The sequence below is a fragment of the Pituophis catenifer genome, unplaced genomic scaffold (genome assembly GCF_029215685.1).
Source record: "Pituophis catenifer annectens isolate HBS135680 unplaced genomic scaffold, rPitCat1.0.hap2 SCAF_12, whole genome shotgun sequence".
Classification (NCBI taxonomy): Eukaryota; Metazoa; Chordata; class Lepidosauria; order Squamata; family Colubridae; genus Pituophis; species Pituophis catenifer.
The window spans coordinates 17,270,003-17,392,406 of NW_027256892.1; the positions used below are offsets into that span (position 1 = coordinate 17,270,003).

The following is a 122,404-nucleotide window of genomic DNA, read 5'->3' on the forward strand; positions in this document are numbered from 1 at the left end:
ATTTTTTATTTTTTACCATACTATTATTTTTTTAAAATAATTAAATTATTTAATTTAATTTAATTTAATTTAAAATTTAATTTAAAATTAAAATTAAATAAATTAAATTAAAATATATTATTTTTTACCATACCATAATTTTACCATACAATTTTTTAATTACATAGTCATCAGAGCCTATTAAGATTTTTATCTAAATTAGTCAAAGTGTTGTAAATACCTTCTGACTTACAATCTTTATCATATCTAGAATGTATTTGCAAATAAGAAAACCAATTCATCTTTAAACCTTGTTCTTCCAGTTCTTGCTTCAATTTAACTTCACCCTTTTCATCCAATAATTCACTATATCTAACAATTTGTTCCCTTCTAAATGTGTTAAATGTGAAAATGCTTCAATCGTTGATACCCAGACTGGAATTTTCAAATAATGTTGTTTCTTAATCTTCTCCCAGTTTAATAACAAAGCCTCTCGTTTATAATGTCTTCTAAAATACTCCTGTGCTTTTGTTCCCTTATACCATAAAAAAGCATGCCACCCCAACAACAAGTCATTCAATAATTCAATAATCTGGTATTCCTTAACATTTTCCATTCTTTAATCCACATCAAACTTGTCGCTTGATAATAAAATTCCCAATTAGGTAAACCAAAACCCCCTCTCATTCTAGCATCTTGTAACAACTTTAATTTTATCCTCGCCTTTTTTCCCTGCCAAATATATTTTAACACTATTTTGTTCAATTCTTCAAAATAATCTTTTCCCAAACTGATTGGAATTGTCTGGAACAAATATAAAATTCTAGGCAGTATATTCATCTTAATAGTTGATATCCTCCATATCAGTGAAAATTGTAAATTTTCCCATTTCGCCAAGTCTGTTCCAATCAGTTGTTGGAGTTTATTATAGTTATTCTCTTTAAGTGTGCTACATCTTGCTGTCAAGTATATCCCCAAGTACTTAACCTTATTTGTGACCTTCATCTTTGATATTTCCGCCAATTCTTCTTTTTGTTTTATTAACATATATTTTGTCAAAATCTTCATTTTGTCTTTATTAATCTTCAAACCTGCTACTTTTCCAAATTCTCCTATTTTATCTATCAGTGTTATTGATGCTAATGGTTCTTCAAGAATAAAAACCAGGTCATCTGCGAATGCTTTTAATTTATATTCTTCCTTTCGAATTTTCATTCCTTTTATATCTTTTTCTTCTCTGACGTTTCTATCAAATGATTAAACTTTGACCCTAAGGGCATACCTGATTACCATATCTTGATAAATGATGATGCTGACCAACTTCTCCAAATGATAAGAAATTCAAAATTGCAGCGCTGTCCAAGTTTGGAATTTTCCTTTATTGGTGAAGAGGTTTTAGGCAATTCCTAATATACGTACCGTGTTTCCCCGAAAATAAGGCCCTGTCTTATATTTTTTTGAACCCTGAAATAAGCGCTTGGCCTTATTTTTGCGGAGGTCTTATTATTTTGGGGTGTGTGAAGTAAGACAGGGCTCCTCTTACTGTCTTACCTGATTTCCAGCTCTGTCTTCCTAACCCTAACCCTAACCCTAACCTTAACCAGAAGAAATGGCAGGGACCAGCTGCGCATGCGGATTAATATTTTTGGGGAGGTCTTATTTTCGGGGGAAGCTCATTTTAGCGTATGCGCTCAAAAGCCTGATTGGGCTTATTATCCAGGAAGGTCTTCTTTTGGGAGAAACAGGGTATTTGTTTACTGACATACAAGCCAGTTGAGAAAATAGGGGCTCTAGACATTTCAATCGCCAACCTCATGAATGTTCTGGAGATAAGCAGCTTCTAAAACACGAGTGAAGTATTACGTCAGTTCCAGAAAAGCAGGCAGAACAACTATGGAACAGCAGTCAGTGCAAAATGTTAGATTCAGACTCCAGCCTAACCAATTCCCATCTTGTAAAATGGGAGCTCCTTATTGTTGCTGTCTTCTTGAAGGCAAAGACAAAATGAAACGGAGGTGAACAACAAATGGAATTTAACTGGCCTGATAGTTAAACTATCATAAAATGCTTCTCAGCTCTAGGGTTGCCAGATGTCCACTATTTGAACGGACAGTCCACTTTTTTCACATTATGTTCACTATTTTTTTTCACAAAATAGTGGACATTTTTTTTATTCAGAAGCTTGATGATGAAATGGTACGTAATCTAAAGCTGTACTGTCTAAGAGAATAAGAATAGGAGAATCGCGTTTTGTCTTTTTTTTTCATAAGTTAGAATGAGACAAAGATCGAATGCTCATTGCAATAATCACATTTTACACAACAGTGCAAAAAATGCATTAAAGCAGTTATCTTTTGATATCGAAAATGTAGTGCTGAAGGTTTTTGCCGAATTTTCGAATTCTGCGAAGAAACGAGAAGAGTTGAAATCATTTTTTGAGTTTTGCAAGTCAGAATTCCATGAAGTTTTGCACCATGTTCCAACACATTGGTTAAGTTTGTTTAAAGCGGTCGAAAGACTTCTTTTAAACTGGATACCTCTAAAATCGTATTTTATTTCTCTTGGATCTGATGAGTGCCATAAGGTTATCTGGAACCTTATTTCGGATCAGGAAAATAAACTCGCAAAGGACGATGAACCAACAATTTCAGAATTGTATTTATATTTCACGCACTTCTTCATGTCAATAATGCAAGACACCCTACTGAAGCTGGAAAGCAAGAAAATTCTTGCATGTGATCTTCACATTATCATGTGTAAGCTGCGTGATTCTTTGCAAAAAAAATACGATGAGCAGTTTTTTGGAATGAAAGTTTTATTTGCCTTACATAAAAACATTTGCCTGAGAATACCGTGCAAAAGTTCAAGAAAGAAGCCATCAACATGTATCAAAGAGCCATTGCGTACCTGAAAAGTGGTATAATTTCACCGATTCAGTATATGAGATGCTAAGTTGTTTCAATCTAATTGATCGCAATAATCCTCCAACTTTAGAAGAAATGACGAACATCTGGTTATTATCACCATGGCGAGAAGAACTTCCACCCAACACTCACTTCGATGAAATTTCTGCCTTAGAAGAAGTTTATGTTCATCTGCAGGGCGATTCATCCTTTGATAAGTGGACGTACTTTTTCAAGAAAGAGCCAGCTCCGAGTTTACTGAAACTGTTCCAGTATTGTGCATCAGTTCCGGTATCAAATGCAAACGTTGAACGAATTTTCAGCGTCATGGGAAATTTGTGGATTGACGAACGTAACCGACTGCTTGTATCAGTTCGAAGTGAACTTTGTATTTTTTAATATTTCTCAACGTTGTACTGAAATTAAAGAATTATTCCTTAAAAACGAAGAATTGGTCAAAGCTGCGCAGTCAAATAAAAAATACACACGACAGCAAAGTAAAATGTAATTTAATATTTTACATATTATAATATATTTGATGTTTTGAATTTTAAGTAAAGTTTTGAAGTGATTATTTTAATACGTGTTAAAATGTTTGTAAGAAAATATATAATTTAATTGTAAATTTTTTTTTAAAAAAATTACTACTTAACACCCCCCACCCCACCCCTGCTTGTCCGCTATTTTTTGGAAGCAGACCTGGCAGCCCTATCAGCTGCACGTGCCAATCTACCATATTTTGCACCTTCTTAAATCAAAGGTGGATTTCTTTCAGAAAGTAAGCAAACTTTTGTTGTTGTTGTTCGGTTTCAGAATGCCAGTGCTGTAATTTTTTTTTCCTGTACTCTATAGAGTGTTGCTGACATTATGCAATCTGTATAATGCATTCTGTAAGATCATGTTCTAAAGCTTTTGATTTCAATATTCTAACATTCCAAAACCAGAAACTGCACCTATTGTTATCCAAGGCGTAGAATAAATCAATCCAAGTTTAAAATAACAATATAACATCCTCGATTATTTCGTGCAGTTAGTTAATTAAGTTTGCTTTGTAGTAAAAACAGAGTAAATAGGTCTGAGTAGTCATTTCATCCAGTAGAAATTTGCTTAATGTTACAGTTCTGTTGAGTTATTTGTAATTCCAATTTTCCCAAGAGAACAGGAAGACAAATGTCTAGAATTCACACACACACAAACACATACACAACAATACTGATAGTACTGACAGCTGAATCTTATTTCCATATAGACATTCAACCCTGGTGATTTCCTTCTCCCACACATATTTATCTAATCAATTCGAGAGATTAAATTTGGATCTTGGCATTTTACAAATGCAATTATTTTTATCTCCTTAATCACCAGTTGGTTATTCTGCTTTCCTGTTGTCAAGCAATGAATAATAGAATAAAGTGATGCAGAACAATCTACGTGCACCTGTCTGTCATATTTCTGTTTTAGGTCTGATCCACAATTATCACCCTCCGAAAAACAAAATCATTCTTCCCTCCCTTTAGATTTTTCCATCCTTTGAAGCTGCTTGGAGGAGTTTGGTTAAATTCATAAAGCAAACTTTCTTGGGAGGGAAGCATCATTTGCAATGCAGGATAATTGCCAAAATTAAAAAAAGAGGAAAAAAGGTTGAAAAGGGGTGAAAGTTTTCCTGAAACACAAAGCTAGGAGGCACATAATTAGAATTTTATTCTTTAGGGAAATTATTGCATTGATCTAGTGGATTATCATTTCTTCGGATGTCTTGTGATTTCTTTGGTTTGAGGCCAGCTTGCCTCCAGCACTGCTTCAAAACCCTTTAGATATATCAAGGCAACAAAGAAATAAGCTGGCAGTTTAAAATTCAGGACAAAATGAGAATAGAGAGGGAAATTGTGGCTTGTGTTCAAACCAAACCAGCTTTCAGTCTCAAAGGGACCGTGGGAGCAAGCTTCAAACATGTAAATAGGAGTTGGTTGGTTGGTTGATTTGTGTCAGAGGCATCACAATTAAAACAAGGCACACTATATGATATAAAACTTAAAATATAAAATACAAGATGAAAACATGTACAGATTGAACAGATCCTGCCCAGAAACTAGCAACATTAATTGTTTCTGTCATTCTACCATGAGGTCCTCAGGTGTACACCAGTGGTGGGTTGCCCCCAGTTCAGATCGGTTCGCAAGAACCGGTAGTAAAACCGGCGGGAGGATCCACCCACTGACCCGGATGTGAACCGGTAGTAAAAGTAAGTAGAACCCATCCCTAGTGTACACTGATCAGGGCACAAAGGGCAGGTATATATGTGTGTGTTATTGTCTGCATGTCACCACAATCTCAAAGAGAAGAAGCCACAGGATAGCCCCATTTGTTCAGGAGGTCTCTGGATCTTGTTGTATCCGTGCGCAGTCTATTCAAAAACTTCCATACTTCCCAGCTTTCTTCAGAGCCAGGGGCCGCCTCGTCCATTGGTCCCATCCAGAATTGGTTCTCATAGCTTTCCATAGATCCATAGAATTCTTCAAAGCCTTCTGACGATGACAAAGGAAGCTTTTCCTAGATTTCAGGGGTGGTTGATGTATTAAGAGAAGACCTCATCTCCCCCTGCATCAGGGGTGAAATTCGACTGGGTCAGACTGGCTCGGGCGAACCGGTAGGGACGATTTGAATCGGTTCGCTGAACCGGTAAAAACCATCCCTGGTTGGTCCTGCGCCCGCTCGCTGCTCACCCCTTCCAGCCGCTCGCTCGCCCCTTCTGGCCACTCAACCCATTCCTTTAAGCTAGTCCCCGGGAGGGAGGGGGCCAGGAGGGGACCATAAAGGGAGCAGCAGCTCGGCTGTGAATGGAGAAAAGTTTAGCTTTTCTCTGCCACAGCATTCACTATGAGCCCTTCTGGTGCTCATACACACATTTTTTCCCTACCAGGTTCTGTGGGCGTGGCTTGGTGGTGGTGGGGTCACGTGACTGAGTGGGCATGGCCATGAGTGACATCGAGTTGGCCACGCCCACTCAGTCACGGGAACCCCACCACCACCACCAAACCAGTAGGGGAAAAAATTGAATGTCATCACTGCCCTGCATCCTTCTTCTCCCATCGTTTTAATGATAATCTTTATTGTTATTAGAAGTATTTATTATTCATGGTCTTACTGGCTCGGCGAGTCAGAGTCCTCTGAAAGGGAGATGGGCAACCAACAAATCAAATCAAGTCCTACCAATGCAGAAGGGACATTAGGTTGGATAAATTATGTGGCTTGCAAAATTACAAAAAAACCCTTGCATTTTTGTTTTTGATGTTTGAAAATCAATAAAAAGTTTTTTTAAAAAATTATGTGGCTTGCATCCACATCAAGCATTCCAACGTGAGGCAGCAATAGAGGGGAAAAGCAGGTCTGGTGGTGGCAACAGATAACAGATCCGAGATAGGACATCCCCCCCACATCACATTCCAACCAGGGAGCAAGAGTATTCATTTCAGCGCTGTCTGATACATTAAAAGGCCGCCTGCAAGAACTTCAAAGTTATTTATCCCCCTGCTATGCTTTGTTTGCAAAATAATATTTGCCCGTGTGCAAATATTATTGCATCAATTCAAGCTGGTACTAACGCAAAGATCTCTATGGTTACCTTCCCCGTTTGTTGCTTTGGCATTCCAGAGACCCATTTCCCCCTCCCCAAATGTTGCTGTTTTTCAAGGACAGAAAGCAATGAGGCTCACATAGGATGCGGGGAGCACTTAAGTGTGTTATTTTGCCTCCAGGCTCTTCAGAACCTTTAATAAGGTTCTGCAGTGAGGCATGTTATTCACTAAATGTAGGACTTTGCATTTGCTCACTTCAGTTTTTCCTCGAGAACGTAAGGATATAAGCAGTGCCCTCTCGGATCAGCCCAAATAATCCAATTATCTGTTCTCAGTGGCCAACCAGCTGCACAAGGAAGTCCACCCGATGGTCTCCAGAGGTCGTATCAGCCCAATACCCGTTGATCTCCATGTCTTTGCATCTAGTAAAGAAAGCTAAATGTTTACCTTTCCAGTTGTGTTTGATTCTAGGGTCGGCAGTTCTTTTATTTGTAAGTCGAGAGCCAACGTTGTGCAATAACATTTCTAAGGCCATGTGGCTACCTCATGTGGTCAAGGTGCAGGGAACACCGTTACCTTCCCACCAAAGTGGTACCTATTTATCTACTCACATTTGCATGCTTTCGAACTGCTAGATGGGCAGGAATTAGGGCAAGTAAAGAGGGGCTCACCCCATTGTGTGGGCGCTTGGGTCTTGAACCCAGGCTGTCAGCTTTCCAGCTGACAAACTCAGCATCTTTAACCACTGAGCCACCCTGCCCCCTTTGCACCTAATAACAGATATTCTATCTTCAAATTTATTTTGTATTGGAAAGCAGGAGTGAAGATGTCTCCTGAAAGGGGTTCCATGGATGTTGATAATTTCCAGATGGACCCTTCCTCACAATCTGCAATATTGAAATCCAATAGTGAGTGTAGCTCAGGGATGGCTAACTACAACCCCTTTTAGGACCTGTGGACTTCAGCTCCCAGAATTCTTATGCTGGCTCAAGCAATTCTGGGAGTTAAAGTCCACAGCTACTGAATCAAACTTTAGGAGGCAAGACGTCCCATAGGGCAGCCGCTGCAAACTGAAAAGGCACACTTAGCTCCCATCATCCTGAGCTAACCTGCTTGGTTTTTTAAATGTTAATACTGAGTAAAGAAAGGGGGCTCTTTATGGAGCTTCAAAGCTTTTCCCACTGCAGGTCTCTTGACTTTCTACTCCCATCCCAGACATGTGCTACCCAATCAAAGTCAGGTCTTCCTGTCCTGTGATCACGACATGAAGTCAAAAAATCTGCAGCATTGTTGTTTGTTGGAAGTTTCTGACCAAAATCTAGTGCTGGACATTGTAGCAAGAAGTGGTACCCTTTTGAATTATGTCTGCTATCCTTAAGGAGCTCTTAGTAAGCTTGTAAGAGTTTTGAGTATCCTCTTGCTTGGTAGGCATTCTTTTCATGTTATGCTTTTAAATCTGTTTGTTTGAGTTAATAATTAAGCTTAACATCCCTTTATTTACAAGTGTTCATTTCCTTGGCTCCGAATTGCTTGATCACTGCCCTAACACTTGAGAGAGGGAGGGAGAGAGAGGGGGGGGAGGGAGAGACCTGTCCTTGAGTTTTAGGGGAGGCGAAGGACTTCCTGGAGTTCAGACATGAGTGACCCTAAGGCACACAGGGATAGATACCAGAATCAGAAACTGGAAGTTAAAGGAGTTTATTGATGAGTTTCCAACTTTTTCTATATTCCCCACAGACCACACTAGGGAGTTTGCAGGTTAAGTAAATCTGTGCATAGTGGGAAGAGAAATTATACGGGGTGGAAGTTAAAAAGAAAATACACACACACACAAAAAAAAAAAAAAGAGTGGGAGGGAAAAAAATACAACACAGGTTTATCAGAACGTCGAGAATTATTATTATTATTTTGGAAAAAAAAAAAATTGCCGTGAGGATTAACACCAACTATACAGGCATTACAAAGACATGATGGTTAATGGTTAGCGATTCTTTTTGACACGTCGGTGCCCGGCGATTCCTTCCTCTTCCGCTTCTCAAACGTAAATTCCTCCCTGTGATGCGTAACGCTTTACACAAGGCCAACCAACATTGTAGGTCCGTTCTTCTTTTGCTTCTCCAGGTATCTGGCCTTTTTTCCAAGGCAGGACAAGGGCTCTGTTTAAGTACACATGTACACATGCCTTCAGCCTCAGACAACTTCCTCAGGAAGACACATCAGCCTTCCAAACCTGTAATGATCATGAGTTACCCTGAATGGAGGGGGTGGGGGGGGGTACACATTAACAAGAAAGATTCGCTTAACATTAGGCAAGGCTAAAAGGAGAAGTTATGCTGGAAGGGAAGGGCTGAATCCGGACGTCAAAAGCTTCCAAACTCTATAGCAGGAGTGGATTCAGAAAGCAAGGCAAGTGCGCAATCCTAATCTGCTCAAATCCTGACCAAATAATTCCACTACAAAGATCCTAAGACGAGAGAGCAATTTCCCACCTCGTCTTTTTTAGAGGGGGGGGGGTCTAGATTTTTTTGGGGGGGAACCAAAGCCACACAGCAGCAGAATTTGTACAGGTCACTGGCATAGAAGAATGCATTTAAAGTTTTCCATAATCTTTATGAAGTTTGTTTTCTCCAAAATCCCGGTGGGTGGGTGGGAGGAAGGAAGGAAGGAAGGAAGGAAGGAAGGAAGGAAGGAAGGAAGGAAGGAAGGGATTCTTACCACCCTGCAAGCCAGAATGACCGAAAAGCCACTAAATTATTTCTTTATACAATGTGGTTGGTACAAATACCCTGGAATATGCAAGCAGAGAAATCAGAAATAAAACAATATTTCTCGTGTATATCAAGAGCTTGTTATTAGACAATACAACAGCATTGGGATTTCTCATTAGATTAGGTTTCTTAAAAAAGGAAAAAAATTACATCTCAGATATCTGCAATAGATCCATTTTCCCATGTATGCTTTATATATCATATATTGTTATATTACCATTTCCTCGCCCATTTAAAAGAATGGAAATTGAAATTCTACAGTAGTAATTTAAGTCTTAAATGACCCAGGAACTCTGAATGTAAGGTGAAGTCCTCTTCAAACAACAGTTGGTCAGTAGTTGATCCAAAACAATGGACTCATTTTGGCCCTTTCTCCCCTAAACATCTGCTGGTCAGGGATGCAACCGTTTCAAAACCCTTTAAATCTGCATCTGCTCCAGATATTTGTATGTTGGGTTCTCGTAGCCATGGTTCTGCATCTTGTTCAGATGCCTTTCCTCCGGAGTTAACATTGGGTCAACCTTTATGGGGGTAAAACAGAAGAAGCAGCAGCTATCAATCAGCCAAGAGATTATTTTGAAGTAACAAAGAGACTTCGTAGTGGTATCAATACAAGAGAATATTTGAGGCTCGGAGTTGTAGAGTCCTTGATGCTCTCTGGGCTTGGCAATTTATCTTGCAGGCGTTTCATTACCCAACTAGGTAACCTCTTCAGAGTGCTATCCTAGTTGTGTAATGAAACATCTGCAGGAAAACAACCAAGTTCTTGATATAACAGCACCAGACTTTGGAGATTAACTCACAAGAGCTTTTAGCATCCGTAACCCAAAAGGAAGCATAACCATAATGCTGGTTTACCTGCTTTTGCATACGGATGCTAGACAAATTAAAAGAAATGATTCGTAGTAGTAATTTATCACATTTCTAAACTGACTCCTGTTGCTCAAAGAGTTTCCAACGGGCTCCGTAGTGTGTGGGATCCAAAATATTCTTAGGGGTTTCATGTTGAAAATTCGTTTCCCGGTCCGAATGTTTGAAAAGAAGTGCCTTGAGAATCATACAATTCTCCAGTAATGATTCTACTTGTTTTCTCCACCAGCCCTGGCTCTGCTCTACTCTACTCTCCAGGTTCACCTGGATGCGTCTTCAGGCCCCTCTCACCTCTACAATCCCATGGCTGATGGTTCCATACTGCCTCTTCCTCAGCATCACCAGGCTTATGACTATAACCGTAGCTATGGCAACTGCTATCACCAGAAGGCCGATGAGAGCGCTGCTGCTGAAGCTGAAGTCGTCGCGCATGGAACGGTCCGTTTTCTACAAGAGGGAAGACAACGTAACAGGGAGAGGTTGAAGCATGGAAACCTACACGGATATACACACTTGAGAAGCCCTGTTTTAGTACTGCTGCAAACATGGGATACAGCAGGTGATACTCCTGCTCTGAGAGAATTGCATCACCCAATCCAGGTAGCCCTCAGCATACGGCCACAACTGAGACCCAAATTTATGTTGCCAAGTGAGTTTTGCCCCATTTTACGACTTGGGTAAGTGAATCACTGCAGTTGACAGAGTAGGAAGGGACCTTGTAGGTCATCTAGTCCAGAGGTCTTCAACCTTAGCAACTTTTAAGACCTGTGGACTTCAACTCCCAGAATTCTGAGAGTTGAAGTCCACAGGTCTTAAAGTTGCCAAGGTTGGAGACCCCTGATCTAGTCCAACCTCCCACCCAAGCAGGAGACCCTACACCAGTGATGGCTAACCTTTTTACCATCGCGTGCCAGGAGAGGGCGGGGGGCTGGGGAGGGTCGCGCGCGCACGTGCCCACGCGCATGCATGCACAACCCCCTCCCCCCTGCTCCTGGCACATGATGGCCTGGTAGGCCCGTTTTTCTTTCTTACCTGGTTCCAGATCCTCTCTGTATATCTGGGAAGGGCGAAAACAGCCTTTCCCACTCCCTTGGAGGCCCTACGGAGGCTGAAAGGGCCCATTTCCCGACTCTCAGTGGGACAGGAAGTGACATTTTTTGCTGTCCCCAGCCTCCAGAACCTCTCTAGGAGTCTCTAGGAGCCTCTCTAGGCTGGGGACAGGAAAAAACATCACTTCCTGTCCCACCGGGAGTCAGGAAATGGGCCCTTTCAGCCTCCGTAGGGCCTCCAAGGGAGTGGGAAGGCTGTTTTCGCCTTTCCCAGATACACAGAGAGGATCTGGAGCCAGGTAAGAAAGAAAAACAGGCCTTCCCCACCCCGCCCCCAGGCCCTCCAGAGGCAGGAAACAGCCTGTTTCCCTACTTCTGGTGGGCCCAGAAGGCCCGAAAATCAGCTGGCCGGCGCACGCATGCGCCCCAGAGCTGAGCTGGCGTGCCCACTAATATGGCTCCACGTGCCACCTGTGGCACGCGTGCCATAGGTTTGCCATCACGGCCCTACACCATTTCTGACAAATGGCAGTCCAGTCTGTTCTTGAAAGCCTCCAGTGATGAAGCTCCCACACCTTCTGTTCCATGGTCGATTGTTCCCAACTGTCAGAAAATTCCTCCTTATGTTCAGGTTGTTAGATTAGTAACACGGCTGTTCAGTGAATCTGCTTTCCCCATTGACTTCGCTTGCCAGAAGGTTGCCAGAGGGGACCACGGGATCCTGCAACTGTCATAAATATGAACCACTTGCCAAGCATCCGAATTTTGATTAGATGACCATGGGGATGCCGCAATGGCCATAAGTATGAAAAATGGTCACAAGTCCCTCTTTTCAGTGCCGTTCGAAAGGTCATTAAATGAACTGTTGTACGTCGAGGACTACTTGCAGTTCTTTACAACATCCGATATCCTTCTGGAGAAAAAGGGTGTCAACTCTCGAAACTCTAGCTGAAGCCGTATTTTTCTTGCTTCATTTCTTCTTGCCATACTTCGGGAGGGGGGGGGGAGAGGGAGGGGACGACGATACTTATGGAATGTAGAATGTTTTCCTCCAATGTGCCAGACATAACAACGATAAGGCTCCTGAGAACCAAGGTCAAATCAATGTGTTGTCAACCCTGACGTTGGCTGAACTTGGGCCATTTTCCTTTTTGCAATTTCCTAGGGAGGTTCTCTTCTCGCTGCTTCAGGGCACTGACACAGCCTGAAGCGAAGGAGCCAGGGAGTGGGGTGTAGAGATTAGCTGGGGTCTTGTAGCCTAAATAAAATTCTTTCCCCTGGGAATCAAGGATGTTGGTGCAGGTGTTCAAATGGTGGAGACTGAGCTCATCATCTAGCAACTGGATTGTATGCTGATTGGACCATGTGACTGGAGACTCGGAGGGAAAGGGGGTAAGTGGCAAAGTTTGACTTTTAATTGGGTGAAAAACCGGGGAGCACGTAGAGCTGGTTTTTCACCAGGATCATACCAATTTGATATGTCCCAAATAAATTGTTCTTTGAGGAATTGCCTGCCTCGGAGTTCTTATTATTATTATTTTTTTAAAAAAAACAAACTTTATTAAGCATAAAAAGATAAAATATCATGTCAAATACATACAAAATACATTTATATACAAAACAATGATAGAAAAAACAATACAAAACCAAACAAACGAACTAAATATATATTTTCTCCTGCGTAAAATTGGAAGTGTCTTGGCAACGTTTCGACGAAGTCTCATTCGTCATCTTCAGGCTGGTGTTTTCGGCTTCATAACAATCACACACATTGCTCCTAGAAGCACGAAGCTGAAAACACCAGCCTGAAGATGACGAATGAGACTTCGTCGAAACGTTGCCAAGACACCTCCAATTTTACGCGGGAGAAAACCCGAATAACCAAAGACCTACACACACACACACACACACACACACACACACACACACACACACACACAGAAAGTGACTTATTACTTCATTTATCTTGTTGACGGTGCCTGTTTGTTAATTTTATTTTCATACAAACTTTTACATTTACTCTTTTTTTTTACTTATCCACTCATACCATCTATTCCATACCATATAGTATTTTGAGTCTACCTTGTCTTTTAACTCAAGTGTTAATTTATCCATTTCTGCACAATTGTAAATTTTCTGGATTATTAATTGGAGTTCTTATTAAATGGGATGGGTTACTTGGAACCCTGACACATGTCCTAGCAATGGCAGGAGGGAGTGCTGAGAAGTTCATCGCCCGCCCCTCTCCCGAGTCCTTTGGGAGAGGGGCGGTATAGAAATAAAATTATCTTATCTTATCTTGGTTGGCTAACGTGACCTGTGACAAATAAGGGGGGTGGACAGTATCTATTTTTTCATTATACCCAAAAAATGCCAGAATTATTCAGCGTTGGTTTCACCTTTGACCGTGCCGATATGATGTACCCAATAAACCGGATTTTTGAGGAAGCCAAGGCTTCAAATCTTGAATTGGTTGGGAGCAGTACACGGAATCATGACATTAAACCAAGACTGAATAATTCCCGTGGTTTTGGTATAATTAAAGAATAGATACTGTCCATGACAAAGGGTTTCACAAAGAGGTATATGTGGTTCCCTCTAACACAGGGGTGTCAAACTCGGTTTCATTGAGGGCCGCATCAGAGTTGTGCTTGACCTCAGGGGCGCAGGGGGCGTGGCTAGCTGAACATCACTCATGGAGGCTCCGTTTTTGGCCGCGATGGCCTCCTGCAGCCCTCTGCCAGCGAAAATGGAGCTGTTTTTGCTAGCAGAGGGCTGCAGAAGGCTGTTACTGCTGAAAACGGAGCCTGAGTGGGCCATGCACGGCCTCCCCGAGCTCCATTTTCACTGGCAGAGGGTTGCAAGAGGCCATTGCGGCCGAAAACAGAGCTCCTCCCGAGCTCCATTTTCGCTGCAGAGACACCATCGGCCGGTCTTTCACTGTTTTCAGGGTGAGCCAGATCTAACCACCCCACAGGCTGGTTCCGGGCCCACTGTCAGGTTTCGATATCGTCTCAAATAAAATAAATTGCATTTCCAAACAGATAGTCTTTGAAGAAATCTTTCATTTTATTAAGTACGACAATCTGCCCCCGATCGTGGTGTAGCCAACTCTGACTTCCTGACCCCAAACCCTCCCTTTCCGTTCCCCAAATCTCTGTGTCTCATTGGCCTTCTTCCAAATCACTCTCCCCATATCTACTACTTAAGGTCCCAGGAATGTCCCCTCTCCCTCTCATCTCCTAGAGGATATTATCTTCAAGGAAAATAAGTAGGTGAGAAGTCAAGCGTCCTCTTGCCAGCTGCCCCCTCTTCTCCTTCTTATGTCAGCACTAGAGTAAATGCAGGTTGAAGTGCTGACATCCAGCCCCTCCCCCTTCATTTTTCCAGGGTGGCCTGTGTAAGACAAACTACAAGCTAAGTACCGTTACCCTGTCCGGGGGTATGTGTCCCACCCCTTCCCGCCTTGCCCGGGTGATCTGCATGGAACTTGGCTATAAGGTGGTCAGCTTGGATGTTTCTGCTTTTCACCCAGGAAGCCTCTGACACCCACAGGCCTTGAGTTTGACAACCCCGCTCTAAGAGTAAATCTATGTTGATGGCGATAGACATACCGGAATGTCATCCACCAGTCCACCAACTCTTTCAGGATTGAAAATCATTTCCTTCACATCGAGTGTCTCGTCAATCACCTGAAAAGAATCACGAGAGAGAGAATTTTATGAGGCTCTCACAACGGCAGGAGCCATAATACTTTGCATTTGTACAGAGTACCCGCCAGTGACTGCTACTTCTGCAAGCACATGTTATCTTCAAGAGAACATCTGTCTTTTCTTTTTTTTTATAAAAAGTTTTTCTGATGTCCGCTTGACAATTTCATGCATTTAGCAAAATCCCGAAAAGCTTAGAAAGCTTGGCGTTGCAGGCACAAGTTTTCCCGTGCAAATTTCCGTGCAAAAGGGGCCTACCACGTTCTCATCCAGCTTGCTCTTGCTGTTAATCACTTTTTCTTCGGCTCCGATCAGCCCGTCCAGATCCACCAGGCCAGACCCTGCATGGAAAGAAATTAGGCGTGACATAAATAAATAAATAAATAGAGAGATCCAGCCACAGGAAAAAAAAAAAAACATGTCAGACTATGCATCTACATGAATTGCAAGTTCCGTTTTCTTAATGCGCATGTCACAGGGATGCCAAATGTTAGACTAGAGAAACGAAGAATGGACAATGGCGAGGTGATTGTTGATCAGGTTACATGATGAAAATGAGAGGTCACCCAGAAGGTTGAAGGATACATGTTGTTTCTTACTAACTAGCAACAGTCCCAATTTATTTTTCTGTACAAGTTGTACTTTCTTCTCCCCTTTTACAACTCTCATCCCTTAAGTCAATGATGGCTAATCTTTTTGCCATCGTGTGCCAGGAAGGGGGGGCGGGGAGGGGTCACGCACGCACATGGCCACACCCATAATTCTATGCACCCCACCCCCGTGCATGCGCACATGACCCCCCCCCCACGCTCCCCCTGCTCCTGGCACATGATGGCCCGGTAGGCCCATTTTTCTCTCTCACCAGGCTCTGGAGCCTTTCTAGGAGCCTGGGGAGGGCAAAAAACGGCCTTCCCCACCCCCCTTGAGGCCCTCCGGAGCCTTTGTAGGAGTCTGGGGAGGGCAAAAACGGCCTTCCCCACCCTCCTTGAGGCCCTCCGGAGGCCAGAAACAGCACATTTGCCAACTTCCGGTGGGACCGGAAGGTCTGTTTTTTGTTGCCCCCCAGCCTCCAGAGCCTTTCTAGGAGTCTGGGAAGGGCGAAAAACGGCCTTCGCCACCACCACCCCAAGGCCCTTCGGAGGCAGGAAACAGCCTGTTTCCCTACTTCTGATGGGCCCAGAAGGCCCGAAAATCAGCTGGCCGGTGAGCGCATGTGCACTGGAGCTGAGCTCGCATGCCCACTGATATGGCTACATGTGCCACCTATGGCACGTGTGCCATAGGTTCGCCATCACAGCCTTAAGTAATTCGGGGTAGAGTAGGGGTGACTGGATGGAGCTGAGCATTTACTGGCCGGATGCCCTTCCTGACGCCATGTGGAGTTCGCAGCAGATATTTTTTTCTTTGAGCCCGGGGAGAGAGAGAAATATCTGCTGCTACCTAGGATTGAACTTTCAACCTTCCGAATGGAAGGTAATTAACTTCACCGCTAGGCCACCAGGATACAGATAGTCCTCTCTTTATGACCAGTCACGTAATAACCATACAACCAGTCCCTTAGCAACAAAATATATTTATGTCCCGATTTTGAAGTTCCAACCACTGCAGCCCTCCTAGTCACATGAAATGCATTTTAGGCAACAGGCTTGCCTCTACCGCTGTTTGCAGCGAACCGCAATCACGTGACTTTGTTTCTTGACGTTTTTACCGATTTCTGGCATTCACTTCTAGTCTCTGGCAAAAAAAGTCTCTCTCTCTCCCTCCCTCTGTGTGTGTGTGTGTGTGTGTGTGTGTGTGTGTGTTTCCTAGGCATATTAGACATAATGCTGTCTTTGGGAGCATTCCCCCTCCCCCATTCTTTTTAATTATTTTAAAGTCTCAAGGACATCTGCTTTTACTGCTTATCCCTTTAAAATCTCTCTGAAGTCTCTAAACACACACTCCTTCGGATTCCAAACATATTCGGAATTTTGCACAGCTTGCTTTCCAAGGCTGCCATAAACCACATCCCTCCACTCCAAAAGGCAAATGATTCCCAGCTTCCAAAAAAAGAAAATACCTAGGCCATCAACCAACTATCAATCCTTAGCTTTCAGCTTTATCAGCTTGTTGCAAAGACTCTAAATGGGTACCATTAGACCAGTTTACCAGCCTTAATTGGACTGGTGCTCAGAAGGAAAGCTCTTAGAAACCGTGCAGGCCAAGAAAGAAACAGCAGTAAGCTATAAAGAAATCAGGGAGGGGGCGGGGGGAAGCAAAGAAGAAATAGCTTTTTACCATTTTAGCTAAGGCGAACTAAGAAATATCCTTCCTGCCGTTACCAGCCAGTTGTATGAATTTTTTACGAGAGAAAAATAAGACAGGTTTTGCAGGAAAAGAACACTGCATTTGTCTTAATAATTTGGTATTTTCTAATTAATCCCAAAGCAAATCATGAGCCGACTAACGTTGCTTTTTTAATCCTATAGATTTCCTAGGGCTGCCCTGGCAAGTTAATGATTTACAAATTTTACATCTGTGGCTGTTAGAATAAAAAACAACTATACAACCATGTTTTGGCTGATTCTCCATGAAAGTCAACTCAGTAATTTCTGACTGGAAACACAAATCATATTTGGAAGATTCAACTTCACCCTAGCTATGCTGTTGTACCTTTTGTTATGGAAACATCCACCTGACGTAGTATTCCAACAGAATCCAATAAAATCACAAGAGTTTTAAGTAAGAAAACATTGCTGCTAACAGCACCATCAAGAAATGGAGACTGCAAGCCGGCATTTTCGTACCTCTTGTATTCGCTATTGTGAATACTGTGCTAATTGTGCTAATACTAATTGTACTAACTATAATTCATTCACTATTTGGGAATTATAATCCATGCAAACCAATGGGTGGGGGAAGCCTGGCACACATCTAATTCCAGAGATCCCTTAATAGGCTGTGGATGGTTTTTTTTTAATCTACAGTACAAATATTTTGACAAATAACAAGTGAACTTCCTGAGGAGCTTTTTAATGGTAGAATATTAATCATGCTCTCTGACAGGTTGAAAATCTTACTCCATGAAGTCCAGCATCCTTCTTTCGATAACAGCCAATGCTTTTTTTTTTAAAAAAGCATGATTTTTATTCAATTTTCAAAGCATGAATAAAAAGTAAGACAAGCGGAGGGGGGAAAAGTAGAAAAGAGACAAAAAGCAAAATAAAAGTGCAAAGAAAATAAAAAGGAAAGAGAAAAAGTGCAAAGGAAAAGGAAAAAAGCAAAGGAAAAAAAATTAGAAGAATGGCTTCCTATTCTCTTTTGGTAGAGAGAATGTCTGGGATATAGATGAAAAAATACATCCGATTCTTATTCTAAAATTGAGAAGAGTCTACGTTACCTCTATGATCCTATATAATAATGTCTAATGCTTCTCACACGTTTGCCCATATCCATGCCAAGTTAGTTTGTATAGATTTACATAATTCTAACGAAGGTCATTATACCCAGGCTTACAGATTTTTTTTCCCCTTCAGAAGGAGTTATAAATATCAGCCCTGTTTAAATCCTCCTTATAAACACCATTCTAACAAAAGTTTACCTCATGGTAAAGAAGAGAGGGAAAACGCTGCTGTAATAAAAATCAGCATTTTAAACTTGAAACTGCACATATCTGCTTGAAGCCAATTCAGCCGGCATCTATCACCTGATCCCAAAAAGCTGCTTCAAAACTTCAGAAGGCTCTAATCACTATTTAATTACTTATATATCATCAGTGATGACATTTATCCTGGTCATAATCTATAATCACTAAATAGTTCAGGGGCCACCAAATTGACTCCTACGCCATCAGGGAGAGCAGCTAATGCAACCTTGGCTATATAAGCAGGAGGAAGGGAAGGAAGTGAAGCTGAAGTTATGAAACACAAAATTAAAAGGGATTAAAATCCACTCAAAAGGGGGAAGGGTATGATAGAGAGTGCATTTAAAAGGGATCAGGGTGGAACCAACCTTTTTTCACTGGATGGTACAATTCCGGCTGAGAATCTATAGCAGGAGGGAAAAACAGGAACAAAAACAAAAGAAATAGCAGAGAGAAAGGAGATTAGGAGGGGAGAAAAGAAAAAAGAAAAAAAAAAGGGTCGTATGCGATTTCTGATTTAGATACTGGAGAACATTTACATCAGAGATTTTAGGTTCTATTTAATTGGGTCAAACTATGTTATAATAATAATTTTAATTAGCAATTTTATGATGTTTGTGTATCTATATTTTTCTTGACTGTACACCGCCTTGAGTCCTACAGGAAAAAGGCGGTATAGAAATATAATAAATAAATAAATAAATAATAAATAAATGCAGGTTCGGACTTCTTTTCTGCCATCCCAATTTTATGAACACCAGGAAACTAGGAAAATATATTTATAATAATCTCGTAACACACGGGGTGTCAAACTCGCGATGTCGCGTTGTCACATGATGTATCTCGACTTTTTCCCCCCTTCCCTAAACCGGGGGTGGGCGTGGCCAACGTGTGATGCATCCGGCCTGCGGGCTGCGAGTTTGACACCCCTATTATAACACAATCAGCAGACAAAACTGAATTCTCGCCATGAGTGTTAAGGTGCGAAGATGGGAAGGCCAGCTAGACATAGTACAAATATTGATCATACGAGAATAGGCAACTTGCATGAATCAAGCCAGAATGCTAAACAACTCAAAACATCTCCATCATCAAGTGGTCCTTCATCAGAAATTACTCTGAAAAGCTCTGGCAAAAAGGCTTGCCCAGAGCAAAGCTGAGACCAAGTTTATTCTATTTAAATAGTTTGGCTCAGATGGGTTCAGGCCAGATACAGTACAGCGTTATAGTTTTGACGTACCTTCACTTTTGGAAGAAGCTGGGAAAGTTTTCACCTGGAATGGGCGGAAAGGTTTACCATCAAAGAGGGGAGATTCTTCACTTTCTTCGGAGCTCACGTGCACATCCACCGGGGATTCAGAAATGGAAGAAGTAAACTGGTCCATATAGGTTCGCTGTTCTTGAAGGAGCTCATCTGTAAGAGACAAACAAAGGGGAAATCTTGGTAGTGCCAGGTAACTACAGAATCATGGGGTTGGAAGAAATCTTTGAGTTCTAATCAATCACCTGTGTACAATACAGGAATCACCATATCATCACAAATTTACTTAGTTTTAAATTTAGAGGCTGTCTGACTTCATATGACTCCAGATGGGTGACAACTAAATAGCTTTCAATAAATTTAAATAAGATTTAAATAAAATCTCCAGTAATGGAGCACCCACAGTTCCAGGAAAAATTCATAGCTAGCTCCTTCCTTCCTTCCTTCCTTCCTTCCCTTCCCTTCCCTCCCTCCTTCCTTCCCTTTGATTAACTTTCTTTTTAAGATGTTGCTTCCAAGAAATTTAATTCAACTTCTTGCACATTTGTTATCCTTTCCAATCAATTAAGAATATTACTTTTCTCTCACTAAAAACAAACATGCAAAGGCTTGACAGGGCTGGAGAAGTGAACAAGATCTCAAGCAAAACCAACCCCAGCTAAACTTAATAAAAAGGATTGTGTCAAGAGGAGAATGGAGGCAAACAGGTAAAAAACACTTGTCAGAAGATAATATTTGTAGCTCAGGGTAGAACTGTGGAATCCTTGGTGCTCTCTGAGCTGAGTTGTTTTCTTACAGGCATTTCATTACCAAAACTATGTAACATCATCAGTGGTACAAGGGAGTGGGGTTTGTGCTCTGTTTATCTTGTTTTGTTGGTGTTGACGGGAGTGTTATTGGTGGGTCCCTGATTTAGGCTGTTGTTTACGGTTAGTTAGTTTGTTTGAGTTGGTAGTTCCAAATTCCAGGAAACAAAACCCCCGTCAAGAAACCAGCACTAATGACTTCATAGGTCAATACTCACCAATCTCACTCTGGATTTCTTCAGCCACATATGGTACTTTGTACAGCAGGGACAAACTTTGATTCATCCTCTCCTCTATTACACGGAGGTGTGTCATCACCTTTCAACAGAGGGAAAAGTTCAAATAATGTAAAACAATATACAAAGTGTGTTAAGACCAGGGGTGAAATGCTCCCGGTTCAGACCGGATTGCCCGATCCAGTAGCGATGAAGGTGGGTGGTTTGGAGAACTGGTAGCAAAAATCCCTGCCCTCCCCACATACCCAGCTGAGCCACACAATCATCAGAGGCTTTTTTTTTTTTTTTTTTACTTTTAAAAGCATTTTTTCTACAACCTATTTGGGCAAAAAATGCTTTTAAAAGTAAAAAAAAAAAAAGCCTCTGATGATCGTGCAGCTCATTAACAACTATGGCCACAATTTTACTTGGCAACAGCATAGCCATATTCTGTAATGTTTTAATTCTTTTATGGTTTAATGTTTTTATGATGTTCGCCCCCCCCAAAGTCATTGAGATGGGCAGCCATAGAAATTAAATCAAATAAATCCTCATGGTTTTCAGTGTTTTAGGACCCACATTATAAATTATGTTCAAATAAAAACATAATTCTCCCCATAGATAATTCTATCATACAGTTTTTATTTTATTAATCTGAATCATACTAAAGTCCATGGTCAATTTTTAAGCCAACAAAGGTAACAAATTCAACTTGATTTGTTGGAGTGGAGTTTAGTATGTGTTCTTATTATTTCATCAGTTCGGAAGGTACCGAATTTTAATTTTCATTCAGTTTATCCACCATAAGGTAGATAATGTGTCTGTGTATATGTGTGTGGGGGGGCAAAGACAACGGGGTGTAGTACACCCATTACTGAGATTAGTAGCTTTCTGCTTACAACAACTTCCCTTTTTTAAGAATTGAAGGACTTGGTTCTAGGCCAGGGGTCTCCAACCTTGGCAACTTTAAGACTTGTGGACTTCAACTCCCAGAATTCACTGGCTGAATTCAAGGTTGTTTGCCCAGTTGAGATCTGGGCTTTAAGAACAGATATCACCCAGACTAAGCAATAATTATTCTTTCAAAGAAGAGAAAGAAAACATTCTAAAAATATGCTTTTGTCTCCAACCGCTGATTTGGGAACTGTCCTCAAGCTTTGATTGCACAGAGGGTAATGTTTAACTTCCCTGCATAATAGAAGGACACAAAAGCAGACTGGTGTTTTTGACGGATATTCAGGCCAGAGGGAGTAACAGCCTATTAAAGAAAGAAACGCTGGCATTTTTTTTTCTAAGAGATTTGCTGGGATGTAGACTTTAGGTGTGGGTTTTCCTGACCACACAAACCAGATTCCTGTTTTCTGCTGAGCCACATAGCTCAAGGCCATCCTATCTTAAAATTTATTATTGCTCTGCATCTGGCCAGCAGAAGTAGCCTCAACTACATCTCCAGTAATAGCAATAGCACAGAATAGAATAGAATAGAATAGAATAGAATAGAATAGAATAGAATAGAATAGAATAGAATAGAATAGAATAGAATAGAATAGAATAGAATAGAATAGAATAGAATTACAGAGTTGGAAGGGACCTTGGAGGTCCTTTAGTCAAACCCCCTGCCTAGGCAGGAAACCCTACACCATTTCAGACAAAACTTCCAGTGTTGGAGCATTCACAACTTCTGGAGACAAGTTGTTCCATTGATTAATTGTTCTCACTGTCGGGAAATTCCTCCTTAGTTCTAATTGCTTCTCTCCTTGATTAGTTTCCACCTATTGCTTCTTGTCCTGCCCTCAGGTGCTTTGGAGAATAGCTTGACTCCCTCTTCTTTGTGGCAACCCCTGAGATATTGGAACACTGCTATCATGTCTCCCCTAGTCCTTCTTTTCATTAAACTAGACATACCCAGTTCATGCAATATGTTTTAGCGTCCAGTCCCCTAAACATCTTTGTTGCTCTTCTCTGCACTCTTTCTAGAGTCTCCACATCTTATACCACTTCACAGTGCTTTATGGCCCTCTCTAAGCGGTTTAGAGAATCCGCATCTTCCCCCCAACAATCTGGGTCCTCATTTTACCGACCTCTGGAAGGCTGGAAGGCTGAGTCAACCTTGAGCCTGGTGAGATTTGAACTGCCAATTGCTGGTAATCAGCAGTCAGCAGAAGTAACTTGCAGTACTGCACTCTAACCACTGCGACACCACAGCTCCTAATAATTCCGTTCCCAACCATTTTCCCACTTTCAAGGAACATTCAGGCCAGATGGAGTAACAGCCTATTAAAGAAAGAAATGCTGGCATTTTTTTTCCAGAGAGATTTGCTGGGATGTAGACCTTAGGTGTGGTTTCCTGACTACACAAACCAGATTCCTGTTTTCTCCTGAGCCATGTAGCTCAGCCTTCCTCTCTTAAATTTATTATCACTCTACATCTGGCCAGCAGACGGTGCTACACATTCACAGAATATATAGACTTGATGGTAGTGGGGGGGCCTTAGCAGTATAGGTAACCATTCATTTAGGGACAACAGGTACTGAAAAAAAGTGACAAGCAGATCTTAAAGCTTATGACAATCACTTAACAACTGTACAATTCACTTAACTGCAGCAATTCACTTTAACAACAGTGGCCAAAAAAAAAAAAAAAAAAGTTGTAAAATTGGGCACGACTTACTTAACAACCTCCTTGCGAGGCCAAAGTGCAGATTTACTACATATCCTTTGAATTCTAAGGCACATCTTATAACATCTCAACAATTTTAAAATTTGCAGATTTAAGATGTAAAAAAGGAACTTCCAGAGAGAGCAAATATTCTGAGGTTGTTAAAAGAGGTTATCTGATTTTTAAAAAATTTTTACAAGCTTTTCATCTCTTTTATCGGAGTGCAGTTGGGGGTGACTGAATGAAACTGAGCGTTTACTGGCTGGATGCCCGTCCTGATGCCTATGTTGGGTTCGCAGCAGATTTTTTTTTCTCTTTGCGCCCTGATAAGAAAAACATCTTCCGTTGTTTAGGATTGAACTCTCAACCTTCCGAGTGGGAGGAAAGCATCTTTACCTCTAGGTAAAGATGATATCTGAAATATTTCAAGTATTTTGCTTAATTCACACAAACCGAACTGGGACAGGCACAGTGAACCTAGGCATGGGCTTATTAAAAAAAAAAAAAAAAAAAAAAAAAACTGGCTAAAATGCGTCAGAGGAATTTTTTCATACCTGTGATTTCATCTGAGCGGCCTTTTCCGGATCCACAACCAAAACATGCTGATAGTGATGGATTGTGTGGAGCCTGTCTTTGTTCTCAGCACGGATATATCGTTTCAAGGCTTGGAGGATACGGTGGGGCTGCAAAAGGCAAATCAGATGGGTGAGCCAGATCCTATTTTTTCCCCCCTCTGGGGGAGACTGATGGTCATTCCACCCTCTTCAATGAAGAGGAAGTCACGACAAGCCAGACAAAACGAACCAGGCAGTCCTAAGCTAAACTGAGGGTGTTTGGTCACATCTCGAGTTAAATTTAGCACTTCTTGTCCAATTGCAATGTAACACCCATTGTGCTAAGGCTTGAAGGCTCCTTTTGCAGCATCTCCAATAATATCCCAAAGGTGCTTTTTTCCCCCCATACCTGTTTGGACTCTGATTCAGGTGTCTCTGAAGGATACAGATAAACCCCTAAGTAGCCTCAACTCAGAATTGAGGATCCAGTTTGTGGGGGCAATAAGCCGACTTTGTATAAATATACAAAACTATGAAGGCTATTGCTTAATGCTGTTAGCCGCCCTGAGTCTCCGGAGAAGGGCGGCATATAAATCAAATTATATATATATAAAAAAAGAATGCTAACAACCGACTCTTAAGAGTGCGAATGACCGGATGGACTGAAAAGAAGACAAACCCTTCCGTTCCCCAACAGTTAAGTTAGAACTGAAGAAGCTTCTTGGATGAGAAGCAAAATGTTTTCAATGGAAAAAAATCCAAGAAAGTCCAGTTGCCTTTTGGAAAAAGCACCTTTGGGATAACCATGACATGGAGGATTGAGAAACTCCACAGAAATCATCATCATCTAATGACCCCATAATCCCTTTTGGGGTGGAATCTGGGCAACTGAATGCAGCTGAGTGTTTACTGGCCAGATGCCCTTCCTGTTGCCAATGCGGAGTTATATTCAGCAGATATAATCTCAACGTGCGCAGAGAGAGGAATATCTGCCTCTACCTAGGATCGAACTCACAGCTTCCTAATTGTGAGGCGAGAGCTTCACCTCTAGGCCACCGCACCACTCGAAACTCCACAGACATCTCCAGTAATAATTCCCATCCTCCATTCCCAACCCTTTTCCCGCTTCTGACAGTGGGGTACGGTACCCGTGGGGGGTCGGACTGCAGAGCCACAAGGTAGTTTTCCAGGGCGACCCGATGGCGCTCATCCAACATGGCTTCTACGCGGGCCAGGTGAGTTTCCACGAGTTGTTGTTTTTCGCTAGCAGCTTCCTTCTCAAGGGACTTGGCCATTGTCTGGAATCTCTGGAGGAGGATGGAAGTATGGAAAGAATCTTTATTAGCTGGGGACAAAGAGATCGGTTCCCTTTCAACTTTAAATAGCTGCTTTTGGATCCATCAAGTGCATAATCCACGGATGTCAAACCCGCTGTGTCACGTTGCTGTCACGTGACGTTTCATGGAGTTTTCCCCCTTTGTGGAGCAGGGGTGGGCATGGCTTGGGCGTGATGCATCGGGCCCGCGGGCCGCCAGTTTTGACACCCCTGGCATAATGCCTGTCAAATGACAGAACTCAGCTTTTGCTCCTTCTTAAGTTGTGTTCAGAAGATGCAGCAGTGAACTCCTTAGATGGATATTTCAGTTGAGATACATCTGTTATTCATCTCTTATTCCAGATGAATTACACACCAGCAAATGAACGCAAGGACACAATTAGCAAAGGTAACAGATATTCCTAACACACACACACACACATACATATATGTATTTATACTATATATAAAACAGTACAGGTAGTTCTCGACTTATGAACACAATTGAGTCCAAAATTTATGACTGTGTGTGTGTATGACTGACCTGCATCAGAGCCTGCCTCTCTGCCTTTGGCAAGTTCTTGGCTTGGATCTCTGCTTCTTCCCATTCTTTCTTCACCTAAAGAGTTTGGAAAGATCAGAAACCTGGTTCAGGTAGGCCTGCTTGAATAAGTACCGTGTAATGTGGCAACTCCGTTTCAGTATCCAAATACCCTTTTTGTTCCCTCATAGGATTTCTAAACCACCTTCCACAAAACCCAGTCAAATTTATTTATTTATTTATTTATTTATTTATTTATTTATTTATTTATTTATTTATTTATTTATTAATTATTGAGGTTTATATGCCGCCTTTCTCCCGAGGGACTCAAGGCGGCTTACAAAATGACAATTTCCAATACAAATCACAATAAACTTAAATTAAAATTAACAGCCCAGTTAAAACAGTTTAAAATTATAACAGTGTACACCCAAACGGATCAGTTGAGTTGACGGTAGAGCCACGTCTTCAGGTCGCGACGGAAAGAAAGGTGGTCGGGGGCTGTCCTGAGCTCGGTGGGCAATCCATTCCAGAGGGTCGGGGCTCCCACAGAGAACGCTCTCCTCCTGGGGGCCGTCAGCCGACATTGTTTGGCTGACGGCACCCTGAGGAGGCCCACTCTGTGAGAGCGCACGGGACGATGGGAGAGCGGCAGGAGATGGTCCTGCAAGTACCCCGGGCCTAAGCCATGATAAACGTTTGATAAACGATAAATGGATAAACGTTTGCAATTTAAAGCTTGCAAACCAGCTTAGGAAGTTTGTGGCTTTTACTGCTAAAGAACAACAACAAAAAAAAAAAATGTCCCACCCCAGCAATTAAAAAAAACAAAAACGGCTCAACTGAAACCGCACGAATGAAATCGATGGCAAGAATGGCAGCAGGGATTGAGGGCGGCCAAGGAGTTCCCGGAGTAAAACTACAAGACGAGAGCTTAGGACTCACCCGATCCATGCGGTTACGATGTCGAATCTCCAGCTGTTCTTTGGCTTTCTGGAAACGGGCATGTTCGTTGTCATCGGCAGGTGTTTCGAAGTAGACGTCGACGTCATCGGTAGGCAGAGGCGTTGGAGGAACTAGAAGAGGGCAAAAGGGAGGGACTCGCTGGGTCAGGGTTCTTCACCCTTGGCAACTTTAAAGACTTGTGGACTTCAATTCCCAGAATTCCTCAGCCTGGCTGAGGAATTCTGGGAGTTGAAGTCCACAAGTCTTAAAGTTGCCAAGGTTGGAGACCCCTGCGCTAAGTCACCCGTTCTGGTTTCTGGGGTTGCTTCTGCTATAGCTTGGTAGAGAGGGCCGAGATTCCCACTACTGGTAGTCCTCGACTTACAACAGTGACCATTCGAAGTTACAACGGCACTGGAAAAAAAGTGACTTGTGACCATTTTTCATATTTACGACCTTGGCAACTGACTCATACTTATGATGGGCTGCAGGGTTCCCGGGGTCCCCTTTTGCGACCTTCTGATAAGCAACGTCAATCGGAAAACCAGATCCACTTAACCCACAAGCTGAACAACCACAGTGATTCACTTAACAACAGTGGCAAGAAAGGTCGTAAAAGGGAGCAAAAGTTCATCGATCAATGTCTCCTGCTGGGCTCAACTGAAGTCGTTAAGTCGAGGACTACCTGTAATCTGAGAAAAACCTTCCAACCTTCCTCTGTGGATCTCAGCCAATTTGCCAGTTTTGTGAAGTCCGTTAAGGTAAAGGTTGCCCTCGCACATATGTGCTAGTCGTTCCCGACTCTAGGGGGCAGTGCTCATCTCCGTTTCAAAGCTGAAGAGCCAGCGCTGTCCGAAGACGTCTCCGTGGTCATGTGGCCGGCATGACTAAACGCCAAAGGCACACGGAACGCTGTTACCTTCCCACCAAAGGGGGTCCCTATTTTTCTACTTGCATTTTTTACGTGCTTTCAAACTGCTACGTTGGCAGAAGCTGGGACTAGTAATGGGAGCTCACCCCATTACGCGGCACCAGGGATTTGATCTGCTGAACTGCCGACCTTTCGATCGAAAAGCTCAGCGTCCTACTCACTGAGCCACCGCGTCCCTGAAGTCCATTAAGTTACAAGCTAAATGCATTTTCTGGGGAAGGGGGTGGGAGAGAGGGGGTCCCTTAGCTCTTTCTCACTCTTCAACGGTGGTCAATCTTGAAGATGGATCATTTAACGGTAAGGATTGCTGACAAGGCAGCCCTCCTGCTTCTCCAGGTGGTCCCTGCTATGGACTGCAAATGCACAGGGTAGCCAATAAAAACGTCCCACCCGCCTCACCCTCAAAAGGAAAGGAAAGGGCTGGATTTGTTTGGACAGTTCGATCCGCAAGAAATTTGTTATTTCGGGCTTCGCTTGTTCCGAACAAGCCTTATTGAGTGATGGTAGACTAACACACACAGACACAAACAAAGTGGTACAGCAAGGCAAAAGAAGGCAGAACTAGGTTGTTGGGGGGTTTTTGCCCCAAAGGTACTTTTTTTCAAGAAGCAACTGGACTTTCTCTTGTTTTTTTTTTTTCTTTGAAGACGTTTCGCAGCTGAAGAAGCTTCTCGGATGAGAAGTGACACGTCTTCAAGGGAAAAAAATCAGAAAGTCCAGTTGCCTCTTGGAAAAAAGGCACCTTTGGGACAACCATAACCTGGATGACTGAGAATCTCCATAGACAAGTGTTTGTTTGTTTTTTTAAATGACAAACTGGCCAATCAGTGTCATCCTTCCGGGAAGGTTCAGTGTGATTTCCTTATCCTTTTGCCAGCTTGTAATAGGTGCGCCTGGCGTGAAGTCAGCCATGCTCAATTACTCTGAAATTCAGAGTAATTAGCATTAAGAACTTCAATGCTCTTCAGATTTCAGCTGAGAGGCCCCTGTCTATCATGAAAGCTTACTTCAGCATCAAGATCAAAGCTCCTGCTTGCTGCGCGTTTATAGCAATACCAATAGCACGTAGACTTATATACCGCTTTACACTTTCTAAACTGTCTAAGCAGTTTACAGAGTCAGCCTATTGCCCCCCAAAAATCTGGGTCCTCATTTTACCAACCTCGGAAGGATGGAAGGCTGAGTCCACCTTGAGCTGGTGAGGATCGAACTCCTAGCAGTGGGCAGTTAGCTTGCAATGCTGCATTCTAACCACTGAGGAAGGAAGGAAGGAAGGAAGGAAGGAAGGAAGGAAGGAAGGAAGGAAGGAAGGAAGGAAGGAAGGAGGAAGGAAGGAAGGAAGGAAGGAAGGATGGACTTCAAGACTTATATCCCGCTTCCCACGGCTTTACAGCCCTCTCTAAGTGGTTTACAGAGTCAGCATCTGGCCCCCAACAATCTGGGTCCTCATTTTACGGACCTTGGAAGGATGGAAGGCTGAGTCAACCTTGAGCCTGATGAGATTCGAACTGCCAAACTGCAGGCAGCCGGCAGTCAGCAGAAGTAGCCTGCAGTACTGCCCTCTAACCACGGCTCCTTATGCCATCCGAATGCAAACAGCAGTGGCTAGTGCTATTGGTCTGGTTGCCTTGCAGAGACATAGCGAAAGGGATGGGATGCTTACGTTTTAGGGAAAAAAAGAAAAGGAAATCCTGACTAGCTGTCCATGTAATGGGTTAGAATTTAATGGAAGAAGAGATTCAATACAAATCCAGATGTCACAGATTAATCTGCACTTCCCCTCCCCCCCCTTTTTTTTGTAGGTCAACTTATTTCGTTCAAATTGATCTGCTTTCAGGCGGAGGAAACGTTTGAGCACTGTATTCACAATAACGCACGGGGTGCTTTGCGGACAATAATTTGGATGAGGGGCTCAAATGGCAATCTTGACCTGGTACCCTGAACCCACAATATTTTCACTCCAATGTGAAAAAGGGGGTAAGAGGAAAATGAGACACCCTGCACATAAAAAGTAGTGTACTCTCTCTGTGATCAGGAGCACAAATTAGATCTGTTTGTAGACTGTGGCCCCAAATCCTTTGGGGACAGACTAAACTTTTTCTCCAAAACAGCCACAGTTTTTAATCTCATTCTTGCTATCAGTTCAATCCAATCAAAAGCATTTGCACAGAACCCATTCTGTACACAGGATTATGGCTGTACAGAGTGCCAGCCATGGGAAGAGAGGGAGGGAGTGAGGGAGAAGGAAGGAAGGAAAAATTGGGAGGGAGGGAGGAAGGAAAAATTGGGAGGGAGGGAGGGAGGGAGGGAGGGAAGGAAGGAAGGAAGGAAGGAAGGAAGGAAGGAAGGAAGGAAGGAGAGGAAGGAAGGAAGGAAGGAAGGAAAAATTGGGAAGGAGGGAGGGAGAGAAGGAAGGAAGGAAGGAAGGAAGGAAGGAAGGAAGGAAGGAAGGAAGGAAGGAGAGGGAGGGAGGGAGGAAGGAAGGAAAAATTGGGATGAAAGGAAGGAAGGAAAAATTGGGAGGGAGGGAGGGAGGGAAGGAAAGAAGGAAGGAAGGAAGGAAGGAAGGAAGGAAGGAAGGGGAGGGAGGGAGGGAGGGAAGAAGGAAGGAAGGAAGGGGAGGGAGGGAGGGAGGAAGGGCCTAAAAAAATAAAAATGGAAGTGCTGGAAATCAGCAATTGCCTTCTGAAGAAAATGAGTGGAGGAAACCATCCGAAATGGGATTGCTGTGAATGTAGTTTGCTTCTATTAAACTTATTTATAGGTTACATTTTTATTATATCATTTTGCTTTATTTTGTGAGTGATGTACGTCACTTATAACCCTTTAGGCATCAGCAGTACATAAACCCTACAAGTAACGATAACAAGCAGCAGGTAACAGCAAGCTAAAAAAGTCAGTAAAAACGGTGAGCAAACCTCAAGACAAATCACACAGAATCATCATCGGACTGCGGACCATATTTCGATATTTTCAGAAATATGAAGCAGAACCTGGAGTGAGTTTCCAGAAAGACCGATAGGGAAAAGCTTTACTGCGCAGTAAAACGTATAAAAGAAAAAGAGTGGAAGAGATGCACGGATCCCACGAAGAGGCACCAAGAATAGGGACCGTAGGGGGAACAGCAGGCCAGCCCTCCAAGCCCAAACTTTTCACCTTCTCCCCATGGAATCCAGAAGAGGATTTGCTAAGCCAGTGCAAGAGCGGGAAAGGGGGACCAGGCGGGCTTCTCTGACTGCAGGAGCAGAAGCTGAGCTTAAAGTCTAAAGCAGCACAAAGACACCAGACACCAGGATCTAGAGGACAAAGCTACAGACACTCTTCCTTTGACCTTCTGGTTAAGGAGGAGAAGACAGACAAGGACGACAGCTTGCTTCGAAGAGGACCAGGGCGAGGCTGAACTTACTCATCTTTTTACACACAGCCATACAATATTCCTCTGACTCAAAATTGTTTCGGTTGCCTCCGCAGCCTCCATATATAAAGCGAATGCACTTTTTCTTGTACATGTCGAAGTACCAACGAGGCATCACGGCCCGGCAGGGACCTGTCATCGCCTCCTGGGAGCAGACAGCTGTGTGGAGATGGTTAAAGCATCAGCTGGTGGCAAGCAAAGCTTTGCTAAGCTACTTCAACATCAATGGTTGGCTTTAGGTCAATCTTGGTGGACCTTCCCCTGGAGCGCTGCTTTTGGTTCTCCACTCAATCTGACCTGCTTTTTACTTCTCAAAAAGTTAGGGTGGAAGGGTTGGGAGAGCAGCTCTGAGGCCGGGCATCCCCTCTGCTTCAGCATAGCCACTCGATTCCCACACAGAGCATAGTTATGTAGGAGGATATGCTACTGTATTTTTCGGAGTGTAAGGCGTACCTTTTTCCCCCCTAAAAGGGGGTGAAAATTTAGGTGCATTTTATACATCGAATGTAGCCCTGCCCACCCACTGGCCCCCACCTTTTGGCTTCTGCCTCCCAGCTGTTACCTCCTTGCAGCAAACACCAAGAAGAAACAGCTCATTTCAGCTTCAGCACAGCCTGATTAGCACAAGTTCATTGGATCAGCCTCCCGACTCTCAGCTGTTTTGCTCTCAGCTGTTTTGTACTGCTTGCTGCAAGGAGGTAAATTGCTGGGAGCAGATTTTTTTTTTTCTTGTGCTAATCAAGCTACGCTGAAAACAAAAATGAAAGCAAAGCAGGCTGTTTGCTGCAACGAGGCAAAATTGCTGGGAGGCAGAGGGAGATTTCTTTTTCTACATTTCCTCACCAAAAAACATAGGTGCGTCAGTGCATCTTATACTCCCGAAAAATACGGTATTGCTGGTTTATTCTCAACTAATAGCACGTTGGGGACCACTTCGATCATCCAACTTTCTGAAACCTAGGTTTTTTCCACTTCCAAAACTCTCTTAAGATGTTTACCACCTCTATCTGCCAGCAATGATTTCTTTTAGGAAAAAAAAATCATGCGGTTTGGGGGACCGGAATGCAATGATACCGAGACACCAGAAGGACTATTTTAATCACCAGAAGCAGTCACAACGTGTTAACTCAACTGCATTCAAAGGGCTTTAGGAAACATTTATTAAAACGGCTACTTAAGTCAGCAAAAGGCAGCTTTTTTGTGTGTGTTGCAGGTTAAAGTCTAGTTAATGAATTCCTGCGTTGAACGAAGAATGCTTCAGTAGCACAATTTGAAATTCGGAAGGGACAAAGAGTAACCCATTAAAAGACAAGTCTACGCACTGCAACAAATGCACCCTAATTGGCTCCACAAATGTGTAACTTCAGCTTCGCTCAACAACTGAAGCTCCCTGCAAGGTTTTGAGAATGGACAAACCCAACAAAAGGAGTTATCTCTGTAAAAGAACAGCCAACGTGTAAGTTGCAGTTTAGCATGACTTTGTTCTTTGTAGACATGTTATTTAACAAAAGCATCTGTTGAAAAGCAGCAGCACGCCTTCAATTGAATGTATTTCTTTGGGAAGCACAACGGCTACCTGCTAGATTAGCTTTAAAAGTGTTATCATTTATTGGACTGGTTTGTTTCCTAGTGTTCCTTTCATGGAGAAAATGTGAGCAGCTTCTCACTTTGATCAGAACCAATTTGTTAACATTTCTGCAAAAAGGGGGCATATTTCGATGCAGCCCTAGGAAAGGGGGCTTGTGCTAAATTGATAATGCCTCCAAAACAGGAAAGTTACCGTACTTTTTGGAGTATAAGACGCACTTCCCCCACCCCCTAAAAGAGGGAGGGAAATGTTGGTGCGTCTTATACACTGAATATAGCCATTTTTGGCCTCCCGAAAACCCGCCCCCCACGTCCCATTTTTGCCAAAAATGGGCCTGTTTTTGGCTTTCCAAACCCCCCATGCGTCGCGTTTTTGCCCTCCCTGGCCCCCACGGGCACTCTGCACGCCTCCCAAACCCTCTGTGCATCCCGTTTTTGCGAAAAACAGGCCCGTTAGACATGTAGGAGGTTCGAGACGCCTGCAGTTTTCCTGGGGGCCGGGGAGGGCAAAACCGGACGCGCGGAGGTCAAAAACTATTTTTTTTTACTTGTTTTCCTCTTTGAAATCTTGGTACGTCTTATACTCCGGTGCGTCTTAATAGTCCGAAAAATACGGTATCTTCAGTAAACAGCATGTCAAGATTTTTAATCTGCTGACCTGCTTGAAAATTAAACATTCCATGAAGGAAAACTAGTAAGGCAATTTATGGATCGCAAGGATCAAGTGACAGACAGAAGCTGATTGAATCTGTAATGGGACTGCTTACCTTTCACATCATTCATGATTTCCTTATCGGAGAAAGTTCTTTCCTTGCTCGGTGCAGACGGAGGCTCTTCGTTGTAGTCTTTGTAGCTATCATAATAATAATCCTGGTCTACTACCACTTCTTCTTCGTTTTCTTCTTGTTCTTCCTCATCGTCGTCATTCAACTCCATGACTCCTACTGTGAAGTCATCTGTATCTGCTTCGGTGGGCAATTCCCTAGGAGAGGCAGAAGGGGAATCCAATGTGAAGAGGCAACAATTTTTCCCTCAAATGTTTAAATGCACTGCGAAACAAGGATGGAGATCTTGACCATGGATCAAATGTTGGCTCGATAACTTCTATATTAGAGGTTACAGTCAGTGACCTTTTAAACCATGATGTCGAAGTGGACTTTTACAAGATGAATTGAAATTCCATGCATATTTAGCAGCTACAAAGAGGTAGTATATTTCCGTTCAGTTTCTTTAACATGCTCACAAGAAATACCAGGAAATACCAAAGAGGGAACACATTCCAAGAACCTAGTTTTTTTCACAAAATGGACTGGATTGTGTATTTCCTGAACGGTGTATTTTGAAACAAGAAGCTGGTCATGGTACTCCAGATACCATGCTCCTGACTTAGGAGAATCCAGTTGCCTCATTCTAGGACAGGGGTCTTCAACCTTAAACACTCAAAGAGCCATTTGGACCCGTTTCCCACAGAAAAGAAAACACCGGGAGCCACAAAACCCTTCCCGTGCCTGACTATTTCTTGAGCGGCCCCAAAACTGTAGTTAAATTAAACGTTCTGTTTTCTTCTGAAACTTTTCTTTTCTTGGATTTATCCATGTTGGCCTACCGGGGGTTGAAAAGCTCAATAAATCCCGTGCCGGCAGGTGTCGCACATTGGCGGTTGTGACGCATATTTTGAGTGACAGGGAGCTGCAGCAAAGGGGTGAAAGAGCCACATGCAGCTCCAGAGCTGCAGGTTGCTGACCCCTGCTGTAGGAGAAAAAAAATGGCAAATGGACTGTGCCTATTTTTTTTTTTTTCCTTAATTAAACTCAACCTCTCTTTTCTGCCCTGCCCAGCATGGAAAAACAATGTTGATTAAACAAGAATATTTGATCCTGCTCGTTGCTACCTTTTGTTACCATCGTTGTCGTCTTCCTCCTCCTCGTCTTCATCCTCTTCCTCCTCCTCCTTAGAGAGTGCTTCATCTACAATTTTGGCCTGAGGGCAACACACGTATTCCGTGCCGTGGAACTGGTCTACACCACAAGGGAGCAACATCCCGTAACTGTGCAAGATCATACCCTCGGTTAAGCAGGCCTAAAGAAAGCAGTAAAGCCAAGAATGAGCATAATTTCCCCAGATTTCAAGTACCAGATGCTACACAGAAAGGTGGAGGAAAAAAGATCTGACTAAAGAATAGAAATTAAGAGGTGCTCAAGGAATAGGATGTAATCCAAGGTTGAGACAGACCTACAGTAGAATAGTGGGTGGATGGATGGATGGATGGATGGATGGATGGAAGGAAGGAAGGAAGGAAGGAAGGAAGATGGGAAGGAGAAGGAGGGAGGAGATATGAATGAGAAGGAAGGAGGGAGGGAGGAAGGGGAGGAAGAAAGAAAGATGGGAATGGATGGGAGGGTGGGAGGGAAGGAAGGAAGATGGGAAGGAGAAGGAGGAGGGAGGAAGGAGATATGAATGAGAAGGAAGGAAGGAGGCAGGGAGGGAGGGAAGGAAGATGGGAATGGGGAGGGAGGGAAGGAAGGAAGGGAGGGAGGAAGATGGGAAGGAGGGAGGGAGGAGATAGGAATGAGAAGGAGGGAGGAGATATGAATGAGAAGGAAGGAAGGAGGGAGGGAGGAAGGAAGGAAGATGGGAATGGGAGGGAGGGAAGGAAGGAGGGAGGGAGGAGATATGAATGAGAAGGAAGGAGGCAGGGAAGGAAGGAAGATGGGAATAGGGAGGGAGGGAGGGAGGGAGGGAGGGAGGGAGGGAAGGAAGGAAGGAAGGAAGGAAGGAAGGAAGGAAGGAAGGAAGGAAGGAAGGAAGATATAGAGATGTGCACCAGCAGTTTTGGAAACACAGTTTTGGAAAGAAACTTAGAAATCTGGAAAAAGAAGGTTGTCATATAAAAATTCCAAATCTGTTAGTTACTTCTTCCTTCCAAAAAGCATAGATAAAATAGTTATCACCAGATTTAGACTCCAGTTGGTCTTGAAACAAAGGTGACTTATTGGAAGAGAACCGAATTGCTCTACAGCAAACATGACACTTAGCAGCTGAATAAGCAATTTTTGCTTATTAACGGGGCGAGAGGGGGCGATTTGAACCTGTGTTCACACTTCAAAAGGCTTCGTATTATTTTTAACCGTCTTTCAGACCTAATGCTCATTTCTTTCCAAGGGAAAAAAAAAGACCACATTTCTAACTCTGGATTTCAAGCTTTGCCACCCACTATATCTCCTGGGAATAGAGGTAGGCGTGCTTGTGGTACCAAAGCTTACCTCTTTTGCTACAGTGTGCCAATATTGGTGACTTTTGCACACATCCATCCGCTCCCGGTGGAAGAAGCGGCACTTTTCAGGAACCAAAAGGACATCGCTGACAAACTCGCCCACTGTAAAATAAATAAATACAAGAGAGCATCTCAAATAGGATTTCCACCATAAGTACTGACCTCAGCTTTGCCTCTCCAGCTCAAAGATACTGCTAACACCTCAGCAAATGCACCCTTGTTATTTCTGAACATTCCTCAGAATATTAAAAGAAGGCAAAACTCTTGTCGTTTTATTTCTGTAACTCAACTGCATATTTTAGTTTAGGTGCAACTTGAAACCCTCAGCTCTCTGACCAAACACAAAATGGCTACCTGAATATGCACTTTAAAACGATGAATTTTAAAATAGTATTTAGTTTTTCTAAAAAAAAAAAAAAACCCAAACATTGCCATATTTAATACTTTAGTTAGAATTTATTTTATTCAGAATATAATTTTATTTAGGAACTCAGTAATACTTTCCATAACGAAGTTTAAACAATAAAGATTCGAACCTTTAGGTTTTTAAAAATCTTTCTAATAACATTCAGCACAAAAATTCCCATCTCACAGTCTTCCTTGGGATTTATGTATTTATATCCCATCTTTACTATTTTTAAAAATAACTCAAGGGGGCAAACATGCCCAACACACTTTCTTCCTCCTATTTTCCTATTTTCAATTTTCAAAACATTTTCAAGTTGAGCTTTTACAAATCTTTAAAGAAAACAAAAGAAATTTCAATTTCCAATCAGGCTTTGTAATCCAGGCCTTTAAATAGGATAACCTGTCTAGTGTAAACACAACAGTATATTCATTCAAAGGAAGGAAGGAAGGAAGGAAGGAAGGAAGGAAGGAAGGAAGGAAGGAAGGAAGGAAGGAAGGAAGGAAGGACAGAGAAAGAAAGAAAGAAAGAAAGAAAGAAAGAAAGAAAGAAAGAAAGAAAGAAAGAAAGAAAGAAAGAATATGGAACTGTTTTTACATTTTTAAATATTTTAATGTACAATAGAATACAACCCCCCCCCCAAGAAATAGACTGAGAATTTTAACACTTTAAGATCTAATATTAGAATCAAATCAGGAATTAACGAAACAACTGGACAATACAATAGGATTATTAATTCAATTCATAAGAAGACAATAACAATGAACAAGAACGTTTAACTAATCTAAGTAAGTATTTATATGCGATTAGGCAAGATAGAAACCACTGCAATAAATGTTTCTTTTTAAAAAGAGGCAGGCAATTGTTTCCAAAAAGAACAGTTAAAACAAATACCCAGATTTTCTTCTATTCAGATACATGCAAAACCTTAGAAAAACCTGCAAACTATTCAGAAGCAACATTTTGTTCCTTTCTGAGGGTTGCTAGGAGCATCAACACAGCATTCAAAACCACAGCACAGCTGTTCTTAGATGTTGCCAATGCACCTAAGAACAGCATTTCTTCCATTGGTGTTCCTTCTGCGTAATACATGGCGTGCACGAGGTTTGTTTCCTACAGGAAATAGATCCTTGGAAAGGATAGAGAACAGGTGCTCAGGTTGATAATCTCCTTTCTGTTATGCAGGTGGAGACGCCTAATCCAGGATTGGGAAATTATGTTTGTGGATACACCTCGTGTTTTCAGGAGCAACTCCGTATTAATTGGTTGGGAACATCATTTTTTCCCCTTAAATATATACTGCATTTATGTTGTGCTTTAATTCTTGTTAGCCAGCCTGTGTCGTACTAGTGAGATGGGCGGCCATATAAATTGATATAAATAAATAAAAACTTACCAAGACATTTGAAGGGTACAACGATATAGGTATGGCCCTTGCACTGTTTCTTCCCCTTCTTACACCAATTTTTAATGTTGACTGGTTCATTGGCTTCAACCACGTTGGTGATCTTAAGGTCTGGATAGATCTAATTTTAAAATTAAAACGTGAAATGAAATAAAGCTAAATGAAGAACGGAGTGATTCCTGCAAGAAGAAAGGAAGCAGTAAAAGGAAGAGCCTTAATAAAGCTTGATGATTGATTGCCCAATCAGTAACTTCATCTCATTACTGCTAGATGCAGGAGGAGTGGCAGTACCTGGGGGGCAGAGTTAAAAAAGGAACCAGCCTAGAATTCCTATGTAGTCACAAGCAGACTAAATCCAGCCTTGAATTCCATTATCTAACTCCAAGCAAGTGTTAACCGTTATTTAAGAAATTCTTATGCATAGGCAGTTTAGTAATTCCTCTTCTTCTTAAGCCCATGATGGCGAACCTATGGCACGCGTGCCGCAAGTGGCACAGAGAGCCGTCTCTCGGGGCATGTGAGCCGTCGCCCGTTGGCTCTTCTGGGTTTCGGTGCACCGGCCAGCTGGTTTTCACATGCGTGGGAACGTTGGAAACCAGAAAAGTAGCCGCCTGGCGCGCATGCACGTGCTGGGCAGCTGCTCTTCTGGTTTCCGGCATGCGCATGCACACCGCCACCTGGTCTTCCAGTTTCCGACACGCATGCACATGCTCGGCACTTGGTGCCGAAAAGGTTCGCCAACACTATCCTAGGCTGTTTAGTTCCATAGGCTATCCATGTTTCCCCGAAAATATGATCTACTCCGAAAGTAAATCCTAGTTTGATTTTTACACGTGTGCCCAATATAAGCCCTACCCCCCAAATAAGCTCTAATTAAGACCTCACCCACGGGTGCACGGATAAAAATTAAGCTAGGCTGGGGATGGGGGGTTGGAGTTCCCCTAATACTTCTTATCTTTGGACAGTTGCAGCCAGGCCTCACACACCTCGGCCCATTTCATCTGCAGCCCGCAAGGCTTTCCTGAAGGCCTCTGTAGCCGATAACAGAGCTCCTGATCTGGAGCTCTGTTATCGGATGCAGAGGCCTTCAGGAAAGCTTTGCTGGCCTTGCCGGCCAAAGAAGTTCCTGAAGTCCTCGGACAGTGAAAAGGAGGCCGGGGCAACCCATATAAGTGAGGTGAGTCAGTGCACGACAACCCCCCCCCCCCAAAAAAAATAAGTCCTGGTGCCTTTTTTGATGGCAAAAAAATATAAGACAAGGTCTTATTTTGGGAGAAATACTGTACTGAAAATAAACTCTCCCCTGAAAATAAGCCTTCCCCCAAAAATAAGACCTCCCCCAGAAAATAAGCACTCCCCAAAAATATTTAACCGCATGTGCAGCCGGTCCCTGCCATTTCCTCTGGTTAGGATTAGAGAGAGAGAGCTGGAAATCAGATAAAACGGCAAGAAAAGCCCAGTATTGCTCCACACGATCTAACCCTAACCCAAAATAATAAGACCTCTCCAAAAATAAGGCCAAGCGCTTATTTCAGGGTTCAAATAAATACAAGACAGGGTCTTATTTTCGGGGAAACATATTAATAAATCAATTTAATTGGACCTTTGTATGAGGACCTGGACTTTTGCGCCGGACATTATCAGAATAGTATATTGTTGGGCTTGGCCTGGCTATGCCTGGAGAAGAGCCCAGTCAAACACAGAGAACAAAACATCATCATTATCTGCCTACCCTTTTTAAGCTCTTAAAGTTATAAGACATAGTCGTAAACAACTGTGGCTTTTTGTTTGTTTGTTTTGCTTATTGAGGAACCACTTCTAAGTAGCCTCCAAAGCTAGGGGATCTAAGATCCCAACAAACATCCTGCCAAATGCTTCAGAAGAGCTATAAATAAAGCCACCAACGCTTTTTGAACTTTCATTAAATGGGGAACTCACTAGCCAAGGTGGACACAGGTGTCCCACCTCATGCATGCTGTCAAGCGCCAGGGAAATCAGAAGATCCAGGCAGTTCAAATGGGGATAAAGATTTATTGTAAGCTTAAACTCTCTACAAGAATCCTCCTCCTCTTTTAACGACCCCATAATCCCTTGCGGAGTGGAATCTGGGCAATTGAATGGAGCTGAATGTTTACTGGCCGGATGCTCTTCCTGTCACCAATGCAGAGGTTTTTTTTCCCCAGCAGATATATTCTCAGTATGCCCAGAAAGTGAAATATCTGCATCTACCTAGGATCGAACTCACAGCCTCCGTGAGGCGAGAGCTCCACCTCTAAGCCACCGCACCACTCTCTACAAGAATCTGAACTACTAATGGCCCAAGCAATTTGTAAGCAGACAAAGAGTCAATGGAATTCAAGATGGGCTGGACTTAAGATCCCTTGTGGGCACAAAGGGACTCCTGACTGATGACGCATTTGACCCCTCCCTCGGGCTCAGCCTGGTCATCTCTTGTACATGCTTTCACATGCTTGGGAATTAAGCCCATGTCACCGAAAGGGTTTTCAAGTGGCCCTTTCAGAATCACACTGCAGAAAAGACCAAATAGTAGGACTTGAGTCACACAAGCTTTTTGGCTGAAACCAATTGCAAAAGCACAGTTATTTTACCTCTTGGCAGTACTGCAGAATCTCTTCCTTCCTTCCAAAGCAGCTTTTTGTCCCGGAAGGATCGGTCTCCCACTTCCCAGTCTGAATATTCACGTGCATATTCAGCATTCCACAGAACATGGCGATCTGAGGCTCGGCCACAGCAAATCCAATGCCACCGTTGGCTGCCAAGGCCTAAAACAGGAGAAGAAACATTTTATTCGCGAGCGACCAACTTTGGCTTGGATGCCTAAACAGAGCTGCCATTGTAAAGCAAGTTCAAATGCCACCTCCAAAACGGAGAGAAGGATTCCACATTTCATAGCCAACCTCTTGCGATTCAACATGGTGAGCTCTATGATTTATTCCACCTTTAACACTAAGGGTTATAACACCCTCATCCTTGGCGCTTATACTGAAGGCACTGAAATCAGAGATAACCCTAATATTAATGTAAACCCCAATACTTGACAACCCTGTGTGATCATGATCTTTTGTTATGTGGCAATGCTTAGGAAAATTACAATAAACTTGCTTACTATATGTGACTGGCACTATACCCCGGTGTTGTGCAAGATAATGGTAAAGGAAGGGAGGTGTAAGGAAACAGATGGTGTAAGATAGAAACCCTATATGGAAGGCGGAGGGGGCGAAGCCTATAAACTTCCCCCTTCTATGTACTCTATTAAAAGCTTTGTCTCTGCTAGATAAGTGTATCAAAGGACGATGTCTCATTTGTACTTAGAGATGTTGAAGGTATAAAAGTAGACTGAAGGGAATAGCCCTTCGTTCAGAATTTGCCATGCTAATGCTCTGAACCTTTGCGCAAATAAACTTGTGTTCTCCAACTCTTCGTGGTCTTGTCTCCTGAATTGAGTGGTGGGTTTCCCACATCAACACACCACAATCAGATTTAGATCTGGGTACTGTACTGACTGCTAAATTCTTGCTCTGAACGACTCAGCCATCGGGCTACTGAAAAGCACTACGGATGCAACCACCATCTGCATCAAAACTGAGCATCCAGCCTATTTATTTATTCCAAAGATCTATTTGACAGATTTATACACTGCTCCCTCCCTTAATGGCTCCCCGCAGATTACAATACAGCTGAAGCTTCCATAAAAATCAGCATTTAAAAAATGACAACTATAAAACAAGACACAAAAACCACAAAATTCAGTACAGTCGAACAGTAGCATTAAAACGCCAGAGGGGAAATAAATATGTTTTTGAGCCCCCTTCTAAATGGTAATGAGAGGCTCGGGTTCATCTGTAAAGGACAGTTTTATTTCATAGTATAAGGTTCTGAAACGGAAAGCCAAACTACTCGCTAATATCAAATGTATCTGAACTTGGGGCCGAGAAGAAGTGCCCCACAGATGACACAGGTCTGGACCCACATTAAAAAATATCAGTCTTGTCAAGTGCCACTAAGTTTTCATATATGTACTTATCAGGGTTGGGCTTCAAAAATTTTAGCAAGGGGTTCTCTGCCTGGTAGCTGGGTGGGCGTGGCCATGGTGGGCGTGGCCTAGTCGGCCTCCTGCACCACGGCAGGGGGGCATTTTTGCCCTCTCCAGGCTCCAGAGGCTTTCGTCGAGCCTCCGGAGGCTACCGGAGGCTCCAGAGGGCAAAAACAGCCTCCCCAAGCTTTGGAGGTCCTTCCCGAACTTCCGGTAGGCACTTTTTTGTCCTCCCCAAGTCTCCGTGCGTGCCCTGCATCCAAAACAGGCCACGTGAGGACTCCTGGGAGGGGCAGGCCCAGCCAGGAGTGGGATTTGGGGATTCTCCAAAGTGCACAGAATCTTAGCTAGAGGTTCTCCTGAACCGCTGCGAACCCCCAACAGCCCACCTCTGGTACGTATGCATGTATATATAAATGGTGTGTGTCTGTTACAGATATGTGGATAACTTACTACTTTCTGAGCTTGGTTGTTTTCTTACAAACGAGAGAGTGGGTGGACCAAAGTCACCCAACTGGCTTTCATGGCTAAGGTAGGACTTGAACTCATGGTCTCCTGCTTTCTAGCCTAGTGCTAGACCAGGGATGTCAAACTCAAGGCCCGGAGGCCGGAGCCGGCCTGTTGGGTGCTTAGATTTGGCCGGCGGAGCTGCCCTGGAAAGAAGCAAAGGACTGGCCCAAGGTCCCTCTGCCAGCAAAAACGGAGCTCAGGAGGACTGTGCGGCCCTTCCGAGTTCCGTTTTCGCTGGCAGAGGGTTGCAGGAGGCCGTCGCAGCCGAAAACGGAGCTCGGGAACTGGTTTTCTCTGGCAGAGCGCTCGGGCCACCACAGGCACTCCTGACACGAGTGACATCGAGTTGGCCGTGTCCACCCTGGCCACGCCCCCCGGCCCCACTGAGGTCAAACACAACCCTGATGTGGCCCTCAATAAAATTGAGTTTGACACCCCTGTGCTAGACCAAACTGACTCTCTTTTTTTAATACCTCGAGTCTGCTCGGCTTGGTAGTTTAAGGTAAGGAGAGTAGTAATTGTAAACCATATGAGGGGATTTTCCAACTAGGATACTAGGATATCATACCGATGGAACTGACAGCAAACCGAAACAAGCTTTAATTCCAAGACTCTATTTCATCTCTAGAAACGAGAAAAGCACTGGATTGCTCATTCTTGCATAGGAAAAAGTCATTTATTTTATTCCAGAATGATCTATTTATCTGTTGACAATCTGTTTTATTGTTGCCTGTACCTGCCCTTTGGACACACCAAGAAACACGGACACACCCACAAGACGTGTTTGGCCTTTTTGCATTGATCCCTAAAGATTCTCCTACCAGATGTGGGATCCATATGCATGTAGGGACATGTAAGCCAACTATCAATCTCAGTTTAGCCAGTGATTCTAAAAGCTTTAGTGTTTTTTTTTTCTTTCTAAATTGCTTTGTACTCTCAGAAGCGAAATCTTCTCAGGCTGCCTACGAATTTTCTTAAATTAGAAGAAATCTGCTTTTATCCCACACCACCAAGAATATCCTTGAATTAACATTTCAAGAAAAACAGTCCCAGATTGCCTTGAAGGAAAAGAAGGAAGAAACCTCAAAGGTACCGAGAAATGTTTTTTCTTCTTCTTCGCATGATGCTGAGGAGTTATATTAGGGGAACTGCTTAAGCAATTTCCCATTTTAATCCATAAACATTAGCTTTTAGGCTCAGGAAGGAATCCACCCAGTGGAGAAATTGCCAGGCACGGGAGATACAGCATCAGAACAATGGCCATTATGCAGGAACGATGCCATAGACTTTTTATTGCCTTTCTTAACTGATTGAGTTCTGCAGCTTCCATTTGTGTTTTGCAAGGACCGTGCAAACAAACCGCAGGAAAGATGGCTGACAATTCATGCCATCCATCCCTGGACACAGGCAAACCTCTATCAATGCACCCATTTCACTACTCTTGACTAGAAGAGCCCCATTTTAATGCCTGAAAAGCCTCAAATCAGGGGTGAAATGTTCCCGGTTCGGACCGGATCACCTGATCCAGTAGCAATGGCAGCGGACGGTTCCGAGAACCAGTAGCAAAAATCCCTGCTTCCCTCCCCCATGCCCAGCTGAGCTGCGCGCTCATCAGAGGCTTTTTTTAAAATTATTTTTTAAAGCATTTTTTCTACAACCTCTTTGGCCAAAAAAAAATGCTTTTTTATTATTAAATTTATTATTAAATTATAAATTTAATAATAAATTTAATAATAAATAGATAAAGCATTTTTTCTACAACCTCTTCGGCCAAATAAATGCTTTTAAGTGTTAAAAAAAAAAAGCCTCTGACGATCGCGCAGCTCAGCTGGGATCGTCAGAGGCTTTTAAAAGCATTTTTTCTACAATCTCTTCGGCCGAAGCGGTTGTACAAAAAATGGTTTTAAAGTTTTTTTTAAAAAAAGTTGGCCACGCCCACTCAGTCACATTACCCACCTACCCCACCAAGCCATGCCCACAGAACCGGTAGTAACAAATTTTACATTTCACCACTGCCTCAAATCTAGATGATGTCTTAAGGATCATGGAGTAAAAAGGAATCCAATCCCCCCTGAATGATAAATGAAGACTGTTCATTTCTCAGTTTCTCCATTACAATTCTCCAATATAGTTTTGAAAAGCTGCACCTAAAAAACATAACGGCAAAAAAAAAAAAAAAAAAAGACCCTTCTGATTTCTTAGCTGGATCTTTCCCTAGGTTGGTCTAATGCTGTCGGGGCCTAGAACCCTCTGGAATAATCCAGACACCAAAAGAGCACAAGCACCTACAGTCTTAACAGCATGTTAGCAAATGTTTTAGAAAGAGTGGGTGGAACAGCATTCGGTGCCAACAGAAACAGGAGACAGGGTGTGTCCAGAATTTTAACCTTGGTACTCGTATGCTGCATTGTGCAAAAATAGTCCTGGACTTTGAATTATAGCATGCAAAGTGTTTATAATATTCTATTCCAAAGGATCGGTTTTTTTCCCTCTACTTTTAGAATGCTACTTCTCTCTGCTACCTACACGGTAAAATACCGAATAACAGGAAGCCGAAGGAGTCAATCGGCCTATTTGCTGTTCCTCCAAAATATATTCTGAACCAGCGTAGTAAGCCTTGTTTAAACACACGGAGATGCTGCATGTTTAAACATTAAAGAGTTGTAGTGTTTATTTTTGGCCCTCTCTTCAGCTCATCTCCACAGAAACCAAAGGGAAGGTACCATTCTTCCTCAGATTGCTCAAAGAGTTCGCATCTCACAGGAGACGTGTTGCCATAGTGACATTTTTAGAGGTTTTATTCACAAGCGAATCAGCTAACTTAGTCACTCATCCTCAAGATGTTTTAATTACCTAAAGAGAACAAACAGATTCATGGGGACACCCCCCCCCCAAAAAAAGAAGAAAAATGAAAAGAGCTGTTGAGTGAAGAAGCATCCATAATGAAGGGTAGATGTGCAACCAATGCCCAAGTTGTAAAATACATGGCGTTGTTTAATTAATTAATTAATTTTATTAATTTATTGTTATTCCACCTGTGTTTGAACATAAGAAATGCATCAGAAGTATTGCCTTCATAAAACCTACAATTAAATTATTCACGATTTATGAGCTAGAATCTCAGGGTTATATTTCTGATGATTTTATTTTTCAACATTTCCCTTTCGAGGGATTGGTTTTACAAATGGCCATTGATTTTTGGTGTTTGGATAAAGTTTTTGATGATTTACTGGTTCTGGAAACACGTTATTTCCATTAAGCTTCAACAAGATTCTTGTTATCGCCGTTACTAAACCAACTGCCATGAAGAAGTAAGCCCATTGCAAATGAATTATTGTGAACCTTTCTTGGACCAAAGAAATGAAGTTATTATTTTGCCAGAGCAAATATTTAATTCTTGCCCAGAATTAAATGAAGATGATTAGGAGACTGGAAGCTAAAAGGTATGAAGAACAGTTGCAGGAATGGGGTGTGTCTACTTTAATGAAACGAAGGACTAAGGGTGTCCATGACAGCAGGATTCCAATATCTGACGGGCTGCCACAAAGAAGACGAGGGTGACAATTCTCTTCTCTATTCTCCAAAGCACCAGAAGGCAAGATAAGAAGCAATGGAGAGAAACTAATCAAGGAGAAAACCAACTTAGAAATAAGGAGAAATTTACTGACAATTAGAATAATTAATCACATGAATGGTTTGCCTTCAGAAGTTGTGGGTGCTCCAACACTGGGGGTTTTTAAGAAGAGATCGGACAGCCATTTGTCTGGAATGGTATAAGGCCGTGACGGCGAACCTGTGGCACATGTGCCACGGGTGGCACGTGGAGCCATTTCTGCGGGCACGTGAGCCACTGCCCTAGCTCAGCTGCAGCACGCATGTGCGCGCCAGCAGCTGATTTTTGGCTGGCGCCGCCCACGCCGCCCCTCCCCTCCCAGGAGTCTCCATGCGGCCCGTTTTGGATGTCAGGTAAGAACAAGGTTCGCGTGCAGGCTCTGGAGGGCTTCCGGGGGGAGAGGCTGTTTTCGCCCTCCCCAGGCTCCTGGAAAGCTTCTGGAAGTGGGAAACAGGCTGTTTCCAGCCTCCGGAGGGGTGGGAGGGGGCGTTTTCGCCCTCCCCAGGAATGCTGTTTCCGGCCTCCAGAGGCTTCAGGTAGGCTTGCTAGGCCCAAAACGAGGCGAGGGAGGTCGTGCACGCATGCACAGGGGGCATTGAATTATGGTATCTTTGGAATTCCTTCTGTTCCAAGGGTGTTGTGACTCCGACCCCCGAGGCCGACTTATCGGAGGGAGAAGGCTCCGAACATGAAGGAGAGGAGTTGGCCAGGCCTCCCTCTCCAGGACCCTCCTCTCTGGCAATGCCTCAGGTGTCTCCCGAGGGAGAAGAGATTGGCCAGGAGCCAGGTATCTCCTCACAGTCGGACAATGACAGATAAGTCTTGGCTGGATCCACGCCAGCGTCGGAGAGACAAGTGCAAGCAGCAGAAAAGGAGGCGTCCCAAAGATTAAGCTGAGTCACTGGACCACACCCCACAGGGGATATAAGGGGGTAAGGTGGCCATTCAGACTCTGTGACAGACAAAACTAACTACTAGCGAGTCACATTGTATTTTTGCAACAACGATATCTGCCTTGGATTTAATACGGACTGGACTTGACAATTCTTGAACTGTGTGTAACTTGTTTGGCTTTATCTGTCGGAGGAACAACCCCTCCCTTTATGGGTAAAGTTCTTGGCAAGCAGCTACTGGGTTGCTGCCAATTCTCTTATCGAAAGAATTTGTTGTCTGCCAGTTTTATTTAACCCCTGGATATCTGTTTGTGTGTGTGTGAGAGACGGGGACAGAACAAAGGGTTTCTCTCTTGGAGAAAGCAGAGAAGGTTTTTTAGACCTGCATATTAGGAAAAACTAGCTAATTATCTAGAAGAACTGGCTATTTCTTTTCTACAACCAGATCTACTTCCTTTTAGCTAGGTATGTTAAGTACATTTCATATAATAATTGGTTCTGCCCTTAGAGAGAAGAAATATAATTCATATGCTCTTTTCTTACCATTCTTGCCGGACTGTAAAATCTAGATTATTTATCACGCTCTGAAAAATGAAGGATGTGCAACCTATTTGACAGTGATATTAAAAATGATTGAATCTGCTGTTAATTTTTGGTGGCAGCTATAAAGAGATAATAGAGTAATTTCCAATGGAATAGGATACTAGGGCTGCTCTGTGAGATAAGGAAATTAATAGAAACCTACATCACAATGCCATTTATAGCGGAAGCACGCAAAATTGAGAACGGTCAGTTCAAAAGCAGGGGTTGAGGTATTCAACCAAGGACTAAGTGTCAATTATGTTTTATTCATTTTTGTCTTACAAATATTCTTAAAGTTTTAGCCGGTCCGTTGTATTTGTAGATGTATGTTTTATCGATTTTTGTGATCACATGGGACGGTGCAATTGTCATAAATACATACTAGTTGCCAAACTCCCAAATATTAACACGTGAACTGTTAATACCACTTTATAATGCCTTGGTAAGGCCACACTTGGAATACTGCACCCAGTTTTGGTCACCATGATGTAAAAAAGATGTTGAGACTCTGGAAAGTGTACAGAGAAGACCAACAAAGATGATTAGGGGACTGGAGGCTGGAATGGTTGCTGGAACTGGGTATGTCTAGTTTAATGAAAAGAAGGACTAGGGGAGACATGGTAGCAGTCTTCCAATATCTCAGGGGCTGCCACAAAGAAGAGGAAGTCAAGCTATTCTCCAAAGCACCTGAGGGCAGGACAAGAAGCAATGGGTGGAAACTGATCAAGGAGAGAAGCAACTTAGAACAGGAGAAATTTCCTGACAGTTAGAACAATTAATCAGTGGAACAACTTGCCTCCAGAAGTTGCGGATGCTCCAACACTTTTTAAGAAGTTTTTAAGATGATGTTGGATAATCATTTGTCTGAAGTGGTGTAGGGTTTCCTGCCTGAGCAGGGGGTTGGACTAGAAGACCTCCAAGGTGCCTTCCATCTCTTCTCTTCTGTTCTCTTCTGTTCTATTTTTTGATCATATGGCCATGGGGATGCTGTAATGGTCGTAAGTGTGAAAATTAGTCGTAACGTTTTTGCAGTGCCTTCAAACGGTCATTAAACAAATGGTTGTAGATCAAAGGCTATTTGTACTGAATGCTATATTTAAAGGTAGTTTATCACATGAACAGTAGTATGCTTGTGGGATTGCAATGTTTTCTTTCTCAGCTGTCACGTTTCCAACAGGACTTGGATGCAAGTTCATCCAGAAATTGCCAAAAAAAGAAAAAAAAAAGGAGAGTCAAAGCAAACGCTCAATTTGACATCTTCTAATTGGTTAAATATCAGAATTATATTGAGAAAAATGTACTTGTGTCACTATTTATTTACATTATTTATGAGTTGGCTTACAGCAAGCTCTCTGGATGTTCACAGAAGAAAAACGATTGAGAAATGCAATTCGGCAACAATAGAGATATGCTGGCATCCCCAAGTAACAGAATGGAACACGAAACAATAGCACTTAGACTTATATACCGCTTTACGGTGCTTTACAGCCCTCTCTAAGCGGTTTATAGAGTCAGCATATTGCCCCCAACAATCTGGGTCCTGGTTTTACTGACCTCAGAAGGATGGAAGGCTGAGTCAACCTTGAGCCTGGTGAGATTTGAACTTCCAAATTGAGGCAGCCAGCAGAAGTAGCCTGCAGTACTGAACTCTAACCACTGCGCCACCGTGGCTCATAGACCTAAAACTGAAACTGAAAAGAGATTCTAAAATACAAAGGGGGTTACCTACATTCATTAATGGGGACATGAACACCCAATTGGGTGTTACCTGGGCAATAGTGATGTCACCAGCTAATCTTTCCAACCCAAAAGCGCTTTAGAGCTTCCGACACAAAAGCAGCAGCAAGCTACAGCTAAAATGCTATTAAGAGAAATATCAGCTAATCATCTCTAGAGGGCGCTGCATTCCCACACAGGGGTGCCAACACAGACAAGGCCCTTTAACTGATAGCAAGTTAGTGACTGTACCTCACTTAAAGAGCCTGGTGGTGCGGCAGACTAAAGCACTGTTATTAACAGTTATTAACATCAGCTGCCTGCAATTACTGCAAGTTCAAATCTCACCAGGCTCAAGGTTGACTCAGCCTTCCATCCTTTCTAAGGTAGGTAAAATGAGGATCCAGATTGTGGGGGCAATAAGCTGACTTTGTATAAAAATATACAAAAGTATGAAGGCTATTGCTTAACGCATTGTAAGCCGCCCTGAGTCTTCGGAGAAGGGCGGCATATAAATCAAATAAAAAAAAAAAAAAGGAGGCATCTGAGGAGGCGATACATAGACTCAGAGCCCAAATCAGCAGCAATAATGGCACTGAGGCTCCAAAGAGGAAAGGCCATAAAATATTAAAACCTGCGCTATGAGTGCCTATAAACAGACAAAGCCAAGATGAGAACAGATTTCCATTTGTCAGTTTATACTGAGCATTTAATGATAGCTCAGACAATAAAATTCATTTTAGCCATTCTTGTCCAATTAATCACGTTAAGACATTCTTTTATGAATCAGAAAACAAACTGAGCCCAACCTGAGTTAGACTTTGTATTAAGAAACGCTCCTGAACTATTAAATTGTGCTGAAGATCTTTTAGAGAATAAGTCATGAATTTTAACTCAGTTGGGTTCAATCCAAGACTCTTCTAAGAACCAAACAACCTTCTGATCTCACTTAAATATACTCCTGTAGCCTCAATCTATTTCAATAAACTGAAGCTCCAGCAATGTCTTTATTATATTGATGTAATTCAGGCTTTTTGGCAGTCCCAGATATATTTCTCCATTAGATTCTCCAACCCCATCCCTTATATTAACTTCACTCCTCCTCTCTCTTTCTGGCCATCTGTGGGAATGTCCTTGGTTCCCAAGAGAAACTATTTTGTTTTGGCTACAAAACCCAACTAATTCTATTCCCCCCTCCCTATCCCTCAGCTTCAGTGTGGCAACACTGAGGCTTCAAAATGGCTTCGGCCAGGCAAGCTTCAGGGTTGATACTAACTCTGCTCACTGCCAGGAGCTCGATCCTGACTGGCTCAAAGTTGACTCAGCCTACTATTATCCTTCCGAGGTCAATAAAATGAGGACCCAGACTATTGGAGGCAAGATGCTGACTCTATCAACCGCTTTGGAAGGGCTGTAAAGCACTATGAAGCAATATATAAGTCTAAGCGCTATTGCTATTGTGTCATTCACCGGACATTTTTAAAAAATAGATTTATGGCTTCAGTTCATCTGCCAAATCCTTTTAAAGCAACCCCTTTTAGTAAGAGGTATGAACATTTTGGGGGATGTGGTGGCTCAATGGCTAAGATGCTGAGCTTGTCAATCGAAAGGCTGGCAGTTTGGCAGTTCGAATCCCTAGTGCCGCATAACGGGGTGAGCTCCCGTTACTTGTCCCAGCTTCTGCCAACCTAGCAGTTTGAAAGCACGTAAAAAATGCAAGTAGAAAAATAGGGACCACCTTTGGTGGGAAGGTAACAGCGTTCCGTGCGCCTTTGGCGTTGAGTTATGCTGGCCACATGACCACGGAGACGTCTTCAGACAGAGCTGGCTCTTCGGCTTTGAAACGGAGATGAGCACCACCCCCTAGAATCAGGAACAACTAGCACATATGTCCGTGGGGAATCTACCTTTATGAACATTTTAAAATCTTGCTTGGTAATTTCCACTAAACAAAGAAGCTTCACTTGCACTTTCAACAGTTCCCTAATATTTTTTTTAAGAGGGGGCTGGGTGGTAGTTTCCTAGCTATTTTTCCTGGGGTTTTTTTTTTTAATTTATTTATTTATTTAATGGATAGCTCCCCCGGACTCCGGAAGGCTGATTAATGCCTGACACAGCAAGCAATGGATCAGCAGATGAACAGTTCATCCAAGTTTTATTGCTTTGTTTTTTCTTTTTTTAAAAAAAATAAATAAATCCCACATTACTGAAAATTACAATACGATACATGGGGCAGGCGTCCAAGAAAGGAAGAATTATTATTAGCAGTCAGATCTGGAAAAGATAGATAACACCGGGCCAGTATTTGCTTCTGAATTTAAATGGCAAACCTCAGATGAGTCATCTCGAGCTTGCTTTAAGTCCCTTCCCTTGATTTCTAGAGTAAGACGAACGCTATCGGTTCACTTATGATCAAGTTTAGGAAGCCTGAAGACAGCGGGATCCGGCGAATGAAAGCCATTAATTCTAAAATTAAAGCCTTGGGCAGCGAGAGTGAGTTGGATGTGGTTTAAAGCCGTACTCTATAGAGAAAATCTTAGATAAACACTATAGTCTCTGGGCATTTTTTTTTTTTATGAATGAAAGATTACTGTCGTGCGACTACAACTCAACATTTCTGAGTAGGCTTCACTTCGATAGGTGTACCCCTCAACGTGAAACTCTGGCAGGCTTTTTTTTTTTTCACTTCATCTTCAAACAGATGAAGATCAGTGGTGGGTTGCTCCCTGTTCAGTCCGGTTCTATAGAACCGGTAGTAAAACCAGCGGGAGGCTCCGCCCACCCACCATGATGTCATCATGGGTGATCTGCACAATCCCACTGCGAACTGGTAGTAAAGGTAAGTGGAACCCACCCCAATGAATATCCGCTAATATACACCATCCGCTAATGGTGTTAAGGGCAGCATTAATACCAGATTTTTGCTTCCTTTTAGTACAGCCGTCCTACATTATGGGTAGTGTCGATCAGAAAGGTCGGCAGGTCGGTGGTTTGAATCCCTAGTACAGGTCTCCTGCGTGAGCGAAGGGTTGGGCTAGATGACCTCCAAGGTCCCTTTCAACTTTGTTACTGTTAAATATGATTGGTTGCTTAGCAACAGAAGTTAGGACGGATCCAAAAAAGGGTGCTCGCAAACCAGACTCAAAGTTCTGAGGGTTGTTGTCGTCCCCAACCCCCAAAGTCATGTGATCACATTTTGGGTACTCAGTTACTGACCTGCAGTTATGGGCTATTTGTAGCATCCTACAGTCACATGACTGTGGCCGGCTTTTTTCTGGCCGGAAACTGGTCTTTACTTCCAGTTTCTGGCAAAAAACAAAACAAAACAAAACCCACCCCACCCATTATGGACAATGGGTTTACTCAAGAACTACGGTATTGTTATGGTGTTTGCTTAAAGACCGCCGTCAAAATGTTGTAAAATTGAGTTATGTGATGACCTGCTTAACAATGAGCATGACTTACCTATGACCCTCATTCTGGGTTCAATTATAGCTGTAGGTTGAACAATTTGTGTAGTGTATAATAATATGTATAATAATTTAATAGATTTGTCCAACTACTGACAATTACTCTCGTTTTAAAATAAAACTCTGAGATACAGACTTGTCTGTACGTGTATACATTAGAAAGAATCGGTATGTAACTGGGGAGGTATTGTGATCCACCAGCAGCCTGCGGAACTGGCAGCAGAGTCGGACAGTGAGGAGACTGGGGAGGACCATGGGCCAGTCCTGGAGTCTGGGGAAGGCTTGGATGAGGGCTCTGTGTCAGAGGCAGAGAAAGGGCCATCTGGGAGGTACGTGCTGCCTCCGGATCTTCCAGTCGGACATCAGCGAGGCAGAGGAACAGGGGGAGCCTGTTCCCAGTGCGCGCATGCGCAGGGCTGCCAGAAGGCAAGAACAGCTAAAACAAAAGGGACGACTCGGGAGTAGGGCTGGGAGATGATTGGCCCCTCCCATAAGACTTATAAGAGGAGCAAAGGCACATGGGCCTTTGCAGGAAGCAACATTTGTTTGTTCGGTTCAGCTTAAAGCCTGAAGCTCTGTTTGATTCTGGACTCCGTGTGGCTTTGCCAATTAGGTCTTTGGCAGCGTGTCAAGGGAGATAAAGGTGGACGATTATCCCGAAGGACTCTTTATAACTAATTGGGACTCCTCTGTGAATGAGCAGAATTCACAGCTGTTGCAATAAAAGAGGTCTTTGGGACTACTGGTGTGTTTTAATGACTCAGGAAGCCTAGGTCAGAACAGGAGGAAAGCTATAGTCCATGAAAGCTTATGTCACTATAAATCTGAGTTAGCACTCCAAATTATTCATAGATATTGTGTTTTGGCTTCTTTAATTGTCTCTTAAGCTAAAGCATCGCAGCATAATAACCATGTTGCTAACAATCAACTCCTTAAAAACTTAAAGGAGCTTCCGACTCTACTGACTTTTTCTTCTTATTTCTTCTTTTTTTGTACTTTGGGCTAAGGAATTGGAAGTGCCATTTACTTTGAATTCTTGAAGCCAATGTTTACCTACTGAATTAATTTACAGAGTCTGAATATTCAATCAAGGTCACTGTACGATTGTTAACTGCTCAGCTTCACCGTGCCTTCCTACGGGAATCGTGAACAACTAATTCGCGAAAGAAATTACAGTAGTTACATTCTTCATTAAGTCAAACAAGTTTGCCTAATAATGACACAAAACATTCAACAATCATTCCGTCTAAGAACCCTCGCACAGCTGTTCCATGTAGCTCTTAGCTGCTCATAAAAGGTGAGTAATCATGATTAGATATTCCCAGGGGTGAAATTAAGCAGGTTCTGACAGGTTCTGAAGATTTTGAGTAGTTCGGAGAAGCGGCAAATACCACCTCTGGCTGGCCCCCGAGTGGGGTGGGAATGAGATTTTGCAATATCCTTCCCCCTGGAGTGGGGTGGGAATGGAGATTTTGCAATATCCTTCCCCCTGGAGTGGGGTGGGAATGGAGATTTTGCAGTATCCTTCCCCTGCCACGCCCACCCAGCCACACCACGCCCACCAACTCCGTAGTCAAAAAAAAATTGAATTCCACCATTGGATATTCCATATTTAAGGACTAAATTCTTTCATTTAGAAATGGTGTCCATGAGAATTTGAACATATAGGAAACAAGAATACTAAAGTGAGCCCTTAGTAAAATTTATCTCCACTTATCCTATTCCTGGTAGGTTCATACTGTTTTGCTGATTTACAAGCCATTGAACAAACTCTACGTCTGTTGAACATCTCACAAAATTAAATTCCAGTAGAAAACACAGAAACAAGACAGAGAAGTGAACCATTTTCACTTTTATTGTTCTGTTCCAGACAGAGGCCTTGAAACTTTCAAAAGAGCAAGCACAATCGTCTACAAAAAGATGATCGTGCTTGCCTTTCCAGAGAGAAAAATTAGTATGCGAAATCATTTTTGTTCAAGACAGAGCCTTAAAACTCTTTATCATGTGGCTTCTGAGCAGTGCTTCCCTGTCAATTAAGCTGTCAAATTCTGTCAATTGGTCACTAAAAAGAGGCAGATGTTCATAGAACACAAAATAATCATCTGTGTTGAATTAACCATAATTTCAGATCTATAAAATTGTGAAGCCAAAATGATCCTATAGATGCCAGAATGAACTATCACTGCAGTCCTCCAAGCCTCCTTCTATGGCTGAACATCTAATTTAGCATATTCTAACTATTTAGACATACCATGTTTCCCTAAAAGTAAGGCCGTCTTATATTTTTTTGAACCCTGAAATAAGCACTTGGCCTTATTGCCATGCGCTCAAAAGCCCGATTGGGCTTATTATCAGGGGATGTCTTATTTGGGGGAAACAGGGTAGTTATAATAGGCTTTTAATCATGTTATCATGTCATTAAGTGGGGAGAATTGTTGTTCCACAGATTCTTCTTCCTCAACACAAATGAATTCATCAGCTCCAGGACTTGGGAGAAACAAGTCTTAAAAGTTTGAGGACATCGCTTTATTTTTGACATTAAACAGCTAATGCAGAAATAATTCTTTGAATTATGTAATCAGAAGCTCCATCTAAGGCTGTTAGGGCTGTTGTGATACTTAAAGGATAGATTCTCCAAAGACTAATGTCAATTTTTGCTTTGAAAACTGCTTAGCGACATTACAAAATTAAGGAATTCACTCAATCTTGGCAAAAGGCAGTTCATTTTTACGAGCTGTACTGGTTTTGTTTGGTTGCTTGAAAAACAGTTTAAGAGTCTTCAGTAAACACTTGTGTGATCATTTCAAAGCAGTTGTGCAATAAAATGGACTTAGTAATTTATGTAATCATTACACCCTTTAACTATAGAGTGCTCAATGCTAGCATAAAATCTGAGCTTAACTCTCTGGAAAAACAGAGATAATCCTTATCCATGTAGAAATATAGTATTATGTTTAGATTCCTATGTTGCGTTAAACCATACTTTTTAAACCAAGGCACAATAAACTGGATTTACATATTATTTAAGCCTCAGTGTGGATTGCTTGTTGTGTAAGCTTGTTCACTGTGACTTCTAAACTGTACTTCAACATGTAGTCTGTGGCTTAATGCAATAGACCAGTGATGGTTAACCTTTTCGGCACTCAGTGCCAAAACTGGAGCGCTGGAGGCCAGAAGAGAGCAGCTGGTCCTGCACACATGTGCACCGGCCAGCTGCTCTCTTCCGGGTTCCGGCGCACGCATGTGCAAAGACCAGCTGGCCACCCGGAAGAGCGCAGCTGGGCGGTGCGGATACATGTCGGACCAGCTGTCTGATGCGCACGTGCATGACGGAACCTGGAAGAGCAGCTGGCGATGGCGCATGTGCCCACAGAGAGGGCCCTGCGTGCCACCTCCGGCACACGTGCCATAGGTTCACGGCAATAGACTATGATATAAATAATGTGTGCAAACCCATTTTTGAAAACATTTTGTTCCTCTGGATCACAATATATTGTATTATTCCTCCTGCAGTGTTTCTCAATCTTGGCAGCTTAAAGATGTGTGTGTCAACTCCCAGAATTCTCCAGGCACCATGACTCTCTGGGGAATTCTGGGTGTTGAAGTCCACACAGCTTAAAGTTTCTGAAGTGGAGAAACATTGGTCTGTAGAAACTCTTAACCAGCATTAGCAGGGGAGTTCTAGCAAAGCAGGACATAGCATGTACCATTCAATATCTTTTGTGTCCTTCTTTACAAGCCTGCTCATGATGTCAGCAGAAGTGAAAGAAAAGTCATTTTTTCCTTGCTTGCTGGCAAAAAAGCAGGTCATCCAGCCTCATTTTCTGATGGTAACTCCCAATTATCAGAGCAGATTGGCTACCGTTTCCTGCTGCTGGCCTAGTTTTGGCTCACAAGGAATCCTTACTGTCCCATTTTTATGCTAATTTTGGTCACCCTCTCCTTGGATATATAGATACAGATATAGATATAACTTCTGAGAAATTATGTCAAGGGTGTCAAACTCAAGGCCCAGGGGCCGGATTTGGCCCGCGGGGTGCTTAGATCTGGCCCGCAGGGCAGCCCTGGAAAGAGCAAAGGAGTGACCCGCAGTGCCTCTGCCAGTGAAAACGGAGCTCGGGGGGTTGTAGGCCGCTGCAGCTGAAAACAGAGCTCACGAGGGCCGCAAGAGGTCCTCCCAAGCTCCATTTTTGCTGGCAGAGGGTTGCAGGAGGCTATCACAGCCAAAAACGGAACCTGGGAACCTGTTTTCGCTGGCAGAGCGCTCGGGCCCCCTACGGGCACCCAGACACAAGTAACATCGAGCTGGCCATGCCCCCCCCTCACCACCATCACCCGAGGTCGAACACAACCCTCATGCGTCCCTCAATGAAATCGAGTTTGACACCCCTGAGTTATGTCAACCGACTTCCCTAGCTGTGGTGTAGAGATGGCCCTGAGCATAAAGACTTTCCCAACTGATCTGGCTGAAGACACTCAAAGATTGCAAGAAAGTCTCAGCTGGCTCAGGAATTCTGGAAGTTGAAGTCCACAAGTCATCAAAGGGCCATAGTTCCCCACCCCTGTTTTAGACAGATGATCTTCTTCCCATTTATTAGAACTAAGCAGGGTGGATAAAAATCAATGTTTTTTTTAAAAAAAATCAAAAAAATCAGATTTTTTTTATTTAAATTGGATTTTTTTGATTTTTATCGAATTTATTTTAATAAAAAACTTTTGGGGTAAAAATCTATCGTAAGATAGTTTTCTATTTAAGGTACATAAATAATTTAGTTTATTCAGCATGAAATGGAGCTTAGTTACGTAGCATGAGGCTGTATATTCTGCAACACTGGGACTATCGGTGAGTCAACAGCGGGTCAAAGGAATAGCAGAGATGACAGTTGCTCTTTAAAAATTATGATTTAAATCAAGTTGATTTAAATCAAGCCTTTTTACTAGTGATTTAAATCATGATTTAAATTGTGACTTAAATCAACTCGATTTAAATCAAATCCACCCTGGAACTAAGTAGGGTTTTTAGATTCAAAGAGGCACTTTGGCAGATAATGAGGAATTTCCATGGCAAAGCAGGAGCATCAAAACCTCCATTTATCCCCCATGAAGGACACTTGCTGGCCAGACAATTTTAGAAGCAACTTTTGCTAGAGCCAAAATTTATATATATCCTCCTCTACCTTGGCCAAGCCAGAATCAACAAACATGCTGCAACCTTACAACCTGTCATTCCTTCCCACCACCTGCCCCCTTAAGGCTACAATACAAAAAGTTTTTTAAAAATGGATTTTATTTTATGAAAAATGAGATGTGGCTAGTATCTTTTTTTTCCCCATCTGAAAGAAACTCAAGAAATGAGCCAATGAGTGGACTCCAACTCCATTAGCTCCAGAAAACATTGACTGGTGTGGTGTGGAATTTCTGGACCACGCTTTGAAAACTGACCAAACAATTTTTTAAAAGACCATTCTCGTAAAAAAGGATGAAGATCTGGTGGTAAAATGAGTGGTTTTTTTCCAGTTTAAAACTGGAGCAGTACAGTAGTGTTCGACTTACAACAATTTATTTAATGACTCTTCAAAGTTCAAAAAGTGATTTATGACCATTTTTCACACTTATGACCGTTGCAGCATTCCCCCAGTCATCTCATCAAAATTCCATCATTTGGCAACTGACAGGTACTTATAAAAGCTACAGCGTCCCAGAATGTGATCCCCTTTCTGGATTGGGACTCCCTACGCACGGTCACTCATGCCCTCGTCACCTCCCGACTGGACTATTGTAACGCTCTCTACATGGAGCTCCCCTTGAGGAGCACCCGGAGGCTCCAACGGACGCAGAGTGCGGCTGCGCGGGTGGTAATGAGAGCAACATGGCGTTCCCATGTAACACCTCTCCTGCGCGAGGTGCACTGGCTCCCGGTGGTCTTCCGGGTGCGCTTCAAGGTTTTGGTTACCACCTTTAGAGCGCTCCATGGCTCAAGACCTGGTTATTTACGGGACCGCCTACTACCACCAATAGCCTCCCACCGGCCGGTACGCTCTCATAGAAAGGGGCTCCTCCGGGTGCCGTCGGCCAAACAATGTCGACTGGCGGCCCCTAGGGGGAGAGCCTTCTCTGTGGGGGCGCCTACTATCTGGAACAAGCTCCCCCTGGAGATACGGAGGATCCCGGATCTGCGTACCTTCCGCTGAGCTCTTAAGACCTTTTTATTCCACCAGGCGGGCCTGGTCTAATCTTTTCCCTCTTTTTAATTATGTAAATTTTAATTGGTTTTTTAAATGATTGGGGTTTTAATACGTTTGGGCCAAATTTGTTTAATTCAATTTTACTTTGTTTTTGAATTTTGTATCTATGTATTTTTACTGTTTGGCTGTTCACTGCCCTGAGTCCTATATATAAATTAAATAAATAATAATAATTATTTATTTAACAACCACATTCCTAACCTAGCAACTGCAGTGATTCACTTAACAATGGTGGCAAGAAAAAGTCGTAAAATGGGGCAAAATTCACTTAACAAGTGTTTCGCTTAGCAACAGAAATCGTAGACTCAATTGCAATCATAAAGTTGAGGACTACCTGTATAAGCATAAGGATGCTCACTGTCAACCCTGAAGCCATTTTGGAGCATCTTCAGGGCTGCCACAGCTACGCTGGCTGTGGGAACGGGAGGGGGGAATAGAGATAGCTGGGGACTTGTAGCCAAAATAAAATTCTTTCTCCTGGGAACCAAAGAAGTTCTCACCAGGTGCTGAAGAGGAGTGGACTGAAACCAACTGGAGTTGGGGCTGTGACCGGATTGGATCATGTGATGGACATGTGGATTGGGGGGAAAGAACTTTGACTTTTAATTTGGGTGGGGAAAACCGTGGGACCTTCAGAGTCTGGTTTTCACCAGATGTGCCACTATGACATGCCTAATAAATCTGTACTTTATAGGAACACCCAGGGCTCAGATTGTGTTACGTCTGTTACTTGGAACCCTGACCCTAACACTCATTACTTTAGATATGGAACAACTGAGAAATATCTGCATGGATGCCAATAAGATAAAACAGAGCAGCTGGAACTGAATTCCAGCCCATCACCAAAGACAGATATGATCACAAATGGGACCAGAATTTGCAAAGTGGTTATTAAGTGAGTTGCACCCAATTTTACAACCTTTTTGGCCTTTTTGTTAGGCAAATCACTGCAGCTGTTAAATGAATCAGTTGGTCATTAAGTGAATCAGCCTTCCCCCATTGATTCGGTCAGAAGCTGGCTGGGAATGCTGTAAATGGCGATCACATGACCCCAGGGTAATGGAACCATTGTAAATGCAGGTAGTCCTCGCCTTACGACCACAATGGAGCTCAACATTTATGTCACTAAGTGAGAAATTGGCTAAGTGAGCTTTGCCCCATTTTACAACCTTTCGTGCCACGGTTGATAAGTGAATCACTGAAGCTGTTAAGTTAGAAACACGGTTGTTAAGTGAATTTGGCTTCCCCCATTGGCTTTGCTTGTCAGAAGGTCGCAAAAGGGGACACTGCGACCGTCGCAAATATGAACCCATTGCCAAGCATCTGAATTTTGATCACATGACCATTGCTGCAACGGTCATAAAAATGGTGTGAAAAATGAGTCGTAAGTCCCTTTTTTCTGTTCCGTTGTGTTCTGCCCCAGCTACAGATCCCAAAGAACACAGCACACACACAGTTTGTACAAAACTTAATTTACTAAAATAACTCAGTCTTTTTCAAAACAAAGGCTGTTAATAAACTTTCTTAACAGCTACAAGAAACCAAAGATAAAGTAATCACAATCTTACTAAGGTTGGCAGAAAGCCCAGAAGCAATTTGCAGAGAATCCAGATGCGAAGTAGAGTGAACTAAAGTTGTTCCCTACAAATTGCTTCAGTCGGCCTTCCTCCTTAAATAGGCTACGGGAGTGGCCAATTAGCCCCAAGCCTTACTCTCGAGGAGACCTCCTCCTGAGGAGCCACTCCTGCCTTTTGGCTGCTCTGCATGCTCGTGCATCAAGAAGAGGCTCCTCCTCTTCGTCCTCTTCACTTAAAGGAGCTTCTGGAGGTTCTGAAGGCCCTGGCTGAATACCTGCCTCTGGTACCACATCTTCTCCAGCCTCCTCATTGTCCGACTCGAGTGCCAGCTGTACAGGCTGCTGGCGCAGCACCACACCAGCCTCCTCGCTGTCAGAATCAGCTACAATCCGCACAGGCCGCTGACGGGCCACAACACGTTGTAACTTCCAACAGTCACTAAATGAGCTGTTGTAAATCAAGGACGTGCCGATTGTACGTGCCGCTTGCCAAGCAGCCAAATTCTGATCACGTGACTATGGGGATGTTATGTTGTTTGTAAGTTTGAAGGCTGGCTATAAGTCGACTTTTTCAATGCTGTTGTGGTTTTGAACGGTGACTGAACAAATGGTTTTAAGACGAAGACGACTAGTATATCAAACAAATTTCAATGCTGATATATTTACACTTGACCACACTGGATCAAAAGATATGTGTTTCCCATGCTCAGACATTTAAAAATAACAGGAGTTAAAGCCCTGGCAACAAGTTATGGGCTTAAATGTGAATGTTTACTTTGGCTATGACAAATATAATATAATAGAGCTCTGTAAAACCATTCATTGCAGACAAAGTATCACATACCAAGAGACGTAGTGGCACAGGGGTTAGAAGGCAGTATTGCAAGGCTAACTTTGCCCACAGCCAGGAGTTCGATCCTGACCGCCTCAAGGTTGACTCAGTCTTCCATCCTTCCAAGGTCGGTAGATTGAGGACCCTGATCCTTGGGGGCAAAGATGCTGACTCTGTAAACCGCTTAGAGAGGGCTGCAAAGTGCTGTGAAGCGATATGTAAGTTTAAGTGCTACTGCTATTGCTGTAGCTGTTCGGATGTTGCATTAGGAGCTGTAGTGGCACAGTAATTAGAATGCAGTATTGCAGGTTAACTCTGCCCACAGCCAGAAGTTCAATGAAGAAATGAAGAGCCAGATTGTTGCGGATAATGTGGACTCTGTAAACCTCTTAGAGAGGGCTATAAAGCACTTTGAAGTGGTATATAGGTCTAAGTCAGGGGTTTGCAACCTTAAACATTAAAAAGAACCATTTGGACCCGTTTCCCACAGAAAAGAAAACACCGGGAGCCACAAAACCCTTCCCGTGCCTGACTATTTCTTGAGCGGCTACAAAACTAGCATATGTAGTTGAATTAAACATTCTGTTTTCTTCTGAAACTTTTCTTTTCTTGAATTTATCCATGGTTGGCTTCCTGGGGGATGAAAAGCTCAATAAATCGCATGCCAGCGGGTGTCGCACATTGGCGGTTGTGATGCATATTTTGAGTGACAGAGACGCAGGTTGCTGACCCCTGGTCTAAGTGCTATTGCTGTTCCTTCCTCCCTCCTTCCCTACCTTTCTTTCCCACCTTTCTTTCTTCCTTCCTTCCCCTCCCTCCTCTCTTATCCCCTTTCTCACTCTCCTTCCTGGTGGCGCAGGGGTTAGAATGCTGTATTGCAGGCTAACTCTGCCCACAGCCAGAAGTTCGATTCTGACTGGCTCAAGATTGACTCAGCCTTCCATCCTTCCGAGGTCGGTAAAATGAAGATCCAGATCATTGGGGGCAAGAGGCTGACTCGGTAAATCACTTAAGAGAAGGCTGTAAAGCAGAAGCCCCCCGCCCAATCTTTTGGGCACCAGATTCCGCGGAGAGAGGTTTTTCCGTGGACTGGAGAGGGTGGGAGTCCGTGTGCTGCCTGCATCCTGTGAGATGGGGCTTTGCTCGTTTGTGTGGCCATGTTTCTGGCATGCCGTGGCCCGGGGCTGGTCCATGGGGGTTGGGGACCCCTGCTGTAAAGCATTGTGAAACAGTAACAAATAGTCCTCGACTTACAACAGTTTTCTAAGTGACTGTTCGAAGTTACAACAGCACTGAAAAAAGTGACAATTTTTCACACTTATGACCATCGCAGCAACATTACAGTCACTGTGATTTACATTCAGATGCTTGACAATCGACTCACGTTTATGACTCTTGCCGTGTCCCAGGATCATGTGATCCCCCTTTTACGACCTTCTGACTGCTACAAAGTCAAAGGGGAAACCAAATTCATTTAACCGACGTGTTACTAATTTAACACCTGCAGTGATTCACTTAATAAATACAGCAATAAAAGTCGTAAAATGGGAGCAAAACTCACCTAACAAATTTCTCACTTAGCAACATTAATTTTGGGCTCAATTGTGGTGGTAAGCTGAGGACTACCTGTTTAAGTGCTATTGCTAGCAAGGTTTTAAAGCAAATTCAGAACATTCTTTCTAGGAATATCAGAACAAAAGGAATGTATGGCAAGACATGACTTTTGGCTTCCTATATTCATAGATTCTACTGAAGTCCCGAAACATTCGATTTTAATATCAAGCATGATTCAAACTCTTACCTGGCATGCCGTGGTTACACCAACATTATTTTTTTAAAAGAAGTTCTCAGGTGGAAGCAGTGGTGAAATCTAAAATTTGTTACTACCGGTTCTGTAGGCGTGGCTTGGGGGGGGGTTGTGTGACTGGGTGGGCGTGGCCAACTTTTTTAAAAAAAAACTTTTAAAACATTTTGGTTGTAGAAAAAATGTTTTTAAAAGCCCCTGACGATCCCAGCTGAGCCGCGTGTTCATCAGAGGCACGGTGGATAAAAATTATTGGGTTTTTTTAAAAAAAAAATCAAAAAAATCAGATTTTTTTTATTTAAATCGGATTTTTTTGATTTTTATCGAATTTATTTTAATAAAAAACTTTTGGGGTAAAAATCTATCATAAGATAGTTTTCTATTTAAGATAAATAATTTAGTTTATTCAGCATGAAATGGAGCTTAGTTATGTAGCATGAGGCTGTATATTCTGCAACACTGGGACTATCGGTGAGTCAACAAGTGGGTCAAAGGAGTAGCAGAGATGACAGTTGCTCTTTAAAAATTATGATTTAAATCGACTTGATTTAAATCAAGCCTTTTTACTAGTGATTTAAATCATGATTTAAATTGTGATTTAAATCAACTCAATTTCAATCAAATCCACTCTGATTAGAGGCTTTTATTTTAATTTATAAAAGCATTTTTTCTGCCGAAGAGGTTATAGAAAAAATGCTTTTAAAAAAAAGAAAGCCTCTGATGATCGCGCAACTCAGCTGGGCATTGGGGGGGGCAGGGATTTTTGCTACCGGTTCTCTGAACCACCCACCGCCATCGCTACCAGATCGGGCGATCCGGTCTGAACCGGGAGCATTTCACCCTTGGGCGGAAGGAAGTTAATAAAACAATGACTTTTAGAAATAGAAACCAAAACAGGAAATGTTTAACTTAGTACTGATGAAACCTAAATTGCAGTAATTGAACAATATTAAACAAAGAGATGTAAATATAAATGAATATAAACCGGTAGACAAGAATAATGAATACTACTATGTGTGTTAATATATACATGTTGATGTAACATTATTATACTATTATCAAGAAGTAAATAGATATGATAGAATAGAGAACCACAAGAGCGAAATACATATGCCGATACAGAAAGCTGTAAAATGACTTTAGATCAGGGGTGGGCAACTGTGGCCCTTTTACAACCTGTGGACTTCAACTCCCAGAATTCCTGAGACAGCTTGGCTGTCTCAGGAATTCTGGGAGTTGAAGTCCACAGGTTGTAAAAGAGCCACAGTTGCCCACCCCTGCTTTAGATGATATGTATTGTTTGCTGTGTTTTGTTTTGTTTTGATGTATTTGTGGTTGTTTTCTATGTTGTTTTTAAAGACAAAACTGTTTAATAAATTTTTTTAAAAAAAAAAATAATAAAATAAAACAATGACTTTTTTTATATCTGAGGTAAAGATTTTGGCGTAATTAACTGCCCCACCCTCATTTCATTTCACAGGAATTTTGCAAAAAAAAATCACGGTTGGTTGTAAATTACCAAATTTCTAATTCCCTAAGGGAAATGGGACTGGCCACAGAAATGTGTGAATGAAATGCCTTGAGGTAAATCACCACAGTTGCGCATTTCTATTGGACAATGGAGTCAAATGTTGGTTAAATACTTGGTGAATAGGGTTTTGAAATAGTTCTGTTTACACGAGGAGTGCCTCTAATTGTTTTGGGGGCCATGCAGACATCAATCAGTGCCATTAATCTCCTGTTCAAGATCTCTATTTCCCACTATAATAAAGTGCAGAAAACCTCGTAATTTTTAAATAGGAGTCTGAATACGCTCTGGTGATGGCGTCTAACCTAATTTTGCTTTGCTCTCTGCAGTTCCGTTATCCCCAGCGATGCTGTAAGGATCGGATGGAACGACTTCATTATAAACCAAGCGCTATAGCGAGCGGCCTAAGATGTCAATCAGCGAAACCAAATAATAATGAAACATGCAGGCACAAAAATCACAGAACCGGTCGTAGCCAATGATGAGAAGAACAGCGCATTCTGTATTGCTCTGTATTGCGCTGTATTGCGCAATTGCGCTGTATTGCGCTTTCTGAAGCAATGCAGACATTGCTTCAGAAAGGAAGAGAAACCACTAAGCTGCCTGGTTAATGTTTTGCCCTCAACAAAGGAAGCTTTGTGGGTTTTCTTTGTAAATCAGAGCAATCCTGTTTTACTCAACTTTACGCGTCTCCTCCCATTTCCTCTCTAGGCCAATTCAGGGGGGAAATGTGGCATACAATCTTTCCTCCCTTGATCTCCCTAGACAAAACATTAAACGGCAACTGTTCTTATCAGAACCACCACAGTGGTGAGCAACTACCTCTAGCGATTAACAACATTCAAAAGTGTAGCATTTCCTACAAATGTGAATCGTTTGGAGTCCGCATTCTAGTTAGTCTAAGCCAAGGGTGTCCAAACTCAAGGCCCGGGGGGCAGGATTCGGCCCACCGGGTCCTTAATTTAGGGCTACCCTGGAAACAGTGAAGGACTTGCCCGCAATGTTTCTGTCAGCGAAAACAGAGCTGGGGAGGGCCACATGCACCCGCCTGAGCTCCGTTTTCGCTGGCAGAGGGTTAAAGCAGGCCATCGCGCAGGGGTGCTATTCAGCAAGTTCTGACAAGTTCTGGGGAACCGGTAGCGGAAATTTTGAGTAGTTTGGAGAACCGGCAAATACCACCTCTGGCCGGCCGCGGGTCCTTAATTTAGGGCCACCCTGGAAACAGCGAAGGACTTGCCCGCAATGCTTCTGTCAGCGAAAACAGAGCTGGGGAGGGCCACATGCACCCGCCTGAGCTCCGTTTTCGCTGGCAGAGGGTTGCAGGAGGCCATCGCGCAGGGGTGCTATTCAGCAAGTTCTGACAAGTTCTGGGGAACCGGTAGCGGAAATTTTGAGAAGTTTGGAGAACCGGCAAATACCACCTCTGGCTGGCCCCAGAGTGGGGTGAGAATGGAGATTTTGCAATATCCTTCCCCCAGGAGAGGGGTGGGAATGGAGATTTTGCAGTATCCTTCCCCTAGAGTGAGGTGGGAATGGGATTTTGGAGCATCCTTCCCCTGGAGTCGGCTGGGAATGGAGATTTTGCAGTATCCTTCCCCTGCCATGCCCATCAAGTCACGCCCACAGAACCGATAGTAAAAAAAATTGAATTCCACCACTGCTGGCACAGCTGAAAATGGGGCTCAGAAGCCCATTTTCACAGGCAAAGCACTCGGGCTGCCACAGGTGCCCCCGACACGAGTGATGTCGAGCTCGCCACGGCCGCCACGCCCCCCCCCCCCAGCCCAAACACAACACTGATACAGCTCTCAATGAAATTGAGTTTGACACCCCTGGTCTAAGCCACCCAAAAACCTGGTTTATACACATACCATAGTGGTTGGGTATGCATTAGCAATGCTAAACCAAAACCTAACCAATTATATTATGTGGCATATCACGATGCATAATCTCACCACTGGGTAACAAACAAAAATGATAATAATTCACAAATCTGACATGCTTTTCTACACACAATCTGGAAAATCATTCCTATGACGAACAAGTTGAAGCAAGTAATATTGTTTTACTCAGGGATCCAAATGCTAAAAGTAAAAGCTGTTTGGGTCAGTCACTGCTGGTGAACATATCCAGGACTATGTATCGTTTTGGAAAAACCCATAGAATTGGTTTTCCTGCTTTAACAAACCATCTAATTCACCATATTACTTTGCAATTTGAACGATTCAGTTTTACACATATATCATGTTTCCTTAAATGGTCCATAGTGCATAATGGGTTCATTTAACAAACACTCCCCGAAAGACTGTAAAATAAGGCATATTTTATGACTGTAATGACTTAGGACCGAAATTGCGGGCTCGATTCTTGTTGTAAATTAAGGATTTACCTGTACACAAATAGATTCAAATGCTCACTTCTGTCCACACCAATATAAAGCCATGCAAATTCACGCACACACAAGACATCAGTGCTAGTTTCATCTGGCTGTGTTACACTAAACTCCAATTTCTACACTTCCCAACAGCTTGAAAAGAGGGAGGAAAAAAACCACTCTAATCCAGGGGTGTCCAGATTGAGCAACTTTTAAGACTCATGGACTTCAACTCTGTTATAATAACTTCAAACTATGTTATAATAATAATTTTAATTAGCAATTTTATGATGTTTGTGTATCTATATTTTTCTTGACTGTACACCGCCTTGAGTCCTACGGGAGAAAGGCGGTATAGAAATATAATAAATAAATAAATAAATAAAATAAACTCCCAGAATTCCTCAGCCAGCCATCTGGAAGTTGAAGTCCACAGGTCTTGCCAAGGTTGGACACCCTTGCCCTAATCCAGGGTTTCTCAACCTTGGTAGCTTGAAGATGGGTGGACTTCAACTCCCAGAATCCCCCAGCCAGCGCTGCTGGCTGGGGGTTTCTGGGAGTTGAAGTCCACCCATCTTCAAGCTTCCAAGGTTGAGAAACACTGCCCTAATCGGTTATATTTGGTAAACACCAGGTTGAAGGATGCTGATAGGATGGGCCACCTCCGATTCCTATGTGAAGGATAAACCTTCACAATTTATAAGAGAAATGGGGAGGGAGGGGAAACCCTCCAAAATCCTTATGGAGGATTTTTTTTGTCTAATCATTTTTGGCTCATAGAATCTCGCTCAGAGCTCAGCCAAGCTGGCAACTGCTGCTCTCAACAGGGTCTGGTTCTGCAAACGCTAAGCAGGGCAAAGGAGAAACAATGACGGGCCGAAAAATAAACTTGATGGCTGCAACAGCGGGATGGTGAGGGGAGGCACGCAGCAGTTTCAGAGGTGTGAGCAAATCTGGTGGAAAGGAATTAGCTCCCAGACTGTACTTCAGCCCAAAGCAGAGACAAAAGACTACAAAGAAGATGGCGAGGGCCTCAGAAAAGGGTAGGCTGTTGCCTAAGCTGGAAATGATTTGACAATCCTGGGTAGTTCTGTTTAGAATCAAGTGTGTGTGTGTGTGTGTGAGAGAGAGAGAGAGAGGAGGAAGGAAGGAAGGAAGGAAGGAAGGAAGGAAGGAAGGAAGGAAGGAAGGAAGGAAGGAAGGAAAAAAGAAAGAAAGAAAGAAAGAAAGAAAGAAAGAAAGAAAGAAAGAAAGAAAGAAAGGGAGGAAGACTTCCCACTTGGAACTGAAGCCAGATGGACATTTCTTCCAACAAAAGAGAGAGAGACGGGGGGGGGGGGAGGGAGAGAGAGAGAGAGAGAGAGAGAGAGAGAGGGAGAGGGAGAGCAAGAGGAGGAGAGCAGGAGAGAAAGGGAAAGAGAAAAGGAAGGAAGGAAGGAAGGAAGGAAGGAAGGAAGGAAGGAAGGAAGGAAGGAAAAGAAAGAAAGAGAGAGAGCAGGAGGGGGAGAGGGAAAGGAAGAAAGTGAGCGAGAGGGAAAGCAAGGAGAGCGAGTGCGGGAGAGAGACAGAGAGAAAGAGAGAGAGAGAGATTTCATCAGGTGAGTAATGGAACATCTCAGCTGCTGTAATAATGTTAATTGTGATGTTGGGGCATTTAACTTCTTAGTTACTCCTATCTCCCACTATGATCTTACAAAACAATGTCACTTTGTAATAAGACACCAAAATATGAAGAATATTTCTTCACTAATTCCTTAAAGAATGCAACACCAGCCTTCTTCGCAATGAACCGTTCCCTTGCAACGACGCGCAGAAGTAGGGAACAAATTAAGAAGACATTTTATGTTGGTAACCTCTTGCGTCACAGCTGTATCAAAATCAGGTTGTAAATGTTCAATTAAAACAATTAAAAGCCTGTTGAGGAACTGAACCAGTTTGTGTTAATACTATTCACTACTTGAATAAAAGGTTGTTTGTTTCAAACTTTTTTCTAAAACTTCTGAAGACTGGAGCGGAGCATCAGAAAATGTTGGCCCTGGTCCTAACTCAAGCTTTCATCGGTGAAAACCCGAGGCTCTTGGTTAAAAATTCAAACAATTTATGGTAGGATAAGGCAACTACTGAAGCACTGAGAGACCTGCAGACTGGCTTACATTTTATAATGCCATGGAAACTCAAATGAGGTGCAGGAAAACAGACAAGTAAGAAAAAAATATATATTTTAGGTGAATGCCTGGGAACATTCTGGATCACAAACCCGAGAAAGATGCAGTGAGGATAAGAGGAAGCAAAAAGAGAATTTCTTAAGAATGGGGACCGACTAAACCTAAATGCATGCCGTGAAAAGGGAACTAATGAAGCGATACGCAAGAGATGTACGTCAGTTGTAATACTTCAAGGGTAAAGTTATTGGCTCAAAACTTATTAGGCAATTGAATATAATGAGCTGTGTGTTATAAAAGAGGTTGAATGCTTAAAGCAGGCAGCTAAGGGCCATAAACAAATTGAAATTTCTGATTTGGAAGGCCCAATTAACCTACACGTCACATTTTTGATGGGCCATCCATCTTCTGCTGTGGGTATCTTTCAAAAGCATCTTTCAAAAAAGCAGCATCTCATCAGGAAGCTAATATGGCCATCATGCTAACACGCTGTTAACCCAACTGGTAGGATTTTTTTAAAAAAACTGTAATAATTAACCACAATTTCCACTAAGGTTAAGATATAATTTACCTTGACAGCACCATGCCTAGCCCTTGTAGTTACACGTTTCCAGTATGAGCAAGCTGATTCTATTGACTTTTGAACAATGGGATCATTCTGCTAGCGCACAATGGTCCTAGTTGGGAGGGAGAGTCAAGCAGGGAATTAGCTTGGACTCGCTATGTAAACACGAGTCTGATCTCTTGCCCCCTCCAAAATGCCTTTGAGCGTTAATGTGGCCTTTCCTAGATGAAAGATGCCAGTTTGAGGAGATTCCTGTACTACAGGCAGAGCATAATAAAGTACAGGTAGTTCTTGACTTATAACAGTTGGCTTAGTTGACTGTTCCACATTACAACGGCACTGAAAAAAGTGACTTCTGACTGTTGTGGCCCATCAGCGGCCTGTGTGGATTGTAGCTGATTCTGACACCGAGGAGGCTGGTGTGGTGTTGCGCCAGCAGCCTGTGCAGCTGGCACTCGAGTCAGACAATGAGGAGGCTGGAGAAGATATGGTGCCAGAGGCAGGGATTCAGCCAGGGCCTTCAGAACCTCCAGGAGCTCCTTTAAGTGAAGAGGACAAAGAGGAGGAGCCTCTTCTTGATGCACGGGTGCGCAGAGCGGCCAAAAGGCAGGAGTGGCTCCTCAGGAGGAGGTCTCCTCGAGATAAGGCTTGGGGCTAATTGGCTACTCCCTTAGCCTATTTAAGGAGGAACGCCGACTGAAGCAATTTGTAGGGAACAACTTTAGTTCACTCTACTTCGCATCTGGATTCTCTGCAAATTGCTTCTGGGCTTTCTGCCAACCTTAGTAAGATTGTGATTACTTTATCTTTGGTTTCTTGTAGCTGTTAAGAAAGTTTATTAACAGCCTTTGTTTTGAAAAAGACTGAGTTATTTTAGTAAATTAAGTTTTGTACAGACTTTGTGTGTGCTGTGTTCTTTGGGATCGGTAGCTGGGGCAGAACACTGACCTATTTTTCACACTCATGCGCACACGCCTCTTCTGCGCATGCGTAGAACCTTTCTATCCTTCCGACAGGTGGGAGGAGCCTCCCACTGCTGCCGCTACTGGTTCGGCGAGCTGGATAGAACCAGGGGGATTTCACCGTTGCCATGGTCACCTGATCAAAATGCTTGTCAACTGACTCCTATTTAAGACAGTTGCAGTGTCCCGGGGTTACATGATCACCTTTTGAGACCTTCTGACCAGCACAGTCAACGAGGAAGCCAGCTTCCTTAACAACTGTGTTACTAACTTAAAATGTACAGTGATTCGCTTAACAACTGTAGCTAAAAAGGTCATAAAATGGGGGCAAAACTCACTTAACAAATGTCTCACTTAGCAACATAAATTTGGGGCTCAATGGTGGTCGTAAGTCGAGGACTGCCTATAGCTAGTTTGAACTCTGCACGTGTAGGTCTGGTTTTTAGTTCCTGACAGTATCCTTTAGAACAACTTCTACACATAAATGATACCCAAACTGCTATCCCTAATTTGGACTCTCTTCTTTTTGCTGGGATGCCATCTTGCAGATTTTCAGAACACAAGTATTCCATTAAAACGAAGCAGGCCATTGGGCAAGCCACAGACAGAAAACAACGCGCTCCCAAATAAAAACAGCAACTCTTGGTCAATAATTTGAATTTAACCTCTTCAAAGCACTCCCAAGTATAAATGATCTCTCTCAAGGGAGCTTAATCTCCATTTCATGACAGCTCTAAACTGCATTAATAGCCCAGCTGGTAAACATCCAGTTGGATTCATTTGATCTGTTCTTGTATTTCAGCTTGCAACAGCGAATACTTTTCTGGGGCAGTACCAATGCAGAAGGAAGCAGAGATAAGGTTTATCGCGTTTCCACTTGCTGCTGATATACATCTCCTATAAGCCCCCACAGCTAGCAAAGCCAACTGGCAGGTACCTGTGAATTATAGCGCAGAAACTCTGGAAAAAATGGCACAGCCCCCTTCCTGAATGAACTAAAAGAAATTCAGTTTGATTTGATTTGATTTCATGGAAGACTTTACCCCATATCCATTGCCTTCAACAGGTTTAGAGAGCTGGCCAAATGTTTATTTATTTTTATCCAGGTGATGTTTTGCCCAAGGTGATTTAGAACTGCAGTCTAATTCAAAGTGTTTTTTTTTTAAATATAAGTAATATTTCATTTTACTGCATCCTAGCTCTCTATTATCGCATTTTAAAAACTGCTTATGGTGATCAAAGGGTCCAGGTGTGACCAAAAATTCCCATTTGAATCTCAATTGGCCACAAAACTCAGCTCAAGTCTACAATATTTTACAAAAATGTTTCAAAAGTCAATTGTGAAGAGGAGAAAAAATATATATCCTGTTCTAAGGCTGTCAGAGAAAACAGGATATAAATACCATAAATGCAGTAAGGCCTTGTAAACCGTGCTGGGGTATTGCATCTGAAACAGAAACTTTCTAATAAAAAAAAAATGAGGGAATTGTTATTAATATTCATGAACGAAGCAGCAAAACCAGAAACGTGCACTATGAATATTTATGCAGGATTAAGCTTCACATGCATGTGCTTTCAGACAGAGGATGAAGAAGAAACAGACGTGTTAGCATTAAACAGATTAATGCCCGACTTGCTCTCAGAGACTTCTTAGCGGAGAATACCAAGTGAAAAATCTACCTGGCACACTTATGCCAAATCAGTGAATCTAATGGGGAGAAAAATACAGCACCCCTTTATTAAATCCTAGGAAAGTAATCTCAGCTTTAGTTTCTTTCTAAATCAAAGCTACCCAGGAAGGAAACAAGAGTTCATGCCATCAGTTCATAATCGTGAGAGACGGCATCCAGACAGGATATGCACAGCTGAGTGTGCGTTTGCTCAAAGAGGGGAAATGCCATACCGTTAGAAGGTTTTAACAGGTGCAGAGATTTAATTTCCCCATCAGGAAGTAGCATGACAGCTCCCCACTGGCACGTTACCCGTGCCAAGCAACCCGATAGGGGCTTTTGCTAGAATCCTGCATCCCGTTCTCATCGTGCCGCGTTATCAACCCGGCTGGACAATTTTTTGAGAGTGATCTTCAAACAACCACCGAATCGCCACCACCGTGTTGCAAACAAATGCTGGGGAAAACCAAAAACCTCCGGCCAAGTTGCAGAAAAGAAAAGAAAAATCCATCGTCCTAAAATTATAAGGATGTGCAATCGTGCCACAGGATCGCCAAGAACGAAACGGGAAGAGGGCCTATCTTCAATTCAAAGATTCCACAGAGATCTATTGCGTAAGGCGACCATCCTAAGCAGGACCTCCAGAGAATATTTCGAGCATGGCATGAAGAATGAGCTCTGCACGGTGTGAGGAGGGACACATCCTTGGAAAGTTATTTCTACACGCTCTGGAGAACTGTTAATAGCAAGAGCTTCCATTTTACGAGAGGTGTTTCATTTTGAGAATTAAGACTGCTACTTCTTCTTTAACCCTACGCAGTTTGGGGCTGAAAGCCATTTTAACCAGACAGGATTGTCTTCCATAAGCTTTAAGGCAGATTTAAGGGAGGCCAAGCATCCTCTGTTAAGAGTAACCCTATTGGCATGCCTTAATTATACTGCCTGGTAAATCTGAAACCTGAAAGCCACTGCAAATATAGGCAGCCGATACTGGCAAACAGTCAAGCTCCGTTCACCAGATAACATCAGGTTAATGAAACAGATGCTTTCCCCTGCAAACAGTCTCCTAACGCAAGCTTCTAGACTGATCCGAAGCCAGATTTCTTGTTCCTGTGCCAAGAATGCAGAGGTCAGTCCTCATAAATATGTCCGCACATACATACAAGGTAAAAACAAAAGACTCAGGCGATTAACTCTGTAACCAATCTCTGGATAGCAAATGCAAATGCTTCATATACCACCTTAAGCATTGCTGATTAAGCTCTCTACCACTTATTTAAAAAGCTTCAGGCAAAACAAACAGCATTCAGCAACCTTTGCTTTATAAAGCACACAATGCCATGCCTTTTCCATACATCTCCAAAGAAAACAGACCCATGGGGATATTGTAATGAGGGAGAACCCGAAAGTGCTTTCACAAACACAGGCAAAATCCCAGTTATAAAATGGCCCAAGGGGAGGGGGGGGAAAAAAACCCGAAATCAGGAGCCAGCTTGCTGTTCTGTACAAGGTCTCTATTGGACAGCCACAGCGGTAGTTTAAGTGCAATCCAGTAATTGAATTTGGCCGGGGTTATTTTACTAAATCATTACAACAACTTTGAATAAATATAAAATGCTTTGTTTAAAAAACAGAGAGAGAGAGATTTGTGTAAATGCAGAGAGCAAATGGGGTGGGGGTGGGGGGGACCAAGTCCTGGCAGATCGATAAAATGCAAATATTCTGCCCTCCAAGAAAGTGGAAAAGTACATTTTTTTCCAAGGAGATTCGGGAGAAGGATGGATGCTGCAGCATTGTTCAGACTGGGTTAGAAAGGACGTTAGGAACGTTAAAGAAACAGGTAACTTCTCTTCTCCCCTCACCCCTCAACTCCGCCCCAAGACATCCAACACAGGCACAATTCATCTCAACAAGGATCCCATTCATTTGAATTGCATTTTTCTTCGTCACCACTACCCTGTGAAATCCCACCAGGGAACCCATCGGTGTGCAACAGCATCCGGGAGGCTCCCCCACCTCTGCCTCCTTGCACTTATCTGTCATCCCTGACAGCCTGGTAAAACTAGCAGGATGGGAAGATGAAGGAGCAAAAAGGGAGATTTTCTTTTGCTTCTTCTTCTTTTGAACTGCCTGAAAAGGGGGGGACATAAAGCCACCTTTGTAGTGGGAGGAAAGGAGAAACACCCGAAAGGTGCAAAGCTGAAGCTGGGAAACGGCTTTAGGCAAATGGAGAAGCCACCAAGTGAAAAGTGTACATATATCTCCTATACACATACAGAGATTTGTAATTGGCAACTCCCAAGTACATATACACACACTGTATATGTCTATGTGCGCGTGTGTATGTGTATGTGTCACAATCATGTTGGTCGGAAACATGCAGAAGAGGCCTTCGTCCTGCAGTGCATAGACAATGGCTAAAATGATTATGTGCATGTATATAAAAACAGGAGGCAAGTGGGTTGCAAAACGATATGTATATGTATACATGCAACTCCCTTGCCTGACCATATCGATGTATCTATATATATATATCATCTATATCTATCTTTAGATACTATGTATACATTATACATACATATACATACATATATATTTACACATACATATACATATATATATACTGCTCAAAAAAATAAAGGGAACACGAGCAGAAGACATCCGAGATCTGAATGAATGAAATAGCCTTATTAAATACTTTGTTCTTTACGTACAGTAGTTTATACACTGCTCAAACAACTAAAGGGAACACAAAACTACTGTGTGTAACGAACAAAGTATTTAATAAGGCTATTCCATTCATTCAGATCTCGGATGTCTTCTGCTTGTGTTCCCTTTATTTTTTTGAGCAGTGTGTGTATGTATGTATATATATAAATATATACACACACACACATACATACATATATGTATATATATACACATAGATATATATATTTTTCTCTCAGCCGGGTTTTCCCCACGTAAATCAAGATTTTTATACAGCGTTAGCTCAGTGAAATCCCATTCACTAGTTTCTAGGCTTTTTCAGACATCAGACCAGTATTTTGCTGTCTTTAGTCTCCCAATAGACAGCAAAATACTGGTTTGATGTCTGAAAAAGCCTAGAAACTAGTGAATGGGATTTCACTGAGCTATGGCTGTATAAAAGATCTTGATTTACGTAGGAAAAAAACCTGGCTGAGAGAAAAATCTACATAAAGGCCTACGAAAAGACAAGAAAATAAATATATACATATATAGTTTTTCTATTGAGTATATTGTGCATTGTCTATTTGTGTGTGTGTGTGTGTGTGTGTGTAGGCAGGTATATATAAGGCAGAGATCTCTGTAATGGTAGTTTAATACTCTGACGACGACGAAAGCTTAGTAAAATAAAATTTTAATTCTTTTAAATTTTTTAAAATCTTAAGTTCCAGAGTTCGCAGTGTGTCTGCCTCTTGTTTTACTAATATACCTGGAACATTTTATATATATATATATACACACACACACATAGATATACATGTATAGTTTTGCAGCTCATTCGCCTTCTGATACGTGCCTATATAGGTTACCTATGCAATCCCCGGAGTGTGACTGTGTGTCCTGTGCATTCCAGGAGGCGAGAGGGCTGCAAAGGGAAAAGGGACTGCAGGTGGGGGGGATACGCTGCAGAATCGGGAAAGAGCAGCCGGGAAAAGGGCTTTTGGGGTGGGGAGCTGGGAATGGATGGAAAGGGAAGCCTAGTTTTTAAAAAATGCCTCCGAGCCTCTGCAGAGCCTGGGAAGCTTCTCGCACCGGGACCTACGACGGGACGAATTAACGACCCAGGTTTCATTGCCATCCAGTGGGGCATCCAGAGATCCTCGCTCAGAGCCAGCAAATGGGGGGGGGTTGTTTCTCCTCGTCCCTGGGCAGCCGTGCAAATCACACACACCCCCCATGCAAGGATATGAAATCCCCCCTCCCCAAATGGGACCGTCCAAGGAGAGGAAACGCACAGCTCAAACGACCTTTCGCTGCCCCCCCCCTTTCCCGGCGGGTGATGGTCGCGCCCTCCCATTCGGGACGGGAGGCTTCGAGCAGCCCATTCGGGCAGAGGGGGGGGGGTCCCGACGCAGCCCTCACTGTAGCCCCTCGCTTACCTCGATGTAGCCGGCCAGAGTGGCCGCGGGGCTGCCGAGACACAAGAGCAGCAGCCACAGAAGCGACCGACCGCAGCACCCCATCGCCGCCGCCCGGAGAGCGTCCCCCGTCCGCACCGTCCCGGACGCCTCCATCCCGCGCCGCCGCCCAAGAGCAACTGCCGCGCGGAGACCGCGGCGGCGCCACCAGCCGCGCTTTCGTCATCGGTGGGAGGGGGGGAGGACCCGGATAGTCGCCCCGCCCCCCTCGTCGCCAGGTTGGCTAAGCGCGCCACGCGGAGGCGGGAGATAAGAAGACAGACAGTGCGCTCAGCCAAGAAGCCGCCGAAGGATAAAAAGCCTTTCTTTTTTTTTTTTCCATCACGCCCGCCCCCTTTTAGAGGAACCAATCAGGGGGACTTCGAGGGAGTTCGGCGTTCTACGCCCTCCTACCCGCAACGGGACAGGACCAGGAGGCAGCTGGAGCTTTGATTTCATTGATTATTGATGGATTACGAGCCTTGCAGCACCGCATAGAAAATATAGATCGATTTTCTGTTGCTGACCAGGTCCTCCAATCCTTCCAACGGTGCATTAAATAATGAATATTATTAATGAATATTAAAAGTTATTCATATCCCATTTATAATTAAATTATACATATAATATAAATAAATACCAACATCAGTAAACCCAATGGTACTTTTCCAAGGGGCAACTGGGCTTTCTGCTTTTTTTCTTTGAAGACGTTTCGCTTCTCCATCCAAGAAGCTTCTTCAGCTCTGACTGGATGGTGGGGAATGGAAGGATTTACACTCCTTTGTTGTGGATTTAATAAGACAAATACAACTTTTGGATTAATCAGAGACAATTTATATATTGTGCAATAGGTTCAAAGCTCTGTACATGAAGCGTTGAACAAAGACAGAAATTAGGTACAATGGTTTTATATCCTTCTAGACAAAGGATTCTGTTAACTCAGCAATTCATATGGTCATATACATTTGTCATTTTTAATTGACATTTCCAAATTACTGAGTTTCTTTGCAAAAACAGTTATAATTCTTTTTGTAGATTACTGAAGCATAGACTCAAATCATCTTCTGACGATAGACAACTTTTAACTCATGTGGATCCCCTTGACCTAACCAACCTTTAAGCTGTATATCATTAGAATGTTCCTTTCTTCTGACAACTTAGAGGCCTCCTAGAGGAACCAAAAGGATTTTGGCTGAGTTTGTACTTTTTCTAACCGGATGCATTGCTTTTTAGAATAGAGTGAATAGAAAGTTATCCAGTGGTCATCTATCAGAGCCCGCTTCATTTACATTACCTTGCAGACAGCTGGTCATTTGCATCCTTTTAGCATTGAAAGTTCCTTCTTGGAACTGTTGAAAGTTGAAAGCGTTGAAAATTCCTTCTTGGAACTTTCAACAGTTCCAAGATGGCTCCACACTGGTTTGCACTACTCAGGTGACCCTGATGACACAGATAAATCTCCAGATGACCTTAACGACCAGCTAATGACCAGCTGTCTGCAAGGAGTATAAATCCTTCCATTCCCCACCATCCAGTCAGAGCTGAAGAAGCTTCTTGGATGAGAAGAGAAACGTCTTCAAAGAAAAACCAGAAAGTCCAGTTGCCTCTTGAAAAAAAGCACCTTTGAGACAACTATGGCCTCGATGACTGAGAATCTCCATTGACATTCAACATCAGTAATAAAGAATTTTTAAAAATCATTCTTTTCTTGCATTAGGTCATTGCAAGGTAATACATCATTACCATGTGATGGTAATACAATCACAGCTGGGTTGAGGATTTTTATTTAATATATTTTTTTTGCTTGAAATTGCATCTACAAATAGCCCACTTTATGTATTTATTAAATTTATTTGCTGCCCATCTCATATCAAAGCGACTTAGGGTGGCTGGATAGAATTGCAAAGTTGCTAGAAAACTTATGGGGACCTAAACCCTTTTAGGGACACAGTGGTTCAGTGGCTAGGACGCTGAGCTTGTCGGTCAGAAGGTCGGCGGTTCAGCGGTTCGAAACCCTAGCGCTGCGTAACGGGGTGAGCTCCCGTTACTTGTCCCAGCTTCTGCCAACCTAGTAGTTGGAAAGCACATAAAAAATGCAAGTAGAAAAATAGGGACCACCTTTGGTGGGAAGATAACAGCATTCTGTGTGCCTTTGGCCGGTTTAGTCATACCGGCCATATGATGACACAGATATCTTTGGACAGCGCTGGCTCTTTGGCTTTGAAACGGAGATGAGCATTGCCCCCTAGAGCCGGAAACGACTAGCAAGTATGTGCGGGGAAATCTTTACCTTTAAACCCTTTCATCTGATGTAGGTTGCAATAATCCAGAAGCCCATTAAAAGGCAGATGTGCCATCTTTCTTGGCTGAGCCCTAATTAGTGTTTATTATTGCAATTTGAATTATTTCCTCTTTCTCAGAAAAATTAAATGGGCTTATAAAAGCTTAGAGTTTTGGCCTCAGGTGTGACTGTAAATCAAGGACTATCTGTGTTTCCAATCTAGTATATTTCTTGCATCCTATTGTCTAATTCCATCGTTGCCAACCAATGTCTAGAGAGAGAGAGAGTATAAAGGATGGCCTCGGTGGAAAGAAGTTTCGTCTCCAAGACAACACATAAATGTGGCTTAAAGTTATGTAAATAAAGATTTATGAAAATGCTTAACACAGATGTCCCCGTCCCCCCATTTACATGTAGATATGGGTAGTCCTTATTGTACGACCAGGGAGCCTGCCCCATGTGCCTGTATGCCATAATGGTCATAAAACCGGGTCAGTCACATGACTGACCCAATTTTATGATCTGTTTTGTGCCGGTCATTAAGCAAACCTGGTGGTAAGTGATGGTTTTCAGCAAAAAGGTCCTCAAATTTGGGCATGCATCGATGAGACACTGCAAATAGCCGTACAGGCATCCATGTTGCAAAGTACCTGTGAAGGAGATACTCCTTAACTGTAACAACAATTTAACAAGAAAGTCAACTCTTTGAGAGCTCCTGAGAATTTTCTTCTTACTTCAGATTTTTTGAGTATCTGCTTCAGGCAGGAGAATATTCCTATCAGAATGTTGGACCACTAAATCCCATATTTCAGAGAAATTCCATGTTTTTGTTCTCAGGGAATACTACAGAGGTATTTTACAGAACAAGCCCTTTTATAAAAAGAATTACAATGCAGTTCCTTAGGGATTGATCCGAAATGCAGTTTTTTCCCTGCAATTTGTAATACAGTTACTTATAGATTTTTTTTCACCCTCTGGTGGAATTTCAAAGACAACCTTTTGCCGAGTCGATCGATCACCTCACCTGCAACAGGGCTCAATGTTTAATGCCTGATTCTCTTTATCTTCTTCACGGCCAAAGTTCCAGGAAGGATACCTGGCTTGATAGAGAGACCTCTTGACCCAAAAGTTTGCATGTCAGAGTCCAAGCTGCAAAACCGAAGCTGGCCATAGACAGAGTCTGGAAGCAAAGGCATTCATTAACAAAAAAAAAAGGAAGGAACAGCTGATCTTTCATTTTCATTTGTTTACTTTTATTTGAGTCAACCACAGCTACGAGGTTCACACAACCTACAAGCCAGCAGGGGTTCCCAACTTGGATCTGCCCTAAGTTCCTTCGAGGGTTCCCAACACAGGGTAGATTTTTTAAGAGGACAAACAAGGGCAGTTATTAAACGCATGGCCCCATCCTGTCAAGTGTATTTAATTCGTTTCATTTTAATGCAATGTACATAAATTTTACTTTCTCTTCTTGCTCTCTTCTTGACTTTCCACATACAGGTAGCCTTTGACTTAAACTGTTCATTTAGCAAACATTCAAAGTTAAAACACCACTGAAAAAAGTGACTTATGGCCTCACCCTTAATGACTGTTGCAGCATCCCCATAATCATGCGATCAAATTCGGGTTAATGTCAGGGTTCCAAGTAATACCCCCAATGAAAGAAGACTCCGAGGCTTGAGTTTCCTGAAAGTTCCATTTTACTAGAGATGTCATATTGGCATATCTGAGAAAACCGGAATCTGAAAGTTCCCAGGTTTTCCCCACCTAAGTGAAAGTTCAAGTCCCTGCCCAGGACCTACATGTCCATCACATGGTCCAATCATCCACCGTCCAAATTGGAGAGATACCACCCAATCATCCAACTCCAGGTGCCAGGACAAGGTGTCCTTGATTATCTGAGAAAGGAATGTTATTTTCACTACATATCACCCATACTCTATGCAATCCCCCCTCCCATTTTCCCTCAGTAGAAAATGTGGCAGGCCTGAAGGCCCAAATTTAAAAGATGGCTTCCAGGTCTGACAATTGGGACATTTGGCAGCAAATACGTATTTACAACGGTTGCAATTTCCAGGGGTCATATGATTGCCATTTCTGATTCTCAGCTGGCTTCTGACAAGCAAAGTTAAGGAAGGAAACTATATTCACCTAATCAATGGGTGATTTATTTAAAAACTGGAGTGACACACTGAACAGCAGTAGCAAGAAAAACCCATATAATTGTGCATAACTTATCAACCACCTGTCTTAGCAATGGAAATTCTGGCCCCAATTGTAGTTGTAGGTCAAGGACTACCTGTATGTACTTTTTGGAATGGCCTCCTGGGATCTTGAACCAACAAGGATGTCTACTTTTCTGCCATCAACCATGTTGACAAACCAGGTGGTTAGATTCTCACAACATGATAAGCCAAAGAAAAGAGAACCATCGAGTGTGATGTCTATGGAGATTCTCAGTCATCCAGATCATGGTTGTCCCGAAGGTGTTTTTTCAAAAGGCAACTGAACTGAAGAAGTTCCTTAGATGGGAAACAATAAAGTTTTCAAGGAAAACCAAAGTCCAAAAAGCACCTTTGGGACATTTAGTGTGATGGGCACCTGCAACCTTAAGACTTGTGGACACCCTGGCAACCTTAAGACTTGTGGACTTCAGCTCCCAGAATCCTCCACCCAGAACATATTATGGCAAGGGTATCCAACCTTGGTAATTTTATAATTTATAATTTATAATTTTATAATTTATAGGACATAAAACCAGTAGAAATTGTCCATTCAGAGGGAGGAGAGCACGAGTGTAATATTTTCAGAAGTCCACCCCTGTCCCATCTCTGCAGTCAAGATGCAGAGCACGAGAAAGTCCAAGCCAGAGGCGGCCAACTTGGTGACTTTAAGACCTGTAGACTTCAACTCACGGAATTCCCCAGTATGGCGAATGCTGGAGTTGAGATCCACAAGTCTTAAAGTTGCTGAGCTTGGAGATCCCTGTCCTACAGTAATGTGTTCCCCAGTTTATAGGAGCCAACTGAAAATCCTAACCAGGCTGTCTTCTGTCCTAGAAATCCTAAAATTGCCATGATTGGATTACCCTTGCCATAATACGTTCTAGCTGGAGGATTCTGGGAGTTGAAGTCCACAGGTTGTCATCTTCCCTGAGTCTTGGCACCACCCGGTTTCAGGTCAACGTTCGGGGCTCAGGACCCCGTACAGCACCCCAGAGTTTGGGGGAGCTGGTTGAATTTTTTAAAGCAGATTCGGGTTAATGTCAGGTAACACCCCCAATGAAAGAAAACTCCAAGGCTTGAAGTTCCTCAAAGTTCCATTTTATTAGAGATGTCATATTGGCACATCTGGGAAAACCCGAATCTGAAAGCTTCCAGGTTTTCCCCACCCAAAGGAAAGTCAAAGACCCTACCCAGCACCCACATGTCCATCACATGGTTCAATCCAAGCACCATCCCAACTGGAGATGCCTCCCAGTTCCAACCCTCCAGGTGCAGGGCAAGTTGTCCTTGACTCTCTGAGAAAGGAATGTTGTTATGACTACCTATCACCCTTGCTCCATACAATCCCCCCTCCCAGTTTCTCCCAGTAGTAAATGTGGCAGGCCTGAAGAACTAATGAAAAAGATGGCTTCCAGGCCTGACACAGGTCTTAAAGCCGTCAGGTTGGCCACCCCAGGCTTAGACTTTCTCGTGCTCTGCCTCTTGAGTGCAGAGGCAGAAGGGGGGAGTGGACTTCTGAAAATATTATACCCACAAATCCATCACATGGTCCAATCCAAACACCGTGCCGATTGGAGATGCCTCCCAGTTCCAACCCTCCAGGTGCAGGGCAAGTTGACCTTGACTTTCTGAGAAAGGAATGTTGTTATGACTGCATATCACCATTGCTCCACACAATTCTCCCCTCCCAGTTTCTCCCAGTAGTAAATGTGGCAGGCCTGAAGAACTAATGAAAAAGATGGCTTCCAGGCCTGACGCAGGTCTTAAAGCCGTCAGGTTGGCCATCCCAGGCTTAGACTTTCTCATGCTCTGCCTGTTGACTGCAGAGGCGGGGGCGGGGTGGACTGTCATGAATAAATGCCTTGCCTCTGACCCAGAGCTGAAAGCAGGGGGGCTGGACAAGCCAGCCCCCAAGGTCCACCCTAGCCCAATAACCCCTCCTTACCTTAGCCACGCCCCAGGGGTACTTAAGGGTCAGCCATGCGGTCCTGCAGCACTTCCAGATTTGTACCTGCAAAGATAAGATGTATGATCAATAAAAGATAATTGATTCATTAAGAACTTGTCTATGGAGTTATTGGGCACGATCCTCGAACACATTTAACAATATGGTAGCAGAGGATGGTTTGATAGCCCAATCCTAATACTCCACAGCATGCAAGGGACCACGACAGACAGGGTGAATACCAGGGCATTCACCAAGAAGATGGCAGAACAACCTGCTCAACCCGAAACCACGCAAGGAGAGGCACCCGAGACAAGCGGCCTACTCCATCACCCATCCACCCCGGCCAGGAGCAACGAGGGGTGGACGAAGCACGAAACCTCAAAGGAGGAGATGCATCACCTGAAAGGAAAACTCCTCGAGCTGATAGATTCGTCACAAAGTAACAACGACCTCATCGCGGAACTCCGAAGCCTGATCAAAGGCTGCGAAGCAGCGAGCGAGGAAGATGAGGACGAATCCGATTACAGCGAAGGAGACCCGGTAAGGGAAAATTTCCCCCACCAAAAACCTACCACAAAGGCCGAAAGAGACTTCGCGCCCTTTTCACGGCGGCCATCTTGGAAGGCGGCGTCATCAAAAATGGCCGACCATCCACCAATAAACTCCCGAGATTCAAATTCCGTGGCGGGAATCGGGGCCTACTCCAAAACTACCGACCAAAAATATCACGAAAAACAAAAAGGCCCAAAACCCAAACCTACAGACTCGCCTACCGAGCCTGAGGTCAATAAGGCCATCGAACTAATCGCCGCGGCCCTAGGGGACAAGGCAAAAATACAAACCGCAAACCCCGGTGCCAGGCCGAAAAATAGAAGGGACCCTAGCGCGACGTGGGCCGGCGCCGACGCCCACCCCGGGAAGGCGACCACCATCGCGTGGAACCAGGACCACCCAGAGCCCCTGAGGGACCCACCCGCAAAAACGAGACACCAAGGGCGATGGGATTACTCACCGGACCAACGACCGGGACCAGATCCGTGGACCACGAGGCCATCCGCGGGCAGGGGATATCCATCGGCGGGCAGGGGGATCGGCCCGACACCCACAGGCGGCACCCGCACGAGACCGGGCCGACCGGGACCATTCGCGGCCCCAACGGGACTCCCAGTGTCCATCGGCGATCCTCACCGCTCTCCGAGACTCCAGGCGGCGATCTACGACGATCCCGAGCAGGCAAGGCCAACCGGAGAGGAGCTGAAGGCCCATCCGGAAGATTGGGGCCTTCATCCGGGAGCAGCATGGACGAGCTCCTCACTCCACGACGACTGGGGAGAAATGAACTTCACGCATGCGCAGCGCGCCCCTGTAAGAGAAACGGAACAAGACATAGAGCTACACCGACGCAGGCACATAGAGACAAGTCAGTTCAGACTTGCCACAGTCGTTCCTCTGCCTTATTGCGAGTATCCTTATGTGAGGAACCATGGACAGCGACATAATGTAAGTAATTTAACTTACAATTCAGGGAATTTACCCAGTGATTTTCCTAAACTGAGGCTAGATGGGGAAAATTTCCTAGACTGGAATCAACAACTCCAGGGCACCCTACTTAAAGAAGACCTGCTATCCATGATTACTGACCCCCCAGAAAAACCCTGGACTTTTGAACTGGATTGCATCCACCACAAGGCTTACTGCATTGTCATAGCTAGCATTACCCCCAGTATTTACCCCAGCATTGGTCACCACCTAACTGCATTAGAGATAATACAGAGAATGCACAAACTGTTTTACTGCCAAAGTGTTGCCAGCACCACCAGGCTATCCAGGGAATTCTATGCCACAAAACTCAAGGCAGGGACACCCATGAGCGAGCATTTACTATCACTAAACAATACTAGGACCCAGCTGACACAAAGGGGGGAGGTCATAAGCGAGAGGACCATGATAAGTATCATAGTGAATTCCCTAGACCCCAGTTGGGACACATTTATCACGCAGATAGACAACCTAGGGACAGGGAGGCTCTCACTTGACTTACTAACGAGTAAACTAATATCTGAGGATTGCATCAGAAAGGAACGCTCCCTAAACCGCAGGGAGCAGAGACCCAGCAGAAAAGTTGAGACACAGGGCAGGACCCAGAGCAACACAGAGTGCTATACATGTGGGTCAAGAAACCATTACAAGAGGGACTGCCCTAAAAATACCGGAGACAGGATGCATAGGAGAGATAGACTAGAACAAAGGACCAGGCATACTAGCGGACGCTCACCAGAGGCCAGGCACAGGCGTAGGGACTCACCTAGCCCTAGAGACAGGAGAGACCACAGGGACAGTTCCAGAGAAAGTCACACCGGATCCCTATATGGCATAGGGGACCAAGCACGACACGTATGCCAAGGCAGGGAGGAAGGCACATGGCTGCTGGACTCAGGAGCCACAAACCACACCACACATGATCGCAACCTACTAACCTCTTTCACGGGAGAAAGCTTTGTAGTGAAAGTGGCTAACCAAAATAACGTACAAGTAACAGGCAAAGGTAATGCATACGTACCAGGGATAGGTATGGTGCGTGGAGTACTTCTAGTCCCAAATATACCATATAATATCCTTGCCACCCTAAAACTAAGCAAGGATAACAATGTTGAGGTGATTTTCAAAGAAGGAAAGGCACAGGTAACCAGAGGGGGTAAAGGGATAGGAAAAGTAATAGTCTGTGGGGAACTACCATTCTTCCACCCAATTAAGAGCACACAACCAGAAGTGAACAACCACCAAGAGGCCAGCCCCAATAGCGCAGACAACGCAAGTGGAGAAGTAGAGGGGGTTGAGCTCACCCACATCACTGATGAACCCAGTAAACGGGGGACACCTAGAAAGGAGAAACCTATGATAGGGAAACCAATGCATGACAACTGTGCTCATCTATTGCACAGGAAATTAGGACACATTAGTTTCCCCGTAGTGCAGAAAATGCTGGAATGTTCTGAAGGTGTAAAAATAAAGGATTGTGAGAACTATCTCGAGTGTTCTATTTGTAAGGGCTCCAAATTAAAAACCAAACCAAGGCCCAAGAAGTCAGTACGCACAACTAATTCGATTTTTCAGCTTGTGCATATGGACCTAGTTGGACCACTAAGGCCCTCCATCAAATACAGGAAGAGGTACTTCCTCACCATAGTGGATGACTTTAGCCGCTATGGCTTCGTGTACACCCTAAAACACAAAAGTGAGGTTTTTCAAAAATTTAAGGAATTCTATGCAAGGGTAGAAACACAACACAACACCAAAATCAGACAAATAATGACAGACCGGGGGTCCGAATTCTTATCAAGCGACTTCTCGCGATGGTTAAAAGCACGCGGGATGGTCCACTACACAACTTCGCCATTTTCCGCTTTTCAAAATGGCGTGGCGGAACGAAAAAACGGAACGCTACAGACCATGATGAGGTGCGCATTAGATGATGCCGGCCTAGGGCAGCATTTCTGGTCCGAAGCACTCATTTATTCAAACTATACTCTAAATAGACTGTGGTCCAGCGTACTAAATAAAACCCCATATGAATTAATGTACCAAAGGAAACCACAGGTGTCACACTTACACATATTCGGGGTTACAGCAGATGTACATATACCCAAGCAACTCAGGCGTAAGGGAGACAGGGTATCCAGGAGGCTGAGGTTCATGGGCTATGAACCAGGGACGAAAGGATACAGGTTCATAGACAATAGCAACAATTTCGTGATATCACGAACAGCTGTTTTTCACGAAAACGCTAACTGGTCTAAAATACACCTCAACGAGGTGTCCCTTAACAAGGACGGACCAGGGGATGATCAAAAGGAAATGAAACACCAAGCAGAGAGGGACACTGAACAGAAGAAAAACAAACCCAAGGGACAGGAGATATCAGTGAAGGGATGGAAGGAAAACCACCCGATCATTAAAGTAGACTCACTCACCGAGAGAGAAGCTAGGTACATGCATGACACAGAAACACCCCCTAGCAGACCAGTCAGGACAAACAGGGGCAAAAGGCCAGAAAGGTTAGGGGACTACATACTATCCCTACATAATAACCAACTAACCCCCAACACATATGAGGACGTACTGAGGTTGCCAAATGAGGAGAGAGAAAAATGGGAACAGGCCATGGAAAGGGAAATGGATAGCTTGAGGGAACTAAAAGTATACACTCCCTCTAAAGTCCCAACAGGAAAGACAACCATAGGCACCAGGTGGGTCTACAAGGTTAAAACCCTAGAGGGAAACAAAGCACTCTACAAAGCAAGGCTGGTGGCTCAGGGATTCGCCCAGAAATACCCTGATGACTACACGGAAACATACTCCCCCACGGTCAGGGCCGAGAGTGTGAAGTGTGCACTCGTAATCGCATCACTGCTAGGATTAGAAGTGCACCAGTTCGACGTGCAAACCGCTTACCTGCACGCTGAACTCGACAAGGAGATATATGTGAAAGCGCCACCCAGCCAAAGTACCAAAAAGGGGGAAACCTGGATTTTAAACCGAAGCTTGTATGGACTCAAACAATCAGGGAAGCGTTGGTATGAGTGCCTATCCAAGACATTAAAATCCATGGGGTTCTTAGCCACTTCAGCCGACAACTGTTTTTTTACCAAGAAGTCGGACAACTCCCTCGAATATGTTTTGATATACGTAGACGATATATTGTATATCAGTGATCAAGCCAGCAAATATAGTAACTTCGCAAATGAGCTAGGAAAACATTTTACACTAAAAGTATTGGGCAAAGTAGACAAATACTTAGGGGTGCAAATCACGAAAACAAACAAGGGCTTTCAACTGTCACAGAAAGATAAAATTTTGGAACTAGTTCATAAATGCAACATGGCAAACGCCAAGGGGTGTGAAACGCCAATGCAACCAGATTTTCTAAAGGACATGTATAATGAGGCTGAGGCGTTCGAGGACAACACATTATACAGGTCCACCATAGGCTCTCTACTATACATTGCAAACTGGACCAGGCCAGACATCGCACTACCAGTTAATTTACTGTCAAGGCATGTGGGGAAGCCCACTGTGTACCACTGGGAGGCCATCAAAAGAGTACTAAGATATCTAAAGCAAACCTCTGAGGCTTGCCTGTCATTAGAGCCCGAGAACACCACAACACCCACACTCACGTGTTACGCTGACGCTGACTGGGCTGGGGATGTAAAGTGCAGAAGGAGTACTTCAGGTTACATATTTTTTCTAAACAACAGCCCAGTTCATTGGTATACAGGCAAGCAAGACCTGGTAGCCACATCCACCACGGAGGCCGAATATATCTGCTTGTCCAAAGCCGCCAACAACCTGGTCTGGTTTGATGACCTTCTCGCTGACATATGGGCCGAGCCAAGCTACCCTATCATCATGCACGAGGACAACAAAGCTGCCATGGAAATATCTAAGGCTGAAGCGGTGGGTCAAAGGTCGAGGCATATCGACATAAAATATAAGCACGTTAGACAGTTCGCGAACATAGGATTTGTGAAGGTTATACACTGTGACACGGAAGAGCAAACAGCAGACATTCTAACAAAGCCATTGCAAAATAAACAACACACGTATCTCACATCAAAGTTAGGCGTTCTGCTAAAAAGGACACCTCAGTCACACACAACGCAGAAACATCTCGGCCAGGCATTTAGAGGGGGTTTTGTCATGAATAAATGCCTTGCCTCTGACCCAGAGCTGAAAGCAGGGGGGCTGGACAAGCCAGCCCCCAAGGTCCACCCTAGCCCAATAACCCCTCCTTACCTTAGCCACGCCCCAGGGGTACTTAAGGGTCAGCCATGCGGTCCTGCAGCACTTCCAGATTTGTACCTGCAAAGATAAGATGTATGATCAATAAAAGATAATTGATTCATTAAGAACTTGTCTATGGAGTTATTGGGCACGATCCTCGAACACATTTAACATGGACTTCTGAAAATATTGCACTAGGGCTCTCCTCCCACTGAACAGACAATTTCTACTGGTTCCGCAGTTTGGTTACCATAAAAGTTCCTTGCAGAGGGCAGGTGCTCCCTGCAGGCATCTGGAAAGGAAAACTCCATGTGAAAAGAAATGGATGTGTGCTGCACCGTACCTCCCACCCCCAATGAAGTCCTTGGCAACTAAAAAGATGCATGAGTTTTTTTGTTATTCTGCGGCCACCTTTATTCCAAATGTCGATACCTGATGGAAATGATGGAAAGAAAAATACTCCTGATAGGCACCCTTATCTCAAAAACCTTCCAGTGGAAAGGAAGCAGCACGGGCCGGGCCTTCACAGGGTTAGGAGTGCTTTAATTAGAGTTTCCCCCCCGACTATCGAAAATGGAAAATGATATCATTTATAATAATCCAGGTGGGTTAGATAGTTCGTAGCCCGAGCCAACGTTGACATCAGGAATTGCAAAGCAGTTTGGGACGCGGGGAGAATGAATATCAGGCATGTAACCTGGTTTTTTTTTTTTAAATCACGAAGGGAGGAGATAAGCTAAGCAGAGGAGACAGCAGCATCGGATACAGATAAAAATGTTAATTTATGAGGACTGCTGCCAAGGAAGTGCTGGGTTAGAATTTTCAGCGGAAATTTTGCAAAGGTTGCCTGTTTCCCCAAGGGGTTTTTTTTAATGACCGCTTTATATGTGAGTGGGTTACAGAGTATTTGCTTGATATACGCATTATACTAAGCTATATAACCGCCTTGTTTAAGCTTAAAACACTCGACGGGGAGTCCTCGATTTACGACCGCAATTGAGACCAACATTTCCGTTGCAAAGTGGGATGTTGGCAAAGCGAATTTTGCCCCGTTTTATGACCTTTCCTGCCACAGATGCAGGGGTGGGCTTCAAAATTTTTAGCAAGGGGTTCTCTGTCCGGTTGCTGGGTGGGCGTGGCCATGGTGGGCATTGCCTAGTCAGCCTCCTGCACCATGGGGGGGGGGGGGCATTTTTGCCCTCCCTTGGCTCCAGAGGCTTTCCTCAAGCCTGCGAGAGGGTGAAAACAACCTCCCCAGGCTCTGGAGGCCCTCTGGAGGCTGCTAGGCCCGTTTTTCGCCCTCTCTGAGCCTCCGATCACATCCTGCACTTAACCTGCATCCAAAACAGGCCTCATGGGGACTCCTGGGAGGGATGGGGCAGGGTGGGCGGGGCCAGCCAGGAGTGGGATTTGGGGGTTCTCCAAACTTTCCACTTGAGAATGGACTTTTATGAAAAAGGAGGAAATGGGGATTTTGCAGTAACCTTCCCCTGGAGTGGGGTGGGAATGGAGATTTTACAATATACTTCCCCTGCCACGCCCACCAAGCCATGCCCATGGTAGTAAAAAAATTTGAAACCCACCACTGGTTGGCTCCATTCCTGCCTGTTTAGGGTCATCTACATTTCTAATGGAATAAAGCAGGGGTGAAATGCTCCGAAGTCTGCTACCAGTTTGCTGCGTGCACAAATGCGCGGTGCACGTCAAACACGTGCTTTACACGCAGGCGCACCGCAAGCACTACTGCGCAGTGCTGAAAAAGGAGGCTTAAGAATACGCAAGATCTCTGACCTCCGGGTGTTCCGCTGCGCATTGAAGACCTTGTTGTTCCGCCAGGCAGGGCTGTCAATATAATAATTTTAAATTGGGGTATTTTAAATTTTAGAGTTTTTAAAGCAGCCAAATCTATTTAATTATTTTAATTTTTAATTATTGTTGTGTCTTGTGTTTTAAACTGGCTGTACACCGCCCTGAGTCCTTCGGGAGAAGGGCGGTATAGAAATAAAATTATTATTATTATTATTTTCTAAGATAAGTGGAACAGCGAGGGGGGGGAACAGCTGTGCCACGCAGTTTAGATTCATTAGAAAACAAGATTTCATGCCTTCTAGAGAATATAAATCGCGCGGCACAGCTGATCATCAGAAATACCGGTTCGTCTGAACCGGTAGCATTTTTTTCCTACCAGTTTGCCCAAACCGGTAGCTTTTATTACTACCAGTTTGAGCGAACCGGTCTAAACCGGTAGCATTTCACCCCTGGAATAAAGGATGTTAGGCAGGTGCTTTGGAACTCCATCTTTCAGGCAGTAGCTGAGCAAAGCAGGCAGGGAGAAAGTGGGTGGGTGAAAGTCTTCAGTGGACATGTCCCTTCATCTGCTTCCTTTCCGTTTTATTGCTTCTCCACCTCTCCGTAATGTGCCATCCATCTGGCTTTCAAGCTAGGAATGCCAGACAGGTAATTTTAATTAAAATATTTTTTTTTAAAAAAAAAAGTCTAATAGTGGCTTACATTCTCTATTAGACTGATGGATTATGATGGTTCTGTCTCAGCAAGCAAATGTTTCTCAGCCCAACCACTGCATTCTTATTTCCAGCTACCAGCAAAACTGGAAGTCCTTTTTATTTGTTTCCAAAAGCACTAAGGGATGGAGAGGAGGCTGGTGTGCATATGTGTGTCGTTGTGTATCTTCCAGGGCTGGCTTTCTATTGCAACGGTGCCAGGGTCTGGCCTTCGAAGAGGGCCATAAGGTATGCAGCGTGAAAATAGTACTTAGACAGCAAAGTCCTAAACCAGCCTTCCTCTGTGAAAGAGACAGCTTTCCTTTGTTCTGTTGGTTACACTATAATAATATAACCAGGAAATAGAACATTACAGAGAACGGAAGGGCATTTTGCATATGAATGCATGAAATAAAATAGCTTTTCCTTTGTTACCATCACACTCCTCTATCTTTCCATCCCTGTATTCCAAGCAAGGTTAAATTTAACTTGTAAACTACTAGGGGGTAGTAGTAGCCGATTGTGTTAGGAATTAGCAGATTTGGGGGGCGTGTTGTTAGACGTTCCGCTGGGGTCTGAGGCAGGGGTGAAATGTAAAATTTGTTACTACCGGTTCTGTGGGCGTGGCTTGGTGGTGGTGGGGTAATATGACTGAGTGGGCGTGGCCAACTTTTTTTTTTTTAACTTTTAAAACCATTTTTTCTACAACCTCTTCAGCCGAAGAGGTTAAAAAAATGCTTTTAAAGCCTCTGACGATCCCAGCTGACTTGCCTGATCGGCAGAGGCTTTTTTTCCCTTTAAAAACATTTTTTCTATAACCTCTTTCGGCTGAAGAGCTTGTAGAAAAAATGTTCTTAAAAGCCTCTGATGATCCCAGCTGAGCGGCGCAATCATCAGAGGCTTTTTTTTTTACTTTTAAAAGCATTTTTTCAGCCAAAGAGGTTGTAGAAAAAATGCTTTTAAAAATAAAAAAAAGCCTCTGATGATTGCGCGGCTCAGCTGGGCAATGGGGGCTGGGGGCAGGGATCTTTGCTACCAGTTCTCCGAACCACCAGCCTCCATCGCTACCGGATCAGTGATCCAGTCCGAACCGGGAGCATTTCACCCCTGGTCTGAGGCCAAAAAATAGGAAGGTAAAACGGAAGGTACTGTAGGAAGTTGGCACCCACCCCTCTCCTAGGAAAATGAGATACAACCCAGGCAGTGGTGAAATCCAAATTTTTTTACTACCGGTTCTATGGGCGTGGCTTGGTGGGTGTGGCAGGGGAAGGATACTGGAAAATCTCTATTCCCACCCCACCAGCCAGAGGCGGTATTTGCCGGTTCTCCAAACTGCTCAAAATTTCCGCTACCAGTTCTCCGAACTACTCAAAATTTCCGCTACCGGTTCTCCGAACTACTCAAAATTTCTGCTACCGGTTCTCCAGAACCTGTCAGAACCTGCTGGATTTCACCCCTGAACCCTGGATTGTATTAGCTTTTTTGGCTGCTGCTGCACACTGCTGGCTCATATTCAAGTGATCGTCTACTAAGACTCCAAGGTCCCTCTGACAGTTACAGTTTTTGAGCCAGGTCTCGCCTAATCTGTACTTATACCTTTGATTTTTCCTGCCTAAATGTTCCTACCTAAATATAAAAAGGGCAGAATATTTCCCCTAAAAGGGAGGCAGAAACTCAGCCCCCTCCCACCTTCGTCAATGGGCGATTAAGGCCTGGGCCAGTCTATTCTACCTAACAAAGATCTACCACCTTCAGGCAGAGCCATAATAGGAATCCCAAAGCCCATTACACCATTACATCATCACCCAGCAAGAGTCAACCAAACTTGGGACTCAAAAACACAACCTACAAAGTTACCCCTGCATGACCCCATGGGAGTCTGACAACCAATCAGAATACAAGCTCAAATTCAAAAGCCCAGAGAGGGTATAAAACTCAGGCGCTCTCAGCATCTTTTCCATTTTTTTCCCCCTTCACCCAAGATCTTCAAGGCATGTGATCCTGTCCACCATTAAAATCATCTTTCCAAGCAGCCACCGTGTTTCCAGTGTCTTTTTCCGTTTCCAGTGTCATTTTTCCCCATTTGGAACTGAACCCAGAAGGATATTTCTTCCAACAGTACTAAAACCAAAATTTTCTTTTCTGTGTCAGAAGAAGAGAGTAAGAGATGGGATAGGCCAATCTCTTCCACTCCATTTCTTCATTTCATAGACTATAATCTTCAGGGAAACCAGTGGTGGGTTCCTCCCGGTTCGGTCCGGTTCGGCCGAGCTGGTAGCAGTGATGATATGACGTCTCCGAACCGGTTCTCCACCCCCCCCCGCCCTCCCACCCCCCCATGTTATTCTTCCCTTTTGTTTGGTCCGACACCCAATCTATTGCTGCCTCCTGAGTCCCAGCTGATGACTAGAGGGAAAAAAACTGTTGAAACTCTTGCCGTGGGGCTTCAAAGGGCCGTCCTACAGCTGATCAGTGTTAAAAGCAAACAAATGAGTCAGGTCGTAAGTGCGAGGACTGGTCGTAAGTGCGAGGACCTTCCAGAAATGACTGACCAGCTAGCCACGCCCACCTAGTCACATGACCTCCAAGCCACACCCACAAAATAAGCCACGCCCACAGAACCAGTAGTAAAAAAATTTAGAACCCACCCCTGAGGGAACCGTTGCTGAATTCACATAACTTATGAAGGCAAAATGGTTCCTTTGTTGACGGCTTCCAGTGTTGTGTGAATCTTCTGTAGTTGGTAAACCATATCTGGAAGTTGAGTCATGCTGACTGGACTTCTTTTCTTTTTTTGTTTGAAACATTTCACTGCTTATCCAAGTACTCTTCAGTCTGAGTGAGGTCCCCAAGAAGCTACTTGGAAAAACGTTGAAATATTTTGAACCAACAAGTCATCCAAGAGTTCAATATTAGTATTGTAAAATTAGAGAAGTATTAATGCAATGAATACTATTGTGAATCTTGATTATTTACTGCACAAAGATACGTGCACCCAGATGATACACTGTCTAATGGAAGATAGAACTATTATACTAAAAAATAAATTAAAAATTAAAAAAAGTCATTCAACCTACTTGGATGACTAGAATCTTCATTGACATGTTAGTAAACCATGGCTTACTGGATATAAATCTAACCAACTGTAGTATAGACAGCAAACTGAGGAGCCTGAGTGGCGCAGCAGACTAATGCTACTGTTAAAGGTAGTATTTAGCTTCCAGCTGCCTGCAATTACTGTGAGTTCAATTCTCACCAGGCTCAAGGTTGACTCAGCCTTCCATCCTTTCTAAGGTAGGTAAAATGAGGACCCGGTTTGTGGGGGCAATAAGCTGACTTTGTATAAAATATACAAAAGTATGAAGGCTATTGCTTAACGCCTTGTAAGCCACCCTGAGTCTCCGGAGAAGGGCGGCATATAAATCAAAATTAAAAAACAAAACAAAAAACTAAGTCACAGCATAATGTGTGAGCCACTTTGATATCTGGGAAACCAACCAACGCTGTCCTACTGCAGATCACCTAGAGATTACCAATGGATCCCAGTTTTCTGCATAGATTCATATACCCATCTACAAAGAAGGCATTATATCAATAAAGTCTGTCCATAAAATGGGGAAGAAAAGGCTGAAAAAATGAGTCAGAGAGTAGAGGCGAAGTTTGCATAACTTACTGAATCATACACTCTAGGAACACATAAATTGAATTGCCCAACCAAGCATGACCAAGAACAGTTTATGTTTCAGTAGATGTAAACTCTGAAAATTGGAGTCATCCATGTATAGGTTAACTGTCAAGAGTCTCACCCAGGGCACGGAGTAGATTTCTATGTAGAAACCCAAACTTACATCAGGTACTAGCAAGAAAAATTAAGGGCAAACCTCAAATAGAGAAATTGATTTTATTCCTATCAGGGATTTCTCTCCCTATCAAGGGGAGAAAGTATGAACGCCGGAAGGAAGGAAGGAAGGAAGGAAGGAAGGAGGGAAAGAGGGAAGGAGGGAGGGAAGGAGGGAAGAAAGGAGGGAAGAAGGGAGGGAGGGATGGAAGGAAGGAGGGAGGGAGGGAGGGAAAGAGGGAAGGAGGGAGAGAAGGAGGGAAGGAGGGAAGAAAGAAGGGAGGGAGGGATGGAAGGAAGGAAGGAGGGAGGAAAGGAGGGATGTAAGAAAGGAAGGCAGGAGGGAGGGAGGGAAGGAAAGGAGGTGGGAGGGAGGGAGGGAAAGCAGGAGGGAAGGAGGGAGGGGTGAAGGAGGGAAGGAGGGAAGGAGGGAAGAAAGGAAGGAAGGAGGGAAGGAGGGAAGGAAGGAGGGAAGGGAAGGAAAGAGGGAGGGAGGGATGGAAGGAAGGAGGGAGGGAGGAAAGGAGGGATGTAAGGAAGGAAGGCAGGAGGGAGGGAGGGAAGGAAAGGAGGTGGGAGGGAGGGAAAGCAGGAGGGAAGGAGGGAGGGGTGAAGGAGGGAGGGAGGGAGGGAGGGAAGGAAGAAAGGAAGGAAAGAGGGAGGGAGAGAGAGAGAGAGAGAAGGAAGGAAGGAAGGATCTGTAAAAGAGGAACAACGTGTTTTTATATGAATATATATTGGATGGATGAACCACAAAAAGATCAATGAATTTGTGGCGAGATGGAATGGAAGAGATCCTCAAAACCAAAAAAGATTTTAAAGAAGAAAAGCCAACGGATGAAGTGATGGACCAGGTGGTGGAAGCAAGGAGACTTTGTAAAGATAGAAAAGTACACGGACAGACATAATATTTCCTGCTATAAATCTTTAAAAATTGGGGAGGGCGCTACAATTTTTGCTCCTTTTCTGTGCTTTGCCTAAGGCCGCTCCCTTGACAAGCAGTAGCATGACGGATGTGCATGGACGCTTGTATATATACATCTCCGAAATGCAGAAGCTGCAGATGATGGGGTGTTTTTGGCTGTAGTCATGGGGCGTGGGGACTTTTCCCAGGAAGATGCACAGACACACACAAACGCACACATATACAATGCTTTTTTGCCCTCCGGTTATGAGAAAGTTCCTCAAAAAGGCGAGGTGGCATGAATCATTGCAGCTTTCCCAAAGCAAACCGCAACACACCTTCGTACCTGTGTGGGTGATGTATTGTGCTTAAAAGATTGATGGTTTTTTTTTCTTTCTGGGTGCTAAGACTTTTGTACCATGTTTCTCTGAAAATAAGACATCCCCTGATAATAAGCCCAATTGGGCTTTTGAGCGCATGTGCTCAAATAAACCCTCCCCGAAAATAAGCCCTCCCTGAAAATATTTAACCGCAGGCACAGTCAGTCCCCACCATTTCCTCTGGTTAGGTTAGAGAGACAGAGCTGGAAATCAGGTAAAACAGCAAGAGGAACCCTGTCTTGCTCCTCGTGCCCCAAAATAATAAAACCTCCCCGAAAATAAGGCCAAGTGCTTATTTCAGAGTTCAAAAAAAAAAATAAAAAATAAGACAGGGTCTTATTTTCAGGGAAACACAGTAGCTGGGAAGGCTAACAAAAAAAGGCCCCCCAAGCACAATTAATTGTTGAAGAGCCATATCCTGGGAGGACAATTCTTCAGGGACCACTTTTGCTACTACGTAGATGGCCTGCCATCTGAGCGGTGGTAAGAAATAGGTAACTGGGAGCAGGCTGGAAAGGGGCTAGTAATCTCTTTTAGAAGAAAGAAGACAGCTCCATTTTTGAAACGGGGATTGTAGTAGGATAGTAGCCTGAGGAAGTGGCTGGGGGTAAGGTTGCTGTAAAAATGATTCTTGGTAACAGCTGAACCCATCTTCCCTAATCTGATGACATCTATAAGAACAGAATGGAACGGAACGGAACAGAACGGAGCGGAACGGAACAGAACAGAATAAATAGAGTTGGAAGGGACCTTGGAGGTCTTCTAGTCCAACCCCCTGCTTAGGCAGGAAACCCTACACCACTTCAGACAAATGGTTATCCAACATCTTCTTAAAAACTTCCAGTGTTGGAGCATCCACAACTTCTGGAGGCATGTTGTTCCACTGATTAACTGTTCTAACTATCAGGAAATTTCTTCTTAGTTCTAGGTTGCTTCTCTCCTTGATTAGTTTCCATCCATTGCTTCTTGTCCTACCCTCAGATCACCTCTAGATACAAATAGAAGAAACATTAGGACAGGGATGGTAGGCATGCTGGTGCTCTTATGCACGCCCCTTACCAGATTTCTTAGGAATGGGGTGAGGTCAACAGTAGACAATCTTAGGTTAAAATTTTGGGGGTTTTGGGAAGAAACCACAGAGTCAGGTAGTGCATTCCAGGCATTGACCACTCTGTTGCTGAAGTTGTATTTTCTGCAATCGAATTTGGAGCGGTTCACTTTAAGTTTGTATCGATTGTGCGTTCATGTATTGTTGTGGTTGAAGCTGAAGAAGTCATTGGCATATAGGACATTGTAGCAGATAATTTTATGAGCTACGCTTAGGTCAGACCGAAGATGGTGTAGTTCTAAGTTTTCTAAGCCCAGAATTTCAAGTCTGGTTGCATAAGGTATTTTGTTGCGAGCAGAGGAGTGGAGGACTCTTCTTGTGAAATATTTCTGGACATGTTCAATTGTATTAATGTCCAATATGCAGTGCGGGTTCCAGACAGATGAGCTGTATTCGAGAATCGGTCTAGCAAAGGTTTTGTATGCTCTGGTTAGTAGTGGGATATCTATCCTAGGGATATCCTAGGAATATCCTAGGGATATTCTATCCCTCTGTTAATGGAGCCTAGGACTGTGTTGGCTCTTTTGGCAGCTGCTGCACACAGCTGGCTCATCTTTACGAGGTTGTCCACTAGGACAATCCTAGATCAATGTTTCTCTCAACCTCAAGCAATTTTAAGAGGTATGGACTCCAGCTCCCAGAATTCTCCCAATCAGCATGCTGGGAGTTGGAGTCCACACATCTTGAAGTTGTTGAGGTCGGGGAAACCCTGTCCTAGATATCTTGAAACTGCAACTCAGAACGGTAACAGCATCTAAAGACGATGGAAACCTGCTCAAAGAAGGGGACTGTTAATAATTACTAGGCATGAAGGTTAGAGGTCCCCAAACCAGGCTGGCCAATCTGAGTAAGCCACAAATCATGCAAACTAAGGCTGGGACAACATTCACCCTTGCTGTTTCTCATAAGCCATCTTCCTCTGCAAAGAGGCTCCCCGAAATAGCAGTTGTTGGAAAATGAATGTGGGAACGTGTTGAGTTTATAGGTACCTTCCTGATTATCGAGAGAGCAGAATGGCAAGTAAGAAGGGTCATGAGTCTCATCCCTCAATCCCTTCTTATCTTCTTAAGATCTTCTTAGATCTTTCTCCTCCTGTCTAACCAGGGCAATTCAAAGTTGAGAAATTGCCTCCTGCTGCTGAGGGACACGGTGGCTCAGTGGCTAAAACGCTGAGCTTGTCGATCAAAAGGTCAGCAGTTCAGCACTTCGAATCCCTAGTGCCGCATAAAGGGGTGAGCTCCCGTTACTTGTCCCAGCTTCTGCCAACCTAGCAGTTCGAAAGCAGGTAAAAAATGCAAGTAGAAAAATAGGGACCACCTTTTATGGGAAGGTAACTCTACACCATACACGGAACACCACAGCGTTCCGTGTGCCTTTGGCATTGAGTCATGCCGGCCACATGACCATGGAGACGTCTTCAGAAAGCGCTGGCTCTTCGGCTTTGAAACAGAAATGAGCACTGCCTCCTAGAGTCAGGAATGACTAGCACATATGTGCGAGGAGAACCTTTACCTTTATATATACAAGGTTAACCATGTCCTGTATACAGTGATGGGATCCTCCCGGTTTAACAACTGGTTCGGTGATTGCGTGCTGTGGTCTCAATGCATGCACTTTGTGCGTGCGTACGTGCACAGTTTGAAGAAATCTCTTCAGAGGAGAAACTCAGCTGAGGCACGGCAATCTGCTCTACCATGCGAATCAGCTGAGAAGATAAAGGTAGAAAAATAGCGCGGGGGGGTGATCTGATCATCAGGATGAACCTGTTCGCTCCCAGCTGATTGTCAGAGCTGCCGGTTCTCTCGAACCGGTCTGAACCAGTAGAATCCCACCCCTGCCTGTATACCTTACTTTTTAAAGAGGAATCTGTTCATTTTATGCTAGCTAGTTGAACTCCATAACATCTGGCTGCAGAGATCCTCTTAAGGCCCTAATGTCTTACGAAGATCGGTTTTCATAACAATCTATTAAAAAATGCTTTAAAAACGTAATGAAATCCACATCTGCTGTGCAAATGAACGATTCACCTGAGCCCTTTTAGTTGCTGAGTATCAAATATTTTATGGCTATTTATTTGCAAAGTATTCTTTGGGCACCATTTATGAAAGATTGATTTCTATCAGGCAAACAGTACAGAATAGATTCGGCATGTCAGTACCCTACATGCACCCTAATAGAGGTAGTCCTGGACTTACAACAGTTTGTTTAGTGACTGTTCAAAGTTACAACAGCACTGAAAAAAGTGAGTTATGACCGTTTTCGTACTTACCACCATTGCAGCATCCCCGGGGTCACTTGATAAAAATTCAAACATTTGAAAACTGACTCATATTTATGACAGTTGCAGTCTCCTGGGTCATGTGATCACATTCTTTGATCTTCTGACAAGCAGTCAATGGGGAAGCCAGATTCACTTAACAATAATGTTACTAAGTCTGTTCTGTTCTGTTCTAGTCTAATCTAGTCCAGTCCAGACTAATCCAGAATAGAATAGAATAGAATAGAATAGAATAGAATAGAATAGAATAGAATAGAATAGAATAGAATAGAATAGAATAGAATAGAATATTGGAAAATAAGAATAGAATAGAATAGAATGGAATGGAATAGAATAGAATAGAATAGAATAGAATAGAATAGAATAGAATAGAATAGAATAGAATAGAATAGAATATTGGAAAATAAGAATAGAATAGAATAGAATAGAATGGAATAGAATAGAATAGAATAGAATAGAATAGAATAGAATAGAATAGAATAGAATAGAATAGAATATTGGAAAATAAGAATAGAATAGAATAGAATAGAATAGAATAGAATAGAATAGAATAGAATAGAATAGAATAGAATAGAAGTCTGGAAGGGACCTTGGAGGTCTTCTAGTTCAGCCCCCTGCTCAAGCAGGAGAACCGATATTATTTTAGCTGTTGCTGTTGTTGTTGTTAATTGCGAAGTCGTGTCCAACCCATCACAACCCCATGGACAATGTTCCTCCAGGCCTTCCTGTCCTCTACCATCCTCTGGAGTCCATTTAAGCTCACACCGACTGCTCCAGTGACTCCATCCAGCCACCTCGTTCTCTGCCGTCCCCTTCTTCTTTTGCCCTCCATCGTTCCCAGCATTAGGCTCTTCTCCAGTGAGTCCTTCCTTCTCATTAGATGGCCAAAGTATTTGAGTTCCATCTTCAGGATCTGGCCTTCTAAAGAGCAGTCAGGGTTGATCTCCTCTAGGACTGACCGGTTTGATCGCCTTGCAGTCCAAGGGACTCACAGTAGTCTTCTCCAGCACCAGAGTTCAAAGGCCTCAATTCTTTGACACTCGGCCTTTCTTATGGTCCAGAATAGAATAGAATAGAATAGGAATAGAATAGAATAGAATAGGAATGGAATGGAATGGAATGGAATGGAATGGAATGGAATGGAATGGAATGGCATAGACTAGACTAGACTAGACTAGACTAGACTAGACTAGACTAGACTAGACTAGAATAGAATAGAATAGAATAGAATAGAATAGAATAGAATAGAATATTGGAAAATAAGAATAGAATAGAATAGAATAGAATAGAATAGAATAGAATAGAATAGAATAGAATAGAATAGAATAGAATAGAATAGAATATTGGAAAATAAGAATAGAATAGAATAGAATAGAATAGAATAGAATAGAATAGAATAGAATAGAATAGAATAGAATAGAATAGAATAGAAGTCTGGAAGGGACCTTGGAGGTCTTCTAGTCCAGCCCCCTGCTCAAGCAGGAGAACCGATATTATTTTAGCTAAGTGACTGTCCATTCTCTTCTTAAAAACCTCCAGTGATGGAGCGCCCATGATTTCTGGAGGCAAGCTGTTCCACTGGTTAATTGTCCTCACTGTTAGGAAGTTTCTCCTTAATTCCAAGTTGCTTCTCCCAATGTCAGTAATTTAACAACTGCAATGGTTCACTTAACAACCATGGGGGGAAAAGTTGTAAAATGGAGCAAAATTCAGTTAATAAATTTCTCACTTACCAACAAAAATTAGCAGCTCTGTTGTGGTCATAAGTCAAGGCCTACCCTCTATATTATTGATTGGATTAGCTAGCTTCTACTTTTAACCAGGATTTATTTATCAAGCTACAGTGATGCGGTGGCTCACTGGCTAGGACACTGAGACGCTGAGCTTGTCGATTGAAAGGTCGGCAGTTCAGCAGTTCGAATCCCTACTACCGTGTAATGGGGTGAGCTCCTGTTACTTGTCCCAGCTTCTGCCCACCTAACAGTTCGCAAGCACATAAAAAATGCAAGTAGAAAAAATAGGGACCACCTTTGGTGGGAAGGTAACAGCGTTCCGTGCACCTTTGGCGTTTAGTCATGCTGGCTACATAACCACAGAGACATCTTCCGACAGTGCTGGCTCTTCAGCTTTGAAACGGAGATGAACACCACCCCCTAGAATCGGGAACGACTAGCACATATGTGTGAGGGGAACCTTTACCTTTACCTTACAGTGACCTAACCATAACACTAGGCCAAAATACCTTGAATTCAGCTAATTATTCCATCAACAATGATTAAACAAACTGTAGTTTAGAATGATATGTGACCCAGTCATGGCATACATCTATATTTAATTTAATGGAGCCTAGCTTCCTAGCCCCCCTGGCCTCAAACATAAATAGTATACTTTTTATAGGCTGTTTATTCACTTTCTTAATTTAGCCTGAGGTGTGAATTCGTATATTGTGGCTTAGAACTAAGTGCAAACCACACCACTGTTGTTCATAGAAGTGTTTACAAATCTTAGTTTAACGTTAGGTAGCATGACATATATACATTTTAAAAATCATAATTTTGGATGCAATTGTGGTGGTTGGTACCTTTTGTTACAAAGAGTAAACTTTTCAAGGAGGCATAAGTTTTAGCATTTGTAAATGATTTATGAATGCTGCTGGCAGACTTAGGTTTACTGAGTTCAGGACAACTATTTTAATAGTTCTTGAACTGCAAGGTAAAATCAGGAATTTTCCAAGGTCATAAGAGAAAGTGATAAACCATTGAAAAGAAACACAGAATTTTTTTTTTTGTCAAATATTACGAAATGCATAGAACAAATAACAGAACAACAAATAGAAAAGAAGCCAGAAACATTCTTGTTAGGAATTTTTACAAAACCATATTCCAAAGAAATAAAATATTTGATGTTACACATCTTAACAGCAGCACGAATAACGTATGCAAAAAACTGGAAACAGGAAAGAACCCCAACGGGAGAAGAACTAATAGATAAGATCTTAGAATGCGCTGAGATGGACAGATTAACAAAAGAAATCAAGGAAAAAGAAGAGACAGAATATTATAGAATATGGAATAAATGGTATAATTGTTTTAAGACTAACAATAAAGAACAATAACTATTAGGAGAGAAAAATAGAAGTACAAAATAGAGATGTATCATATGTGTGGAGTGGAATAAAAATGTATATAATATGAAGGTAGAAATGTACAGTATAATAGTAAAGAGATAACTAAAATGTATAGTTCTCTATAGGGGAAAAAGGAAAAAAGGGGGGGAAGGGAAAAGGAGGGGAAGAAGTTGGAGTAACAGATTAAGATAAAGGGGAAGAAGAATAAAGTAATAACTGGAAGACCACTATGAAACAATGCTTAAATATGATAAGTTATTTATATGTTGTATGTTGTATAAATGTCCAATATGTGTTCTAATAAAATTACAATTTTTTTTAAAAAAAGAAAAAAGAAAAGAAACACTGAAAGTTTGCGTACAGGTAGTCCTCGGCTTACGACTGCAACCGAGTCCAACATTTCTGTTGCTAAGTGAACTTTGCCCCATTTTACGACCTCTCTTGCCACCATTGTTAAATGAATCACGGCAGTCGTTTAGTTAGTAACACATTCAGCGAATCTGACTTCCCCATTGACTTTGCTTGTCGGAAGGTTGCAAAAAGGGGATCACAAGACCCCGGGAAGCCTGCAATTGTCCTAAATAGAGGAGTCAGTTGCCAAGCATTTGAATTTTGATCGGGGGGGGGGGATGCTACACTTTTTTCGGTGCCGTTATAAATTTCAATGGTTGCGAAATGAAGTGCTGTAAATTGAGGACTATCTGCAGTGGTGAAACCAAAATCTTTTCTCTACTGGTTCTGTGGGCGTGGCATGGTGGGCGTGGTGTGGCTTGGTAGCCATGGCAGGGGAAGGATACTGCAAAATCCCCATTCCCTCCCCACTTCTGGGGGAAGGATATTGCAAAATCTCCATTCCCACCCCACTCTGGGAACAGCCAGAGGTGATATTTGCCGGTTCTCTGAACTACTCAAAATTTCCACTACCGGTTCGCCAGAACCTGTCAGAACCTGTTGGATTTCACCCCTGGCTACCTGTATTGTATACCCAATTTTTATTAACTTTTCACGTTTTAACATTGGAATGCTTTATACAGGTAGTGTCAGGGTTCCAAGTAACACCCCCAACGAAAGAAAACTCCAAGGCTTGAAGTTCCTCAAACTTCCATTTTTATTAGAGATGTCATATTGGCACATCTGGGAAAACCCGAATCTGAAAGCTTCCAGGTTTTCCCCACCCAAAAGAAAGTTAAAGTCCCTGCCCAACACCCACAAGTCCATCACATGGTCCAATCCAAACACCGTGCCGACTGGAGATGCCTCCCAGTTCCAGCCCTCCAGGTGCAGGGCAAGTTGACCTTGACTTTCTGAGAAAGGAATGTTATTATGACTATATATCACCCTGGCTCCATACAATTCTCCCCTCCCAGTTTCCCACAGTAGTAAATGTGGCAGGTCTGTAGATGCAATGAAAAAGATGGCTTCCAGCCTGATAGGTAGTCCTCGATTTAGGACTACAATTGAGCCCAAAATGTATGTTCCTATGTGAGAAATTTGTTAAGTGAGCTTTGCCCCATTTTTCGACTTTTCCCGCCACATTTCTTAAGTGAATCACTGTGGTTGTTAAAATAGTAACACGGTTGATAAGTGAATCTGGCTTCCCCCTTGACTTTGCTTGTCAGAAGGTCGCAAAAGAGGATCGTGTGACCTTGGGACACTGCATCTGTTATAAATATGAGTCAGTTGTCAAGCCTCCCAACGTAAATCACGTGACCATGGGGATACTTGCAATGGCCACGTGTGTGAAAAAGGGTCATGTCACTTTTTTCACTGCCACTGTAATTTTGAACAGTCATTAAATGAATTATTGTAAGTTGAGAACTGTTGTGTAGTGGGCTTCAGTAGGAAAGAACCAGACAAGCCTAGCTGCAACAGCATTTATTGACTCAAAAATGGAACAGAGGAACTGCAGGCATATGCCTGTTATTTATACTCTAGGTCGACAGGGCAGGGGTGAAATGCTCCCGGTTCGGAACGGATCACCCGATCCGGTAGCAATGGAGGCAGGTGGTTTGGAGAACCGGTAGCAAAAATCCCTGCGCCCCCCCCACCCTGCCCAGCTGAGCCGCGCGATCATCATAGGCTTTTTAAAATTATTTTTAAAAGCATTTTTACTACAACCTCTTCGGGCAAAAAAATGCTTTTAAAAGTAAAAAAAAAGCCTCTGATGATCGCACTGCTCAGCTGGGATCCACAGAGGCTTTTAAAAGCATTTTTTTCTACAACCTCTTAGAGGTTGTAGAAAAAATGTTTTTAAAAGCTTCTGAGGATCCCAGCTGAGTTGCCTGATCAGCAGAGGCTTTTTTTCTTTTAAAAGCCTCTGCCAATCAGGCAACTCAGCTGGGATCCTCAGAGGCTTTTAAAAGCATTTTTTCTACAACCTCTTCAGCCGAAGACGTTGTAGAAAAAATGGTTTTAAAAGTTAAAAAAAAAAAGTTGGCCACGCCCACCCAGTCACATTACCTTCCCTCCCCACCAAGCCACGCCCACAGAACCGGTAGTAACAAATTTTAGATTTCACCACTGCAACAGGGCCTTAACCAATCATAGAACTAGAAAAAGCCTGCCCAAATATAAATGTTCTAAGTTTCCTTCCAAAACAGTTGGGGTCATCTAAAGGTTAGTTTCACTTTAACACAACTATATACATTCAATACATAACAAGAATTTTATTCCCATTTTTATTATGTGATAGTCCACCCAGAGTCACTCAACAGTGAGATCGATGACGTACAAATTTACGAAAAAAATAATAGTTGTCAGTCTGCCTAGTTCAAGCAAAAGATTATTAAATGGAGGCAAATCTATTTCTGCACCTGTTGAAGAGTGGGTGTTTTTGGGACTTGCACAAGATTCACTCTCAAAACATTTTTTTAGTAATGTGTATTAGGCCAACCAAGGGACGTGGTGGCTCAGGGCTAAGATGCTGAGCTTGTCGATTGAAACGTCAGCAGTTCAGCGGTTCGAATCCCTAGTGCCGCATAACGGGGTGAGCTCCCGTTACTTGTCCCAGCTTCTGCCAACCTAGCAGTTCGAAATCATGTAAAAAATGCAAGTAGAAAAATAGGGGCCACCTTTGGTGGGAAGGTAACAGCGTTCCGTTCGCCTTCGGCGTTCAGTCATGCTGGCAACATGACCACTGAGACTTCTTTGGACAGCGCTGGCTCTTCGGCTTTGAAACGGAGATGAGCACTGCCCCCTAGAGTCAGGAATGACTAGCACATATGTGCGAGGGGAACCTTTACCTTTTTATTAGGCCAACCACTCGTCTTCCTATTTAGAAATATTTGCCATCTCTCCAAGTGTTTGTGGTTATTCCGATTCAATATGAATTTCACCAAAATATAACCCCAAAGGTTGTCCTAATGATGCTTTCGGTAGTTTTGATACATTCAGCTTGCTGGCTGGATTTATCCTGCAATCTCTTGGCTTCTGCTGAATTACAGACCAGAAGAGCTTGTAGTTGTGATTGAAAATATGCTAGATAAAAATGACGGCATTTAGAACGCAGCTTTTAAAAATACACCTCTGTGGTAGCTGGGTGTGAAATAATGCACCGTGTGGTACTTCATACTGATCATGTGCGTGTATTTATCCGTGGAAGATTTATCTGTGCACCTAATTAGAGATTTCTGTGGAGTGATGTTCTGCGCAGATCTAACTGAAAGGAAGCCCCGCTGAGATCAAACCACCCTGTGTGCTTGGCATATCACACTCCCAAGACTGAAAGCTTTGGGGAAAAGCTAGAAACCCACTTTGCCAACTGAGGCGACAAGCAGCCGCTATCTGCTTTCCCCCCTAAAGTTACCCCCGTTCTGTAGCTTCAAAGAACTCCAAACCACGAGAAAACGTCAGAACGATTTTCTTAATTCTGATTTGGTTTCTCCTTGGCGCTGCAGGAATTCCACAGCAGCCTTCTGATAATTTTTTTTTTAAAAAAGCAGACTTGACTAAATACAAAGAACAGCGAGCAGTAAAGTACTATAATCTGAATATAATAATAAATGAAAGCCCCCTAGTGAGACCTAAAGCTGGGATCTGTATAGCCACCCCCCCCCCCCAAGCCATTTTGAAGGACGTATCTCCTTGGCTTTCTGGAGCACATACATCTCAGGGAGGGGTGAAATGCTACCGGTTCAGGCTGGTTCGCCTGAACCGGTAGTAAAAAATGCTATTGGTTCGCCGAACTGGTAGTAAAAAAATGTTTAAAAAAAGCTTTGATGATGAGCTGAGCAACACGTGATCGTCGGAACTTTTTTTTTTTACTTTTTAAGCATTTTTTTTACTACTGGTTCGGGCGAATAGGTAGTAAAAAAATGCTTTAAAAAAGTAAAAAAAAAAGAGGGTCAGACAATCGCGCAGCACAGCTGTGATCGTCCGAGTCTTTTTTTTTTACTTTTCTAAAGTATTTTTTTATTACCTATTTGACCCAACCGGTAGTAAAAAAAATGCTTTAAAAAGGTTAAAAAAAGATTCCCAAGATCATAGCTGTGCCGTGTGATTGTTTTTTTTTTTTAAAAAGCATTTCTTTACTGCCAGTTCGGGCAAATAGGTAGTAAAAAAATGCTTTAAAAGAGTTTTTAAAAAAGGTTCCGACAATCGCGCGGTACAGCTGTGATCGTCGGAACCTTTTTTTTTTTTTTTTTTACTTTTTTAAAGCATTTTTTACTACCTATTCGCCCGAACCGGTAGTAAAAAATGCTTTAAAAAAGTATTTTTTAAAGGTTCCCAAGATAGCGCATCCCAGCTGATTCCCCCCCTCGCTGTTCTGCTTACCTTCCCAAGCCTCCTTTTGGCATGTACTGTGCATGCACACATGTAGTATGCGCTTGGTGCGCAGCGCATATGCGCGGCCAGCAAACCAGTGGCAAATCGGTTCAGATTTCACCCCTGACCTCAGGCAACTCTGCTTTGAAGGTGCAAGAAAGCTGTCAGCGTCTCACCACTGACATAGAAAGGAAGATAAGCCCTGGACTTTTGCCTGCTAAATCCCTTTGAAGCCCGGTCATCGTGGAAATGAGGAGGGGGGAGACATTCCTGTGAAATGACGAGACAAGAAGTCAGGAGAGTGACTTGGAAGATAGCCAATGAGAAACAGAGAATTGGGGATCGGAAAGGGAGGGATTGGGGGGCAAAAGGTCAGTCTTGTCCGCATCGAGTCATGATCCGGTTGCTGTGCTCGAATAAAGAGAAGATTTCCTTAAAGATTGGCAGTTTGGAAGTTCATTTATTTTGAGATAGCATCGAAGTCTGACAAAAGCCTTCTTAAGGTTGGCTCTTTAGGAGGTCAGATATTGAAAAAGGGAAAAATAATCTTGGAAAGTTGGTTGAGTGTTCATGGAGTGGGTCATTCCATTTGTGCAACATTAGTGGGGGTGCAACATGAATGAAGGGTGGAAGGCTGCTGTTGAAGTTGTCTATCATCTTCCAGAAATTATGTTGATGGAGATTTGGAGATTCTCCATCATCCAGGTCATGGTTTATCCCAAAGGTTCTTTTCCAAAAGGCAAACTGGACTTTCTTGGGTTTTTTTCTTTTGAAAACTGAAGAACTGAAGAAGCTTCTTGGATGAGAAGCAACACATTTTCAAGGGCAAAAAAAGAAAAAAAAACCAAGAATGTCCAATTTGCCTTTTGGAAAAGAAGCTTTGGAACCATCTTCTAGGAATCTATCCAAGATGCCCCATGTTTTGTTTTGTTTTGCTTTAATTTATATGCCGCCCTTCTCCGGAGACTGAGGGCAGCTTACAATGCATTAAGCAATAGCCTTCATACTTTTGTATATTTATACAAAGTCACCTTATTGCCCCCACCATCTGGGTCCTCATTTCACCTACCTTTGAAAGGATGGAAGGCTGAGTCAACCTTGAGCCTGGTGAGATTTGAACTTGCAGTAATTGCAAGCAGCAGATGTTAATAACAGTGCTTTAGTCCACTGTACTACAGGCTCTTTGTTGTCCCCACCACCCATTCTGAGCCTCACCCCCTCCCCAACCTTTAATTGAACCTTTAACCTTTAATTGAAGAAGCCTTGGTAGTACAGTGGTCTAAAGCACCCTGTTATTAAGACCAGCTGCCTGCAATTACTGCAGGTTCGAATCTCGCCAGGCTCAAGGTTGACTCAGCCTTCCATCCTTTCTAAGGTAGGTAAATTGAGGACCCAGTTGTGGGGGCAATAAGCAGACTTTGTATAAATATACAAAAGGATGAAGGCTATTGCTTAACGCATTGTAAGCCGCTCTGAGTCTCCGGAGAAGGGCGGCATATAAATCAAAATTTAAAAAAAAAAAAAATTGTCCAAGAGCTAGCTGTCAGGGTTCCAAGTAATAAATCCATTGCAAGCAAAAACTCTGAGGCAGATGAATTCCTCAAAGAATAGCTGTATTGGAAATATCATATTGGCACATATCTGGTGAACACCAACTCTGAGGGGCCCCTGAGTTTTCATCTAGTTAAAAGTTTTTTCCTGCAGCCCCGAACAATCAGTCACACGGCCCAATCATGGCAGCGTCCACTGATCTGGTGACATCACTCCTCCTTAATCCGGCCAGATGTGAGAATATCCTCGATTCCCAGGAGAAAGTTTTGAGAAACTATGTCATTTTGACTACACAAGGCCAGCTAACTCTAATTCTCCCCCCCTTCCCTGTCCCTCGCTCCAGTGTGAAGCTCCAAGATGGCTTCACCCGCTTCAACCTGACTAGGGGGCTCAGTGGCTAAGACACGGAGCTTGTCGATCAGAACGATCGGCAGTTCGGCAGTTCGAATCCCTAGTATAGGTCTCCGGCGTGAGCAGAGGCTTGGACTAGATGACCTCCAAGGTCCCTTCCAACTGTTAACTGTTACTTATTAAGCTAGACACTAGTCAGCTTTTGGTGCAGAGGAAGGTCTCATGTTCAGGTCTTCAGTCTTTGTTGTTGGTAACCTCAGTAGTGGGATTCAGACGGTTCGGGGAAACTGGTAATTAAATTGCTGGCTGGCCCCTCCCCGCCCCTCCCTGCACTGCCCCTTCCAGGACTCCCCACGTGCCCCACTTTGGCTCCCAGGTAAGTGCAGGGAGGCCTAGTAGGCCCAAAATGAGGTACGGGGAGGTGGGTGCGGCACGCCCCCCCCCCCCCCCATGGCCCATTTTCACTCCCAGGAGGCTGCAGGGAGGCCTCCTAGGCCCAAAATGGGCTGTGGGGGGGCAGTGCATTCCCCACTCCCATGGCCTGTTTTTGCTCCCAGGGGAGTGCAGGAGACCGAGTGCTGCCTGTCACATAAACAGGCCACGCCCATCATGTCCACGCCCACCCAGCCGGTCATTAGTGCAGAGAACCGGTTGTTAATTTATTTGAATCCCACCACTGGGTAACCCCTGTCATCGCTGTGGTTTGTGCTTCTGCCAAGCTGAGTGCGGATGAATCTCATGTTCAACGTAGCATGGTTTTTGACTTAGTGTTCGGTTGACAAGGCTCCCTGGGTTACCTAGAGAAGCATTAGTGGAGGACAATATTTAATCAAACCATCAACAATCCAGAACAGTAAGGGTAGCAATAGTTGTTTTCCTCTGCTCCTGAAGTCTGCCAATATACATATACATATATACATATACATATACATATACATATACATATACATATACATATACATATACATATACATATACATACACATACATACACATAAGGGGCACGGTGGCTCAGTGGCTAAGATGCTGAGCTTGTCGATCGAAAGGTCGGCAGTTCAGCAGTTCGAATCTCTAGTGCCGCGTAATGGGGTGAGCTCCCGTGACTTGTCCCAGCTTCTGCCAACCTGGAGAGCCTGGAGAGGGAGGCCTGGCTGACTCCTCTTCCTCATGCTCGGAGCTTTCTTCCTCCGATGGGACAGGCTCAGAGGGCGGGGCCACAACACAACCTAGCAGTTCAAAAGCATGTAAAAAATGCAAATAGAAAAATAGGGACCACCTTTGGTGGGAAGGGAACAGCGTTCCGTGCCTTTGGCGTTGAGTCATGCCGGCCACATGACCACGGAGACATCTTCAGACAGCGCTGGCTCTTTGGCTTTGAAACGGAGATGAGCACCGACCCCTAGAGTCGGGAACAACTAGCACATATGCGCGAGGAGAACCTTTATGTGTAATGTACAATGTATATGTATGTATAATGTATATGCATATACATATACATCAGTATTTGAGGGGCTGCCACAAGGAAGAGGGGGGTCAAATTATTCTCCAAAGCACCAGAGGGAAGGACAAGAAATAATCGTTGGAAACTGATCAAAGAGAGAAGCAACCTGGAATTAAGGAGAAACTTCCTAACAGTGAGGATAATTAACCAGTGGAACAGAAGTTGCCTTCAGAAGTCGTGGGTGCTCCATTACTGGAGGCTTTTAAGAAGAGGCAGGGGGCTGGACTAGAAGACATCCAAGGTCCTTTCCAGCTCTATTAGATTCTAAATTCTAAATATACATATACAGGAACAGTACCAATTGGGCTCAATGATTCCTTTTTAGCTGCTGAAAACATTGTTAATTCACTCCATTTTCATTCACTCCCCATGCCGGTTAATCAATCGACTCCCCCCCACCCCCACTGCCCGCCCCGCCACCTGGCTTCTGAACCAGGAGTCAAAATATTTAGCTGCCGAAAGAAGATTTTTAATTAGCTAACCGAACCGATTAATCAATCCACCCACCTTGCAACCCCACTGCTTGTGAAGTAGAAAGTCAAAATATTCGCCTGTATTGTCTGTGCAATAGGAAGCAACGGATGTTAACGGTTTCCAGCTCTGCCCACGTTCTCCCGGCAAAAGGTCAGATGCAAATAGCTGCACCATCATCTACATACGTGTATAGAGCACTGACAAAATGAACGGAAAGAAAAATATTCTTTCTAGAAGATATAAATAAGTGTGTGTGTGTGTGTGTGTGTGTTTGTGTATTTTCGTAGATTTTCACGGATAGAGGTATGCAAGTTTTGGTACATTCGGATCTTTTCCCGTGTAAGATTGAGAGTATCTTGGCGACGTTTCGACGAGATCCCACTCGTCTTCAGGCTGGTGTTTTTGGCTTTATGCTTGTGCGAGGAAGCACAAGCACGAAGCCGAAGACACCAGCCTGAAGATGACGAGTGGGACCTCGTCGAAACGTCGCCAAGATACTCTCAATCTTACACGGGAAAAGACCCGAATACACCAAAACTTGCATATATATATGCACACACACACACACACACACACACACACATATATATATATGGCAGTGGTGAAACCCAAATTTTTTTACTACCGATTCTGTGGACGTGGTTTGGTGGGTGTGGCAGGGGAAGAATACTGCAAAATCCCTATTCCCTTCACACTCCTGGGGCCAGCCAGAGGTGGTATTTGCCGATTCTCTGAACTACTCAAAATTTCCGCTACCGGTTCTCCGAACTGCTCAAAATTTCCGCTACCGGTTCTCCAGAGCCTGTCAGAACCTGCTGGATTTCACCCCTGATATAGGGGTGGACTTCCAAAATTTTAGCAAGGGATTTTCTGCCTGGTTGCTGGGTGGGTGTGGCCATGGTGGGAGTGGCCTAGTCGGCCTCCTGCACCACGGTGGAGAGGGGGGTGTTTTTGCCCTTTCTTCGAGCCTCCAGGAAGGCAAAAACAGCCTCCCCAGGCTCCGGAGGCTTACTGAATTTCCGGTAGGCCCATTTTTCACCCTCCCCGAGCCTTCATGCGTGCCTTGCAGTTACCTGCATCCAATACAGGCCTCGTGGGGACTCGTGGGAGGGGCGTGGTGGGTGGGGCCAGGCAGGAGTGGGATTTGGGGGGTTCTCCAAACTGCACAGAATCCTAACTAGAGGTTCTCCTGAACCCCTGTGAACCCCCAGCAGCCCACCCCTGTATATATACGTGTGTGCGTGCGCGTGCGCGTATACACATGTATATGTGTGTGTGTATACGCAAACACACACATGCATATATATGTGTCAGTGGTGGCTTGCTACCGGTTCGCACCAGATTGGGAGAGCTGGTAGCGGCAGCAATGGGAGGCTCCGCCCACCCGCCCGGAGGCTTATGTGCATGTGCAGAAGCATCGTGCATGAGCACACTAGCGCCCACGAGCAAACTAGTAGCGATGGATTTTGAAACCTGCCTGACATGTGTATATGTATACATATACATGGACACACACATATATACACCTACATACACAGACACACATAGTCAGAAATACTTTGGTTTATATATTTTATTTATTTATTTATTTATTTATTTATTTATTTATTTATTTATTTATTTATTTTTATTTGATTTATATGCCGCCCTTCTCCGGAGACTCAGGGCGGCTTACAATGTGTTAAGCAATAGCCTTCATCCTTTTGTATATTTATACAAAGTCAGCTTATTGCCCCCACAAACTGGGTCCTCAATTTACCTACCTTAGAAAGGATGGAAGGCTGAGTCAACCTTGAGCATGGGGAGATTCGAACCTGCAGTAATTGCAGGCAGCTGTTCTTAATAACAGGGTGCTTTAGACCACTGTACTACCAAGGCTCTTTTTATATATATATAAAATCAAAAAGAATACTGTTTCTTCCAGTTCATTTTGCCGATGCTATATACATGTATGTAGAATGAATATATATATATATATATATATATATATATATATATATATATATATTCAGAAGTACTTTGGTTTAAGCAAGGTAAGAGTTTTGAGTGAATTAGCTGAGGACTATTAAACCAGACATTCAGCCGTAACTGCCTTAATGATGTTTTCTGATTGATAATGCTAATATAATTAATATTCCTTGCCAAGAGGAAAGATAAGTACTTGAATGAAAATTTGAGGCTGATCTAGGAGAAAAGCTTCATTTGCTTTTATAGCCCTTGTCCTAATGTTCTTTGGGGGGGGGGAGAGAGAAAGAAGGTTGAGCTATCGTCCAAATGAACTTCCCGCTGCAGAAAGCATTACAAGAGACTAGCGAGGTTTTTAAATCTATCGTGGATGGTTTACAATGAGCTCTTCTAATGGAGGAATTAGCAAATGCTTGGCTTGATGGGTGTTTTTGAAAGCTGTTTATTTATTTTATTTGGAAAATTTATTTATCCGCCTACTTGCTCACGGCGACTCTAGGCTACTTACGAAAAATACAAATGCAATGCAGAAGAAATAAAAATAATAATAAATAATGAAACAATAACCCTTCCTCCCTGTTGTGGCCTGCCAGCGGCCTGCGCGGATTGTGGCTGATCCCGCCGACGAGGAGGCTGGTGTGGTGTTGAGCCAGCAGCCTGCGCAACCAGCGCTCACATCGGACAGCGAGGAGGCTGAAGACGATGTGGTGCCAGAGGCAGAGACTCAGCCAGGGCCTTCAGAATCTCCAGAGGCTCCTTCAAGTGGAGAGAGCGAAGTGGAGGAGCCTCTCCTCAATGCTTAAGCACGCAGGACTGCCAAAAGGCAGGAATGGCTACTCAGGAGGAGGAGGTCTCCTCTAGAGTAAGGCTTGAGGATAATTGGCCACTCCCTTAGCCTATTTAAGTCACACGCCGTTAGTAAGTTTCTTGCTGGAAACAACTTGTAATTATCATCAGGCCATTTTTGGAAAAGACTTATTGTATCTTGTTTTCTGGGCTAGTTGTCAACCTTTGCCAGACTTTGGTTTATTCTTGCTACTTAATAAATTTGATAAGACCGTTGGTGTGTGTCAATATCCTCGGGAATCCGGAGCTGGGGCAGAACACTCCCTCTCGGAGACAACACATATCCATATCAGCCATGCAATGGGCTCCATCCAACTCTGGGTTCCCCAGGCCCACTGGGAGAACCATGTCTTCAGGGCCTTCTGAAAGAGTGGGGACCAGTCCAGGGGTGGGCTTCTGGGACTGCCCATTTCTTCCTCAGCCTCATCGCTGTCCGACTCCGCTGCCAGCTCTGCAGGCTGCTGGTGGACCACAACAATACCCACCCGGGTAGAGAACCCCTTGCTAAAATTTTTGAAGCCCACCCCTGGGCCAGTCTAATTTCTGGAGGGATGATGTTCCAAGGGTGGTTTCACAAAATGGGATGGCTGCTTCAAAAGGCCCAACTCAGAAGACAAATTGCTTGGACTGTCCTCCGCCATTCTTTCAATAATCCAAGACGTTCTCTTTTTTGGAACAAGTTGTGCATACATCCAAGCCAAGCAAAATTCAACATGTTTTATTATTTGTGGAATGACTATGTGATTGACTAACCACTGTGGTCATTCACTTAACAACTGTGGCAAAAAAGAAAAAAATTGGGTGTGACTCAACAACCGCCTTACTTAACAACGGAAATTCTGGTTCCACCGGTAGTCGTAAAACAAGGACTACCTGTAATCAGTTCCTGGTTCAGTTCACATCCCCATCTCTTACCTCATGGAACGGCGGGTTCCCCAAAACAGAAACGGCGGGTTACCCTTCTTGAAAGAAGGCAGGAAGGCATTCAAAGCAGTGCTTCTTCTGCTTGTGTATTATTGTGTATTATTTCCATGATTAATGGAGTCCTAGCTGGAATTAGGTAACAGACAAGACAATTCTGAATGGTGAACGTCTCACCATGCACGGGGCAGCTGCCTCAGTTCTGGTCTAGGATTATCATTCTAAAAATGACTCATTTCCACATTGAACAGAATATGCTTTAGTAAGCGGAAAAGCGTAGCCACAGAAAATACAAAAAAGATGAGTGCTGTAGTATGTATTGATCTGAACTCAGATGCTGCTTTTTCTGCTTCAAAAGTCCTACTACTTCATAAGTTAGAAAAATGTGGGCTAGATCAGGGGTCACCAACCTTTCGGACCTCTAAATTCATAATTTTAAATACCATGGACCACTAATATGATCTGCCTAATGATCGGCTGGGTGGGCGTGGCTAGGTGATCATGTGACTGGGTGGGCTTGGCCAACTCAATGTCACTCATGTTGAGGGGCACCTCGCTGGCCTCTACTCGCCCTTCCCCTCCCAGCCCCTCCTCACCTGCCTGCCCGGGCTCCTTAGTGCCCCAACGGAAGCAGTTGTTGGAGCTAAGCAGCCACCAGGAGAAAGAGTTGGCAAAACAGCTCAGTTCAAATTGGATCTGACCAAGAAGGAAGCTTTGCAGAAGCACTTCACTGAGGACTACGAGCATAGGCTTTCCAAGCAGAGGGAAGACTTGTGGGAGTGCAAGATCAGGTACCGGTGCCTGGAGGCTCAGCAGGCTGAGATGGTCAGCCAGTTTCAGGCCATGATGCAATCCCACTGGAACGAGGCCCTTCGGCTCTTCACCACCAGTGGTGCTTCCCTCCAGCCTTCGCCCAAAGTCCTGCACCCCAGGAGGCCGAAGCAGACCCCAAGTGGGAATTTCTCCCCCCCTCTGACCAACACAAAAAGACCCCAAAGGGGGAGACTCTCTGCAGCAACACAAACATTCATTGAATGTATCTGGCCCAGGGACCGTAGTTTGAGGACCCCTGATTTAGTGCAATATAAAAAATGCAAATAATTTTTCTGCGGACCACCAAAATTTTCTCGCAGAACACCAATGGTCCACGGGCCACCAGTTGGTGACCGCTGGGCTAAACAGCATCCCCATCAGATGCATTTATAACTGGCCGACCAACCACACTCAAGCTGTGGTCCTTAATGACCACATGGAGGGAAGTATGCAGTGGGGTACCCCAAGGCTCTGTTTTAGGCCCAGTTCAACATCTTCATCAATGATTTTAGATGAAGGAATAGAAGGGGAACTCATCAGATTTGCAGATGACACCAAGCGGGCAGGAATAGCTAAGACTCCAGAAGATAAGCTCAAGATACAGAAGGACCTTGACCGACCTGAACAGTAGGTCCTATCTAACAAAATGTAATTCAATGGTGAAAAAACTAAGGTTCTACATTCAGGCAAGAAAAACCAAATGCATAGGTATTAAATAGGTGATACCTAGCTCAACAGTAGTAACTGTGAGATGGACCTTGGAGTCCTAGTGGACAATCACTTAAGTATGAGCGAGCAGCGTGCTGCAGCTCCCAAAACAGCCAACGCAGTCCTAGGCTGCATAAACAGAGGAACAGAATCAAGATCACGTGAAGTGTTAATACCACTTTATAATGCCTTGGTAAGGCCACACTTGGAATATTGCATCCAGTTTTGGTCGCCACGATGTAAAAAAGATGTTGAGACTCTAGAAAGAGTGCAGAGAAGAGCAACCAAGATGATTAGGGGGCGGAAGGCTAAAACATATAAAGAACAGTAGCTGGAATTGGGTATGTCTAGTTTAATGAAAAGAAGGACTAGGGCAGGGGTGAAATCCAGCAAGTTCTGACAGGTTCTGGAGAACTGGTAGCGGAAATTTTGAGCAGTTCGGAGAACTGGCAAATACCACCTCTGGCTGGCCCCAGAGTGGGGTGGGAATGGAGATTTTGCAATATCCTTCCCCTGCCATGCCCACCAAGCCACACCCACCAAGCCACACCACGCCCACCAAGCAACGCCCACAGAACCGGTAGTAAAAAAAATTGGATTTCACCCCTGGACTAGGGGTGACACAATAGCAGTGTTCCAATATCTCAGAGGCTGCCAGAAAGAAGAGGGAGTCAAACTATTCTCCAAAGCACCTGAAGGCAGGACAAGAAGCAATGGATGGAAACTAATCAAGGAGAGAAGTAACCTAGAACTAAGGACAATGAGAGGACAATGAGGACAATTAATCAGTGGAACAACTTGCCTCCAGAAGTTGTGGGTTCTCCATCACTGGAGATGTTTAAGAAGAGATTGGACAACCATTTGTCTGAAATGGTGTTGAACTCCAAGATCGCTTCCAACTCTTCTTATTCTGTTAAAATACTTTGTGTTAAGAGCAGCAATATGGACACAGAGTAGAAGTAAACAGATAAATAAGAGGGAAGAAGAGAGACTAAAAGCAAATTGCATCAGCGTCCCTTAAAATCTGGTAAATGAGACGTGTCTTTGGGTATTTTTTTTTTCCTCAAAGCAGAGAGAATTAAATGGATGCTCCTTCAAGGGTAAGATAACCAGACAGAAACAATAAGAAAATGACAAACAAGTGATGAATGGCACAGTTTTAAAGCTCATCCTCCAGAACTTCCTTCATCCAAATAACAATTACGTACAGTACATTAATAGCCCCAGTGAGCAGTTATTAAATGAAGAATTTGTAAAACCAAAGACCGCATTAGTTTCAAGAAACATTTACCAATCATTTAAATGCAAGGCCTGGATCCTGGTAAGCTGGAGACTGTGATTGGATGGCATGTAAGACCAATTTAAAAAGAGAATTTAATTTGCATATCAAAGGGGTTTGCCAAGTATTTTTCTTTAGATGCTTGATTTCTGTTCAGTTTTCTTTCACTAATCAAGGAAGGGAGCACAATTCGGCTTGACAAATTTAGCTGCTGATACACACTGAAAAAGAATTTATTGGATGCTGGTAAATTCTGCTTATGTCTTTCCTAGGAAAGGAAAATGATCCTGTCTCCTGAGAGGCATGCATATCTCCAAAGCTGGTATGCAAAACTTTGAATGGATATTTTTCAGTGCAAATTTCATTCTTTATTCAGGATTATTTTTTAAATATTGCACAGTTCGTGTTCGGAGCTCTTAATTGCTTAATTAAAGATATCCTCAAGTTTTAAACACTGCAAGCACCATAGATATCAAATTTAATTAACCTATGAACTTTCATTTTTATATGCCAATTACAATGTGCTTGTCATGTGAAAGGTTAGAATTTCTAGGGGGAAAAAATGCAACCATTCTTTTCATTTGAAACTCTGTCTACGCCATCTCCACCGATTTTCCCACCTAGCAAATAATATGCATCAATCCACCTGCCTGCTAAGTTTTAGATTTTGGGTAGTGCAGAAAGATTTCAACAGTGCTCATACTGTACAATATGAAAACAATGTGGTTTTTTTTTTTTCTTCAATTGGACTAGCAGCTTCATATCGGTTTGGTTTTGTCATAGCAATTTTCAGAAAAAGAATGGTTGGTTTTGTGTTTTCATGTAAATCACACGCAATAAACTTCAAAGCTTTCATTCAGTTAGAAAACAAAGAGAATCAAAGCTGGAGATTGTATTCAACATAAGAAAAGAATTTCAGTTTCTGGATTCATACAGTGGGCGAAGCCATGGATAGTTTTAATTATGGTTTGCGGGATAAGTTACATCAAACGTTAAATTTCAAGTTCAAGTGAAACCGATCGCATTGTGGCTGGAAGAGATCCGGAAACACAGCCACTTAGGGTTACTGAGCAGAAATGTAGAAAGTGTAAAATGAATTCCGTTTTATGTACAAGTTAAATGAAACAGAACGTACTCTTTATTAGCACATAAAGAGCAAACTCACGCGAACAGAACTTAGGACAGTAATGAGAAATTTGCGGGGAAGAGGTTGAAGGGAGCGGAGAATCAATGCAGCTACTACGAAAGGTGAGGAAAGGAATTTAATGAAACCGTGTTCTAGTGCGCTATTAAACGGAATACTGCCCATGTCAGATGTAAATGCCTTATTCTCTAATGTGTAAATAATGTATATATGGAACATCAGGGGTTAACTTATTCTTTGGACTTTAATGTATTCATATTTTACCACTCCCATTCCTGGCTCCACCCCTTGTATATATAAGGAGCCATCCTCCCCATTTTTCTTGCTTCTATCTTGAATATTCAGCGAATATAGAATGCCTATTATGATTAAAGAGAGATATATTTAAATCTTTAACTTCTATTATCTTTATTGAGTCTGATCCTGAAAATATTGCAACAAGCTGGTAGCAGAGGATGGTTAATTGACTCAATAAGTAATTAAAAATGTCCAAGAAAGATAAGCCCAACACCAGGGCCTACAGCAAAGAAATAGAAACTGATCAAGAGATGATCAACGAATCCAATAATGCGATTTCGAGAGAATCCGAAGAATACACCACTGAAGAAGAAGAACTGATGAGTGAAAATAACGAACTCAGGTCAGAGATATTAAAGATACTAAAAAGCCAAAAGAATGATGAAAGCCTCATCGCGGACCTCCAGGAGATGCTGAGGAACAGCGGAGCAGCGAGAGAGAAAAACGTCATTAAAGAAAAACCCAAAGATCAAAAAACTGTGAGTGAAATGACTACTGAGAAAATAGTTGTAAAAAAGAAAAGATGTGACCTCGCGCGAAATTTTGAATGGCAGCCATCTTGGTTTCAACGAACTTCAAAAGAGAGTGAAGCAGAGCCAATCAAAACACTCAGTTCAAAATTTCTGGCGCGAAAAACGCTATCAGACGAAGAAAGTGAAAAAGAAGTCTCAAACTCTTCAGATGAAACAAAATCAGAAAGTGAAGACGATTTAACAAAGTCTCAAGTAAAGTCAGCAATGAAAACGCTTTTTGCTGCTTTTGGGCCAAGATTGAAAATTTCTAAGACATCAACGAAGAAGCAAGAAATCAAACCGACAACTCAAGACCTGCACGCTCCCATCCTGACTTCGAAAACGACGACACCCGAGCCCAGAGAGCCATGCCGATTCCGTCCTACACCGCAGACAGAATCGAGTGCCAGCGCACACAAGAGAAAGAGAAGAACCGTCGCCATCACCAAAGCCCCAAAAACCGAGCCAGAGACCGACTCATCTGAAGAGGAGCGGATCGAGAGAGCTGAAATGGAGAGAACCTTCCACAACGGCGCCAAAGAAGAAATGAGCAACGCGCATGTGCAAAACTACGTAGACGGCCCCGAAAGACTTGAACTGGCCAGAGAACCGCGCAGACTCGTTACAAGCATCCCAATGCCGTTCTGTAATTTCCTGCACTTGAGAGACCACGGACTGCCTCAGGTTGTAAGTAATGGACAAAATAATGTGGGGAACTTACCCAGTGACTTCCCAAAACTTAGAGTTGATGGCATTAATTTACAAGAGTGGTACCAACAGCTTCAGGTTATTTACATGAAAGAAAATTTACTATTCTTTATAACTAGTCCTCCAAGAAGACCTTGGACTTTAAAAATAGATTGTTTACATCATAGAGCATTTTTCATAATAATTTCTAGCGTGTCTCCTGCAATGTATCATAGCATCAAACCAAACCTAACTGTATCAGAAATAATTCAATGCATGTTTAATCTATTTCACAGCGATAGCGTAGCCACAACCACAAGAATGTCTAAGGATTTCTTTTCTTCTAGAGTGAAACCAGGGGTTTCTATAAGTGAGCATTTGATAAATCTAAACAAAATAAGAGCTGAGCTGCAATTGAGGGGGGAAGTGATTTCAGATCAAACAATGAAAAGTGTTATTATCAATTCACTTGATCCATCATGGGATAGCTTTATGTCACACTTAGATACCATTAATTTGGGATATTTATCAATAGAAAGTCTATCTAACAAATTGATAGCAGAAGACAATTCAAGAAAAAATCGTTCCAGTAACCAAACAGAACACAAATCTTTTAGGAAAGTAGTCTTTCAAGATAAATATAATGAGGCCTTTAGATGCCACAATTGTGGATCCAGGGAACACAGTAGAAGAGACTGTCCCAAAGTCCCAAGGGAGAGACATAGGCCAGAATATAGGAGCAAATACAATTACAGACAATCTTCCACAGATAGACACAAATATAGAAGTCCACCAAATTACAGAGAAAGTAGAGGGGGTAGAGAAAATTCAAAAGAGAGAAAATCTGGGTCACTAAATGGGCTAAATAAACAAGACAGCACCAGAAAACAACAAGATGAGAACAATAATTGGCTTATTGATTCTGGTGCAACAAATCACACCACTAACACCAAAAGTATATTATCTTCATTTACAGAAGATAAGTTTGTGATAAAGGTAGCTAATCAAGAAAAGGTTCAAGTATTAGGCAGAGGAAATGTGACCTTGCCTGGTTTAGGGAAAATAGAGGGGGTATTATTAATCCCAGAAATACCTCACAACATACTGAGTGCTATAAAACTAAGCAGAGAATCTGACATCAATATAGTTTTCTCAAAGGGGAAAGCAACTATAGAAAAGAACAAAACAAATGTAGGTACTGTGATGATAAAAGGGGGTCTACCCTATCTGATAACCAAAGAAAGATGGTTACATAACATTGATTCAAATATGGAAGATTGTATTGAAGCAGATGATGAAAATGTCAATAACAGTGACAATGATGAATGTAAAATAACTCATGATAACAAAAATACACACAATGAGAAGAAACCAAAAATAGGTAAACTAATTCATGATGAGTGTGCTCACATCTTACATAGGAAGTTAGGACATGCAAGCTTTCCCGTAGTACAAAAAATGACTGAACACGCAGAAGGTGTCAAAATAAAAAATTGTGAAAATTATTTGGAATGCTCAGTATGTAAATCCACCAAACTAAAAACCAGTCCCAGACCAAAAAAATCTAACAGATCAACTAACAATATTTTTGATTTGGTACATATGGACTTAGTTGGTCCATTAACTCCATCAATTACCTATAGAAAACGTTACTTCCTAACAATAGTGGATGATTACAGTCGCTATGGTTTTGTTTACACATTAAAGCACAAGGATGAAACCTTTC

General features: G+C 43.3%; 1 protein-coding gene across 4 annotated transcripts; it reads right to left on the minus strand.

Annotated features, from left to right (window-relative positions):
• Positions 1–8,139: 8,139 nt before the first annotated feature.
• APLP2 (amyloid beta precursor like protein 2) lies at positions 8,140–76,626 on the minus strand. 4 transcript variants are annotated; one of them, XM_070952487.1, is made up of 18 exons: positions 76,474–76,626; positions 40,400–40,573; positions 37,782–37,911; positions 35,969–36,081; positions 34,597–34,784; positions 33,473–33,687; positions 31,110–31,277; positions 26,773–26,903; positions 25,831–25,905; positions 25,120–25,278; positions 23,972–24,100; positions 20,762–20,861; positions 19,717–19,890; positions 18,845–18,880; positions 15,113–15,195; positions 14,759–14,836; positions 10,387–10,542; positions 8,140–9,746 (listed from the first exon to the last, which is right to left on the minus strand). In XM_070952487.1, exons 1-18 carry the CDS (start codon positions 76,606–76,608, stop codon positions 9,645–9,647), a joined length of 2,346 nt encoding a protein of 781 aa, XP_070808588.1. In that variant the 5' UTR covers positions 76,609–76,626; the 3' UTR covers positions 8,140–9,644. The 4 variants fall into 4 exon arrangements, with proteins under 4 accessions (XP_070808588.1, XP_070808589.1, XP_070808591.1 ...); XM_070952488.1 differs by lacking the exon at positions 18,845–18,880 and having other exon boundaries at positions 76,474–76,612; XM_070952490.1 differs by lacking the exon at positions 31,110–31,277 and having other exon boundaries at positions 76,474–76,610.
• Between the last annotated feature and the right edge of the window lie 45,778 nt (positions 76,627–122,404).

Bases quoted from the DNA above. Each gene is read 5' to 3' on its own strand.
- APLP2 (XM_070952487.1), bottom strand. From the start codon at position 76,608: ATGGAGGCGTCCGGGACGGTGCGGACGGGGGACGCTCTCCGGGCGGCG. The intron at 25,279-25,830 runs GTCAGTCATACA...ATCCTCCTCCAG, and splicing joins AGAGGCAGGCTCTGATGCAG to AGATTCCAGACAATGGCCAA. The intron at 20,862-23,971 runs GTATGAAAAAAT...CTCTGTTGAAAG, and splicing joins CCGCTCAGATGAAATCACAG to GTGATGACACACCTCCGTGT.